General features: G+C 38.7%; 1 protein-coding gene across 1 annotated transcript; it reads left to right on the forward strand.

Annotated features, from left to right (window-relative positions):
- The first annotated feature begins 32,254 nt into the window (after positions 1-32,254).
- CHRM3 (cholinergic receptor muscarinic 3) lies at positions 32,255-117,663 on the forward strand. Its single transcript, XM_081941121.1, has 2 exons — positions 32,255-32,526; positions 115,155-117,663. The coding sequence occupies exon 2, from the start codon at positions 115,174-115,176 to the stop codon at positions 116,959-116,961; it is 1,788 nt and encodes a 595-aa protein (XP_081797247.1). The 5' UTR covers positions 32,255-32,526; positions 115,155-115,173; the 3' UTR covers positions 116,962-117,663.
- The last annotated feature ends 26,516 nt before the right edge of the window (positions 117,664-144,179 follow it).

Raw genomic sequence — 144,179 nt, forward strand, 5'->3', positions numbered from 1 at the left:
CAGACTTACAAATTTTATTTATTTAGCATACGGCATATCATACATGGACCTGAAATACATATTAACATTTATTTATTTATTTAATTATTTATTTATTTATTTATTTATTTAATTATTTATTTATTTATTTATTTATTTATTTATTTATTTATTTATTTATTTATTTATTTATTTATTAGGATTTGTCAAACAGAAACGAGAACAAGAATAAAAGGGAAAAATACAATGACAGGGACAATAAGCATGATAGACACATTAATGCACTTATGTACGCCCCTTCTAGTTTAAAAAGAAACAATAAAATATGAATGTTAAAAAGATCTATTTTCAGATACCAATGTCTAGCCTTCTAACCATTTATGTGTAGCATCATTTATATGAAAAAAAAATCAAATCCTTGATCGATATAGAGTATACCCTCATCTTACAGTCAGGAATGATATGATCTACAAGATTACATGTAGACTTGGTAGGATACTGTAAGTAGCATGATGAACAAAACAGAATTGATTATTACATATTGCAAGTCTTTTGTATGTTGAAATCAGTAATCGGGGCCAATATCACTACAGAATGTGCTCTATGATTACTGAAAATATAACATTGAATTCAACCTTATTTCTACCATCTGTATCCGTCTACCTAGTCTCTTCTCCTCAATTAAATATAGCTAGCACAATTATCACTATGTTATTACCTAACACTAAGTCAGGTTTGTTAAATCATAGTTTATTAAATCATAACCTGAGACATTAAGTAGCGGTTTAGGATTTGCAACTCTAATATCTACATTCATCCAATAAACTCAAGATAACAAAGTCAAACAATCCTATTATGGCATAGTATGATATACAAATCTGTTTATTGCAGCAATGTGACCGCTTGCATTATAGCAGTAATGATGATTATAATATTCTAACTTTTTAAATAAATTCATTATAATTATCTCCTAATTTAAACTAGTTAAATTAGTGGCTATCACCATAATCTATAGTAGGAAATTCCATAGATTAAATCGAGACAATATACATACTTAATTTTGCAGAACTCAGCTTCATGAAAAAATCAGTCAAATAATGAACTTACTAAATATGTTTAAAAAGGGGAAGAAGCAGGATTCTATGCTTTTTTTCCCCTTCCCCATGTGTGATTTTATAATTTAAAACATTATCACATATATATCACCTGCATTCTTCATCAACATATACCAATACTAAAACTAAAGACTTGTTCATATATTTCCTTCTTTTCCTCTGCCATGAAGAAATCATAATTGCTTAATTTGCAACATCTGAAAGAAGAATGGTGGTAAGTGTTAATTTTGAAATGAGCCAATTTTGAATTGTCATTCATGATTTGGTTTGTTTCAATATCCCATTGTTAACACAATCCACGTTCCAGTTCTGACACAATGAGAAACATGCTTAATAGAAGCAGACAACAAGGGGAGTACAGAAGCTCAGTGATTTACCTTTTCATGCGATACAGGTCATTGTGGGCTAAGCAGAGCTAAGCAGAGCCATTAACTATGTGGTTTTTTATTGCTTAGCGAACAGGAACACCAGAGCCATGTGCTTCCATCCTGTCCTTTCCATAAGAAAAATTCAGCTCTTCAATCCCAATCTGTGAAAATTACGTTTGCCATGAGTTCCAAAATGAAAAAAAAAGCTCCAATATTATATCAGTTTATCAACTAGAAATTTAAACCATGGTTTTATGGAAGAACAAATGCAGTCCCAAACTTGTCTATAGATAAATAACACCATTCTTTATGAGTACTTTATGAATAAATCTAGTATATTTTGGTCCAGTAGAGATGTATAAATGGATTAAATGGAGCTGGCAATTAAAATTATTATTATTAGCAACAATAAAAATAAGACCAGAACAATGTGCAATATTGATACAGTTTTTCTAAAAGTTCAGTACAATGGAACATAAATTTCCTTTTTAGTTACCATCTACATATTTCCTGACAGCTTACATGAATTCTCAGGAAGCTTACATGTTCTTTTAGTTTAATAACATCAGGTTTGGATAAATATGACTTTAGAAATGCCTTTTCATATAGAACAGAAATGATTTGCTATATTTCTTTATTGTCATGTGTGTGTAATTTTAGATCATAATAATTCACAAGAAACAATGCTTCTCATCTAAAAAAGTTTAATATAAAATGTTAATATGATAAAAGTCCTTTTTGAAAGAGCAAAACAATTATGATAATCCATTTCAAAAAATCAAAAGGTTAATGTGTAAATTCATGACTAATTGCCATATGAATTGTTGGATAGATTATAGCTTTGACTATGTCATATTGTCATTAGTGTTTTGGATTTTTCAAGAGAATAGCTAATGCACATTTCATTTGGGTTTTTAAAATTGCATTTGAAATATTCTAAACATGCATATATTAAACAATTTGTATATCTTGCTAGTTACGGCATGTGTAGTTATGTACTTATATATTTGTTTCTTCATTATGACAATTCATTCTCTTATGGCTCACTTCATATATAACATTCAGCCATTATAAAGCCTGTTTTTTAACTTAGTGACATGGAGGTTCACTCATAATGACTTTATTTATGGGCATATCAGGCCATGTTGCTTGCTTGACAAGATGCACAGTTTAAATTTTGGTTCAACAATATACCTTAACCAGCTACATTTTTAAATTGGTTGCCTTCTAATAGATGGATTATAAAAGTATGCAATGAGCTTTGTGAACAGTTACCTCATGTGCTAATGTAATAATATACTATTATACAATTATATTATATAATAATCCTCTTTCCAATCATACAGACGTATCATATTAGTTTGTGATATGTCCGAAAAGTATTTTGTTCCAAGAAAATGTTCAATTAGCGAGAGTCAATGTTCTCCTTCAGCATGATTAAATATTTTAGGAAATACTTTTTAAAATAGTCCACTGTATCTATAAAACAGTATTAAGAAGTTTTGTTGTTGATATGTTTATCTTCTGCTGTATTTACAGCAGTATCATGCATTGATGAATTTCTTCTAAGGAACTCACACTGGTCTATGTAGTCTTAGGATATTATCTTCACCATAGTTCTGAGAAGAAAGCAAAAGTGAGAAACTCAAATGTCGCATTAAAATTGTGTTGCGTTAAACTTCAGGTTCACTCTCCTAGTACAGCATTTAAATTTCATTATTTTCAAGATTAGGGAATATAAACTCGTGAGATCCAACAGTGAACTCCTTTAGTTAAATACTAATGGGACTGAAACTGAAATAGAGGCACTGAGAAATAATTAGTAAGTATCATTCTGGTTCTGAAAACTTATAGCAATGGAAATGCAAAAGATTTCATGAAACCAATGGGAGACATTCTCCCCACTACTGCCACAATAATACCAAGAAAGAATCTAGAACTAAGAATTTTGAATGTCGTAAAAATAGCAAATGTGCAAAAAGGTAGAAAGGGGGGAGTAATTAATTCACTTCATTTTGTCTTGAAGAAATGCAGACAGTCTGAATAAATGTATTTCATTAACAGAATGTTTATTAGAGGTACCCTATTCTGGCCCACACTACTGTCACCAAGCCAGGGTTGCCGACAGGAGGTTCTGATTGATATTCACTGCAAATTCTGGCAAATTCTGGTTCACTGCAAATTCTTGCAGCTTGTGTTTCAATTTCTCTTATGTTTTTGGGGACTGAAATTTGTGTTTCCTCTTACTTTACAGTAGCCACAGTTCATTTATACATATTCTCATATGTGCACAACACACTTCTACTTTAGAGGTTTGGGGTCCCCCTGTAAACAGAGTTCTTCTCTTCCTATTCCTGATGGAGTGTGCTTGACAATTCTATTACGATTACATTAGATGCAAAGTATTATGCATTTTTTGCATTTTTTTCCCAAACCTGATGCTTATTTTCTTACTTGCATTCTCAATAAATGTTACATACAGTACAAAGCAGCATGCTTCATTAGATGCTTTTACAAATGTTTGTTAGGTGTTCAGCATTTAATAATAGCATCATGGTGAGTGTATTATCAATTTAATAAATAATGCATTGCATATGATTATTTGTTCCCATGGAGTATTCCTGACTTCTGCTGTATGATGAACAATTTGTTCTAGCCAAAGTTGCCAAAAACTTTTTCTAGGTCAATATAAGTGTCATTTCCAATTTCTAATCATCTCTCTGTATTTGGATTGTGAAAATGAATTTCATTTACTTTTGTTCCAATACTTTTTAAAAATATTTTCTTTCTTTCTTTCTTTCTTTCTTTCTTTCTTTCTTTCTTTCTTTCTTTCTTTCTTTCTTTCTTTCTTTCTTTCTTTCTTTCTAAGCCTCCCCATATTTTGAACTTCACTTACATGGGAATTTGAAGATTCTGTGTGTAAAATCAATGTGTTTTTTGTTGTGGGTTTTTATGTTAATAAAGACAAGTTAATATTCAGGATGGATAGTCATCAGAAACAATTACATCAAATATTCCCACTTCATAAGGAAATACCAAATCTTTGAAAGAGAAGCTAGATTTAGAGAGAATTGACAAGTATCTTGAACTTCAGTTTGTAATATTTGAACACTTAGGTAGTAAGCAAATATATTAAAAAATAGAAAAAAGTAAGTAGGAAAATAGAAAGGATTTTTGTAATGTAGAAACTCTACTTTTGGAGGAAAAAAATTTATCAGAAGTGTTAACTGAGTTTCAAAAAGGTCATCCATTTTTCCATCAACTATTTAGTATGCTCTGCTCTATAACAGTGATGAAGGATATATCACTCCTTTGCTTTGCTTCAAAGCAAGCAGCTTTAAAGAAGTATTTCACACTGAATTAAAAATCCCTTTCAGAATTAGAACCATTGTTCTATTTGTTTATTTATGGTATTTCTATATAGCCAGATTTCCTGAGGATTTGTGGTAGATTACAACAGATGAACATGACAAAATCATTCTAAAAAGAAAAAAAGAAAACAATATCACAAAAATAAATATGCTAATTTTAAAAGATATAATGGTTCCATATGGAACATATTCTGTATCTCAGCAAATGTTATAGTTTCCAAAAAAAGTTTCTTCCATTTAATGTTACTTTTCCTGCTCCCTCTATTATTCATGTAAAATAATCTAATTATTACATGATTGACTTGTTCTGTACAATTAAAAAAAAAGCTTTTAATCACGGAGAAAGCTGGTTACAATCGCCTTTGCTTAATTGTTCAAGTCAGTATGGAGAACATTTATTGTGAAGTGCAAAGTGATGTAAGCAATTTATACTCAGACCCAAGCTGACAGCTATTTAATTTGGTCAAAATCCATCCATAAGCCTCCCATAAAAACTTATTATTTAATAAATTCTGTAATAACTTTTCTGTTTGTTTCCACAGTAATTCTAACAGTGTTCTATTGTTTGACAAGATAAGAAAATGAGGCACTGAGCCAGGCAATCTGCATGCTATTTTTTTGTGTGATTAAAGTCATAGTTCCATGTAAAACACAGTGTCAAACTCGATCGCTTCAAGGGTCCAGATCGTGATGTATCATGACATTTTTTGCCTTTGCGGAACTGGGGTGCGCATGGCCTATATGCGATGTGTCAGGACCATGGGCTGTCAGTTTGACAGGCCTGATAAAAGTTGAGAACAGTAATTTTTTTCACCACATCTATGTATAATGCATGGGGAAATATATTTTTACACTTGTCATTTTTTAAAACACACATGAGGGAATGAGAAGTAGAAATTGGTTTCTCATCAACTGAGTACTTTGTTTTATTTTTGTTACAGGAAATAGAATATTTCATTTGTTTTTAGGAGTATAAACTTTCTTCTATACAGTAAGTTCTTTCTTACACAGTTATTTAAAGCATTCAGGAGTTAGATATGGGTGAAGCTGACCAAGGAAGCTAACATTTCTAGTCTAATAATTTCAATTACCTGTTTCTATTAAAAATATTGATTAGTATTTCCTTTTAAACATTTTGGCCTCATGTTAAAACATAACCATTAAATGTCTGGCTAATAACTAAATTCGACATCAAATCTTTCATTGCTTAATTCCCTATCATTAAAATTCCAGCAATCTTAGTTGTCATGTTTCTAACTCCTAGAAGGTGCTGTGACTATATATTTCACTAATGTGTTTTGAGAATATTAATGCTGCATTCCTTCCATTTCTTTTAGATGGAATGTGTGAAAAGTGTGTATGTGTATGCGTGAAGGAAACAATCTTGTCTTTATCACAGAACATATTCTGTAGTTGTTTGCTCTATGAAAAGAAACAAAAAAGAATTCAATAAATTCAAGTCCTGAGTGCCAATTACTATGGGCATGGAAAGTTCCAGATTGGGAAGACCTGGCTCAGGGACATCTTTTGTAAATTCCCCAGTACATGTCATTATAGCAATGAGGCTTCTAGAATTTGAATTTATCAGTAATATAGCATTAATTAGATAGGTCAAGATTCAGGATAATTTTAAGTGTGTTTGTAGAATATGGAGAAACTTTGTGATACATTTTTAAATTGCGGATAAAATAACTAGGAAAACACTGTTAAAATCTCATTGGGAAATGGGAAATGTCTTTTCTCTAAACATCTTCCCCAAAGAGATTTTAACAGTGTTTCTAGAAACTGGAAATAAATTAACTAAACATGGAGGCCAACACTTTATGAAATGCTCTAGGAAAAGTATAGAGGGAGACTTTTGTCTTAACTGATAGCACTAAGCTGCTCAAATGAATCCTGAATGAGGCCTTTGTCCAGATTCTATATACTATTTTCAACAACACGGTATCAGCAGTAGAATCCTTCACATTTTTGGGTTCTATAATCTCCCAGCACACCTAACATGAGAACTATCATCAAAAGGAACAACAAAGAATGTTCTTCCTGCATCAATTCAGGAAGTTCAGATTGCCCCAGGAGCTGTTGTTACAGTTTTACAGAGGAATTATTAAGTCTGTCTTTTGTACCTCTGTAACTGTCTGGTTTGGTACAGCAAATAAACAAGACAAGTATAGATTCCAATGGATAGTTAGGACTGCAGAAAGAACAATTGCAACCAGTCTGCCTTCCTTGGAAGACCTGTATATAGGGTCAGAGGAAGGCTCAGAAAATATCAACACATGCTGGACATAAACTATTTCAACTCCTCCTCTTGGGACTTGCTATGGGGCATTGCATGCCAAAACAACTAGACACAGACACTTTTTTCTTTGTGCCATCACTCAGCTGAACACCCAATTCTCACAGTAATGTCTAATGCAGTGGTTCTCAACCTTTCCAATGCCGCGACCCTTTAATATAGTTCCTCATGTTGTGGTGACCCCCAATCATAAAATTGGTGTCTCGGTTCCTAAGACCATTGAAAATATGTGTTTTCCGATGGTCTTAGGTGACCCCTGTGAAAGGGTCGTTTGACCCTCAAAGGGGTTCCGACTCACAGATTGAGAACCACTGGTCTAATGTCTATGCATATTTACTAATGTGGTGTGGCTGTAGTATTATTATTATCATCCTTCTTATTATCTTCTTTACTACTCCCTATTACTGTTATTACTATTATTACTACTGTTATTACATCATGATCATGTTATTATTTCTTTTATTCATTAAACATGAAACTAAGTCAACTGAATAAAAGAAATTAATAATAATAATAATAATAATAATAATAATAATAATAATAATAATAATAATAATAATAATAAATTTTTATTAATTACGGCTACTACTACTACTACTACTACTACTACTACTACTACTACTACTACAGTTGGTTGCACAGTCAGCCAGATGTTCAGACTGGATTTGGCATTTTTATCTACCTATCAAGTCCTTTCCAACGCTAAAATGGCAAATTGACTACTTTGATTAAGGAAAAGAACTTAAGTACTTTTGTTTCCACGTGGAGACCACTTCTGAACTTTGTGCTTGAAGTAGAAAAGAATGAAACTTTCATTTTGGGTTTTATCCAGTAGATTGATAGATCTTTACAGAAATGGCTTGTTCATATTATTATGAAAAAGCAAAAACTTGTAATTTTATGTTAATGCCTTATTTTACTGCAACAGAGAGAGACGGAAGTCAATGCTTCCTTTTCTTTTTTTTCTTACCCTTCCTCACTTCTCTTCCCCCTTTTCCTCCCCATTGCTTTTCTATTGACTTCTGTATTTTGTATTTTACAATATTTTATAACTCAATAAAAATGTTAAACTCAGAAGAGGTAAAATAGGGAAAAAAATAATGAAATAAAAGTCCTTTCCAAGGACCTGGGATAGGCAGGTGTGGATCTTGGATGGTGTTATAGATATTCCCACAAGGTGTAAGCTGTTCCAAGTAAAGCTTTTGCAATTGACTGATGGTAAATTTGTCAATGAGGACAAATGGGGACTTTAGTTCTGCTTGAGCTCAGTGGACTATTTCAGTAGTTGATCTAATAACTGGAAGGTTCGAAGACTAAAGAATTAGTTAAAGAGGTAGGGTTTAGGTGATTGGAGTAAGTTGGGCTGCTGTGTGAATGTGTGAAAGATTCCTTTTAGGATGCCATCCACTGCAGCAGGGCCATGCATTGACTCTTGCTTGACTGCCCTTGCTCTCAGGTGAGCTAAAAGCCTGTGATCCTGAGGTGTCAGAACACAAGGGAGCAGAAGCAAACATACATGCTCCCACCAGTTGTGGAAGACTGAGTATGAATCCTTTGCCTGCATGTTTATACAGCACAGATCTTCTCATCGACAGCTTCCTTAATGGTACTCAGAAGAGATGCTGTTTCAACCAGCACTGGACACAGAAATCTTCCTGCACTTATTTTTCTGCATCACTGCGTTATTCAATTTTTTGAAAGGTAATCTTTTTCTAGAAAAAAAAATATTTATGCATACTCTAAAATGCTGAAAGTACATGTTCTGACAGGTGTATACTGACAAAGTCAGAGATTGCTGAGGGAGGAGACTCAAGTGAATCAAAGCCATCTGTCAAAAGAGATTCCCCTAAGAGACAGCAGGAAAAAGAAAATCCAGCAATAAATATGACTACCAGAAGCAAGGAACCCATTTGATGAGGTCTGGAATATACAATACAATACAATACAATAGTAGAGTTGGAAGGGACCTTGGAGGCCTTCTAGTCCAACCCCTGCCTAGGCAGGAAACCCTATACAATTTCAAACAGATGGCTATCCAACATCTTCTTAAAGACTTCCAGTGTTGGGGCATTCACAACTTCTGGAGGCAAGCTGTTCCACTAATTAATTGTCCTAACTGTCAGGAAATTTCTCCTCAGTTCTAAGTTGCTTCTTTCCTTGATTAGTTTCCACCCATTGCTTCTTGTTCTACCCTCAGGTGCCTTGGAGAATAGTTTGACTCCCTCTTCTTTGTGGCAACCCCTGAGTTATTGGAACACTGCTATCATGTCTCCCCTAGTCCTTCTTTCTCTTAAGCTAAACATACCCAGTTCCTGCAACCGTTCTTCATATGTTTTAGTCTCCAGTCCCCTAATCATCTTTGTTGCTCTCCTCTGCCCTCTTTCTAGAGTCTCCACATCTTTTTTACATCATGGCGACCAGAACTGAATGCAGTATTCCAGGTGTGGCCTTACCAAGGCATTATAAAGTGGTATTAACACTTCACATGATCTTGATTCTATCCCTCTGTTGATGCAGCCTAGAACTGTGTTGGCTTTTTTGGCAGCTGCTGCACACTGCTGGCTCATATTTAAATGGTTGTCCACTAGAACTCCAAGATCCCTCTCACAGTTACTACTATTGAGCACGGTACCACCTATACTGTACCTGTGCATTCCGTTTTTGTTGCCTAAATGTAGAACCTTACTCTTTTCACCATTGAATTTCATTTTATTAGATAGTGCCCAATGTTCAAGTTTGTCAAGATCCTTCTGTATCTTAAGCCTATCTTCTGGAGTGTTGGCTATTCCTGCCAGCTTGGTGTCATCTGCAAATTTGATGAGTTCCCCATTTATTCCCTCATCCAAATCATTGATGAAGATGTTGAAGAGTACTGGGCCTAAAACAGAGCCTTGGGGTACTCCACTGCATACTTCTCTCCATGTAGATGCAGTTCCATTGAGGACTACACGTTGAGTGCGGTTGGTCAGCCAGTTACGTAGCCATCTGGTGGTTATGCTGTCTAACCCACATTCTTCTACTTTATCTAGTAGTAGGTTATGGTCTACCTTATCATATATATTCTAAGATAAATCTGAAGAATAAGAATAGGCTGTATATTTCCTCCTCCTCCTCCTCCTCCTCCTCCTCCTCCTCCTCCTCCTCCTCCTCCTCTCACGCCTGATGACATAGTCATGTCTTGGGGGACTTCCAGAAAATAAGTAAGGGTTGAGCTGATGTTCCATAAAATGGGTGTCATGGCAGAAAAGTCCCATCTCTTACAACTGGTGCATAACCCAAAGCAAAGGCCCTTCTAGCCATGACAGCTTCCTGCTGTTTGAGCAGGAGTTGCGAGTCCAGGAAGACATCCAGATTCCAGAGTGGCCTGTCTGGGTCAGTGAAACCAGGGGTGGGTTGCTGCTGGCATTACTACCAGTTCAGTGTGCAAAACATTTTGCATGCACAGAACCAAAAATCAAGATGACACTGACAATGATAGAACTGATTCAGGGTGTTGGGGCTGAGTTACTACATACTTGGCCAAACCGGTCTGAACTGGTAGGAACCTACCGCTGAGTGAAACCCTACCCAAAGCCAAATATGCCATAGTCTTTGAACTAGCAGGTACCCAAACCCAAAACCACTCAGTCTTGCCAAGGTACTGCTGATGCTTGTTATTTTCTGCCCAGGCCATACAGACACAATGGCAATTCTTAATTTATCAGAACAGAGTCATATACTTAGGTATCACTAGCAGACGAATGATACTTCACTCACGGTGATGGATGAGTTCTCTCAGTAGTCTTGTGTATATGTGTAAAAGAACCTGAGAAAGTGCCAACACCTGTAGCATCACACATAGTAGGGATTCTTTCCTTCTCAATCACCACCGACTAGTTGATACAAGGAGGCAAACTAGCATAACACAGTGTCACCCATCTTTAGTTCCCTGAGTCAAGAATACCATGGGTCAATGGTACTGAAGCTACAGAGAGTTCAAGTAGAGCAAAGATGGATGCACAACTTGCCATGTGACCATTTCTGTCCATATCCTGATTGAAAGAGATCCAGACAATTTGGTTCATCCAAGGACCTCTGAACTTCTATACAACCACTTTTTCAGCCACTTTCCCTCAAAAGAAGAAGTTAGTTACTGGACAAAAATTGTCCAGTATTGTGGGGTCCAGGGATGGCTTCTTGACAAAGGATGAACCAAGGCCCCTGTAAGAGGTAAAATAACAACCTCCTCAATTCAGGAAGAATTTACTACTTCTAGAAACCATTCACATGACATTACCCAGGATGCTTTAGCAATCCAGGAGGACTTCCGGTTCCGGCGGCTGACGGCAACGGGCAAGCTTTGCTCGCCCTGCGCTTCCCCGGTGGGTGCCCCACTCCTTGGGGGGCACAGGACGCCCCGTAGAGGCTCCTGCCGGAGGGGCGGCACCACGGGGGATCCCCGGGATTGGCGGCGGCAGGTGGGGGGCCCCCGCCTCGCTCCAGGCACTGGGGAGCATGATGGGGAGACGCTCCGGCGTCTTTGCTGCGAGGCTGTGTGGAGAATGAGCAAGCAGAAGGACGCGGCTGCGGTGCGGTGAGGCGTAGACTCCTTTCCATCCCCCTTACTAACTTGGAGAAACTGCCAGCAACTCAAAACTTTTCCTTTCGGCTGATTTGGAGAGGCGCGGTTGGAGGGAGGGGGATTCCCCCCCCCTGGACAGGCGGCTTGGAACAATTTAGCTCTCAGCCCCAGGGGAAGGAGGAGGGGGGAGAGCCAACCAATGATGTCACGCCCTTGCTAAAAGTGATTTTCTTGGACTTAACCTCATAATATATTGATGATCTGGGAACTTTGGGAACTTTGAACTCTGAAAACTTTGTTATGCCTCTAACCCCGAAGCTGGCAGGGCAAGATGGCACACTTCCGTTGTCTTTATGAACTGTGAAACCTGACTCCACCTTTAAAACTTCAGGCTTCCAGTCTTTGTCTCCATGCTACTCAGACAAATCTCTTGTGGATTGCTACCTTTTGAACTCCCTGGAGTGAAAAACCTTGCTCTATTGCCAGGGTGATTAGAGAAACTCTCTTCTGCCTGGACCCTCTGCCCCCTGGACTCTTCTGGCTGCTCTGCCGCTCTGCCTGACCATTCTCTACACTGACTGAACTCTTTATTTCACAAACAATGCCTCCTAAAAGACCACCTCCTGGAAAGCCTGGCTTTGCTACCTCTGCCCCGACATCTGCAACCTCCAGTCCTAGTACACAATCAACGATAACAGCTTTGATGCAACCTAAAAGTACAGAGCCGGAGTTTCAACAAATGTTCCAGCAACTTTTACAGGGACAAGAGGAAATCAAGAAATAACTAAAGGAGATGAAAGAAGAAATTAAAGAGAATCAGGCTCAAATCAATAAGAACTCACAGAGACTGGATCTTTTGGAGGGTGGGGCGGCTGAGATGAGGGAGGGGGTGGAAGGGGTGCAGAAGGGAAACAGAGAACTTGATACCCAACAGATGAAAATAGAGTTTGAGAGAATGTCCTTCTACCTTAGATTCCAAAATGTGGTGGAGGCAGATGATGAAAACATAAGGGACATCATGACAAGTATTCTGGCTGAATACATTCAGAAAGAAAAACAACAGATGGGGTGGGAGATAGACCTGGTTTATAGAGTGAATTCAGCTTATGCTAGAACACACACGTGCCCAGGGAGGTACACATTAAATTTCTCAGAAAAAGCACAAGAGATGAAACTCTGAGTGCACAAAGGGGGCAAGCCTTGATATACCAAGATAGGGAAATAGCAATCCAGGAGGAGCATGAATCACTCACAATCCTGAGAATCCTGTCTACTTCTTCAGGAAAAGAAGGTTCAAATAACCAGACAAGACTCCTTCCCATAGATGTGCTCCAACCTGTAATAAGGCCAGCAGCCAACTGCAAGTAAGTGCAGGGGGAGCTGAGAGGGAAGCTAGGGGACCATACTAGTACGGTGGCATGGCCAGGCCACCGCCACTACAGGTCCGCAAATGTACGGCCAATTTACGCTATCAGTACACCCATACCGATGCGTACCGGGAGCAACCCACCTCTGCTTGAAGGTCAGGATGACTCAAAACAAGCTTATGGAGGTGTAAATGTAGCTGCTAATGTTCTCCGTATGCCAATTTATGGTAAATTCCATAGCACAGCAAAGGCAAATATTTCATGAAATGCTGTTTACAATTACTGGAAACACATTTTTACTTCCATCTAATTATCTGCTATCATTACAAACCAGAGCTCAATAAAACACATTACACTTTCATTTTCATTCCATAAAACAATCCTTTTTCTTGTGTCTTTGTGTTTCCTACCATTCTGAAAATGGTGACTCGGGCACTTTCTAAACTTTTCAAATGCAAAATTGTTAAATACAATAGATATTTCCCTTTATATGATGGGGGAAAAATGAAGAAAGTGTCATTGACAGACAGCAAAAATGAGAGCACAGACAGAAACATCCTAAGGAGATAGGTCCATTTGCAGCAGAAAGCATTCCTGGTTTCATGCTTGTGAACAGGAGAATCCCACATGCTTTGAGCAAGATTATGCACAACTGAGCTGCCTGCATCATTTTGGCTTTGCCCTGTTTTATCTTTCCAACACCAGTGTCTCTACTTTTTTTTCCAATTTGAGGAAGATCATTCCTTATTACAGTTTAGGAGCAAACTCATCCTTTTAGCCACGCCTTTTGCACTGTACATATTTCATGAAGTTGTATTTAAAGTTTGAATTGCTTTCTTGCATTATTATTTTTTATTTATATAATGTATATAAGCTGCCAGATTCCCAACAGCTCTGAGCTACTTACATTTTAAGGTAAAATATACAAAGAACAAAATAGAATTATGAACAGTCACAAAAATAATATGTAATCAAGGAAAATGCCTGTTAAGGCACCAAGCTAGAAACCAGGAGATTGTAAATTCAACTCTCACATTATCCATGAAAGCCAGCCAGGTGACCTTGGACCAATCACTCTCTTTCAGCCCAACTTATCTTACAGAGTTGTGGAGAAAGTAGGAGGAAGAGGGTCTGTTGAATTGTTCGCAGACTCATGTTTAACTGATTGTCCACTAGGACTCCAAGGTGCTTCTCACAGTTACAGTTTTTGAGCCAGGTTTCACCTAATCTGTACTTGTACCTTTAGTTTTTCCTGCCCAGGTGTAAAACCTTGCTTTTCTCCCCTTTAAATTTTATTTTGATGGATAGGGCATACTTTCAGCTTGCCTACTTTCTGCAGCTGGAACCTGCTCTACTCCATTCTAGTTGGTTCAAGATTTTAATCTTACATTTTCTAAAGCACACCCAGCTTCATACAGTTTTATGGGAGTGCCAGCGCACCAAAAGATCATTGGTCATCTTTAATAAAGAAAGGCATTAGTTCATTGCCAGATGCTTTCTCTTCTCTTTTAATTCAATAAAAATAACATAGTTATATTTCTTCCATGTATCAATTTACATACTTTTGCCGTATTAATTTGCTCCCAAACCTACTATACATTCTTGGGAGTACTAGTTTGTATTGTATATATATTATAATACAAGATAATTATACTAGTCTAAAACATTATTAGTTTCACTGTACAGGCCCTACGAGAGAAGAGAACTGTGCCTTTGAAACTGTTCTTGTTAATAGTAGGGAAATTATTTTTGTGGAACACACTCCATGCCTCTGACCTGTGCTTTGACCCTTATCCAATAGCAGCATTTAAATACAGTTGGTGAAGGAATTTTGCTAAAAGTACTGAAACAAAAAGAGAAAGAAATGATTCAAGCTGAGACATGACAAATACAGATTTTTCTCTGGTCTCCATCACATTAATAGTGAAACCATCAATGCATTTCAAACTGATGATTGAATATTTTCTTTTATGAAAATGAAGAAGATAAGGAAATTAGTAAATACATTCTGTTGCGCCAGATAAATACAAACCTGGGTTATGAGTCTACAAATCCATAGGATAAACTAAGGGACATCCACAATAGCGATCCACATGGGGAAACATAAGAAATAGGATATTTTTACTAGTTTGTTAAACATTGCAATTAAAATGATAAAAACTAATTCAAACTAAAGGACAAAGGAAAAAAGAGAAAGAAAGAAAAAAGATGAAATAGGAAAAAATAAGAATATAATAAGGAAAAAGAAAAAGAAATGTATAAATTATTTCTCATTCCTAATTCTCCACTCTTATTTAAAAACAAATCCTTAAAGCCTCATAATTTAGCCCTGGTCACCAACAGTCTATTAAGGGATACCAGAGCTAATAACATCACTTTTAATCTTGATCAAATAAAAGAACATTGTATTCCTTCTTTTTTATTTTTAACAATATTGATCTTTAATTCCTTCAAATGTGCTAGAATTTTATTTTTTCTCATTTTTTTTCTTTGTCCCTTCTCACAAAATCCTTCAAAACAAAGCACATCTCTTATGTATCCAGTATAGGAAAGCTATTTGAGTCATTCTACTGGTTATTTATTTGATTTATTTATTTGATTTGTCCAATGTTTACAAGATAATAGGTATAACAATAAACATGAGTACAAATGAAATGGGTACGAATAAATGGGGATAGTAGGACAGGGACGGTAGGCACGATGGTGTGCTTATGCACACATATTTTTTTAAAAAAAATATTTATTTGTATATTCTTTTAAATTATTAAGACATTAACCCATTTCATTTGTATATGCAGTGCAGCATCTTTTCCCATATGATTCTTGTAGCCTATCATATTTAAATTTACTTGAGATCAGTCTCAAGTTGGGTCCAATAAAATATGTTCCTATTCCATAACAATTTTTGAACACAGTCTAATGGCAAACACTATTGATATTAACACCTGGGTCAATTATTTACAAATATCCCTCAGTACAAACAATGTTTAAGTATTTCCCTGAATTCTGTATTAGGTGTTCTTCTTTACCATAATTGTAATCTCCTATCCTGCTAGTATCCAACTTTCCAATCTATTATTTATTTTAAAAATTCAAAACAATAACCTTTTTTTCTATGGGAACAATTATTTTAATTAATTTCAAAATCTTATTTCAAGTGGACCTTTATTCCGTTTGTAACTTTTAAAATTAACATTATAATCACCCTATTGCTGAACTTGCATTTAAAACTTCTTTTGCTAAGGATAGAAGGAAACTCTTTCCTGCATTTTCAAACTTGTCAATGCAAAGATCCCTAATAGTTGAAAAGCAGTTAAGAAGTAATTTAAAGAAGCAAACTGAAATGGAACTGACAACTGCAGTGGAATGAGAAGTCCATGAGTAGACTGGTTATTCATAATTCATCTCTGGTCAAGGAGAGGACTTGAGAAATAGGTCGTGTTAATTTCATCTTTTGTTTGTGACAAAATAGTTTCCATGAATGGAATCCACAGATTTGGATTGAAGAAATGTGCCTTGTCACTTTCATGTGACTTTTATAGTTTCTTTTACATTAAGTCTGCTGGCAGCCAAGAGAAGGATTAAAGAAGATTTAAAAGGCTTCCATGCACACTATTTTAGAGAGGGAAAATAGAGCATTTGCTTATTGCCCTCTATTGCCCAAACTAAAGCAAATACTCCAAGGCTGCATTTTGAAGAATAATCCAAAATACAGGATGCTTGCCGGAGTGAAGAACGTGTTTGTATGACTGCAAATACTCATATTTTAAAATGTGGGATGGCAGGGTTTTGTTTTGTTTTACAATGAAAAAGATTGGCTTCTTAAACAAAAATTGGGGAAAAAAATCAAGATTTATCTTCAATAGACTGCATACTGAATAAATGTGTTAATTACTTCTACTGTAGAATGTGATGTGATTTAGAAGCATCCCAGCTGTTAGTGAACAAACAGCCTCTATGCTGCTGTAATTGCAACCTTAGAGAAACTCTATTCTGGGAATCACCAGGAATCCATGGCTTTTGCCATCCTAATGATTCATTTCCATGTTGTGGCTACCCAGGAATGAAAATCCTCATTCTAAAGGCATAGATTTCTTCTTAAATAAAATGGGAAGAAACTTCAAAGGACAACACTTCTTTAAAATAAAATCTGAATATGGTAAAAAGCAAGATTATAGATTTGTCCATCTAACAGATCTTAAGTGTGGTTGGTCCATAAAAATTTGGATTTGGATTGTATTATTTGCTTCTGAACATGGCTTTTTTTTTTGATAGACTGCTCATCTTCTGCAGGTGTATCTACCACCTGGTCTTTTTTTTGCTAGGAATAGTTGCACCTACTATAGCGAATAAATCTGGATTCTTCATAAATATGAAATGAAGAAAATGTTCAAATTGAAATGAAGGGGAAAACATATTTATCATAATATTGCTTTAATTCTGGTGAATTGTTGGGATACTGGACTCTTTCCCACCTACCTGCCCCAGCCCATGATTTTTGTGTTCCAGCTATTGTGTGTCCCACACTGGATCTGCTGAATTGAAATGTTCAAATGTACTCCCTAAAGATGTATGCCAGAACACTTTTATTCTGTGTGTTTATGTAGTGATATATGCTTGGTTTTTTTCTAATTTCTTGCTTCTGATCTCATTGCTAATTCTTCATTTCAGCAACCTAATATATTGCTTAAACCTTGCTAAAACCTGATTCTGACTAGAATTCTCAGTGAATAAGAATGAAAGAACATAGGCACATGTTACTCTGGTACAGGTAATGCATAAATATGTGCATTAATAAGTAAGCATTTTGTTCCTGAAATGGTTGTATGGTATAAGAATCAAAGAGATTCTTCTCCACTTCAACAAACTGGGTGGGAATCTTTTAATCTCTTTGTTCATACAGATTCGCAATTCAGGCTTCAAGTATTCCGTCTCTTTTCTATTCATTGTGGATATTCTTTTATTGACAAAATTAAGTTTACATCAAGAAATACAATGGTGCACATTGATGTACAGGCAATGCACATAACTTTATCAAAAGTGACAGGCAATTTTTCCAAGCAAAAAGATAGAGGTCAAATTGCAGTTAGGGTTCATAAGTGTTACTGCAACTCTGAAAATGAAGGGGCTTATTGCTAAATATGCAATGAAATGCAAAGTTAATTGACAGGGATTTGAAATAGCTGGTCAAAATTTAATTTGTTGAACAATGTGTCCTCACTCTCACCTTGCTTTTGCCTTGCTTTTTGTAGAATGCATACTCGAATGGTTTCTATGGCAGTCAAGACTATAGTTTTCTCTGTCTATGAAGATTCTTAGTCATCCAAGTCATAGTTGTCTCAAAGGTGGTTTCCCCCCTTTTTTTAAAGGCAACTCTCTCTCTCTCTCTATCATCTATCTATCTATCTATCTATCTATCTATCTATCTATCTATCTATCTATCTATCTATCTACCTATCTACCTATCTACCTATCTACCTATCTACCTATCTACCTATCTACCTATCTATCTATCTGAGTTGGAAGGGACCTTGGAAGTTTTCTAGCCCAACCCCCTGCTTGGGCAGGAGAACTATACCATTTCAGATAAGTGGTTGTCCTCTTATCTCTTTTTGAAAGCTCCATAATGATGGAGCACCCATAACTTCTGAAGGCAAGTTATTCTGATTGTTGATTGCTCTCATTGTTAGGAAATTTCTCCTTAGTTCTAGGTTTCTTCTCTCCTTGCTTAGTTTCCATCCATTGTTTCTCATTTTGCCTTTTGGTGCTTTGGAAAATAATTTGAACCCCTCATCTTTGTAAGAACTCTTCAAATATTGGAAACTGCTATCAGTCTTCTTTTCATTAAACTTGATATATCCAATTCCCTTCTTCATATGTTTTAGCTTCCAGATCCCTAAACATTTTTGTTGCTCTTTTCTGCACTCTTTCTAGAGTCTCGACATCTTTTTTATATTGTGGTGACCAGAATTGGATGCAGTATTCCAAGTATGGTTTTACTAAGGTTTTGTAAAGCAGTACTAGAACTTCATGTGATCTTGGTTCTATCCCGCTATTAATGTAGCCTAGGATTGTATTCATTTTTTTTACTGCTGCCACATACTATTGGCTCAAACCTAAGCAATTGTACACAAGGATTACAAGATACCTCTCACAATTACTGTTATTAAGCCAAGTTTCACCTAGCCTGTACCTATACAATTGGTTTTTCTTGCCTAAGTGTAAAACCTTATTTTTATCTACTTTGAATTCCATTTTGTTAGATAGAACCCAGTATTCAAGACTTTCAAGATCTTTTTGGATCTTTGAGGAAGAAGAAGCTTTATCAGTTGTATTAGATGGTGAGAGAGATGGAAGGGCAGGTACTGACAATTGAGGCTAGATGGGGAATGGGGAATGCAAGGATAGGTTCTAACAGGATTTTGGAGCAATTGATGGAAGGATTGTGTTTCTTTGCAGTTATCTGGTCTTAACATTCTCTGAGAGCCATTGAGGCTGCTTGGGGTTTTATCTATACCATCAGGATCATCAGAATCAGAGATATGGAATCTTCTTGGAACAGCCAAAAGGACTGCATTGTATCCTGGATACAATGGGATAGGTGGTGTTGAATTCATTCCGCCCCCTATTGAGGGAGGGCTGTTCCATTCTAATATAGATGGATTCTTTTATCCCTCTTTCAAATCAACATCTTTTTCTTCTTCTTGATCAAAAAAAAATCAGTCCATGTCTTTTTTTAAAAAAAAAATATTTTCTCTCCGCCCCCCTGTCTTCTTATGTCTCTTATTCTTTTATAGATGCTGATGTTTTCCTTCTTGAGTCATTTTGTTATGAAATCCTATACATCTGTAAGCTGCCACACTTACTTTCAGAGTTTGCATATGCAACTTTGGCTTTGGTTTAATCATATTTATGGTTTGGCTTCTCTTTGGTGCGCTAAACAAGACACAATCGCAGTGATTATACAAAAATCAGTTCTGATGACAGCACTCAACAGAGCCTATTGCTTTCTTTGATCAAATTGGCTAGTCCTTGATTCTTGTCCTGATCTTGCTATGGCAGTAGAGGAGATAGTGGGGATACAGACAGCAAGAGCTTGAAGGTGAAAATGCTTAGCCTGCTGGGCCACGCCTCTTCTTTGTAGGAAGAGGAACAAGGTAACAAGTGGTTTGCAAAAACTGTTACACTCCCACACTGTGGTCTAGGTTATACACTTGTATGGTTGCATGATCAAATTGTATGTCTCAATGCATACCTATGTGAATAACAACTTCACATAACTTCTATATAAAAAAATATTTATTTTTATTTATTTATTAGTTTGTCAAACATGTACAGGTTAGCAGGTATAAGTATGAACATGGACGTGAACAAAGGAAATGAATATAAGTAAATGGGGAGAGTAGAACAGGGATGGTAGGCACGCTGGTGCACTTATGCACACCCCCTTTATGGACCTCTTAGGAATGGGGTGAGGTCCACGGTAGACAGTTTAAAGTTGAAGCTCTGAAGGTTTGTGGATATAACAACGGAGTCAGGTAGAGCATTCTAGGCATTGACCACTCTGTTGTTGAAGTCGTATTTTCTACAGTCGAGTTTGGAGCAGTTTACCTTGAGTTTGTATCAATTGTTTGCCCGCTTATTATTGTGGTTGAAGCTGAAGTAGTCATTTACAGGTAGGACATTGTAGCAGACAATTTTGTGTACTATGTTTAGGTCCGACAGTAGGTGGTGCAGATCCAGATTATCCAAGGCCAAAATTTCGAGCCTGGTGGCATAAGGGATTCTATTGTGAGCAGAGAAGTGGAGTACTCTTCTCATAAAGTACCTCTGGACCAGCTCGATCGTATTAATGTCTGATATACAGTGTGGATTCCAGGGAGATGAGCTGTATTCAAGACTTGGTCTGGCAAAGGTTTTGTATGTCCTAGTTAGCAGTACAATGTTGCCGGAGAAGAAGCTTTGCAAAATTAGGTTAACAATTCTTAATGCTTTTTTGGCAATGCTGTTTAGTGATCTCTGAGGCTTAGATCGTTATAACATGTTCCTGGAAATGTGAATGCATACCTCAAATGGACAGTTCTCTGCAGATTCAAAATAAGGAGAGAATCTAAAGTAGAAATTTGATGGGAATGCAGTGACAAATTATTTTTCTTGGCCTGACTTGTCACACAATCTAAATGTAAAATAAGGCTTATAAGAGATTACATTTAACCTCTGGTAGATTTGTTCTGTCTATTTTGATTTTTTTTTAAAAAAGAACCAAAAACAGGCTTAAAAGTTTGGCTTGTTCTTTCTGCTCACCCTGGTATCCACTTACCATAAATCATGCTTTATTAATCACACAGGCTTGATGGTTCATGATTTACGCTAAGCCAAACGAAATCATATACAATTGAGGTTTAGTAGTCTCAATACTCAGCTACTATATCTCTTTTCCTTTTCTTTTTAAACCCACTATTTTATTTCTAAGCTAGTTCTTGTAGCATTCTAGATAGTCTTTGTTTTCTTTTTTGTCTTCTATAATCCTTTTTTTTAGCTCTGCTTTTCTCAGATTGATTTTTGAATTACTTTAGCTCATTTGCATTGTTTCTGCAACCATTTTATTGTAAACTGCTTTATTTCTACAGCTTCTCAATTGATAACCCAAATCATAAACTTAATTTTGTGTCTCTGGGGCTTCTGAGTCTTAGCAAAAAAATTTGCTTGGAGAATTTTAGAGCTGTGTTTCTTGATTAGACTGTCAATATTCCTGTGTTATCGTGCTGGTTAAGATCAGAGTTGGGTTGCTCTTGGTTTGGCCTGGATCGAGTGAACCAGTAGGTAGTGGTGGCGGGAGGCTCCATCCATCCACCCAAATGCTTCTGTACATGCACAGAATCTTCTGTGCATGCGCAGAAGCATCACACACATGCAGGAGCATGGCTAAATCAGTAGCAAAAAAAAATGACAATCCATCACTGGTTAAGTTGAATGATGTCACAGGTTTCGCTGACATAAATCCAGTATGATTTGTCCTTACATATAAAACTCTACATGGCATAGGTCTAGGACAGTGATGGCGAACCTTTTTTGGCTCGTGTGCCAAAAGTGGGGGGGAGCGCAGGGGGGTCATGCCCAGGTGTGCCACACCCATAGTGCTTTGTGTACGACCCCAGTGTGCATGCATGCATGACCAGTGCTCTCCCCCATTTTTGGTGTGATTTTTTTGTCCTCCCCAGGCTCCTGAGGCTTTATAAGTGCCTGGGGAGAGTGAAAACAGCCCCCCCCGCCTTCCCAGAGGCCAATCAGAGGCTTCAAGAGCTTCCCTGAAGCCCCCAGGTACAAAAAACCGGTCCTACGGGCAAACCAGAAGTTCAGGAATGGACTTCCGGTTTGCTCGTAGGGCCAGCTTTAGGCCTCTGGAGGGTTCATGAGCCCTCAAGAGGCTTCCATGAAGGCTTCGGAGGGCATAAAACAATCCTAAGAACAAACTAGAAGTGACTTCCGGTTTGCTCATAATGTCATTTTTTGCCCTCTGGAGCCTTCAGGGAAGCCTCCTGAAGGCTCCTGAATGCTTTGGAGGGCTAAAACCAGCCCTACTAGCAAACCGGAAATCTGTTCCCAAACTGGTTTTTCATGCACTGGACGCTTCAGGGAAGCTCCTGAAGCCTCTGGAGGGCGAAAAATGTCCTCAAAAGAAGGCTGAAGTCACATGCCCTGACAAATGGCTCCACGTGCCACCCGTGGCACGCGTGCTATAGGTTTGCCATCACGGGTATTTGAGAGATACCAATCTGCTGTAGCATCTGCCTGGATTTTTAATATGACAGGTTGGTGCATTCTGGATTACTTTGATTAAACAATGCCAAACAATTGCGACCCTGAATCTCATCTTCCTCTTTGTAGCATTTGTCCTCTGGAATGAATTCCCCCTTCTCCCAGATCTTGGTGGATCATACCCTAAACTGTGACTTTATATAGCAAATTCTAACATGTCCTGATTCTAAGAAATTATCATAATTGGAATCATCCTGCTGATTGATTGATAATCTCATCAATATGCCATTCATGCTTAAAATCACACTTTGGGGCACTCATTTGAAATAAAAAGTAGTCTGTTGAGCTAAATAAGGGCAGTTTGGTGTAATGATTAGGACACCAGGTTAGAAACCAGGAGACTTTGAATTCTAGTCCCACCATAGACATGAAAGCCAGCTGGGTGACTTTGAGCCAGTCACCCTCTGTCAGCTCATCTTACAGGGTTGGGAAAAATATTAGGAGGAAGGAATGTTAGGTATATTGACTGTCTTGAGCTATTTGTAAAAATACTATGAATACTAAAACATATGAAGAACGGTTGCAGGAACTTAGCTTAAGAGAAAGAAGGACTAGGGGGAGACATGATAGCAGTGTTCCAATATCTCAGGGGTTGCCACAAAGAAGAGGGAGTCAAACTATTCTCCAAGGCACCTGAGGGTAGACCAAGAAGCAATGGGTGGAAACTAATCAAGGAGAGAAGCAACTTAGAACTGAGGAGAAATTTCCTGACAGTTAGAACAATTAATCAGTGGAACAGCTTGCCTCCAGAAGTTGTGAATGCCCCAACACTGGAAGTCTTTAAGAAGATGTTGGATAGCCATTTGCCTGAAATGGTATAGGGTTTCCTGCCTAGGCAGGGGGTTGGACTAGAAGACCTCCAAGGTCCCTTCCAACTCTACTATTGTATATTATTGTATTACTAAAGGTGGAATGGAAAAAAAAACCAGCCTATTTAAATTTCTGTGGTGTTTATAACCTATTCTTGTAAAGAAAATATTATTTCCCAAAACCTGGATTTCCTATTTGCTAGGTCTAAGTTATTGACAAGATTATTTATATTATTGGTATTCAGTAGTAACACCATATAATTGGTGATTAGATTATGATTGTTTTGAGAAACTCAGTGTTTTTCTTCTTTGGTATGCTCTCTTTTTCACTTCTTGCATTTTTTTTCCAAAATAGAGCTTTCTTTAGTAGTGATTTTTAAATATGTAAATTCAGAATAAACATGAAATAAAAACTACATCATATAAAACCCTGCCACAATAATAAACGTGAATTTGCAAAACCTTGAAATTGCTGCTATCAATAACCGGAGTACAAATGTGGTCACAAACATAGGTCAACCAAGAAAAAAGCATTTGTAAGTATTGTGAGAGAGATTTCTTTATGCAGTCTTAGTTTCATTTCCTTTTTCTGATGTAGCCCCAGGTGACATGCAATGCATTATAGTTTGCATAGCCTACTATGCAAATTGGAATTGGGAAGGGCAAGAACGGACATTGGGTTTGCAGATGGAAGGGCCTCCAAAAATCTAGACAAACGGCTTAATCATTATTGGTTAGCAAATACTGTCAAAGTTCTAAGTCATACTGACAAATAAAAAAAAATGCTGATTGTACCTGGGACAATAACTAGTTTAGCTAAATAGCATTTCCCAGTAATAAGCTGCTACGTAATTGCTTTATTGCTACTTATGGAAAACACTCAGAAAAGTGAACACTGTAAGTTAAAAATGCAGGTTCTAAATGGCATTCTAACCTCATACTTTTGATATCTACTGTTATAATATGGGTATTTCAGAACCAGAGTTGTTGCTCACTGATCCCTTCATTATCCTGCATGTTTTAATAGAAGCAATGATAACCCAACAAGTGTTGCTGTAAAAGGCCTGGAGCTTACAAATCCATTTATCTCCTTTTCAGGACTGCATTGTTCACATAGCTCCTATATTTGAAATCTGATGGGATGAGATTAATGCAGTGTTTCTCAATTTGGCCGCTTGAAGATGTGTGGACTTCAATGCTGACTGTGGAATTCTGGGAAATGAAGCCCACACATTTTCAAGTTGCCAATATTAAGAAATATTGGACTAAACAGAGTGGACAATTCTGCATCAATCATCAAATCCTAAACCTAATTTTTCATCTTGTCTGATCATTGTCCTACAACTGGAAATCAAAACTATTATACAAATTATTCATTATGTACTTGAAACATTTTTCTTATTTATTGTTGGCTGTAATATCAACATGTAATTGATTATCAATCTCTCTCTCTCTCTCTCTCTCTCTCTCTCTCTCTCTCTCTCTCTCTCTCTCTCTCTCTCTCTCTCTCTCTCTCTCTCTCTCTCTCTCTCTCTCTCTCTCGTCTTCAGCTGAACCCTGGCAAGATTAAGTGACTAAGAGAGCTTTGCATAACTTTGTATCATGCACCAGTTGTACCCATTCCTTAACCAGGGTTCTCTGTTTGCAGTCACTCATGACCTACTCATCTCCTGATTGTATTACTGTAATGTACTCTATATGGGGCTGCCCTTAAAGCTTCAGCCAGCCAATGCAGCACCATAGGCAGCTACGTGTGTCTTTAGAGCATCATGTTATATCTCTGCTCTGTGAGCTGCATTGGCTGCCATTTTGCTTCTGGGTCCAATTCAAGGTGCCAATTTTGACCTTTAAAGCTCTTTGTGGCATGGTGCTGGGCTGAGTTATTTTAGGGTCCGCCTCTTTCCAACTATATCTGCCCATTCCATATGATGTGGCAGAATTCAGCTAGGGAGCTACTCTGGCCGTGTCCCAGGAGATGAGCCTTCTTTGACACGGCCCTCTCATTATGAACATCTTCTCCTTCTCCTCTGGGTTACTGTTTTACTGTTGATTCTTTGGAAGTCCTTCAAAACCTAGTTATACTATCAGACCTTGGGACCCCAGGGGACTTTTAATGTACTGAGGTTGTTTTTGTTTTCTTGTTAACGTATGTTGATCTTTCTTAGCCATTGTTATTTTTATTTTTTTTGATACTTGTTTTTTATATATGTTAATTGTTTTATAGCCTTGTTCATTTTTTGTGAGATGAGTAGTCCCATAAATTTTAGATACATAAATAAATAAATAATTCTTAAAACCTATGGTGGAAAAAGATGAAGATTTACATTATGTTCCAAGTATCTGTAAAGAAATGAGCCTTTATTCTTAAATGATATTGTAGGTGCTTGAACTAATTGCCAGAGGTTTTACCCATCCCTACAGCTACTTAAATCTAGCATTACAGTGCAATTGTCCTCCCTCTTTAATAATTCGAATATCATTGATAACTGTTTCCTGTTGCTGGATGGTTGCTCAGGGCAATTCTTATTAATGTTTTGTAATATTTGCAGTTTGGATTCTGCAGTCCTATGTACACACTATTGCAAAATTAAATGAAGTAGGCTGTTCTTTTTTTTTTTTTAATCAAGCTGCTGGGTAATTCTGTCCACTTCATCTACAATTTTAGTATGGTGCTGTGGGAGTTGACCTGTGTAAATGAAGGATTATTTTAGCTTCAGTATATGGAATATGACATGGGGGCACCCTCTTTCAGCCTATACCTGCTGACGGTAAGAGAGAAAAACATTAACACCCTTTTTTTTGGAACAGATCACGGATTGGAATAATAGCATCTAGTCTTTTCCCTTTTGTTTTGCTAAAAAAGAGGTGGTTAAACAGAGTTGATTTTATAGACTGCTGTTGTTACCATAGGAAAGGTGTTGCTGTACAATTTTTTCCATTAATTACTATTACAGGTAGTATAGTGGGAGTATACAGTATTACTGGGAGATTCTATTATAGTTTCTTCTAATAAGCCAAAATTATTTCTAAACCCTGCAGACGTCTATGTTAAAATGTAATAGGCACTGAATGTTAGCTTGACATCAACCATTTTCATTTAATATGATTGCTGCTGCAAAACATGATGTTTTCCTAAGAATAATTAGTGTCGGATTAAGAATGGATAATCCTCTATACAAGTGAATAAACCTGAGAAGGGTGATAGCAGACAGCTAATAACTATTCAATGTTTACTTGGCCCATTTTTCTTTGTTATCTTGAGTTTCTCTTATTCATTTTTCCTCATTAGCAAACAATGCTATATTCCAGAGAAGCTCTGCTTTGCTTGAAATGGAGCCTTTACTGAATTGTTCTGTGTGTCTGGCCTTGTAGCATAGAAGAGAAAGGCTATTACAACAATCTTCCAGTTGGACATTTATAGGGGATAAAAATGATACCTTGGAGAATATTGGAGCACATATTCCCCTAAATTCTCTAAATTTTATTTCAATTACTTTAAGTCCAGTTGTAAAGGTTATGCAGACAGCTGTTGCTGCTCCTTAATTTTACAGTTATTCCTCTTATGTATTAGGATAGATAGGAAATGTAGTTCTTTGTGTGTTTCATTTCCTATGTATCTGTGTAAGTAAAAGAAACAGTTTGGGTTGGGTCCAGATTTAGTCCTAGAAGATCTACTGAAATGACTGGAGAAGTTAGCCGTAATGAAATTAAGCCTCATTGATTTCACTAGGTCTCCTTTAAATAGGATTATGTTTCAATCAAACTTTTCATGCAATACACAACATATACAGCACATTATTTTCCAATTAGAGAAAAATACTGCACAATCTTAACTTTTGACAAGAAATAATATGATCTAAGATCTACTATTAATCCATTATCCAATTAAAATAATTATTCTTTAATTGCTTTAAATTTTAATATATTATTTTATCACTTTAACATTTAGTCTGTTTACATTTTATTTTTATTAATGTTTTATAATATATTTTATAGTGTTTTAAAATAGCTGCTAACTAGCTAGCTTTTGTACTGTAGTCTTTACCATATTATTGTTCCCTAAAGTTCTCATCTGGGGAGCTTTTAATTTTATCAATAATATAATAGAATTGTATCAACATTATTTTACCAACATTTATTTCAGTAACTTATCCCTCATGAAAACGTCCAAAAAATGTATGCAAGATGTACCATCATATGTGCATGAATTGATGCTATATAAAGAATCAGTGCTGTAGTATGCTAGAATGACAGATGTTGATGAGTATGCTGTGTAAACTTAATGGCAAACCTGTTAGATCAGGGATATCAATAATCAGGGATATTTTCCCTCCCTCTCTTGTGAATGGATCAAAGACTTCCTGACGGATCGTCCACAAACAGTAAGGGTTGGGTCCTTTACATCTTCCACACTGAAGCTCAGCAGAGGTTCCCCTCAGGGCTATGTGCTCATCCCAAACCTGTACTCGTGTATACATATGACTACATATCCTTTGATCCATCCAACATCATAATAAAGTTTGCAGATGACACAACAGTGCTGGGTCTCATAACTGGAGGGGACGAATCAGCATACAGGGAAGAAGTCCAGAAGGTATCCACATGGTGCTGAAGAAACAACTTACATCTAAATACTAGTAAGACAAAGGAAATGATACTAGATTTCGGGGAAGCACAGAGAGGAACCTGCCCCACTGTATATCGAGAGGGGTTGTATGGAGAGAGTTTCCTCTTTTAAATTCTTGGGAGTGCTTATTAGTCAAGATCTCACCTGGAAAAACAACACATCTCTGGTGATTGGAAAGGCCAAACAGAGACTTCATTTCCTTAGAGTCCTGCGAAAAAATCAGGTGGATCAATGGCTGATGACCTCTTTCTATCGGTCCACCATAGAAAGTCTCCTCACATATTGTATTACAGTATGGTATGCTGGTTTAACAGCTGCGGACAGGAAGGCACTACAGAGAGTGATCAATTCGGCCCAATAAACCATTGGTTGCCCTCTGACACCACTGGATGACATCGCCAGATCTTGCTGCTTTAGCAGAGTAAGGAAGATACTCAGAGATGATTCACACCCTGGTTAGTGTCTCTTTGCACTTCTACCATCAGGCACAAGGCATCAAAGTATAGCCAGCCAAACAAACAGGTTTAAAGATAATTTCTATCCTTGGGCTGTGAGACTTTTAAATACAACCAGAATCACTCCATGCACACGCTAGTTTTTTTTTCTTTTTCTTTCTTTTTTCGTTTCTGTTATAATTTTGCATAAATTTTGTTATAAAGTGAGGTTAAAACCAATTTCGTTGTATTTAAGTACAATGACAATAAAGATTATACTTATACTTACTATCACATTGTCATCACATAATGTATTGCAACTTTTTTCCCCTTTGCCTAACCAGGGATGGGTGTGGCCAGCACGTGATGCATCCAGCCCATGGGCCGTGAGTTTGACACCCCTGTTAAATGATATCCTGTTTCATAATGATAATTAGGACTTTCCAACTTTCATTCTGAGTTAATTCCAAGATTATTTTCACACATATTGTTATCAGGTCCGTTTTAATTTTTTATACTTAGTTTTAACAGTTGTAAGCCATCCAGAGTCATGGGGCAGAGAGATGTCTGGTACATAAATTTATTTAATAAAGAAATAAGGTTGCACGCTGATGTTTACATATCTGATCGTAGTTGTCTATGTTCAACTTTTCCCTTTTTCAACCCTTAGAGAGTTGCCTTCCTTCAATCATTTAACACATCACAAATTCTCCAGGATTTCTCATAAAGGCTCAGGCATACCAGTTGCAAGTTAACTACGCAGCTTCTTTTTTTTTTAAGTTTTATTGGTTTTTACAAATATTTTGGGGAAAAGGGTACATAAGTATGGAGAAAATTTTTGACAGCTACATCATACAGAAGGCTGACTAAATACTTTTCTGCCCCACTGTATGTATGTATGTATGTATGTATGTATGTATGTATGTATGTATGTGTATATATATATATTCAAAATACATATAGACTATTTTGACAAAATAAAATCTGTAATTAGAATGTGCAATCTTCTTAAGAGCAAAAATTATCACTATAATTTTTTTATTAATTTTGAAAATGTTATCAATTTTATCAAATCAAGAGAGAAGATTCCACTAAAAGTTAAGAGGAAGGGTTTGGTAAAGAATCTAAACTGCTCCCAAAAACAGAGAAGCATGATAAATATATTGACGCATCATTCCCTACTCTTAAGTAAAAATCCTTGAGTAGAGCTTGATTCTTGGGGACTACATAGACTTGAAATATTATGGAAATACATTTTAACAGAATCCCTTCCCAGTGATATGTTGTAACTTGCATCTCATAATGTGGCATACACATTTGAGAGTCTGAGAGACAATGATAGTTGTGTCTTCTGAAGCTGAAGTAGGAGAGGTAAATTGCTGGAAGTGGAAAATATGTGCATATGATAGAAAAACAATGTTTGGTAAAGATGAAGTCAACATTTCACTTTTCAGGCACTACAGTGAACAGTGAAAAAAAGAAGACATTATGAGTAGAATATAATGTAATATTCATTACTGTACTGTATTCAATACTTTTATATTGAAGTACGATTAACATAAACATTAATGTATAATGTGTCATATACATTGTATTTTCATGTAAAACACACACAGAAAAGATTATGAAGTCGGTAACTTAAATCAGATTTTTATTGGAATGTTTATAAGATGTATTTTCAGAGAGTCAAATTCCTGGGAAGAGTGTGTGTGTGTGTGTATGTATGTATGTATGTATGTATATGCATACACACACACACACACACACACACACACACACACACATGCATGTTATTCATATGAAAGCTTCATAAAGTTGTATCACATGCAAAATGGCTTAAATATACCAGTATATTATGCATTATAATTGGGGTTTCCGCCTGTTGGAAAATTGCTAGTAGCAAAGAATAATAGAACAATTACAATAGAAACACATGCTGTCCAATGGTACAATTACAAAGGTGATGATTGCTAGTGCGCATGACTTGCAGAGTGATATGGTACATATCTTTCATTCATCATTAGTGAAAGAACATTTCATTTAAGGAATTACCGTATGCTAAACAAAGCAATAGCCAGTAATGTAACATAATGGTTCAAAACCTGAACAGTTGTATCCTGGAAATGTGTTTATACAAGGTTATTTTTACTAGTGGATTACTCGTTATATCTCACCTTTGTTTCTGAAGAAAATATTTTTGTTCTATAAGAATAAGAAACAATATTTTTCAATAATGATGAAAAATTACTGATTTGCTGTCCAAATCAGACAAGATAGAAAAGAATCTCAATAGACCATTTTTAAAAAATAAAATCCAGGATTAATTTCTATTTTCCTCCACTGCACCCAAGTACAAATTAAAACTTATCTTCTAATAGGAGCCGAGTGTAATATAATTTTCCATTTGAGTTCATGATCTCACTGGGAAATTTATGCTTCTGCTCCTGCCCCAGAAACAAATGAGAGAGAATTAGAGCTTATTTCTTTGAATCTCAGGTAAACTGTTCCTTTGCTAAATATATATTATCATTTTAAATATAATCAAGTCTATAAAGTTAGTATTTTAAAAAAATGTTTAAAAATCTTTATAGGATACCTATAGCTCTTTGATTAGAGACCACCTCTATTTGAAGGTCTCACATTCAACATCTAGCACTGAAAAATATAGTGGATTATTAAATTATTGTCTGAAGCCTTTAAAAACTAAATCCTTAGTTAGTGCAGATTTAATTTATTTAATTTATTTAGCCGCTTATTATATATGCATAATTCTGAGAGGGTAACAGTTAAAAATAGAAAAAAAATATATAGTAAAAACAATAGTTTAAAATAATACAGATAAGCTAACATAGCTACTAAAAACAAAAGTCTGAAACATATATTTCTATGAATTCATAAGTTCACATATATGTTGTGCCTAGTTAATGATATTATATAATTGTTATGAAATATTGTAGGATCATTTAAAGATGTATAAAGATTAAACTGTGATCTAGGAGATATAACAAAATATATGTACTTATTATTTAGTTTTATTGCTTTTAAAATAATAACAGAAAAAAGAAAAATCTAAAGGAACAAAATAAAAAGGTACATACAGTAAAAATCTTGCAGGCAATTCAACAAAGTCTATATTCTTGGTTTTTTTTCCCGAGCATGTAGTGTAAACATAAGTTTAATCATGAATGACTGGAAACAACCATTTAATTTTAGAATCTGGAATGGTGGAATGGAATAGCAAGATTTAGTATTTGGATAAAAGAGCATTTATTAAAAACCTTATGCATATAAAAATATTGATTTGGCAGAGTAAGAAACTGGCTTTAAAAGATTAGTAAGTATATATCTGCTGTTCCACCTGCCTGAGCCAATTCAGAAAAACCAGACTTCATTTCCCTGAATATTGAAATGATTAAAGCTGGTTTAACATCTTTACAAGATTCTTAAAGTTTTTTTTTCCTATCCCTTATTATTTTCTTTCCTGGGAAAAACCAATCTGTTATATTCTTTTTTTTCTAGATCTTCTCCATCATCCATGGTTTGGAAGACATTGCCTGCAAACACTGCCAATGGTACCTAATTCCTTGCTCTCTGATGAACTCTAAATTTGTGCTTTGTTCCATGGTGCATTTTTATGATGTAAAATGCATCATGAGGTGTTCTTCACTTGGATAAATTGCAACGCCTCTGTATTTGTCAAAAGAGACATGCACAGCCCTAAGGTGGATACATCTGGTTTGATCAACTGAAGAAAGCAACCTGGACTTTTTCTCAAAGGTAAGATCAGCTAGGACAACTGACAAACTGTGAAAATAAAATCGTCATGATTTCAAATCAATGGCTGAATAAGCTAAGTCATATTATACAATAATACAATAGTAGAGTTGGAAGGGACCTTGGAGGTCTTCTAGTCCAACCCCCTGCCTAGGCAGGAAACCCTATACTGTTCCAGACAAATGGCTATCCAACATCTTCTTAAAGACTTCCAGTGTTGGGGCATTCACAACTTCTGGAGGCAAGCTGTTCCACTGATTAATTGTTCTAACTGTCAGGAAGTTTCTCCTCAGTTCTAAGTTGCTTCTCTCCTTGATTAGTTTCCACCCATTGCTTCTTGTTCTGTCCTCAGGTGCCTTGGAGAATAGCTTGACTCCCTCTTCTTTGTGGCAACCCCTGAGATATTGGAACACTGCTATCATGTCTCCCCTAGTCCTTTTTTCTCTTAAGCTAAACATACCCAGTTCCTGCAACCGTTCTTCATATGTTTTAGTCTCCAGTCCCCTAATCATCTTTGTTGCTCTTCTCTGCACTCTTTCTAGAGTCTCCACATCTTTTTTACATCGTGGCGACCAGAACTGAATGCAGTATTCCAAGTGTGGCCTTAGTTCAAGAATCTTCACGTTTCTTAAAATATCAAAAGAAAAATTCTGTTGTCTGGCCATTTTTAATGTTTTTTCTGGGGCCCAATAGTCAAAACAATATATTTTGATAAATTAATTTCCATGTTAAGCATTGATCAATTTTATATTTATGAAACATTAGGCCTGTTTAATTTGCAAAATTGTATATTGCGAGACTTTATTTTATTTTGATATGTAACTAATGCTAACCTTTATTTTTTTTAATTCTTTATAATATTTAATTGCTGGTTTTGCTTCAAGTACTCCATCACTTAAGGGGATCTCTTAGAATTGCAGGCACCACTTAGACTGCTAAAGCATCTAAGCTACACTGCTTCGTCAATGTATCTGATTGGTTTTCAGTTCTCTTTCTCTTAAGCTTTCAAAGAGTTACAGATGTTATATTATGCATGCCCCCATGAATCGAGATTATATGACTTCCACCACCACCTGTATTAGGAGAAAGAAATCTCTCTTATGTTAATACAGTTTATATCCTATGTACTATTTTCAATTAACACGGATCACCAGGAGGCTGTGAGAGCAGTTTTGTCCTATTTGGATTCGTCAGTGATTTTACTGAGATATGGTTCTAGGGGGTTCAAATTTTCTACCATGAATTGAACTCACAGTCCTTTGCATTTTAGACTAGACATGGGGCATTAATGTAAGGAGCTATCTATCTAGTTCAGAGAGTTGCAGAATTTGGGATTTGTTTGAATGGTCTATACAGCCACCTTCCCCAGTGGAAAGGCAAATCTGAAACATCTTTTCAATATTAGCCATTTCCCAAGAAAGTAATTATTTGCTGTTCAGTTACAGATGCCTCCAATTTGTAAAACTGTTTATAAACATTGTAAAAACTGGTAATTAGTAGAGCCTTGTCTTAGTACATAACTGATTCTCATTGACCTGAATTTAAGCAGTAAACATGTTTTTGTTGCTGCAAAGAATAAACAAACTTTCCATCTTTCTCTCCTGATTCCCAAAAGTTTTGGTTTATGTATTTCAAAGAATGTTAAAATTGTTTTACATGTAGTAGCTACATTTTAACTTTAGCTACTATAAATATTTGGCATGAATCATATGTGGGATAGTTAGCATTTTTTCTCTCATCCGTATAAAATTAAAATCCCCTTTTATCTTTTTATTTTTTTACTGAGTTGATAGCAAGAGTAGATTTGAGAATAAATGCATCCAGAGATTTCATATTGTAGGACCAAATTTCCTGGCAGGATTACTTCATGTTCTTGAAATCTAAGCTTGCAATATCTCAAGTTTAAAAACAGCTGGCAATAAACAGATTTCTTGAATAGCTTCTTCCGTGTAAATTAGCAAAGGCTTTTGTTTCTCTGCATCTAGAGGTAATTTGATTATTTTTAGTTGTTTCTGGTAATATGCCTATACAGTTTAAATATTTGAGTTTGCAGACGTATTATGAGTTCATCATGAACTCGCTCTTTTTTCCCTAAGGTCTTAATTGTCATTTTATAAGAAAAAGGTAATAATTCTCTTCCATGCTTACAAATCGTTATTAAATTGAAGAGCTTGAAATCTCATAATTTTAAGATTGCTATGGATCCCTGATATGCCATTTTCAGAACTTGTCTGTTTATTTTCCATCTGTTTAGAGATTCACTGAAGATTCACTATTCATTCAGAGCACATTATTTCTTGTTGCTGGGATAGGAGTATATCAGGATTCAATGTAGCTCTACTTTTGGCAGACATAGGAATCATTCTAGCCCAGGGGTGTTAAACTCACGCCATCATGGCAGTGTCACATGATGTATCAGGACTTTTTTCCCCCTTTAAACCAAACAAGGGGGTAGCCAGCATGTGATGCATGTGGTCCGTCGGCCAGGAGTTTGACAGCCCTGGTCTGGACTATTGTAGAGTTTGGAAGGCAAAATTGCTCTTTTGTGTAGTATGGCAAGATTTGGGGATATAGCATTATTTATAGTTGTATATGCCAGGTGTATATGTGAAGCATGGGCTGTACAGAATGGTCCAACAATGTCTTGACCCAGTATATGAGTGGTAAAATAAAAGGAATTGAGGTTTATTGGTTGATTGCTAAGACTTACAAGGTTTATACATTTACTGTATAAACTCCAGAGGCTCTAGGCATTATATGGAATTAAACCACAATATAAACCATAATAAACAATAAAGATGTGGATTTCCTGTAGCTTCTGTCAGGATTTCAAATACCATCCAAAAGTAAATAAGAGTCAAAGGCAAAGTATTGCTCAAAGTTTCAATTTATTAAGAGAGCCATGTTGGCACATCTGGGAAAACCCAAATCTGAAAGCTTCCTGTTTCCCCCACCCAGTTGAAAGTTCAAGATCTTGCCCCCACACCCGCAAGTCCATCACATGGTCCAATCTCCCACTGGCATGCTGGCAGTTCCACCCATCCAATTCTGGTCAGGTGCAGAGGTGCAGAGACAAAGGATGGCCTTGGCTTTCTAGAAAGAATTTTGTTGTTACTACATAGTATGTGACTCCTTACATCCCCCCTCCCATTTCCCCACAATAGAAAATGCATAGCAGAATAATAAAAAGTATGGCAGGCTAAAGACCCAAAAGAAAAGATGGCTGCAGGCCTGACAGACGGCCTCTCCTCAGAAGAAAAGCATATCCTGAAAAGAGAATAATACGGGGGCCAACATGAGCATAACTAACAACCTCTCCCCCCATAGGGGGGGCTTTGGCTTATTGGGAAATTTATCATGGAATTTCTTCACTAACTTATCAGCTTTTACATTCCAACTGTTCACCCATGAAGCTTCAGTTTGAATTTAAACCTTCTGAAGTATTGTGCCCAGCTAACTTGCTTTGGAGACAGTTTCCAGGGGCTTTTGAGAGCTTCAAGGTTTTTATAGTCAGTCCAGACCTCGAATGGCATGGGCCCCCTCTAGGAAATGTCTCCAGGTGGTAGGGCCCATCTGATTGCATAGGCCTCTTTCTCCCAAATGGCCCACCTTCTTTCAGTAGCAGTGAGTTTTCTGGAGACATAAGTGCATGGCCAGAGTTGTCCCTCTTTGTTTTTTTGCAACAGCACTGCTCCTCAGCCACATCACTGGCATCAGCCTGGATTATGAATTGCTGTTCAGGGTTGGGGTGTTGCAGGATGGGCTCCTTGGCAAAGAGCCATTTTAATTTCTGAAATGCTTTTTTACAATTCATTGACCACCCAGTAGGTTGTTTTGCCTTTTTCTTTGTGGAGGAAGGCCCTGTTTTTAACAGTTCAGTCAATGTCAGGGCAACTTCTGCAAAAGCCGGGATGAATTGCCTATAGAAGTTAGCAAATCCAAGGAAGTTTTATAGCTGTTTGTGGTGCATGTGGGTTGCCAGTCTAGCTTTCACTTGCCTGGGGATTTTAGTGTCTGCTGCCGGGGCTGCAGGCTCTGGATGGTCTGCTATAAGGGGTTTGATGGTCCATGGGTGGCCTTCTGGCTTTGCAGGGGGTAGCGGCCCAATTTTCAAATGCCATCCTTCCAATTTATGGTAGATGCCCATTTGTCCAACCATGCAAGCCCCAAGATGATTGATTTATTGATTTTTGGTGCTATGATGAATCTGAGAAGTTTATAGTGGTGCCCTATCTGCAACTTCACCAAGTTGGTAATTAGTTTGGCGAGGTCCCCTGCAATTAGCATCCCATCCACTTGCTCAAACTGAATGGGATTGGCTAAGGGTCTTGTGCATATGCACAACTGCCTCAACTTCCCCTTCTACTCCATCTTGGGCACTATGGGTTTGGCTTTGAAGGCAAAGGGGCAGATGGGTACACTTAAAATTGGCCGTCTTTGCTGCTTTTTTCCGCCTCTGAACTGGGAGGGGTTTCCCCATCTGGTGGAGTCTCCGTCTCCTAAGGCTGGGGGTCAGATCCTTCCATTTGTTTGGCAAGACAACTCTCTTCACACTTATAAATGAAGTCTGCCTTTTGAAACTACCTTTGAAGAAAGTCTGGCTTTATATTATCCCCCCTGAAGGACTCTTGGAGCCTCTCCTGATACGTGGTCTTTTTGGATTTAGACTATTTGATTTCCTTCCTTTTTTTAAGTGACTTCTTGGCTTGGAACTGTGACAGGGGGTTAATTTTCACTTTTGGATTTGCCTGTCTTCTCAGACTCGCTCGGCTGCGTGCTTCACAGATGCCATTTCTTTTTCAAAAGATTTTTACTCTTTCTGAACTTAGACAATGGGGCCCAGAAAACCACCTACAGGCAAAGCAGCCTTGGCACCGACTTCTATTGCATCCAGTCTAACAATTCAGCAGACAAAAATTTCATCATTTTTACAAGAAAAGACTGGAGAGAGTTCAAAAGATTTGTCTGTTACTCAATTGTTTCAAGCTATTATGCAGGGACAAAATGAGTTGAAAAAGGAGGTAGCAGATTTTAGAGATGAGCTTAAAAGTGTGCAGCAACAAATAACAGAAAATAAACAGAGAATTGATGTGCTGGAGGAGGGTGCAGCTTGGCAGGGGGAGGAGGTTAAGGCAGTCCAGAAGGGGAATATAGAATTGGAAAATTTTATGGCAAAGATAGAACTTGAAAGAATGTCCTTCTTTCTCAGATTCCAGAACCTACCTGAGACAGATGATGAAGATCTGAAGGATATTATGAGTACAATTTTAGCAGAATATATTAAAAGAGATAAAGAACAGTTATGGTGGGATATGGATCTGGTTTATAGGATTAATTCAGCATATTCCAGAACACATAATGTTCCAAGGGATGTACATGTTACATTTCTTAGGAAGACCATGAGGGATGAGATTCTAGGGGCTCAGAGGGGGGACCACTAAAATATAAAGATAAAGAAATTGCCATTCTTAAGCAAATTCCAAAAAAAATAAGAGATAAGAGGAGGAAGTATTCCTCCTTATCAAAGAAATTATATAATAAGGGAATTTGGTTTAGATGGTTATTGCCAGAAGGAATGCTGATCTTCTGGGAGGGAAACAGAATTAGAATTAACACAGTCGTGGAGGCAGAGGCCTTCATTAAAAAACATAGTGCCCTCCTGGAGGACGGAAATATAAGAAGTAGTGAAAAAGGCGACAACACACAAGACATGAAGGAGGGAGGGGCTGCGGCTCCTCCTGGGGACGGGGGGAGAGAACAATAATGGAAAGACTCAGGTCACAAAAATAAATATATCTGGAATATCATTTTAATTGTTGATATATTAGAAAGTGGCAAAAGAGATGATTGAACACATAGTTGATACAATGCTGTTAAGATGCTGTTCTGCTTATCTTTTATCTTTTGTTTTGTTTTTTTTTTTCTGTAAAAAGTTGTGAGAATTGGAGAGATTCCTACCACTAGCACGATGGAGCTGCCCAAAATTTTTTTTTTGTATATCCACCTACCCTTTTCCCCAAAATTTTTTAAAAACCAATGAAATTCTTTCAAAAATGACAACTCTTTTCAGGTGGTTTTCAGGGCTCTTTTTTTGCCCCACTGGCAGCTTGGGTGTGCACTTGTGGGATTGGGGCCAGGGCCAAGCATTCCAATGCTCTGTGCCCATGTTGACCACACCGGTAACATTTTATTGCTCCCGCAGACTTGGGAGGAGGCATTTCGGTTTGCTTCATTTGTGTTCAGTGGCACAAAGATCTTCTAGATGGCTTTTTGGTAATGGAGTTTCAATGGGGGTGAAGTTCGTGATCCAGAATGACTGTGGTGTTGTACCAATTCTGGCTCCATTCTGGTACCCCCCCCTTAATACTGCATGCCTTTCTCAGTTCAGGATCTAGAGCATATTTGAATGTGTGCACATGCTGTCATTCTGGCCAATCCCTTATTTTCCTTCTAAACTCCCAAACTAATTACTTCACGGAACAGCCAGCCTGTCACAATCCTTGGATCTGTTCTTCTGCTTCCACTCATTGGGCCACATTCTTAATTGGATTCGCATCAGCTGAATGAACCAATCTGCATCTTTTAATTCTCTTCATGGAGCTCGGCTATCCATTTGGCCACTTTCTCTTCATTTAGAAGGGTATTGATCTGCAAATTGATCATGTGCACCCATACTCAATTTGGGAAATAGGGTAATTTCTCAGGGGTCCCATTAAAAGTTACCTGAAATTGAGGGGGCTCTGGAGCCGGCAGAGCTGGTGCCTGGATTTGCTCAGGCGCTTGGGTGAGTGCTTGTGGCTTGAGCCCCCCCTTGCAGCACTGCTCCCTGTGGCTGAGGCTCGGCAGGAAGCTGTTGGGGCATTGCAGCTGGGAGCTGCTCCTGTGACGGCAGTTGTGCCAGAATCTGTTGAGAGACCACTCCCTGGGGTTGCCCCAGGCCAGTTATCTGAAATGGGGCCATCTGCTGAGGAGGGGCTGACATCCATTGGTACTGTACCCATCCATGGCCCGGGAAGAAAGCCTACCCTAGTGGGACTTGACTTGCAGGCTGCAACTCAAACATCGGTGACTGGCTAGAGGGCGAAATCCCCCACCCCCTCTGCTGCTGGCTGGGTTGATTTCCCCATCCCAGTTTATGGGCTGTCTGCAGGGTGAAGGAGTGCTACCATTGGTCTTATTCCAGTGGTGAGAGTTTGGGCTGACCCGCTTGTCACTGTATTAAAGAACCCTAAATCCCCACTCCATTGCATTGTGGAGTCTTGACCCGGGAAGGTGAATGTTGGCTGGGCCATGGTCCAACTGTGTGGTTTTTAGCTAAGGCACAGATTGATTCCACTCAGGTTAAGCTATCCAAATTGGTCTGGGAGGCTGGTCAGAGACTGACTATGTGAGGGTGGCTGGGATCCCCAATCATCGGAGCTCCCGGTTGGCATCTGCTTTGGTCCACTCCACTCATGGTTCAAGGCTGATCCCACACACCCTATGGCTCCAACAGCAACTCCTTAGGGGAAGTAAATTCTGTGGCTTCAACTTACAAAGTTAGGTTCGATTGTGAGGGATGCCTGGGGGCTGGCTCTTTGCACCTGGCTCCCAGCTGTGTTCCCTCTCCATGGCCTCTGTGATTTCCACCATAGCTTTTGAAGGCACGTAGATGGTCTCGACATAGATAGGCAATCCGTCATATGCTGTTTTCTCCATGGGCTTCTTCTTTTCCTCCATCTTCCCTGAATCTTTATGCCCCCCGGGCTCAGGTTTATTTATTTTAGTTATTTTATTTGATTTCTAGACCGCCCCCTCTCCCCAAAGGGACTCGGGGCGGTGTACAGGTACCAAATTAAAAACCATACAAATAATAATAAATATAATTAAAATCAGATTAAACTTAAAACCCCTGTACAAATTAATAAAAATTAAAACAGCCTTAAGACCAACCCGTGAAATTTAAAAATACAGACTGAGGTGGGACAGCTGGGATTAGGCCAGGCCGGCTAGATTAAACAGGTGGGTTTTGAGCTTCTTGCGGAAGGAGCGGAGGTCCGTGGTTGTTCTAATATCAGGGAGAAGGTCATTCCAGAGGGTCGGGCCCATCACAGAGAAGGCCCTTCCCCTGGGCATCACCTTGAAACGCACCCAAAAAGCTACAGGTAGCCAGTGCAGCCCGTGCAGGAGAGGTGTTACGTGGGAGTATCTAGCGACTCCTGAAACTGCCCGCGCGGCCGCATTCTGAACCTACTGCAGCCTTCGGGTGCATCTCAAGGGGAGCCCCATGTAGAGAGCATTACAGTAGTCTAGCCGGGACGTCACAAGCGCATGGGTGACTGTGCGAAGGGTGTTCCGGTCCAATAGGGGATGCAGTTGGCGCACCAGGTGAACCTGGTGAAATGCCCCCCTTCCCACGGCTGTCACATGGTCGTCCATTGACAGCCGGGCATCTAGGAGGACACCCAAATTGCGTACCCGATCTACGGGGGCCAGATGTTCACCCCCAATGGCCAGTGATGGAATCAGCTGGTTGAACCGGGGTGCCGGTAGCCACAGCCACTCCGTCTTGGATGGGTTGAGCTTGAGTCTGTTACTTCCCATCCAGATCCGTACGGCTTCCAGACACCGGGACATCACTTTGACGGCATCGTTGGGGTGGTTCGGGGTAGAGATGTACAGCTGGGTATCATCTGCGTACAGATGGTAATCTACCCCGAACCCACGAATGATCTCGCCGAGCGGCTTCATATATGTGTTGAACAGGAGAGGCGAGAGGACCGACCCTTGTGGCACCCCACAAATGAACGGCCTCGAGGTCGACCTCTGCCCTCCTGCCAACACAAATTGCACTCGACCAGAGAGGTAGGAGGAGAACCACCGCAGAACGGTGCCCCTCACCCGCAGCCCCTCCAGTCGATGCAATAGGATACCATGGTCGATGGTATCAAAAGCCGCCGAGAGGTCTAATAGGACCAGGATGGAGGAGCAACCCCCATCTCTGGCCCTCCAGAGATGATCCACCAATGCGACCAATGCCGTCTCCGTGCTGTGGCAGGGCCGGAAACCGGACTGGCGCGGGTCCAGATAATCAGTTTCCTCCAAGTGGCGTGGAAACTGTTGTGCCACCACAGTCTCTACAACCTTCGCCAAAAAGCAAAGGTTGGAGATGGGACGGTAGTTGGCTAACACAGCTGGGTCCAGGGAAGGCTTCTTGAGTAGGGGCCTCACCACCGCCTCTTTCAGGGCGGCTGGCAAAAACCCCTCACTCAAAGAAGCGTTGACTAACTCCTGGAGCCAGCCTCGTGTGACCTCCCAGGATGCCAGTACAAGCCAGGAGAGTAAACATGTGGTGGCTCGCAGTCGCCTACGCAACCTGTCCATATCGTCAGAAGTAACAGAGTCAAATTCCTCCCAGAGTGGAGCCTCAAGACCCACCTCCCACATCCCCTCTAGACCACTAGTAGGGACCAACTCGCTTCGAATCTGAGCGATTTTGTCCTGCAGATACTCCCCAAATTCCTCTGCTCTACTCTGCAAAGGGGCTTCCCGCGGCCTCTGTTGAAGGAGGGAGCGGGTTACCCCAAACAGGGAGGCAGGGGGGTTATCTGCAGACACAATAAGAGTGGCACAATACTGACGCTTGGCCACTCTTAACGCCACAAGGTAAGTCCACAAATAGGCTCTCACCTGTGATCGGTCAGATTCAGAGCGTGATGATCTCCATCTGCTGTCTAGGCATCTCTTGCGGCGCTTCATCACCCTCAGCTCCTCGGTAAACCAAGGGGCCTGGGTGGTTCGCTGCCACAAGAGAGGCCGCAAAGGCGCAACCCGGTCCAAGGCCCCGGTGGCCTCACTGTTCCATGCAGCCACTAGGTCCTCCATCCGGGTGCGGGTCAGGGCTACAGGAAATGGCCCAAGCTCCGTCTGGAACCTATCAGGTTCCATCAGGCATCTGGGGCGGAACCATCTTGGACATTCTGGTTCCGCCTCCCCGCGATGGGGAGTAGCGGCTGGGAAGTCGAGCCAGAGAAGTGAGTGATCTGACCATGGCAGGGGTGTAATAACTAAATCCCCTACTCCCAGATCACTCCTCCACCGGCCAGAGACAAAGATAAGATCCAGTGTGTGACCTCCCTCGTGTGTGGGGCCCTGAATTACTTGGGTCAGGTCTATGGCTGTCATGGAGGCCATGAACACCCGAGCTACCTCGGATGTCTCCCCTACCGATGGCAAGTTAAAGTCCCCCATGACCAACAGCCTGGGGGTCTCAACTGCCATCTCGGCGATCACCTCGAGGAGCTCGGGCAGGGCTGCTGATGCATAGCGAGGAGCCAAGTATACAATCAGCAAGCCCAACTGTCTCCTTGGGCCCCACTTCACGCATAGGGACTCACAACCGGTTATTTGTGGCACAGTGGTCTCTCTCGGCTCGAGACCTTCCCTCACAATGACCGCTACCCCACCACCCCTGCCTAGTGCCCGTGACTGATGAAATGCACGGTAACCTGGCGGGCACATTTCCACAAGAGGGAGACCTCCCTCATGGCCCAGCCAGGTCTCCGTGATTCCTGCCAGGTCCGGCTCCCCCTCCGACACCAAGTCGTTAATGAGGGGGGCTTTGTTGACAACGGACCTGGCATTGCATAGCATCCGTCTCAGGCCCTGGCTCAGGCCCCAGGTTGTTGCTGGGGCTCAGGACCCCGGACAGCACCCTGAAATTTGCAGTAGCTGGTGAAGTATTTTAATACAGATTCAGGTTAATGTCAGGATTCCAAAATTAAATCAGAGTTCAATGCAAGGTATTGTTCAGAGGCTCTAGGCATTATATGGAATTAAACCACAATATAAACCATAATAAACAATAAAGATGTGGATTTCCTGTAGCTTCTGTCAGGATTTCAAATAACATCCAAAAGTAAATAAGAGTCCAAGGCAAAGTATTGCTCAAAGTTTCAATTTATTAAGAGAGCCATGTTGGCACATCTGGGAAAACCCAAATCTGAAAGCTTCCTGGTTTTCCCCACCCAGCTGAAAGTTCAAGATCTTGCCCCCACACCCACAAGTCCATCACATGGTCCAATCTCCCACTGCCATGCTGGCAGTTCCACCCATCCAATTCCAACAAAGAATGACCTTGGTTTTCTAGAAATAATTTTGTTGTTACTACTAGTATGTGACTTATTACAATTCCCCCTCCCATTTTCCCACAATACAATACAATAGCAGAGTTGGAAGGGACCTTGGAGGTCTTCTAGTCCAACCCCCTGCCTAGGCAGGAAACCCTATACTGTTTCAGACAGATGGCTATCCAACCTTTTCTTAAAGACTTCCGCTGTTGGGGCTTTCACAACTTCTGGAGGCAAGCTGTTCCACTGATTGATTGTTCTAACTGTCAGGAAATCTCCTCAGTTCTGAGTTGCTTCTCTCCTTGATTAGTTTCCACCGATTGATTCTTGTTCTATCCTCAGGTGCCTTGGAGAATAGTTTGACTCCCTCTTCTTTGTGGCAACCCCTGAGATATTGGAACACTGCTATCATGTCTCCCCTAGTCCTTCTTTCTAGTAAAACTAGACATACCCAGTTCCTGCAACCATTCTTCATATGTTTTAGTCTCCAGTCCCCTAATCATCTTTGTTGCTCTTCTCTGCACTCTTTCTAGAGTCTCCACATCTTTTCTACATCATGATGACCAAAACTGAATGCAGTATTCCAAATGTGGCCTTACCAAGGCATTATAAAGTGGTATTAACATTTCACATGATCTTGATTCTATCCCTCTGTTGATGCAGGCTAGAACTGTGTTGGCTTTTTTGGCAGCTGCTGCACACTGCTGGCTCATATTTAAATGGTTGCCCACTAGGATTCCAAGATCCCTTTCACAGTTACTACTATTGAGTAAAGTACCACCTTTACTGTACCTGTGCATTTTGTTTTTCTTGCCTAAATGTAGAACCTTACTTTTTCACCATTGAATTTCACTTTGTTAGATAGTGCCCAAGTTTGTCAAGATCCTTCTGTATCTGTATCCGGCTATTTCTGCCAGCTTGGTGTCATCTGCACATTTGATGAGTTCCCCATTTATCCCCTCATCCAAATCATTGATGAAGAGGTTGAAGAGTACTGGGCCTAAAACAGAGCCTTGGGGTGCTCTACGACATACTTCCCTCCATGTAGATGCATTTCCATTGAGGACTACATGTTGAGTGTGATTGGTCAGCCAGTTACGAATCCATCTGGTGGTGATGCTGTCTAACCCACATTTTTCTACTTTATCTAGTAGTAGGTTATGGTCTACTTTATCAAATGCCTTGCTGAAGTCCAAGTAAATTATATCGATGGCATTTCTCTGGTCCACTAATTTTGTCACTTTGTCAAAGAATGCAATAAGATTAGTCTGGCATGATCTGTTTTTGACAAACCCATGTTGGCTTTTGGCTATTACTTTGTTTACCTCTAGGTGTTCACTAATTCATTGCTTGATTATCTTTTCTAGAATCTTCCCTGGTATTGAGATCTGGCTGATAGGTCTGTAATTTCCTGGATCTATTTCTTTTTTCCTTTTTTGAAAATGGGAACCACATCAGCTCTTTTCCAGTCCTCTGGTATTTCCCCGGTGCTTCAGGATCTTTGAAAGATATCGTTAAGTGGTTCTGAGATCTCGTCTGCCAGTTCCTTCAGAACCCTGGGGTGTAATCCATCCGGTCCTGGTGATTTGAACTCATCTAGGGTAGACAGATACTCACCATTTTCTTCCCAATTTCAACTTGTGTTCCTAATCTGATTTTTGTGGTGCTGTTTTTGATAGGTTGGACTCTTTTTTCCCTTTGTGTAAAGACAGATGCAAAAAATGAGTTAAATAGTTCTGCTTTCTCCTTGTTGCTTGTCACCTTCTTGTCACTTTCTCCCAGCAATGAACCAATTGTTTTCTTGACTTTTTTCTTGTTTTAACATGTTGGAAGAAGCTTTTTTTGTTATTTTTTACTTTTGTGGCAAGCCGTTCTTCATTGTGAGCCTTAGCTTTCCTCACTTCATCTTTACAGGCTCGGGCTATTTGCTGATATTCTATAGAAATGCATAGCAGAATAATAGAAAGTATGGCAGGCCAAATACCCAAAAGAAAAGATGGCTGCAGGCCTGACAGCTGCTTAATCACAAAGGCCTTCTTAAAAAGCCAAATTTGCTTGTTCCTGCAGTTAAGGGACATTATTGTTCAAGGTGTAATTCTTTTAAAAGATGAAATAATTGTCTCTGTGTCCATTTTCATACATTTGCCTATTATGTCTTGGTCTGTTGATATGGAACCTTCAACAGATATTCCCCATCTACTCAGATCTGGTGAATAGAATTTACTTGGGTCATTTTTACAACACTCAGGCTACAAGCCATATAACTTATTCAATGGGTATGTGGCAGAGTTAAACTCATAAAGAATTATCTCTTCTTTATTGTCATGCATAGATTTCCAGTGTTCCATATAACATCTCAAGACAGAGTTGCCTTAAACTGTGAGATGGGTGCAAATAAATAAATTCATCATTTTTGTCACTTCAATGGATTTTGTCCATTCAGTTTCCCATTTTAGGCGAATATGAGATACTTTACTCATAAAATGTTTGATCAGACAAGTACAACAGACAATTACTTTCTAGTTCTGTCCTTCCATCTAATTATCTGAGATACTATTAATAGAGCCTATAATTTATTATAGATTAAATTATTTTGGTGAGACTTTGGTGATATGTTATTACTAGTGGGGTATTTTAATGGTGATTTTTAGCTGTCTAAATGTGATGTAATTTGTTACCTCCTCCGTGCATGTATGTCTTTGTATATGTGTGTATTTGGATGTTTATGTGTTTGCACATATGTTTTATGTTTTATATGTTTTATTGTACGCCGCCCCGAGTCCTGTCTGGAGAGGGAGCGGCTAATAAATTCAAATTTATTATTATTTATTATTATGAGTTTATGCCATTCATTATTGATGAGAGGCTTTTTAATGTGTACTTAGGTTTGTTTTAGTGTTTGCTATTTTACTTCTATACTGTGGAAATTTCATTAATTTTTTATGAATGTACATAAACCCTAAAATTGTCTTTTGATTGTGATGGATAAACAAATAGATACTTAAAATAGAATAACAGAGTTGGAAGGGATCTTGGAGGTCTTCTAATCCAACCCCCTGCTTAGGCAGGAAACCCTATACCATTTCAGACAAATTGCCCTCCAATCTCTTTTTAAAAACTTCCAGTGTTGGAATATTCACAATTTCTGGAGGCAAGGTGTTCCACTGATTAATTGTTCTGACAATTAATTTCTTCCTAGTTCTACGTTGTTTATCTCCTTGTTTAGTTTTCATCCATTGCTGCCCTCAGGTGCTTTGGAAAATAGCTTGACTCCCTCAAGCTATTTATATATACATGTATGACTCTGCTATATATGACTATGCAGTCTGCTACTCAGACCTGTGGACCTAAAATCCTTGTCAATATATAGATAGTAAAAACAAAACATTAAAATACTTCTTTGATATTGGAGAAGTAACATTTTCAGAAAACTGGAACAATAGCAATTTTTTTTACAAGAGCCAGAAACTTTGGAAAAAATAAAGTAGATGTTGTACATTGGCAGCACATTTTCAGTCACTTGTTAAAATGAATTATGTACAAATAGAAGGAGGAAGATGTGTTTGGCATGTTCACCACCTTGAATTATTTGTAAAAGTAATAAAGAAAGGATACAAATAAATAAAACTTCATTTACCCATAAAAAACAAGTGTGATGTACATAATTGAAAATAATAGAGATTATTCAGACAATTATTATTTATTGCTAAATTTTTACTTAATTTTTTTTTCATTGCCATGGAGCTAGTAGTTTCCGTATTCTCAAGAATGTAGCATGTCTTAGTTTTTGCTTATGCACGAGAGAGTAGGAAGATAAAAAAGCAATATTAAAAAATAGAAGAAAATATTAGAGACTGGTAAAACAAAACACCATGAGATATTTTTTTGATCTTATCATGTGTTGCATAAAGCCAAGAAATATTTTTTTTATTTTTTTAAAAAAGAAATAAATAAAAGAGAAGAAGCAAGGCTATACACATTCTCCAAAAGGATGTTCTTTGAATCTGGAATATTATCAGGATCACTATTCTTCTATTTCTCAAAATTGAAAGTTTTATTTCTGTATTAATGCAAGCTTCTTTTAAATAGTTTTAGTATTGTATTATTATCAGTATTTAGTATCTGTTACTAAACAGATATGTGTACATTTATTTCCCACTTTAGGATGGAGGATAGACCAGTTTATTTAACATCGTAACCATCTTATCTATTGTTTGAAAAGAAAAAAATAATACATAAAATGTCATTTCATTTATTCTATTTTCTTCCCATGGAATCTCTATTTGAATCTCTATTTCAGGATCCTTTAGACACAGGTAACAAGCCTACTGTAGGCTTCACTTGCACACCCTTGTACTTATATTCCGCAGATGTCTGCTGTTACAGTTTAGTGACACTGTGAAACAATTACAGGATTCATGAAATTTTCTTGCCAGGGTGAAAGGCAACTCTTAAAAAAAGAAGTAGACACCAAAAATATGGGTATAGCACATCAATTCTTAAATTTTAGAGAACATAATTATCGAATATTCTGTGACACTGGTTTGCAGTTGACCAATTTAATAAGATTAAAAATTATATAGAGAAATATACTTTTAGGTTATATAATTTAGCAAGTTGTAGGATTTCTGGCTTGCATGCCATATTTTCTGCATGACTACAGAATTTGATTAGGAATGATAGCAAGTAGATTTCAGTAGTAAACCTATAGCTAGATTTCAATTGACAGACCTAGTTTTTTAAGATGGATGTTTTATATTAAGGGATGCCAACTTAGCTAAATGTTCCCCTTTTTCACTTGAAGTTGCATATTTTGCTAATTTGGTATCAGAAAGAATGGCATTCATATTTTGGATCTATTTGTCTTCTGTGCCAGATTGCTGACAGGTATAAAATATTTGAAGCTATTTTATTTCATTTTAACACTGAAAAAAATCTAAGAAATCAACTAATGGATTTTATAAACTTTTCTTCTAATCCATCCTCTTGATTGAAAGATATCCACAAATATCACTCCTTCAAATGAAGTGATGTCTTTTCAGTTATTGCATTCATCATTATTTAAAAACCATTAATAATATTTCCACTACAAAAAAATCTGCTTGGTCACTAGGTAGGAGTAGAGACCTAGAGTTTTGGTTTCATTTTTGGGTATACTTGCTATTACCTAGTGATCATGTAGATGTTTTTTTTCCTTTCCTCCTGCTCAGATCTAGTAGTTCTATGTCTGTTATCCTTAACGTCAATTTCAATTGTTTCATCTGGTGTATTACTTGAAAAGATACATCATCCCTTCAGGAACAGAAATGCTATAATGGTTCATGAAATCAGGACATTTATATTATCTCTCTGAAATAAGAGACAAGCTTTGAAAACCCTTGAATCCTATACTGGATTACAATCAAATCTGAAAATATCTCATTTAAAGGGCTGGTTCTCAGAGTTTGGGAAAAGAAATTTTGATCCTCAGTGGTGTCTGCAGGAGTGTTAAGATGAAAAATATTGCATTAGAGTCTTGTGATGCAAGCTTTGTCCCATTTGTATCTATGTCTTGACCCGTATACAAATAATCCAATACAATGCTATAATGTTGCTTGAATCGTTTTGACAAAAGCAAAAAGTTGCTCTTTTCCTATTTCCTTGCTTTTAGGCAACACTCTTGAAGTAAAACCCATTCTTTGCCTAGGGAGTTGTGTTTATGATCTGTCTTTAAAAAGCCAGCAGATGCTCACCATCTGAATTGCTTTTTATCTACTGCTATTCTGGTTTTATAGGGAATTTCAAGTGTTCAATATAACCCACAGGGGGAAAAAATGCTTTGGTGGGGCTGTTCAAAGAACTATATGGCATGAGCCAACAATTAACTGAACATTTGATTAATTTCCAAAGTAATCTGATATGTGCCAAGGTGAGCTCACCCATCTCTATTTAGAGCTGATAAATCAATGATTGAACTGTAACAGTTGAAGCTAATAGAGAAGATGCATTCCTTTTTGCAGAGTTGTTTGAACTAGAACTCACTTGCAAATTATTTATTGTAGACAATTTGTGGAAAAGAATAAAAATTGTGCTTGATATATACTATAATAGCAGATATTGAAACAAAATTGCATTAGCTAAAATTATCAAATGTCATTTTCATAATGCAAGTATGTTCCCCCTCCCTTTGGACCTGCCAAAAGATCTTTATATTCTGCAATTCAGAAAGCTTAAGTATTATATTTTTAAAAAATAGATTGAAAAAATATTATCTTTATACCCAATGATTTGTCATCTGAGTAATGAATATATAGGTAATAAATTTTCCCAAAAAGAAAAGTACTGAAATATATGATTTAGATTCTGAAAACTTGATCTCAGAGTTATGGTAGCAAATAATAGAATCACCACATTATAATCTCTGTCTACCATACTATATTGTTTGTTGCTGAAATATCACAAATTTTGAAAAGCAGTTACCACTTTCAAGATTACATCACAAAAAATAGAAAATTACTATGGTTGATTTTATTATGATCATTTTTATTTCATGTCAGCAAACAGCATGGATCAGGATATGAACGTGTTACACTGTGCAAGCAATTTTGCATCTAATATAACAAGATTATCATTTTCTATGCATGTTAAAACTATTTGCATATGCTTTTCTGAATTAAAAGGTAGCAATTTCACAGTTAGAGAAAAAAGGCAAATGGCTTTATGTCTTTAGATATATATTTAGGAAAATATTCTCTTCTTACCTGTGATGATCCAGTGATCCAGTTTTGCTTTATTATTTTTTTTAGATCTCTGCTTACATTTCATTGCGTGCTAGGATTATTCTCAGCTTTATTTTAGCACTAAATTTGACACTTAATTACATCTGTTTTGATTTGATTGTTGTCTTGTGGTTTTTTTCTAGTTTTGATAGATAGATACTACAAGCCCAGTATGATTTTGCTTTAGACACCTACTAATTAAAACACCCCAACTGTTAAATTAAGAGTAATGACGCTTGTGTATATTATGGTTATATATTGAAAAATATATTTAGTTGATTTGCTTTAATAGAAAAACAAGGATCAATACATACTCAGTTCACCATCAATCAAGACTTCTAAGCCTATGATTTCAAATTGATGGGTTCATTATTATTTTTTAATAAATGCAAATCTCATGGTTGTCCAGTAAGTCAATACATTCAAAGAGGAGCAGGAGGGGAGAAGAGCAAAGTAGCATAGATAGTACTCAGTATTAACTATGCAAGTAATGTCTCCAGATAAGACTGATCTGGAGAGAAATACATCTTTCCTCTTCCACATGCTATAAAGTAGCTGCCAATTAGTGTAAATAATACTAAACTAGGCATACCACTGAGCTGATTCCAAATAAAACAGATTTCAGTATTCTGTTGTTATCTGTGATGCTATCCATATTAGTACCCATCATTACCCATTAGAAAAAGAAATGACATTATGGAGAAACTTAGCTTTTACCATCTAAGCAAAGACAGTAAGAGAATCCTAAATATTTATTCTGATTTTAAGATACTACCCTGTTTCCCTGAAAATAAGACCTCCCTGGATAATAAGGCCAATCAGACTTTTGAGTGTGTGTGCTAAAATAAGCCCTCCCCTGAAAATAAGCTCTCCCCAAAAATATTGCAACACAGCAGCAGCCATGAGGTGACCACGCTCGCTGCCTCCTGCACCTCAAAAATAATAAGACCTCCCTGAAAATAAGGCCCAGTGCTTATTTTGGGGAAAACATGGTATATAGCTTTGAACATTTAGGTCCACAAGGTAGCTGATTTGAATGATTTCTCATTCAATTAAACTGTAATACTAGATAATGAGCATTGAAGTACATCCACCCATTGTCTAAATGCATCTGCATAGTTTTCTGCTTTGCCTTTGAAGCATATGTCAGACTGCATTAAGAAGGTTAGGACAATATGTAAATTGTGTTATATTTTCATGTAATTCAGTTCATGCCCAATTATTGTGTCCCTTTCTATCACTCAGCATTCAAAGCATTTGTTTTACACTTGCAACACATGACTCTTGGCAAAACATCTATTGGATTCTTCCTATGATCAAAATAAATTCCTTAGAAGGTAAGAAAGAAGAGCAAATAGCACTTTCTGCTTTATTATTATGTCTGAACAACATTCAAGTGCTTGGCCCACATTTTCTTTTTCCCCCAATATGTTTGACTTTAAACGCTTTGTAACAGTAGTAAGGCATAAATAAATAATAAAAATGTTTCAAGTACTTTTCCATTACCCTAGTGATGAAAATATTTAATCAGTTGTTATGGAATGGCTTTGATGTTGGGAAAAAAATGTTGAAATTTAGGGACCTATATCAGTTCATGCCTGCTTGTAAATGTCATTAAGATCTCTAAAAAACAAACAGCCTGGGAAAAAATGTCTTTAATAAGACATTTAGTCAGTCTAGCAACTGGGAGACAAGAAGATTGCCAAGAGTCTATGTCTCATGAACCAAGCTTTGTATTTTCCTCATGTAACATATAGTAACTCTTTTTCACACAAAGTCATAATTTTGTTCAGCTAGATGCTTCAGATTTAAAATGTAAACTCAGTGCTCTGGCAATAAGATTTTTTTATCAAATGACTGCTTACTGTAATGAATATGTGATTAAAGTGGAAGTCTATTCTTGGGAAAGGAATGTATTGAAAAGCATGTTTGACTATTTACGATGAAAGATTGAAACATGAAGAATAAAGAGTGCTAAAGGGTTCTAAATATGGGGCAAATATTTGTTTGAGACTTTCAAGAGTTGATCTTGGGGAGAAATGAGTGTAGCAGGAAAAGAACAAACTATATTTATAACGGAGTGACTACAGATGAAAAAATATGAGTCCTGAAAAAATATTAAAAGATAGATTAATTTGTCAACAAAATTAAGGGAAATTGATTGTAAGGAAGGAGAATGTGGAAGCTGCTTGAACTAGAATTATGTATACAGTATATTATGTATGAATTTATATGCGGGAAGTATGAACAAGACATTTGGTGAAATAATAAAGTGAAAAATGCTATGAAGGAAGGGAAAATGCAGATAATAAAGAATGATTCTTGCAAAAAGATAAGGATGAGAATATGGCCACACTTAATTGAGGAAGTAAAGGTAAAAACTCTTGAACATCCCAACTTCTATCTCAATTATACAGGATGAGGCATTTATTTGTTTATTTTATTGTAATATGACTTTTTAAATTTCTATTACTTTGCTTAGATGAAATTACCACATCAATAATGTTTCAACATAACAATTAATTGAAAATAATATTATTAGACACATTACAAAACCTAGGTGTTGCACCAAATTTTTAGAGTTATTTATTTATCTATTTAATCCCTATCTAGCGAGTGTCACTAATTAATTACAGGTTGGTAACTTTAGCTTCTGTTATAAGGAGCTATATGCTCTATATTTTTAATGCAAAAATTCTCTTTAGGGATATCGTAGTTAAAATATTTTCTTTTGATTAAGAACTGAAATAGTTTTTTGCTAGATAATTCTAATTACAGAAAAGAAATAATGTATGTATTTTATAATCAGGCAAAATGGATGGAAATTTGTACTCGGTTTGTACTTAATCAAATGTTTCTGTTACATTAAATGTTTTTTCTTTTCCTGTCATATTTTACATGAAAGGAAGCAGGTGCTGTCACTCAATAATATAACTGCTTTATTATTGCAGAAAAGAGTCTGTCTGATTAATTATCATTAAATATAAGCCTCTTCTAAGAAGCTTGAATAAAAATTGATCACCTTTCTAAAAATTGCTTATACTCAAAATGTAACTGTCACATTTTTATCTTCATTTGCATCTAATTAACTGTTACATTTGAGTGAATCTCTGATTTAGAAATACCGAAATAAACATCTTTCCTGTCTAAGGAGATCAACTTGGAGCAGCCTCAGTTAAGACTTTTTGGGAAAGAGTTAGTTGACGAACTATAGCAGCCTTCTCTAATATTGTCAGTGTCCAGAAACAGTATCAGATATCAGAATTCCTCCATCAGGACGGCCAATTCTGACAATTCTAGAAGTTGAACCCCATAATTCTGGGGAGCTCCCAGTTGAATAAGGCTATCTTCAAGGCTTTTGTAATTGGAGTGGGCTTGGGTATAGGCCCAGAAGCTGGGATCCATTAACATTCTTCACTCCAAAAACTCCACTCATAGAAGGTACCCTTATCCAGCTTGGGATGTTCTCCTTTTATCAACCCTGCACTTTGCTGCCTATCCATTTCAACATGATCCTCCAATCCAATGTGGATTTTTTAAATATAAGGCTATTATGGGAAGCAAAATGCATAATTAGATGTTTACATCTGCCAACTTGGTTCTATATATCTTGTATTTTGAACCAGTGCAATGTGTTTCTGTTTTCTGTTGGCAAGTATAGAGTTGTTTATTATCTAAAGATTGCTTTATTCTTTAAGTGGCTCAGATATTATAGGCAATTAAAATACTTGTAATTTACTTAAGGAAGTAAAAAAAATAGTTTTTTCTAAAAAGCCGCATTTGAATAAGATTATTTAGTTCAGCAAGCTAAACCTAATTTTTGGTTGTCAAAACAAAGAAGAAAGCTCTCCGTTTCATTTTCTAGTTTGGAGCTGATGGATCAACTGTTTGATCAGCCTGACAAAATAGCTGATTTGTGCTTTAAAAAAACAGTAATTGCAATATTGGCAGAAATGTCAGAATGAGGTGTTTGGCATAGTTTGACTGCTAGATATTTGCTCCTGTACTCTGGACTAAACAAGGAGAAAGCTAATTGCGTAGATTGGCAGAGGAGTTCAGTGTATCCCAGTCTGATTTTTCCTTGCAATGTCTTTCCACATAAAACCTGGTTTGCTTCCTCTTATGGCACTGAATGTTCCCTACGTTTCCTCATCAGATAGAGACAGAGAGCAGGGCTTTAGTGCAGCATGTAAAGTAAGGAAAATTCAATTGTGGAGTACCACTACAGCTTTACCCAATTAAAATAGTAAGTTTTAAGAGTAAATATTACATGTTCATAAGTACCAGAATGAATTATTTTGAGTGTGTTTTGAATTTTGAATTATTTTGAATGTATCTTAAGCATCTCCATAATATTCCCAGATGGAATTTAAAACCAGATATTCTGACATATGTGAATATTCTTCAATTTTTTCCCCCATAATGAGATAAAAGATTTCTGGCTGCTCAGTGCAGAGCTTCTTGAATCATATATTGATTTCACTGGACAACATTTTTTTCCTCCGAAGTTTGGCTTCCTGAAAAAACTTGGTGATTATGATAGATCCCTCCAAACTGAATGGAAATAAAATTTCAGACTGACTGCATCACATAAGAATCTTAAGAAATATGAAATTAACTTTTGATGACTGTAGCATATTTAATTGCATAATGTTTCTGACATGCTGCATGGATTCAATAGCTAAATGTGTTTTGCTTCTGATTTTTGTTTATAATCAGTGACTGATTCATTTCACTGCTGTGTCCAAGAACAGCAGCCAGCATTGATGGATTTCAATTGCCCTGATCCCATTTTCCATTGGGGCAAATGTACTGGTGAAACCTTTCACCATATTCATCACTGAGCACAGCTAGATTTCTAGGAAAAGTCCATGTGTGAATGAAAATGAATCTTCAGTGACATCTTACACTTTATAATATGGTATGTTGTACATTTGTCAACCAACTAAATGTAGTCTGATGCTCTGTAGTTGGCAAGAAAAGTTCTCAACAGCATCCTTAAATGCTTTCCTGGCAATTTTCTCTAGCCCTAGTGATAGATCTTCAAATCACTTGTCATTGATGATATATCTTATCAACAAAAATGCTTCCACAACCTAGGCATCAGTTATTTTTTGGAAAAGTCTGTCTCAAATAACAAAAACTTTCACTTTTCTTGTTCATTGCTTTCACAAAAATCATTTCTTAATCTTTTTTTTTCATTTTACAGAATGAATTACTAATCACTCTCCTAAAAGCTATTCCTGACTAAGGTAGTTGCTGAGTTTCAAAATATGGGGCCAAAAGTTACCTGAAAGAAAGAACAAAATGCTATATCCATAAAGTTTGAATCTTTAATATGGGAAGGGAGAAATCATTCTCCATTTATTTTCATTGAGGGAAACAGGTTACTGATCACAGGACCTCAAGTTTTTGCTCCTGGGATTTGACTGCATTTTGTTCTATATCACCTTTTCACAATTCACTAAAACAGTATTTATAGTATTGGTAATTGTTATCCAGTGGCAGAAGTTATTCTTCTGAGTAAGAACAGCTGAAGTTGTAATCTTTTGCAATAAGTGCATATAATTTAATTTGGGGAAAGAAGACAAACAAATGCTTACTGAATCTATTTAGAAGATAACATTTCTGATCTGTCTTCAGATCTGAAAATAGATCTAAGTGACAACAAAGAGGTTTACTGACATTGCAAGTGAACGAAGCAATCGAGCAAAAACTGTTAGTTCTTAACCTCCAATACTAAAAAGAGATTTTTACTGAAGTGTAGATATTAACATGTTTTTAAAGTCTGAGCAAGTTTGTAAGTCCTCTGTTGTTCTTTAGGGCAAATGGGTGGGAAGTGCAAAGCATGAAGGGCTTGCCTTTTTTATATATATACTTCTGCTGAGGAAAGCAATACCATCAGTATAAGCCAGATTGGATTTCACCCCTTATTCAAAAAGCCTTATATTACTCTTACATAAAATGAAAGTATTTTGGCAGTTATATAACAAAGACAAAGAAACCTTTTTGATGGTACTTCGTTGGACACAGATTTTAGAAGCATTTTATTAAAAACTATCATTATGCTTTGGAACATATTTCTTTTTTTGCCTTAGATTTAGCAAAAAGGAGATATCAATTGGAGGTTAAATTGGAAAAATTGGGAGATTTTTAGCAAAAAAAGAATTGGCACATATTTTGCACCTCTACTAGCAAGACAGTGGTTCAATACCATGCCCAAGATTTATAGAATTTTGGAATGATTGAAAACTAGAACGGCCTGACTCTTATCTTACAAATCTTCAACCACAGAATGTACATTTAACACACTAAGCTCTATCTGCTTGTTCTGTTTTGATAATTGTGCAATGTCTGCATTCACAAAACTGTTTCAGGGAGTTCAGCCATAGAGTTTGCATCTATATCTTGGCTTATTAATTTAGTCATTTGTCTATTGTTTATTCTTATCGACACAGAAAGGTAATATTGATATTGCCAGCCCTTTCATATCTGGGCTTCAAAAATCCATATAGTCATTAGATGGTAGAGGAGAGGGAGAGGGAGAAAGAAAACACTAACTTTGCTATCATCTGTTCATGAAGCCCAGTCCAGATATGGTAAACCTTGTTGCAAACAAAATATGAGGGAATATGTATTTAGTCTGTCAGTATAGTGTTTCCAGGAGTTTTGAAAACCTTATATGGTCACAAGATGCCTTTATGTTGCCTTCTGACTGGCAGTAACTTTCAAAGGGCGTCAAGACTCTTCCACATCAAATTATGTGCCAAGTAAGAAAGCAGCTCCAGACCTCTACTTTCCACAATATTAGTAATATTGGATAACTCAACTGATTTATTTTCGGCCCAGGCATATTGAAGCTGAAACTGCTGCAAAATTATTCATTGGATTGAACCAAGATACTGGGGTTCCATATCTCCATGAGGGGAAATTCATGTCTCACCCTTTCCTCTGACTCCTAAGCTTCAGCAAAATGCAAACTTAAATGCTCTTCAATTCCATTTCAGGAGCTCAAACAAAATCAGTGGGATGAAATTGTAAAGCATTTTGTCAGTTTCTCTCTTCTCTTCAGCTCCAGTCTGCAAAATGCCAAGCTATGGACTTTGTGTCTTCCCTTTTCCTTTTTGTGCCACAGGATCTTCAGGAGTTCAGAGCATAGCAGTGTTCCCTTCAAGTTGAAGGGCAGGAAGACAATCATGTTACTTGAAACTCTTCTGAAGTCCTGAGGGTCGGGGGTGGGGGACAGCATCTGAACGTCCATGGACAGAGCTGAGATACCACATGCTAGGAATCCAAACTGGGATATTTTCATGCAAAAGTTTTAATATGTCTAATTCCCCAGTGTATGGCTTCTGCGAGGCTGCTTTGAGAAAAATTATTTTTGATTAAGGAATATTTTCCATAGTTTAAGTACTCTCATAATATCTTGCAGGACAAAATCTGAGTCAAGAATAATCAACATCAACAATAATAAAAGATGACTCCACTTGGAGATAAATGAGCATTGATTTTTCAGTTTTGAAATGAAACAGAAGTATCAGGTTTTATTTTTAAAAGGTCTTGGGGTTAAATATACTTGGTGAGTTTGATGTTCTTGCACTAAGATTAAATTACATTGAATATGCCTTTCCACACTAGAGTAAGAGCCGAAAGGTTGATATAGCCAATGTTTTTGATATATGTCATGAGGATTGGATAAGAGTCCAAAATCACTTGGACATTGTGTACTTTAATGAGCACAAAATCTTGTAATCCCATTTTTAGGTACACAATTACAATCAATGCCAGTGGCTATTAGGGCTATTTTTCTCTCTCCAATTTGTCTTTTACCACATTATAAACACTACCCAGTAACCCATACAGTTTTAAACATATAAAAGAGCTCTTGAATTGGTTTGTTAAAAACTGTTTTAGAGTTATAGTCAGGAAGTTATAAAAAAGGGTACTACTACCAGTTATAGATCTGGCTGCTTTATTAGTTTGTGTTAACTTGTATCATGTTGAAGGTAAGAATAATATCCCCAACCCTCCGCTATACATAATTTATTTTTTCACATTGCATCTTATTCAAAGTGCCAAATTTTATATAATTTTCTTGGGCAGATCACATTAATTAGTATATAGGAGTGGGTGGGTGGAGTGCTTGCATATGTTCATGATACCAGTTTAGAAATACAAGTGGTATGTTTGCTGAATAATAATATTTATTTATCAACCTGTGGTAGTAGGGGGAACGGCTGCGGATTGTATTGTTTGATATTCTTGTCAATGTACTGGGGTGGGGGAAGGAGGGAAGAGGACTAAATAGAATGATAAAATAGAATGATAAAAAATATGGTAGAAGATGCAGAACCCAGCCCACCACTGCTGGAACTAACATTTACAGACTTAAAACCCCAATTGCACTTCTTGGGGGGGGGGGGATACAAATAAACCATTTCTTACCCTCTCATTCACTTTCTCCCACAAAAATAAAAGTGTTTCCCCCCCTCCTTTTTGATAATGTTGTTTTTCCACTTGCTTTTCTGCCTATTTTATAAAAAGAAGACAGAAAAACTATAGTAGAGGAGCAACAATGAAAAAGATGTCTGGGCTAATACTAAAAACAGCCCCTAAATTAAAAAAAAAGAAATAATAAATTAAATTATAAAATAAGTGGTAAAAGCTGACCACATCTGAAGCGCGTCCAAGGCCATTACAATGACAGAAATTTCCCTTTCCTATTTTAGAATAAACACTGTAACATTTTATATTTAACACCTAATGTTTTCTCAATCAAATTGCAGATAAGCCCGCATTTTTAAAGCAGAGCTTAAAGACTTACACCCAGCATAACTCAGTTTCTTAATATAAATTTAATGATTATTTACTATTCACACTGTTCTACATCTCACAGTCTGCTTTTTTCTGAAAGACTTCGAAATAAATTTCAATTTAAAGAAAGAGGTGAAAACATATTTTTATAAGCAGGTAGAAACTGAAGTACCTGTGAAATATGTTACTTCTTGAATTATAATGCATGACAATATGATACTAAGATTTCGTACAATATATTGTGAAGTACATTTTATATATTCTTAGTATATAAAGCTCTCAAACTGCACAAATTTCTTTCTCAGATTTCTTACCTGAAAAAAGTATGCAACTGGAAGACACAGAAGCCAGTTGATTATTTCCCGTTCATAGTGTGATACAGTGCAATATTATCATTTGAAATATCTGTGATTTTAGGACTATGTCCCAATATAATAGAACAAGCATGTTTTCATTTAAAATATGTCTTTGATGTAACTGTATTCATACAGGTTTGTAGACTACAATATAAAATTCATTCACTTCAGATATTTATTTTTATATTTCATAAAATCATTCATATTTTTAACTTTTCAGCCCCACTGTATTATGTACAGTACATAAAAGAAGGCAAATGTATGTGATCCTAGATCAGTGATGGCGAACCTATGGCACGCGTGCCACAGGTGGCATGCGGAGCCATTTGTCAGGGCACGCGAGGTGCTGCCCTGTCAGCTGGCCAGCGCGCATGTGTGCACTGGCCAGCTGAGTTCACCTTTTTAAAAGCCCTTTTTCGCCCGGAGGCTTTTTTTGGAAGCCTCCGGATGGTCCCTGAAGCCTCCGGAGGGCCTCCGGGGGGCGGGGGAGACTCTTTTCGCTCTCCCCAGGGTGAAAGTAAAGCCTCTGGAGCCTGGGGAGGGTGAAAAAAGCATGTAAAGTGGGGGGGGTTGCGCCTGTTGTGCATGCATGCACACTGGGGGGTCGCGCATTGCATTATGGGTGCAGCACGCCTGCACACGACCCCCCTGCGCTCCCCCCACTTGTGGCACGCGAGCCAAAAAAGGTTCGCCATCGCTGTCCTAGCTGATGCTGCAAGATCCAATCTGAGTCAATCACCAGGACCAAAGATTTAGTCTTTCAAGCTTTTGGACCCGTTCTGGAGCCCCTCTTCAGGGAATTTCTCTCCTCTAGAGTAGAAGCTAGCCCAAATACTAGCCCAAAGCACATATTTAAGTAGAGAGAAGTTCCCTGAAGATGGGGGGCTCCAGCATGAGTCCGAAAGCTTGGAAGAGTAAACCTCTGGTTCCAGTGACTGACCCAGGTTGGATCTATATAATGTACATTTATATTGTAAGTTTTAGAATTCATATATATGGTTTTGTAGTTTCCAGAGATAGTAAATTATTGGCCATATTTTTCAGCATTGGATAAATGGATGATATTTTGCTCATGTTTAAGAATGAATTCTACATTTCATATAAGTTTTTCTTGTAGCTTATGCAAAATCAGGAAATCTGGTTCTTCTGGATAAAGCTCTTCAAATTTAACTTCCCTTGACATGTATGAATTGATTTATTATTTTTATCCTGAAAATATATACACTATTTTAGGTACACTATTTTAAGTCTAACTTTGAATAAAGCTTACCTTTAGGTGAAGTTATTGCATATAGGAATATAAGTAAGTGATGTTGCCAAGTTTGATCATTCCTGGCTGAGAAATATGTTACAGTACTTATAATGAGTATGTCAAATACAAATGCTGTTGGCCTGAGAGTCTTCTTTAGCTGACATAATTGTCCATCTCTGCCATATCTTTTTATACACCTAGTTCATAACCTTCCTTGTTGATCTAATGGCTGGAATAGTATCCTGGCCTGTTCAATTGGCAATGAGACAACTATAAGGATAAGTAGTTATTTTGTCTTTTAGTAGTAACAAGCAAGATACCTAGTGATGGTGATAGATGACAGGAAAGTCCCTTGTTTCTTACTCCCCCAAAACAACACTAAGCAAATTCACAGGATTATTCCCCACTATGCCATGGAACAAAGCAGACACTTGTTTCTAGTGCCTTCCTTGATTGGGAATACAATAAGGACCAGATTGATTTCGAGAAACTATTGTTAAAGTTTGGTTTTCGGAATCCAATTACATGTCTAAATGTTGGAGGGCATGTAGTTTAATATAGCTGGAAGTGGGTTATTATGTGATTCAAATTTAAAGTGACAATGTGACAACAGGATATGTGTCTGTTGTACACAAATACATTTATGGACAGAAAAGGAGAATATTTCAGTGAGTTTCATTGGCAGCTGTTATTTCCCAGGTGATGGGAAAACATTAAATGCTTTCTAATAAATCTCCCAGGATCAACACTGAATCTTCTTGTTCCTGAGTGAATAAAACTTGAACAGTTTATGTGAAAAGCTGAAAAGCAATTTCAAAAGAATTATGAATTATTATTACATTAGAGTACAGATATGATACTTGAGGCAAACTCGTGTTGTTTCGAAAGATGTCAAATTAAGTCCTTTTGGAGAATACTATTTCTTTCAGAAACAGGCAGCAATGAATTCTAGCTTTCACTTTGCAATAATTATTTTTTTTAAAAAAAAGCATAGCTATGAACTTGTTCAAAATAATCTGGCTGAAAATTTACCATTCCTGATGAAAATGGAAGGAAATGAGGCAAGGATGGGCTTGACACTGAAAGCATTATTATGTTAAAGCATGTTACTTTGCATTGTTGGGTCCCCAGATCGAGATGTTGCTTTGAACGAGAGAGGCTACCATCTTGGTCAGCATTTATGACAATGCTTTGACAAGACAAATTCATTTCCAGCAGCATAACCAACACAATTTTATAGTTAGTTTTTGATTTTAAGTGCCCATGCTGTAGTGAGATAAGCTTTTAAGTGCTTTATTACATATCTCCGTACAAGGTATTAGAGTAAAGTATTTGGAGGGGTATTAATATTTTAATTCATTTTAATCCATCTGAATTTTTTTAGCTAGAGCTAAGTCATAGTCAACTGTATTTCTCTTTATTAAATTGAAGCAATCAGAAAATGTTTCCTTTGTGCAAAAATGCTTTGAAGCATACAAAGTAAAATAAAAACTGCTGACTACATTCAAACGTTCTAGGCAGAAGAAACCTAGGAATTCTACCTTTTTAAGTGCAGCTATAATAGCTTTTCTCAATCTCTACCTATAACAAATGCTAAAATATATATGTTTAGCTTTTAAATATCACTGAATAGTGGAGTGTGTTGTTTACCTGGAACTCCAACTGAACTCCAATGAGAAGAAATCTGAGTGATTTTAAACACCTCTTACATTTACTGAAATAGTGTTTGGTAATTTTCCTGTGAGAGATACTTATCTTAACCAAATGTTCAGGAATTTCATGAGGAAATAACAGGGCAGAGTTTAAATGAAGAAGAGTTTCAGGCTGTGAAGAAATCATAAAATAGCATTTGAAAGCCCATGATAGTTTTGAGTGCTCTGTAAAATTGTCAAATATCTTCTCAGCAAAATCAGGTCAGGTATTCTAAAATATGGGTTCAGTTTCATAAGGCAGTATTATGTTATGGCTCTCAAAGGGGGGGGGGGTATTATAAAATGTGAAGCTGATGGTGTTAAATCAAATGGTTACAACTAAGGTTTTTTTAAAAAAAATATTCCTCTCTTTCTGATAAAAACTAGACCCTATTTGAAAAGACACAGGTCAAAAATAGAGTTTAAAACTCTTTGAAACTACTTTGGTGCATTTGCTTTGAAGTAAAGATTAAGTTTAAAAATCCAGACCTTTCTGTAATAATTTAAAATAAGAATTCTTAGGGTAAAATCTGTGCAGTATATGTATACAAGTAGAATTGATAGATATTCTTGAATATAATGTAATGGGTGATTTTCCTAAAAAATCTCTCTTGTTAGTTTATGATTCCAAGTCTATATTGTATGATTTGATTAAGGTCAAAGATCTTTAGTTCTAATAAGTATAGAAACAAGAGTACAAAGTAAAAATAATAGGTGTTTTCATCATGCTTATTTTTGTTAAAGTTCGTGTTTATCAAATATATGTTTTGTTTATTTCTGTTGATACATAGTGCGGAAAGGCAACTATCTCCATAAATAAGTGTTTGCATTTCCCACAGTTCTCCAAATTCAGGCATTTTTGCCCACTTGTGAACTGCAGATTTTCAGTAGTAAAATGCAGTTTATATGCTTTTAGGTTCCCACCAAAGTTTCTTGGCACAATAAGTAATACAAAACTTTTAACAAAGTCTAATAGGCACACATAACTATGTGGTGGAACAGCCAGCTGAAAGAGAAGAGCCCCATTTGGGAATTGGAATTAAAAGATATTCTGTTTTAGAGATCATTGGGGGAGGAAATATTTGAGGTCAAACATTTGAGGTTAAACCAAAAAATATGGGAAGACAGACAGTCTGGTGAGATTGTTATAAATTGATGATCAACAACAAAGAAACCTATTTGACCCATTCATGGAGCAGTTCTGGTTGTTTGTGCCTGGCAACTCTCAACTCTGTGTGTGTGTGTGTGTGTGTGTGTGTGTGTGTGTGTGTGTTTAGGAATCTATGCTCTTATTTGCAATATCTTTAATTATTAAAAGAGTAAGCCAACATTATTCTTGAAAATAATGGAAACTTTCTCATTAATTTGCAAAAGATAAAGAATCAAATTATTTGACATATTTCAAATAATCGTTTCCAGCAATATGAATTAAAAGATATATTTTATGAATCATAATATGAGATACTTCAGTGTAAACAGTGAAGCTTTTACTTAAGCTACTTTAATGACTAATATTGTGGAATGCTCCAGCTGGACATATTTCAGCACGGATTGTAACCCTGAAGTCTTATGCACTGATCTTTTATAGCAAGAGTAACTATCCTTGTGGCAATTTATGAGTGGAGTTTCACTGTGTGCATCATGTATTGTGATTTGTAAAATATATTATTAATGGAATATGTTCCATTATGACCATATGAAATTTGACACTTTAGAAAAAGTGCAGAGAAGAGCAACCAGGATGATTTGGGGACTGGAGACTAAAACATATGAAAAACGGTTACAGGAACTGGACATGGCTAGTCTAGTGAAGAGAATGACCAGGGGAAACATGATAGCAATCTTCCAATATTTGAGGGGCTACCACAGAGTGGAACTATTTTCCAAGTCACCTGAAGGCCAGACAAGGAATAATGGATGGGAACTGACCAAGCAGAGATTCAACCTAAAAATAAGGAGAAATTTTCTGACAGTGAGAACAATCAACCAATAGAACAACTTGCCTTTAGAAGTTGTGGGAGCTTCATCACTGGAGGCTTTGAAGAATAGATTGGACTGCCATTTGTCAGAAATGGTGTAGGATTGCCTGCTTGGGGTGGGGATGGGGGCTAGATGACCTACAAGATCCCTTCCCACTCTGTTAAATCCATTAAATGTTTCCACACTTTATAGTCATTCTTGTGCCAGTCTGTCTGCATTTGGCATTTAATGCCACAATGTTGACTGGATGAATGATATAAATGAAGAAAAATTTATTGTGTTCTTTTGTTTCCCATTTCCAATAAAAATATGCCTTTTCCTGCTCTTTTCTGTACCTAACTGGTGAGAAGCTGCCTCATGGAGAATAAAAGAACTTATTCCAAAATGCCACATATTTGTAAGAATTTTTCAATTAGTTTCACTGGAGATTCTCTGTCATCCAAGTTCTCCCAAAGTTGCTTTTCAAAAGGCAACTGGACTTTATTTGTTTTTTCTTGGAGATGTTTTGCTTTTCATCCAGAACTAAAGAAGCTTCTGAGAAGCGAAGCATCTTCAAGGAAAAACAAGGAAGTCCAGTTGCCTCTTGAAAAAGCACCTTTGGGACAATTATGTCACATTAATTTAGCTTTTTTATTTGTAGGATGTAAAACATATCAAAATGTTCATTGATTCTCAATGTTCATTGTACTGAATGCCAAATACCTTGCCAACTCAATTATATGCTCTCATACCTCGATTGAATCAAGCCATACCAGAAAGAAAGATGGATTGGTGGTTAGAAGTCAAATAGGGAGCTAACAGGTTTGATGTTAAAGCAATCTAATGGGTTTCTTTATAGTATTCTTTCAGCCCAACACCCTGAACATGTGTGTGTGTGTGTGCGCGCACACACACACACACACACACACAATGGACCTCCAAATATCTCAAACCATCTCAAACCATTTCCTGATTAGAGACAATGGTTAGATACAGCAACTTAAATTCATGATTTTATTCAATTTTGCTTTTTCTAAGCTGAAGAAGCTTCTTAGATGAGAAGCTAAAAGTCTTCAAAGAAAAAAACAGAAAGTCCAGGTACCTCTTGAAAAAGGATCTTTGGCACAGCCATGACTTGAAGAATGACTGAGAATCTCCATAGTCAGATATGAGGGTATGAGGTAATTAGCAGTCCAGCAAAGGAAACTGCTGCAGGGAAACCAGTATTATGAAGAAATGCTAAAGAACGTAAAACAGGCTTCAGTATGAGTGTCACCACAAAATATCTCAGTCTATAATGTTTGTGTAGGAAAAAAATGGAATTGGAGATATTTGCTTCTGTTTTCTCTTTTCGTCTGTGTCATTGTACATCTGTGATCAACCAAATTGTCACAAAAACCCCAGAGATGCATCCTATAGCTCTTCTGTTAAAGACAGGATTTATCCAAGAAAGAGTTTTTATTTAGTTTGTTTGTTACTCATGTACAAGATATCAGGAATAAGAATAAACATGATAAGAACACAGGAAATGGGTACAAATAAATGGGGACATTAGGACTTTAGGCACGCTAGTGTGCTTATTCACGCCCCTACTGACCTCTTAGGAATGAGGTGAGGTCCACAGTAGACAGTTTAAGGTTAAAGTTATGGGTTTTTGAGGATGTAACAACAGAATCAGGTAGTGCATTCTAGGCATTTACCCCAGTTGCTGAAGTTATATTTTCTGCCATCGAGTTTGGTGCAGTTTACCTTAAGTTTGTATCTATTGTGTGCTCATGTATTATTGTGATTGAAGCTGAAGTAGTCATTAATAGGTAGGACGTTGTAGCAGATAATTTTGTGTACTATGCATAGGTCAGACTGCAGGCGGCATAGTTCTAAGTTGTCCAAGCCCAAAATTTTGAGCCTGGTGGCATAAGGTATTCTGTTGTGAGTAGAGTTTATTAGAATGCTATTGAACTCTCAACACTTTTTATGCTGGAAACTTGGGACTATGCCTCCATCTGTTCTGTGCTAAAAAGAAAGCAATTTCCAAAGCCTGTTGGGAAAATCCAGTAAACATTTTTTAAAAACCACCTCATTGTGTGGATCAATAAACAGATTTATCACTAATATTGTTCAAACAGCAATGTTTTACTGTCTCTTTCTGTAGGAGTAATAGTTTAAACAACACTTTCAGAAATTAATAGGCTGAATCTTCTTTCTTCCTTTCTCTTTTTCTTCAGAGAGATTTGTCCTGAGAATTAGCACTTTCCTTTCTCTTACATACGTGCACTCTCCAAATCCAGTCTGCCCTCCAGAAGTCTCTCTAAAACTGGCTTCTTCTCCAGAGTTCACAGTCTTTAAAGAACTGAAATTCTGTTGATCTTATTTTTACCACAAAGAAGCTATTTAAACAACAAACTCCTCTTGTTTTGAACAACTTTCTTTACAGGAAAACAATTCATGTGGGCAAGAGGGGAAAAAAACAGCTTCCTTTTAACTCAAAAGGGGTCTGTGTTGAAAATCAACAAATATGTCCCTCTCTACTTGTACCTTCTATTTCTTAAATATTCTCTTCTACCTTTTGTCTTTGATTGCAACCCAGCCTGTCCATCTGCTTTTTCATCCTCTGGAGCTTTTTGTTCTCTCTTTTATCTCTTGCAACCAATCTGCCCACTCACCCACCCTGTCCTTCCTTGCCTGGAAATAGTTGTTTTGTCATCTATCCTTCATGATCATCTTCTTCTGATTACTCCAGCCACTTCCTGCCCTTTTCACTGCTCTGAATGTTACCCCCAATCACTTTGCTCTTGTTCTGCTCCCAGTCATTGCCTTTATCTTTTATTATGCTGTTCTGGGTTGCTGGTCTGGAGCTCCTGTCACTCCCAGGGTGGCTCGACTGTTGTTCTCTTTAGGATCTGACGTCCACTTGCTCGGAATCTTCCTAATCACCCAGTGCTTGCTGCTCACTTTTTTATGCTGCTGCTGCCTTCCCTCATGCCCACTGACTCCCCATCTATGCTTTATTACACCCCCCCTTTTTTTCTGCTGTTCTCTCCTAGTTTTTGCTATCTGCTGACTTCCACTGCTTTGTTTTGCCTCTATTTGTGTCAGTTTTTTTTAACTCCTTCCACACCAGATAGCTTTTGGGTTCTTAAGCCTTGTTGCCATTTTGTCTGCAGTAAATAATCAGTCTCTGATTTGATCTATCTCCTGCCTCCCTTTTTCTTACACAACTTTTTATTTTATTAATTAAATGTATATGCCACCCATCTGATTATCCAGTGAGCTTACTTAGCAACATTTCTTTTTCCCACTCACAATAACTCTGAAGGAGGGGTTTTTGTTGAATTGTGTGCATAGTTCAGGGTAATGAGGTGTAGCATTTGGACTTCATATTTTGCAAACCAAAACGTTATCTCTTTCTACCGGAGCTATTTGTCTACTTATTTCCTGTATGTATTTATTGAAAAATCTAAATGACTCATAACAGTTTACAGCACCAAGGTCATAAAGCATAATTAAAGTGTTGTCCTAATCAATTCTATTTAATAAATAAGGTATTTGAGGAATGTTGTTAGTGTAAGGGGAGAAGCTGCCATTACCAATCTATTCCTTCATAGGACTCTTCCTAAAAAAAAAAAACAACCCTTTTCTGGAAGGTCCCTCAGAAAATGTTTAGAGGTGTAGATGGGATAGGAATTCTTCTTTCCCTACCTGTTAATAGGTAGGTCTTCCTTTATTTCTAATAATCTGCTATGTTATTCATATGATTAAATTTTATATTTGAAACTAAATTTCTGTTTGATGTCAAAACTTTTATTACAATGCTTGAACCAATTAAGTCAGGGGTGTCCAAACTTGGGAACTTTAAGACTTGTGGACTTCAACTCCCAGAATTCTGGGAGTTGAAGTCCACAAGTCTTAAAGTTCCCAAGTTTGGACACCCCTGAATTAAGTGAAATTTGTAACATCAGAAATTGAGAGACTGAGTAAAAAACTTTAAAATGCTCTATCATTCTTGTGTGGCACTCTATGTGTTTGTGTGAAGGTGCTGACACTGCACCAATTTCTGCTGCTTTAAAGAAATCCAGTAACATTAAGAGACCATTTTTGTGGAACTGGTAGAAATGCAATATAATAATAATCATGTTTTGTTGTCTATAATTCTTTTTTTATTCAACAAATATTTTAATATTTCAAAATTAAATATTGAATGGCTTTAATCCAAATATACTTTTCACTTTATCATTAAAACATAATATACAAATGCTATTCCTTTATCAGCCCAGTGATACAGGTTAAAAATATGTATGTAGTACTGCTGAAATCACATTTTCATTTGAGACGTGTGTGACATGGAAGATTTGAACCAGCTCTTCCAAGTATTTATTTTGATTTCTAAAATGCATAAATCATACAAATAGCTTGTAAGATTTAAAATATTTAATATTCAAATACATATGAATTAGAAGAAAAATACACTACCTCAGAATATAAGGGCAATTACCAGCTTGGACCGCTTCAAAAGACAATTAAATACATGGGTAATGGGATAATCAATAAGCATTGATTCAGATAGTTAAATATTATCTATGGTATCCAAGGTAATAGGTTTCCCAGTACCAGGTGCTGGACAATATCATTAGCAGTGAGTTAGGCTGTCTCTTTCAATCTCTAGGCATTTCTCAGGCATCTGATTGAGTGCTATGGAAACAGAATAAATCTAAGAACAGATTCCCAGTCTGATAGAGATTCAAGAAACCCTTATATAATCAACCAGCTACTTTTATCCGTGAAGAGACAACCTTCTCATTGGTTCATCAAAATGTTGTTGGGAACAGAATCTGAGTATTTCCTCTGTACACAGATATGTTTTATTTCTAAACTAAATATAATACAGTTGCTGGAATTCTTCTAACTCCTCCTATCCATATCAATCAATTTATCAAAGAAAAAACACAGTCAGGTTCTCCGCAGCTGCCTAAACCAAAAGTATTTTTCATGTAAGCACAAGAATTAACTTGAGCTTACATGAAAAACACTTTTGGTTTAGGCAGCTACGGAGAACCTGACTATATTCATTTTATCCCTTTTTTGCGGCCTTCCTTGATTTTAACCCTACAGATTTTATTTCATGCACAGAAGATGTCAGAAATGCAAATATTGAGAAATGCCTGCTGCTTTTAATCCAGAAATAGAATTCAGACATCATTCGCAGATTGGGTTAGGACACACATGAAAGGTTCCTCTAAACCAGGGTTCCCAATGTTTTTGTCATCACACTTCCATTTAATGTAATCTTAATTCCCCTACAAATCCAAATACCATGATGATCACAAATGAACAGTGAAGTTTATGCCTCTTCCTCCACCACCACATTATTAACCAAACTTGTATTTGAGAAAGATGGATTTATTGTAACAATTTGCAAATGAAAGGTTCTTCACATTCCCCTGGGACTCTGTCTGCAACTTTCGGAGGAAGGCAGACCTCACAATTTGGGAAGCCCTACTCTAAATCCTTACCATTGAAAAGGATATACAGTAGACTATAGGCTGGGTCTTTTACAGGGCCACTAGCTTTAGAAATGCCACATTAGCCATAATCCAAGTAAGCAAAGCAAATTAACTCAAAATTACCAAAATTTAAAAGTTTGGTATCTAAAAGAAAATTAATGTAATGCAAATGGATGCCTACCTTTAAATATTTGGGAGTGGTTTTTTTTTTTTTCCATTTCCAGAAGATTTAGGAAGCCCATCAGGAATTCATTGCCCCAAAAGAGTCAATTTTTTCTACAGCTATTAAAAGTCCCCCTGAGTTCCACACTGCTCCCTCCCTGACGGCATTCCAGGAAGTCTTAAAGACCTGGCTGTTTACCGAGGCCTTGAAGTAGAGTGGGTAGGATTCTCCTGTTTGTTATGTTTATGCTTGCTTGTTGTTGGATTGCTACCTTGTGATTATGTTCATTGTAATTTTTGTACTTGTTTTGGTTAATTTTCTGCAGGGTGTTGTCTTCTATACTATTTTATTATGGTGAACTGCCAAAGTCAGTTGGAACTGGGCAGAGTCCAAATCAAATAACTAAATAAATAAAAATGACTTTTTTTGCATAAAAGGAAGGGGAGCCAAAGAGCTAATAACTCAAATGGTTCAAGACTAAAACCCTTGCCCAAGTTTTATTTGGAAAACAGGTTTTTATAGCGTAACACTCTTCCCTAATGGCCCGGTTCCACTAATTCTGAAGGACAAAGACTGTCAACATGGATATTAGCAGTGAGACAGAGACTGAGGCACACCGGGCTTGCTATAGATTTGCTTCTCTCAACCTGCTTCGATCCAGTTAGGAAAGATAGTCCTTCAAGGTTGAATGATATTGAATACCAAACTGAAGTTGACACCCTTTCCCAGAACAGCAAAGCCCTGATAGCGAAAGGCACATGCCAATATGCAAGCTATCTATAGCCATTAACCTTCTTTAGGTTAAGGAAGGAGTCTTTTTTTTTAGAGCTAGGAACCATGTGCTCCTCTCAGCGGTTATTAAAGGACAGATTCATCAAATTCCCACTAACAGAATTCTCCTGCCCATAGAAACCATCTCACATGTGTGGTGCTACAATGCTCCAGTTTGTACATGGATCTGTGCAAAGATTACATACTGCCACTGTCGCAACATTTTCCAGTAAGAGCAGAAGTATATTACATTATCTTTTTCAGACTCTGATCATATTACTAAAATTTAGAAGCCAAATTTTGTGTGGTCTCAGTGAAATGTGATAAATGTGGCGGTCTGGACTCCCTGCCACTTATTTTACTTTATTTATGTTAGTCTTTTTATAAATGCTGATCTTTGAGCTTAATCATAAATTTTATTTAGTGATGAATACATCTGTCCACAAATCAATTCACATTGCTTTGTAAGTTGAAAAAATCTTTAAAGTTGAGAGAGACCCTTGATTTCATGATTCTCAAAACATAGCTCTGTCCCATTTTTAGCTAATCTCTCATCCTGATTGACTGCTTGGTAGTGTTTAATGAGCTGTAAAACTTATTGTTTCACTTCAACTCTCTCAAATTACACTTCCATATTCATAAATCATCAGGAATCTTCATTATTAACACCCTATTCCTTTTCACTCCCTCCATCAGTTTACAAGTTGGCATATATGTTCCCCATAAAAGAGACTACGATTACTGCAAATTTAGCAAGATTTTAATTATTTTATTACCAATTAAAGAGATCTTTTCTATATTATTCCTGGGTATATTTATATTGTTTGTAAGACTAAGAAAGGGATGCAAATTAATTAAATACATTTAATCATATTATAACTCAAAACAACAAAATTGCATCTATTTAAAAAATCATTTAAGATTTTAGTAGAGCTTAATGGTAGCTCAGCGGCTAAGACTCTAAGCTTGTTGATCAGAAAGGTTGGCAGTTCGGAGGTTCGAATCTCTAGCATCACGTAACGGCGTGAGGGCTCGTTACTTGTCCCAGCTTCTGCCAACCTAGCAGTTCAAAAGCTTGCAAAAATGCAAGTAGAAAAATAGGGATCACCTTTGGTGGGAAGGTAACAGTTTTCCATGTGCCTTTGGATTTAGTCATGGCGGTCACATGACCATGGAGATATCTTCTGACAGTGCTAGCTCTTTGGCTTTGAAACAGAAATAAGCACCGTCTCCTAGAGTCAGGAACAACTAGCACAGCGATGGCAAACCTTTTTTGGCTCGTGTGCCACAAGTGGGGGGAGCGCAGGGGGGGTAATGTTTGGGCATGCTGCACCCATAATGCAATGTGCGACCCCCCAGTGCGCATGGGTGCACAACAGGCGTGACACCCCCCCCCACTTTACATGCTTTTTTCACCCTCCCCAGGCTCCAGAGGCTTTATAGGAGCCTGGGGAGGGCGAAAAGAGCCTCCCCCGCCTCCCCGGAGGCTCTCCGGAGGCTTCAGGGACCATCCAGAGGCTTCCCTGAAGCCTTCAGAATGCTTTAAACAACCCTCCGAACAAACCGGAAATGACTTCCAGTTTGCTCAGGGACGGTTCCTGAAGCCTTCGGAACGCTTAAAACGACCCTCCGAGCAAACCGGAAGTCATTTCCAGTTTGCTTGGAGGGTCATTTTAAGCATTCCGAAGGCTTCAGGGAAGTCTCCGGACGATCCCTGAAGCCTCCGGAGGGCCTCCGGGGGGGCAGGGGAGGCTCTTTTCACCCTCCCCAGGCTCCTATAAAGCCTCTGGAGCCTGGGGAGGGCGAAAAATGGCTTTTAAAAATGGTGAACTCAGCTGGCCAGCACACACATGCACGCTGGCCAGTTGACAGGGCAGCGCCTCGCATGCCCTGACAAATGGCTCCGCGTGCCACCTGTGGCACACGTGCCATAGGTTCGCCATCACTGAACTAGCACATATGTTTACCTTTAATGTGAAAAACAATTTCTATATAATGCATGTTTCTCTGCTCATGACTTCCAACTTTCCTATTAATTTTCTCCGTTATAGAAAAAAATCAGCAAATTAGAAGCATTTCTGTTTTTTTCCCTGATAAATGGCCGGAGGCTAATGCTGTCTTTTCTGAAACTCACCAAAGGGGTACGTTCCAAAGTCTTTTAAACAATCTCTGAATATTCTGTATAAACTAAATTCATTTCTAAAATTTCAGAATGTGCCCCTGAACTATTGGGTCATTCCACACGTGCAGCAAAGATAACGTACAACGGAGGTCTGCATAACCTCTAGCCTTCTTCAATCTAGGTTGGATGTTCTTCCCCCTTTCTGAGTATATATATATATAAACTACATTCTACTGATTTAAATGGTAATGGCCAATTGCAATTCAGTTTTGTAAAATTGATAAGAATGAAAAAAACTGAAAATAGCATATTGACAAAAATCCCAAGAAACATGAAGCTTTTCAGATTCTTATTCAACCAGCTAATGTGTTCTGTTGCTTTTTCGAAAGTTTTCTGTCAGGCTGTATTATACATTAATGTTTTATGTGGTGATTTATGCTCTTCCTCATTCATTCTTCAGCAAATATCTTGTTTTCCTTTGCCAGTCAAAACAATTGTATTGTGTTTATGCAGGTGAAGAATTGATGATGATTGAAAATGCTTTATATTTTCTGACAGTATGCTAGCAGAATATAAGAAACAGTGTGTTTCCTCAGGAGAGTAAAATGGCAATTGAAGAATTATGTTACTTGCCTACGTTCCCCAAATATACTTTTGTAAAACCCACGTAGCTGAATATTAAAACCTCATATTATTTTAATACCATTATTGCTCAACAAAAATGAAGAGCATTAACATATAAATTGCAACATTTAAGAAATTCTTTATTGGCCAAATATGATTGGACACACAACGAATTTGCCTCAGCATTCATACAATCAACAAGCGATAAATCATGAGCATAATCATAAAATACAATCATCCTAAATCATAAGACACAACACTCAGTGATCACCATAGGATACTAAATAATCAATCAACAAAATCATAATAGGATACTAAATAAAAGCAATCAACATAACTCCTGAGATTCAAACAACAAAGTTATAGCCATAAGGAGCTAAGGAAATAGGTAATAGGAAAGATGAGAAGGATAATAGTAACACAGTCCTACTAGGTGGTTTGACATTCCATTAAAAAAAAACATTTTTCTTTCTATTTGCCAATCACTTCTTTTTATATCACAATTTTTCTGTCTACAATTTTCTTTTTTAGGTTCCGCCCCATTTTACCTCCTAAGCGCTGACAGCTTTTGCCAGACAGGAAATGCTGCAAATGTAAAAGTGGAGTTCTGTGAAACCCACAATCCTTTTGATGCCCTTACATCCTTATTAATGTTTTGATCTACAATAAGGACTTTGAGACTTGGGCAGTAAATATATATTATCTGATTCTCTATGAGCTATTGATTCTGCAGCTGCACCCTGCTTCCTCCTTTCTCTCACTCTCTTCAAACTTTGTTTTCTGTCAATAATGTTCCTTGATTTCAGTGGGGAAATGTTTGAATAAGTGGTGACATCACTCTCTTCACATACATTATCATTATTATTATTCTTTGTGCCCACAGTAAAGATGACAGATTTCTGGCTCCTTTTAAATTCTAGAATTGTCACTCAGTTCCAAATCTCACAGAAACACACATCAGCAGAAATATTTTTGCTTTATTTGAAGTGTAACATTTTTGCAACCTAGTTTTTACTAAATAATAGATAACACGTGAATATTATTGATATATTACATTTTGATTTATATTCAATAATACATATTTTCAATGAGGGTGTAGGAGGGGGAGAGGGAGGGAGGAAGTCCTCAGACATTTTAACCAGAAAGATAAGAGCTGCAAAGAAAATGAAGTGGAGAAAAATAAATGAAAAGAAAAAGATTTCTTAGTAAGAGTTATTGATAGCTCATGGTCCATAAAACTGCAGAAATAATGTTTGACTCCTCAGCTTTCTTTGGCTATTCTAAATGAGGAATGAAGATCCCATCACAGAGCAGTATATTCCTACGGTGTTTTTGTCAAACTGTTTCCCTTCACAGGTATTGTGTTTGTGGAGAATTTTGCTGATTTTATCCGTGGTGCCTTTGATGTAAGGGAGGAGGGCGATACCATTGTCCTTTTCTGTATCTCGGTTCTCCACAAACACAATATCAAGACAGCCTTCGGCACGGACCAAAAAATAGCCAACATCCTAAGAAACCCCAAAGACAAGATCCAGCTAGAAAACCAAGGAGTCTATGAAATACCATGCAAAATCTGCCCAGCCACATACATTGGACAAACAAAGAGGAGAATAAATGCACGCATCGCAGAACACAAGAATGCAGTCAGAAAAGAAGAAAAAACTCCCTCCCTTTTCCAGCACACTAAAGCAACAGGACATGAAATTGATTTTGAAAGAACCAAATTAATCTCCAAAACTGAACACGAATAAATGTGACGATACCTCCCACCTCGTCGGAACATCTCAATCTTACACGGGAAAAGACCTGAATACGCCAAGATCTGCATATATAAGTATGTATATATACACTAGCTGTACCTGGCCATGCGTTGCTGTGGCCCAGTCTGGTTAAATGGAAAAGAAAGAAAAGAGAAAGTGCAAGTCCAACGGCAGAGGCAGCCCCCGCATGGAAGTGAGCCATGGTGGCCCCTGCAAGAGCCGCCACAGAGGACGCTTCCACAGGCCCCGGCCTGGCCGAGCTGAGGAGGAGAGGAGGAAGAGGAGGCCACCGCCCCTGACCCGTTTTCCCTCAGCATTAGTAGTGAGACGAGGCAGCCAGCATCTCCTGAGGAGCAGGAGGAGGAGGAAGGAGCCGCCCCTGGCAACACGGACACGAGGCAGCCCCTGCTGGCCACGGCCCCATTCAGAGACGCCGTCGCTGTTGCAGTCGCCACCTTACGGGTCACCCAGCGGCCGCCCCAGCCCCGCTGTGCCTCAAGCTGACACCGCCGCCGCCCGGTAGGAGCCGCCTTGGCGAGGCCGTAGCTGGCTCCCTATGAGGGGGTGGAGACAGCGTGCAGCCGGCCGGACAGAGGAGACAGTCCAAAGTCCTCTTTTCTGATGAGAGCAACTTTTGCATCTCATTTGGAAACCAAGGACCCAGAGTATGGAGGAAGAATGGAGAGGCCAATCAAGCACAGTAATCCCATGGTCATTGAACCAGTTCTTGGTGCATTTGGCAAAAGTTGCTCTCATCAGAAAAGAGGACTTTGGACCACTGAGCAACAGGACTTTGGATCACTGTGCTTCATTAAGACCAGGGTCAACACAGCGTCTACCAGGAGATTTTGGAGCACTTCATGCTTCCTTCCGCAGACGAGCTTTATGGGAATGCTGACTTCATTTTCCAGTTGCCCACACTGCCAAAAGCACCAAAACCTGGTTCAGTGATTGTGGGATTACTGTGTTTGATTGGCCAGCAAACTCGCCTGACCTGAACCCTGTAGAGAATCTATGGGGCATTGCCAAAAGAAAGCTGAGAGACATGAGACTGAACAATGCAGAAGAGCTGAAGGCCGCTATTGAAGCATCCTGGTCTTCCATTACACCTCAGCAGTGCCACAGGCTGGTGGCTTCCATGCCACGCCGCATTGAGGCAGTGATTGCTGCGAAAGGGGCCCAAACCAAGTACTGAGTACATATGTATACTTATACTTTTCAGAGGTCTGTTATTGTTCTATGTACAATCCTTGTTTTATTGATTGCATGTAATATTCTAATTTTCTGAGATGGTGGATTTGGGTTTTTATGAGCTGTACGCCATAATCATCACAATTATGACAAATCACAGCTTGAACTATCTTGCTTTGCATGTAATGAGTCTTATCTCATATATTAGTTTTACCTTTTAAGTTGCATTACTGAAATAAATGAACTCTTGCACAATATTCTAATTTTTCGAATTTCACCTGTATATGTGTGTGTGTGTGTATTTATACATACATACATGCATGCATGCATGCATGCATGCATGCATACATGCATACATGCAAACATACATCTGAGGAACTTTTGAGGAACAGGCAACAACTGTTACACACAAGCATCAGTCAGCATAGCACTGGATAGGTTACTTGTTTCTCCTCACTTCCTAACTCCGGATACCTCAATATAGTGTCTGGATATGAAGTTCAGGAAAGATCCCAAATATAAACATAGCTTGGTGGCTTTCCACTATCACTAGGACAATCAATGTTTGTGTTTTATTTTATTTTCATAACAAAGGAAAGGAGTGTGGGCTTCATTTTTTTAAAATTGCAAAAGTCCTTAATTAGAGAGAGAACTTGTTTTTAACTTCTAGTGACCATGTAGATACTCTTTTTCTATGACGATATATCCCTAAAATGTTCTTTTTAAGTCTCCCAACAATGTACTCATTGCCAACGTGTCCATCCATCTTGCTGCTGCTGATCATCTTCTCTTTCCTTCCTCCTTTCCCAGCACTCGAGCCTGGATCTTTGCATTCTATGTCTGAAGTAGAGTAATTTGAGCCTGATCATTTATGCCTCCAATGAGAACTCTGGATTAGTTTGTTTGACAATCCACTGGTTTGTTTTCTTGGTTGCCACAATATTTTCAGATGTCTCCAACACCAAAATTCAAAGGCAACAATAAATTCATATCCTGCTTCTTTAAAGTCCAACATCCTCTTCACAATCAGGATTAGCATTTTTGCACACCCCTACTTAAAGAAATTCTTTAATTATAGAACTATTACTTCAGCAAAATATGAACTCATCCTTGACCTTAAAAAGGACATTAGTTGGTGCTAAATTTTTATTAACTTTATTATGACATAATCTTAAGTGTAGGTTGAAAGTTTTTGATGCAATTCATACCTCTATGAATTTTTTTCTGTCTCCTGTCTCTACCCATTTCCTCCCTTCTGCAATCTTTTTTGAATCTTAGAAAACAATCTGGTTTTGCACTTTTGTCTCAGAAGATAAAAGTCGGTGCTTGTAAATGGAGTATCATGACATAACCATTCATTGCCAAAGGCAGAGAAATAGAACTTTTCTTCAATAAAACAGGAAAATAATTTTCATTTTTTTCTCCCTTCTATTTAAGAGTCATTAAATACACACTAGACAAGCTGCTTGGCTTTTGAAAATGCATCATTGCTGGAGGCATCAAAACTGATATTAACATTCTCTGTAAGATGGATTATTCTATTTAGCTTTGTATTTACTGGAAGGCCATTACATAGATGTCTAGGTTGTCATAATCAATTTTGCACACAACCTTTATGTAGATTGAAACAGTATTTTTACTCTGATCATGCAGAGAAGGCTTAAGTCAAAATGAGCAAGTCAAATAACTGAGAAAACAATATTGCCAGGGAAATGTGCCTTTTTTTTTAGCATCAACCTTCAATGCATGATGCTTGTGTAATTACTGTTTGTCATCATCTTGATCATTAGCATGCCACATCTGAAGATGCTGTCATACCCTTGCATAGCGCATATAAGAGACAGGCATGTGTCTCCATACAAATTTCCAGAATTAGCAGTTTTGTTTTAAGCTATTGACTTTCTCTCTCAGTATTTTTCATGTCATAAATTTCCCCTGGACACAGCTTTACTTGCATGACTGAAATCTGCAATGAAGTTGCTCATTTTCTTGTTCACGGTCTCCTTGGGTACTCAAATATAGAAAGCTTTTAATGTTAAATTATCTGTTCAAGCATTAAACAGTGGTGAGTTTTTGATGCCTATAGATCGGTAAAATGAATTAAATATTCTAAATAGTGTAATTTCAGAGCATTTTACTGCAATTATCCTCCTTGGGACATTTAGTGCTTTAGAGATTAAATTAAAGCAGAGCAATATTATTTTGGGAGGAAATCAATAGACTAATTATAATAGATTTAACAGTAACACTAGTAGATTTGCAAGATAACAAATAAATAATTTATGTGAAACAACTTTTTTCTAATTTGTTATGGGCTAAAACCCAGGACGCAAATATTTTTTTTTAAATATCAGAATTCTTTTATAGTTTTTTATAGTTATATATAGATTTATTGTTATTTTTCTCGATGTAAAAAATACAGTTGAAATTTATTGGAAATGCTATAGGTTTAAATCCAACCATCAGTAAATTTGGGTCATCTCTTAACTGGCAAATTTTCTATTTCTTCCCTCTATCCAAACACTTCACTTCAAAACATCTAGTAAGCTCAATGGAAATGATACAGATTATAATATAGATGGTCATTGTATAGAGCCATGATGGCAAACCTATGGCACGTGTGCCAGAGGGGACACACAGTGCCCTCTCTGCTGGCACATGCACCATCGCCCCAGTTCAGATCATCAGGGCGTTTCTATTGTGAGCTTCTGTTTCCCTAAAAACAATGAAACAGAAGTTAACGAAAGAAAAAGATCTTACCACTTGACGCGTTGCCGGTGTTGGCATGCCCCACCACCCACTGGCCAGCTGGTCTTCGGGTCTCTGCTGTGCATGCATGCATGTCAATACATACCCATGCATGTGCGAGTTTGCATGTCCATGCATGCGCACATGCATGTCCACATATGTGTGCATTCGTGCGCATGTGCACCTTTTGGGTTGGGTATGCACACATTCAGAGTTTGGGCACTAAGTGCCTAAAAGCTTCACCATCAGTGGTATAGATCAACTAATAATAAAACTGTATTCATTGTCCAATAATTCATGTAGAGATACCTATATTATTGGATTAGGGCTATGTCTCAAATTCTGGCCAAATCCTAAAAATAATTCAGGTATGTCATATTATCATATTATATCTCCTTATTATTTGTATTTTCATTTCTACAACCTCATTTTCATTGAAAGTGCCATTTATTTTTTTAAAGCCAATTATATAGCCAATCACACCAGTTTTCCATTTCAGTTTGATTTAATATATGAGTTTGTGCAGTACAATTTTCGCTGTGTGCTAGTGACATGGTAATGAAGTAGAAAAGCACTGGTTTTGATAAAATTGATTTAAGTATATTTCTAGTAACTAAAAAATGCCTTTCATAAGAAAAGTAAGCGATTTAAAGCCTTTAGTTAAAGGAAACTGCATGAAGTTAAGATTATAACGACAAATTGGTAGAATAGAGAATCTTACAAAGCTTCCACTAAAGAAGCCAGGCAGTAAAAATGCTGCCAAGCTCTGTTAAGAATTTTGGATGATAGCATTCAGGAAGTCTCTTTTTTGGAAGAAGAAAAAGGTTTAAGGAGCTCCTGTCATAGTTTACTTATTTTCAGAATTTCCCTTTTGTCATACATTGAATGGAATAGAGATAATACTTTGAAAACAATCACACTTTATTTTCATCTCCTAATTTTAGCAACATAGTTTTAGAAACTTCTGGATTTGTGGGACCTGGTTAAGTGAACACTGTTAGCCTTCTGCAACTGGTTTTTTTCCCCTCACATTATATGTTTAACAAATTTAGAAAACATTTTCCATGATTTGAAATTCCTCATAATGGGAGAACTGCTGAAAGTAATATGCCACCCAGAGGTGGTATTCAGCAAATTCTGACCAGTTCTGGAGAACCGGTAGCGGACATTTTGATTAGTTCGGAGAACTCTACCACCTCTGACGGGCCCCACCCACCCCGGGCCCCACCCACCCCTAAATATTCTCTGCCTCCCGAGTCCCAGCTGATCTGGAAGAAATGGGTAATTTTCAGTAATCTTCCCCAGAGTGGGGAGGAAATTGAAATTTTACAGTATCCTTCCCTTGCCACACCCACCAAGCCATGCCCACAGAACCAGTGAAAAAAAATCTAATCCCACCACTGATGCCACCATATTTTTTACATGTACTCTTAGTTTCTCTGATTTACTTGAGGTTTGTTTTTAAGGAAAAAGGATTTTTGCAAAGTGGAATGGAGAACATGAGGTACAAGGAGAAGGAGAAAGAAAATTAAATGAATTTTAAAAATAGGGATATTTGAGGGATTCTAAAATCTCAGAATAAAAATATAATTATTCTTAATAGATTCCACCTGCCCTTGTAAACATGTTAGATCAAGCAAACATTTTTAAAAATAAAAGGATATTCCAAAAGGATGTGCCAAACATTGTTTGTGTTAAAAAATGAATAAAGCATTCAATATTTGCATTATAACAGTAACTACATAAAAATTAATCATCTCAAATGGAACCAGATAAGGTCTATCACATCCACAATTCTGATTCAGCAGAATTGAAATGCATATAAAAAGGTAAAAAGGGGATATAGGAGGACAGTAGATCCCTAATACCATTTTCTTGAATAGCTGTACTGAGAGGGAGACAATTCTTTTTAAAAGTACTGGAGTCATTGCTGTGATTAATAATTCTGACCATCTATAAATTTAACAAATGCATTTGTAGAGATGTTCCGGTTGAGTGCCACTTCCCTACCATTCAGCTTCTTTGGTTGAGTCCAGGATATAACATGGACTGAATGAATGAAAAAAAAATATGTCCACCTACTTTTTCCACACATGTACCATTTTTTGTAGTTCTTTATGATGCCACTTTTATTCTCCTGTCCTTCTTCCTCACCTTAAAAGCCCCAGTTCTTGAAACTTTCTTTCAATCAAATTTGTTTCAGACACTGATCAACATTTTGTCTTTTTCTCATTCTGCAATGCCCTTTTGAGATGTGATAGCCATAACTGTAGCTAGTCTAGGTCTGACTATTCTGTCTAAAAGTATGATTATATTAATAGTGCTATTATCAAAAGTTTCCTAACATTATTTAAGAAGGATTTTTTAAATAGCCTCATACTGGATCAATATCTGCTCTAAATTATCAATTGCATTTTGTTTGGCTAGTCTCCACAAGTTCGTCTTCCTTAAATTTATATCTGAAATTAGGATTCTTTGCATCACTGTGCATAATCACTTACATTAAAATTACATTTGATAATGTAATTTCCAACTATTCCCCACTTTGGAATTTAGTTATTTTTCCCTTCTTCTTTTTACTTACATGATATAATTTGATTGTCAGGAGAGATTTTACTCCTAATTCAAGATTGTATCTGAGCAACCTATAAAGGATTAACCCCAGACAGATATCTAAGGCTGATAAGCACTTATTTTAAACAATTCATTGATAAAAGAGAGGAAGCTGTAGTGTTTTTTCTATGATATTGTTGTCTATTACGAATCTTACGAAGTTCCGGGGCAGGTAGATTAACACCTTCAGAGGAGCTCATAGGGTAGTCTGCTCATTCTTCAATTATTGGGAAAACTTAATGAAAAATAAGCTAAACTGAATATAGCTTTGGCTAATTGTTTTACAAAATAGCCAAAATTGCAATTGACAGATTCTTATATCCACATATGTGGAGAAACAGTGCCTTCCCATGTTGTGAAGGGGAAGTCTTACAGACTAAGATTTTAGATGTAATTAAGTGTTCGTGTTACTTGTATGAAAATAGTACACATTCTTTTTTTAGAGGAAAAAAAAAGGAAGGAGTTTGGAATGCAAAAGTGAAAATTTTAATAATAAGCATAGAACATTACATCCCAACCCTGAGTTGTTGCTTTCTTTTTTAAAAATATTTTTTAAGAAACCACACTTAATGTGCTCCCTTTTCATTAGTTGTATACCAAGATATGCTCTTCTCCTCAAACATACTCAGGATTACACAAAACTTGATTTTGCCTGAAGTGGATAAAAAGCAGTAATATACAGCTGGCAGTGAAAAAAACAGCAATACTAGTCCTCCAACAAGAGTTTTTATTGTGTTTCTGTGCCACGTAGGACTAGAGCTCTTTATAATACTCTGAAATCCATGTTTGTCAGGGTCTTTCCAAGACACTTATCAAAGTATCTGCTCCCTCCTGTAGCCCATCAAAGACAGGGACCAGAGAGGAGGGGGCATGTCAAAATCTGCCTGGATTAACAGACAGGAGTTGGGTAGGCTGCATCACTCTTGACTGCATCACCAACCACATTGTTGGTGAAGCATTGTGTGGATGGAAATAATAAATTGGAAGAAGATTAAAAATATATTAAAACAAAGACAACTTTAAATAGTATGAATTGAAGGCTGGAGATGAGAAAGAGAAATGTCATGAGGAAGGGATAGCTAGCTAAATATGCTCATATCCTGGTTAAGGGGATGTTGATGAGCTTTTAAAGAGGCCATCTAAGAATAAAAGTAAAATAAAACATAGTAAACATTAAACTGTAGAATTATAGAATTATGTACACATATTTAAAGTAGTTTCTTTATATTACTTGTCCTGTGGAGATAATGTCTTAGTAGCTTTACGGACAGCATTTCATGATGTGTAGATGTATGAATTAGAAAGTGCTTTCCTTTCATGCAACAAAGAATTACTTTCATTCCCACTGAAATGTTGATATGTATGTATAAATTATTTAGACATCCATGTTAAATGCCAAGAATTCACTAGGAAAGATCGTGTTTTGCAAGTTGATTCTTTTCTCATGTTTTGCGTGATTTAAATTATTTATAATGCATCAGGCTTTTTCATACATTATATCTAGATAAAGGAGAAAAGAGGATGAAATGTTTGTTTCTTCAATAATCAAACATCTATGCTGCATGACCCAGAAAAAGAATGAAAGTGAGCAGAAGCATTGTTGATGTTCCAGTAATGTACTATGGGCCTACCTAAACCTTTCTGCTGCATTGCTCTGAGCATGAGGGAGAAGGAATGGTAGTGGTTGGTTTATTGTTTGCTTTTATAGTTTCTTTGTAGAATCAACAAAACTCTAGAGAAATTTGCAGCAAGAAGAATTTCTTAAAATGGTACTGTTTTTGCATCTATATCACAGAGAAAAAATGTTCTCTTTACTCTTTGGTTATCTTCCTCCTCATTGGTTTGTTTTTACTTCAAAGTGAAAGTGACACTGCTAAACATTCTTTTTAAGGATAGATATTCTAAGGCTACAATAGGTGTATTGTAAAGCCCAAACCTGGCAATTACTTAATCCATGCCAGGGATGACTGTTATTCTTTACATCCCAAGAGTTGAGAAGTAACATGCAGTAGGTTAAAACATTTTCCACACAGTCTCAAGGACTCCACTAAGAATACACTCAGCTACATCTTAAAAGAAAAATGAGCTCTTTTCCACTCACCCATCCCAGCTGCTTTACTGCAATTTAGAAAGAAAAACTGGTCGCTAAGAAAGTTCAGGAGCCAAATAGGATTGTTGTTGTTTTTGAAACTTCAGGACTGGACTGAAGAAATCTTCTCTTTTCTTATTTCACTTACATTTTCAGTAACAATCTCCGTTCTAAATCGTAATATAGTACTTTAAAAAAAAATTCCCCACTAAACATTTCTACAAACAATTGCCAAAGAAATCAATCTGTGCAGAAATATGATATAGAATGTCAGAGTAAAGGTACAATGTGGGATTAGTTAAATCTTCCTATTTCAGAATTGATATTAGTCTCATGTTTACATCTGCAAGCCAGTGTCTTGTGCATTGTATATCAGAAATTCACATTCGGAAACTTATTTTTTTTATTTTATGTTAGTTATGTGTTGGACTGGAACATTTGGGAGGTTTGAATACCAGTTTTGTAGATAACTAAATTCTAGGACTGTATACTGGATGTGGATGAGGCTCAAAATCTGGGATAGATCAGGTTACCGGTAAGTCAGGTCAAATTATATAACGCAGAATAAATAGCTTTCATATACTTTGTCTCCGTTCAAAATCCTTTGCGAAGTTCTGGCCCTGGGTTTTTTGTTTTTTTCTCATTTTGAAATTTAACGGAGTGGAAATGGCAGCTCCACTGAAGTTGCATGAAAAATATATCAATCAGTTGTATTAAAATTCATCATGAAGAGAGGAAGGATCACGATGACCCTCAGCGTGAAAGACTATAGAGGAGGGCAAAGAGAGCAGGAATGATCAGCAATACAGGACCATGAGAAAGAGAGAGAAAGGGCAAAATAGGTCTCAGTCATATTGCAGGGACCATGTAATACTGAGATCTTTTGGAAGTGTTATAGATGTTTTTCAGACTGTAGCTTTTAATGTCTGAAGGTGAAAACTAGAAATAATAGTAAGAAATTGCCCTGAAAAATCATGCTAGATTCAAGCAAAGGGCTGAGGTCTAGCTTGGGAAAAATCAGGAGAATATCAATATAATGCATGAATGAGAACCTTAAGAGCTAGGACTTTTTTTTAAAAAAAAGAATAGTATTCCAAAATTAAGAATGGTTTATAATTGACTCAGGGTACTACAAGCTCTCTTCTCTCAGCCAGACATATTATGGCCTCCCAAATAGGAAACAAAGGCAAAAATTGGTCTCCAGATGAAAAAGCATTGTCTAACTTTGTGACACGCACATAAAGAGTATATATTTTCAATTCATTAATTCCTTTCTTTGCAAATGATGAATGTCCATGATAATCCACTATTTGAATAGGAAGATTATAATTGTGAAAAATGTAGAAGTCAACTGGAGGGTAAAAAGAGTGAGGCGAGGGACAACAGTTCCAAATTTCCATGAATAACCATGGTAGTGTAACATAAAATATACTTGTCTGAAACATATTTACCTCTGAGGTTTTCGCTCATATTATTATCCATCATTTGCCTTTGTCACATATAATCTAATGTAGACTCAAATGTAATTAAGAACATATCAAAACAAAATGGAACAGGCAGGATAATCATGGTGAATTGCTGACTTCAGAAGAGTTCCCTAATCTGACTTTATATCCTTGTGGGTAACTTTTTCTTTTTCTGAAATTTAGCAGACTAATACTCAAGTACTATATACATTTAAAAGCTGGCTATGTGCTTGTTTGAGGGGGAGATACAAAGCCATAAAATGTGCACTGAGAAACTACCTTAGCAAGAGGCAGCTGAAATTGCATGTTATGGGGATAATTCCATTATTTGTCATCTCCATTTCCTTTGAAAAGGATAGAATTACTGTAACTTGCCAACTGGATTTAAGAGCTTCAACCATTATGCTGAAGCTAAGCAAATTTTGTTCTGTTCTGAATAATTGGGAGACAAATGAAAAACATAGTGATGTGCTGACTGGGAACACAGAACACAACCAGCCATGCTCCAATAGGCAGAGGTGATGAAAACTCATTTGCTTGCTCCTTGTTTTAGAAACTAGCACTCTAATATGTCTTTATATGGAAAGAAGCTGCAACGATGTTTGAGATTTTATGAAACCAAAGCTGCATGAAATCTCTGAATCATCTTCAAATATTTCTGAAATGATTCAAAGACATCTAATTGAATACAATAGCTCAAACAGGCTCAGAGATTTGATTTGAAAATTTGATTCAATAAATAATTTTATCTAATCTCCTTTGAATTAAATCATCCCTTTGAAGCTTTGCACAACCCAAACATTTGGCTCATTACGATCTCCTACTACTTGCAGTACTGGTGTTAGTTTTCTATACTATATGATCCTTACAAGAGTATTCCCAAATGTGGTTGCCGTGTCATTCTGGGCTTCATGTCCCATCCTTCACAGCCAGCATGGCTAATAATGAAAGGTGATGGGGATTTTGATTAGGCACCATCTAGGGATCCAAGAATGGGAACTATTGCTTTAAAAAGAAAATGTTTTGTACACAGACTGCCAGATTCTGGGAATGAATGCAATCAGCTCAGTTGCTTAGCATCAGCTTATTTCTATTTCAGGAAAGTGTGTAAAATATTACCTTGATAATATTTCCTCAAGGTTGAAAGGAGAAATTGTCTTCATTGAAGGTTAATAACTTTTTTTATTGTGGATGAAAAGGGTTTATTTGTGCTTGAACAGTTATGAGCCTTGAATGCAGAATAGATTGTTGTAGGTATCATAGCTAATGAAGCTGTAACAAAAAGTTCACAACTATCATGATTTATTTTGCTTCTTTTCTGTACAGATTTATAAACCAATATGCTTAAAGTCTTTCTAGAATTTCTGATGAAGAGTTTTTAATGTCAAGAAGCCACTGTCTGGCCAGTACCACTAGCAGACAACTGAGTAACATCATCAAACTTAATAGGCAACAATTCTGATTTAGGCATATTCAATAAGCAAATGAATGGAAACTAGAATGAAAGCCTATGTTAATTGGACTGGATGGATAGCTATATTCCAAGATGGCTGTGTAGACAAAAATCAACAGTGGTGGTCCTAGGCATGAGTAGTCACAGAAGCCTTTGGAGGAGTTGTTGGAGGGTAGGAGAAAGGGGACAGTAACATTCTATATATTGACACATAATTATCTCTTTTTACAGTGATATTTAATATATACTGGTACAGTGATCTTGCTTAATACATTCTGCATATACAATTCTATATAGACAATTTCAGATCAAGCATTTTACAGGTTTTTTTTTTTTTTCATCTATTTCATTCCCTTTCTCCTGGATGCATCTTCTTTCTATGCTATCACTTCTGGCCTTGCCATTATGTAAGAGAGGAGAATAGGAATGTCTTGTCTGGGCTTGGAGTCTAACACCATTGCCAAGCTGTAGTGGCTGGCAGCTAGTGAACTCCCTGCCAACTCCCTGCCAACTTTCTAGCAGCCATTCACTCAGCAACTTTCACTCTTGGGTTCTGCTGTCTCCTGCTGGGTCTTCAACGGCAAGTTTCTCTTCCTCCTTAATACAAATAGCATTGCCAGTTCATACTACATGAAAACAATTCTAGAAATGTCCAACTTCTTCCTTTCCCGTAATTTAATGTTTCTACCTTTTTGTATGTATATAGCAAGGGTGTCAAACTTCATTTCATTTAGGACCACATCAGGGTTGTGTTTGATCTTGGGCGTCTGGGGTAGGAGTGGCAGGATGGGCATGGCCAGCTCAATGTCACTCATGTTGGGGGCGCCCAAGATGGACTGAATCCTCTGCCAGCAAAAACAGGCTTCCGAGGTCTCTTTTTGCCTGTGACTGCCTCCTGCAACAGAGCATGGGAGAGCTGCTCACAGCCCTCGTGAGCTCCATTTTCACTGGCAGAGGCACTGAGGGCTGTTTCCAAGGCAGCCCCACGGGCCAGATCCAAGCACCCCACAGGCCGGATCCAGCCCCTGGGCCTTGAGTTTGACACCCCTGGTATACAGGTATGAAAAAAGTGTTTGAGTTAGGCATGAAATTTGTCCATATGACACTTAAAGAAGCACATATAGAATGAACCATTTCCACATTCACTGTCCTCATTAGTATCCTCATTATTCTCACTATCCTCATTATTCTCTTCAGTAATAGAAGCTACAAACCAGGCCAAATACAAAAATCAATGATGCAAACATTCTCCCTCAAAAGGTGGCCAACCATTTACATATGAGGCTTATTACACATTAAGTTAGGAATATTGCAGTTGCTATTTCTCTTCCTACAGTTGATTTACAAAAGCATATGTGCCATGATAAATTCTGAAAATATGATTTAATGCTGTGCTTAAGTAAAGAATGGAGACTGTAGGATTGGTATATTGTAATAGGCAGTAAAGTGCAGTCAGATGAGGCAAGTGAGGCACAGCCTCACCGCTCTCATCATGAAAAGAAAAAAAATGTAAAAGGAAAAAGCTGAGCTAGTTTCTGCCTCACCGTGGATGACTCTGCTTAACTGTTTAAAAAAGCCTCTAAAAAGCACTCTCTATTATGAGGCAGGAGAATTGCATGCCTCATCTAGTCTGACTTTAGGCATTTTATGATCACTCGAGCAGAGTTAAGCAAGGGTTAAAAGCTTAAAAATTCCTGATGTATGTGAGGCATGCAGTTCCCCTGCCTCATAGTAGAGGACGCTTTTTAGGGGCTTTTTTTAACAGTTAAGCAGAGTCATCCACGGAAGCCAGGCAAAGAGCCATGCTGTAGCACACACACTTTCCCCCAGCCTCTTTCTTTTGGAAGGCTCAGATCAGCTCCCCTCCGGCTTCTCTGCCTCTCCTCTCACCCCAGCCTGCCAGCAGGAGGTGAGTGGGTGGGCTTTATTGCATTCCAGGCATTTCCCACCCAGACAGGATCTTGGGGTTTTGTAATCCAACCCCCTGCCAATGTTTGATGTAATGAGGCACTCAATATTTTTGAAAGAAGGGAGATTCCAATGATGAAGGGTAAATACCATGTCATGCAAATCTTTCATAATCAATAAATTTTAAGCCCATTTCTTTTAAACAATCACAATTTCAAGGGTTTTCAGTTATAGAACTGATAATTCAGTGAAAAAAAATACTCTTAACACGAATAGTTAAAGAACTTCCAAAGAAATGAAGAATAGTGGAATGAAACACACGTCACCTCAAGTTATACTGTAGATGAAGAGAAACAGAGAAAAGTATATGGTAGGTCCTGACCAATTATCTTAAAATATGCTTCTATGACCCAGTTAGTGATTTAAAAATGTTATACCATAGAATGTGAAGGTGAATTTTTGGGGTTTTCTCCCAGCAGATTTACAGAGGCATGAAAACTGATAAAAGATAAGTTCAGCTGGGATGATTCTTAAATAGACAAACAAACAAACAAACAAACAAATAAACAAATAATTATCCATGATTGGAGTTAACAGGGCTTGAAATTATGTTCTATAATGTACAAATGTGTCTTAAGAAAAGCTCTTTTCCCCAAGACATTTTGCAGACATTTTCCCCCAGCATTTCCTGGTATGGTCCTGTGGGTGAGTCTATGCCACATTTATCATGTTACAGCAGGTGATATGACAATGCCATATCAGTTTTAAAACAAAATAGTCAAGCGAATAATGGTTTACAATTTATTTCTACTTGGATTTGGAATCACAAATAGGCAAATAAGTGGTCTTATTGGATATGTGTGGATATCTAGTCAAAATGTTAAAAAGGAAAAGCACAAAGAGCACACACACACACACACACAAACAAACACACACAAAATAGATGTTTTAAATATAGCAGTTACACTTGGCAATGTTAAGATAATCTCATGGGCTCTCTTACAAAATAACTGCTTGAAGATTGATTGATTGATTGATTGATTGATTGATTGAAGCTTTTAAGTCAGTTTTTGAGTCTTGGCTGAACTAATTTCTGAAGTTTTCCTGGCAAGTTTTTGGAAAAACCTGCTTCCTAGGATTGAGAAAGAGTGACTGGCCTAAGGTCACACAGCTGGCTTTGAGTCTCAAATAAGATTAGAACTTATACCTTAGCGCCTTAACCACTGCAACAAACTGGCTCTCCATTGTTTGGGTCTAATAAAAAATAATTCTTTATTAATGGCCAAACTGAATGCACTCCTCCTATCCACTACCCCTAACCATGGCCTCCCCCCCCCCCCCGGGAAGCAGGCAAAGAGTTCTAAATTAAGCACAGAGCTACAACCAGAAATCTTTTTTTTAAAATTTCTAAGTGGACTCATCTATCTGGAGTACAGAGTTACATATAGAAAATAAGATAATAATCAAGTAACAGGAAGCTGTTGCTTTGTTTTACCTTTGGAAAAAAATAATAAAAAAATTGTGTGGGTGATGGACAGAGAAATATCACCACCAACCGTAATTTTGAGAGGCATCATGTTGAAGACTGAGGTCCAAGGAAGTCCCTTTGTTGTCCATATATTACTGCTATTTATTAGAAAATGTGTGTGTGTGGGTGGGGTGGGAGAAAACTTAATAGCTCATAAACTGGATTCTATCATTTTAGTTTTTGTTAGAGTACTTCAATGGACCAAATTTAGTTTAAGGCGTAATATATAAGTTATTACCATGTGTTGGTTTAAATTTTCCATGCATCCTTGAAAACAACAATCATTCATTCTGATCTGAAATATAGCTGAAAACATGTGACAAGGCAAAACACGATAAATTGCTGCCCCTTTTTATTTTCCTTATATTTTGTACAAGAATAGCAAAGTCTCCGATGCAAACAGAAGAGATTGAAAATAAAATGCACTTCAATACTTATCGTGATTTAATGCTGATCGTCAGATACATGCCATAATCAGTTGACATGTTAACACATAATGACACATAATGTTTTTACTTCATACAAGAAAAATCTGTAAACAAATGTTAGCCTAAAGCCTTAGAGGTAACAAAATATACACAATGACTTAAGGATTCTACATTTAATGCAAAGATAATTGAAATGAAGCTATTTCCAGTGTTGCAATAAAAACTGTTTGTAGAGGAGCAACTTTCCTACTTTCTTGTACGATTTACTGACCTCTCAGTTTTGCTTGAAGACCTCATAATCTTGCAGACCAAATTTTAAAAGTCAGCAGGGGTCACCTGGGGATAACCTGTAAGCTTCTAAGTTCAATTCACTTCCATTAGATCAGAACAAAACAAGCAGTAAGAAAACTATTTGACATACATTTTGCATTTAGCTACAGTCTGAAATAAAATAATGGGTAGAGACTGCAGGGCATTCATATTATATTCTACTAGTTGCTGTTCAATGTTCATCTAATGTTATTTGTAGTATTGCTGGAAAGAAGAATGGTCAATCCTCTGTCCTATAAAATTTAGCAGATACTTGGAACTTCATCATTATCCAGTGAAGTTAAAAAACAGACATTTTGGAAATAATTTAAATAATAGGTTAAGGGTTTTTTTCTTTTTAGTCAATAGAAAATAAATTGGAAAGCCTTTTTCCCTATCTTACAGAAATGCAGTTTCGGGGAAAAAATGTCCTGTTTTTGGCTGATACTTATTTTTCTTCTTCCAATATAATATTCCACTATTGAATTGTTCATTTTTTCCCACATAGCTCGTGTTTTGTTTTTATTTTATACTCAATGAGGTTCAGAAACGGCATCAGATACCTTATATATGTCTCTGTCCTATGGAATACTTTGACTCAGCAATGCAACTGAAGATTGAAAATAACACAGATTTGCAGCTGAAAATGCTTTCCACGCAAATAATCTCAAATTCAGTTCCAAATAGAGTATGCATTAATGTATGTATTTGCAATAATTGTAACCCTCATCAGTCGTTTACAGGAAAAACATAAACAGCCAAACAATAGAAAACTGGACATCAAAATGATTAGGATACAATTAATGACAAACTCTTGCAATCACTCCAAATGAAAAGATATACTTGACCAGAAGTAAAAAAAATGCAAGGAAATACATTTCACTATTAATTAGAGACAAATAATAGAGAAATGAAATAAAGCTTCAGTGAGGAAGGGTATCATTCTAACTATTGATATTTAGCATTATTTTATATACTTAAAAAAAGCAATTCATCCACTGTATATGTATTATATATTTTGCATTATTTTTCTGAATTTACTATCCCATTCAAGACTTTATCAAAGGCAGCCATATTTGGAGAAGTTGTCTAAATGAACACTAAATATTATTTTTCACCTCCCATGAGTCATGATCAATACCTTTCTAGAGGACATTCTATTCAGACAGTTCTGTTTTGCCCTTTTTAACATTCAGTACTTTTACTATAGTAGTTCAGCACAAATTAAGTAATTTTTATGTTCAGAATTAGATTTGTAAATAATGTGTGGAACTTTATAGTCAACTGTACTTACCGGTAATGTCTGTGGAGATTCTCAGTTATCCAGTTCCCAGAGATAAAGAAGCTTCTTGGATGAGAAGCTAAATGTCTTCAAAGAAAAACAAGAAAATCCAGTTGCCTCTTAGAAAAAGCCCTTTTGGGATGACAATTGGACTTGTTTAAATACTCCTAATCCCAGGTGGGAAAAAAACAACTGGAAAACTGTTTTTGTTTTTATAAGAAACTTACAGATATAATTTTAAACATGCATGACTATCTAAAGAGTTGTTAACATTATGTAAAATTGAAGTGTGAGGCCATTGACTTGAAGCTGAACCATAAATTCTTCTGCTTTTCATGAGCTGATGCTAAATGTCAAATTGATAAATGGTACCAATCAATTACTTAGGATTTGACACCAAATAAGACTAACCTGGACTTTATCACACAGATTTAGTTCAGGGAAGAGGTGGCATAAATTAGGATGGAATAGATATTTGTTTACTTCACGTTGTGATGTTAATATGCCAAATTTGTCCCTCACACATTTATACATAATTGAAAACAAACGAATGTTTATTATTCACATTTTTGCAGAGAGATATAGTTTGCTAACGAAAGAAAAAAATCACATTACTGAAAACATATACAAAAATTAATACAATATAAATGAAGCAGCATATAAATCTATACAGTATTAGCAAGTGGGCTGGGCTGGGTGGGACCAGCCAGGGGTGGGATTTGGAGGATCTCCAAACTGGCCATAACGTTAGCTACGGGTTCTCCTGAACCAGCCCACCCCTGGGTTCAGAGTTGGAAGTATGTTAGCAAAGAAGTGGTGAGAGTGAAGGTCTCCAAAGTAGGAACACTTTGTAGACCCTATTCTATGGCATGATTTTGATGCAGACGATACCTTCTCTACCTCTGTTGTTTCTACATGTCGTCTATGGTACTTTTTTCAATTTCTGCAACTGTTACAATTTATTAGGGTGAAGCTTAGAATCCTTTGAGGCCTGTTTGCTGGGATCAGTTTGCAAACTTCTTCATTGGCAATCTATAACTACAGTATCTTGATGTGGTACCTCTTGTTTTTTCATAGTTTATTCTCCACAGACGTCCTTCTCTTTTACAACTGAACCCTGCCTGTGTAAACGATGATGTTTAATCTCTCAAATGGGATTCAGAGTCAGTTTCCTAGGGTTCAAATTGTGACTTTAAAAATCTAAATACTGTATCGATACAACTCATGTATAACTCCAATGGGAATACCTCAAGTTCCCAATCAAATCACTATGAATTACTGTATATTAACATATGGCTCTTTAAACCACTAAACAACATTGTTTCACAGCATTGACTCATAGACAGGGACCCCCCACAGTTCCTTCTATTTTTATTAATTGTGATTTCTTAAAAATGTTATGATGATGACAGTCACTGCAGCTGGTGCCCTAAGAAATACTCCTTTTGTTCTGACAACTCTTGCAACACAACAGAAAATAAACTAGTAGGATTGAGAAACCAGCAACCTGGCTAAGCAGAGGTGTGATCTGTGCCTCAAACCAATCTTTTGACCGACATCTGCTATTACAACACAATGCCTGTTTTTACAGAAATAAATTTAAATCAACAATAAGTGCGTAAGATGAAAAATATTAAGCAATTTCCTATTTTTATTATACCAAATAATCTTATTTTTTCCTTCTTGGTCAAAACTGGAGAGCACTCTGAAAGGCAAGACCATTTTGGACTTAAAGCACCAACCGTAATTTCTCAATTTCCTGTTTGGCTGAATAGCAGATCTTGATTTTTGCTATTTTGTTGAAAGGAGAGGAAAGGGCAGTGAATACCATTGATTGTCTTTGGCAGGTACAGAACCGTGATGCTAAAGAAGCTGCTTTTACCGATAAGAATCTGCCATTGGCTCTGCTGGAAGTTTCTAACCTGAGAAAATGTTAGACGTGAGCATACAGGAAGGGCACATGATCAGGAAGAAATTAGACATATTTTTAACCATTTGACTTCACAGAATGTTTCACTTCCTATTTCGGTTTCTTTCAGTATCATATCAACAGTCCCATATATTTCATGAATTAAAGAGGAGACTGTGTGACATTTTTGTCTTAGGAATTTTTTTCAGATAGGCTTGAAATGAATTCTCTAACAGGAAAGATGGCAGAAGAAGAACTAGTTACTAAATGGTTCTTAATCCAAAGCTGCACATTTACAAGCTGTGGACAAATGAGCATGTATGATCCTTCACCAGAGGCATGAGCAGAGAAAATGGATGAAATATTTCTCTAAAATTTTAAAGAAAATAAAGGATTCTTTACTATTCTCATAGAAAGATTCCTCAGTATCCAGAAAAACCACTGGAATGAGTTTTCTCATGATGTCTTCCTGCAGATTTAATTCAAGCAGGGATATCAGGGAAGGACTGGAGCAGGAAACCCTATACCATTTCAGACAATTTGTTGTACTGTCTCTTCTCAATCTCCAGTGATGGAGCAACCACAGCTTCTGAAGGCAAGTGGTTCCACTGGTTAATTTCTCCTTAGTTCTAGGTTGCTTCTCCTTGGTTAGTTTCAATCCATTGTTTCTCGTCTCGCCTTCTGGTGCTTTGAAGGTTAGGTTAACCCACTCTTCTTTGTGGCAGCCCCTAAAATATTCAGGTGGCATTATTCAAAATAATCCAAGGAACCAACAAAACATTTTCTAAATATCTTTGAAAACATGTACAATGTAGAGTATTCCAACAGTAATTGGAGTAGACAGGAATAGAAGAGATTATGTGAGACAAACATTTAAAATATGAGAAAGAAAGAAGGATACGGACATGTGTCTCAAAGCACCATGCCAAAGTGCATCCTTGTCTGGGTATCGTAGATATTGTTTGGCAGGCAATGTAAGTGACAGAATGGTAACTAGCTGCCAAATGAAAGACTGTACACAAGAAAATGTTCTTACAAGTAAAATGTTTTGCTTAACTGTCAGTCATGGAATTTAGAATTTTGTTTAAACAAGAATTAAAACACTGCAGTGAGAAGAGACTATCAGCTTAAGGTTGAATTTACCAACAATGGTACAAGATTATGAACTCCATTTAATCTGAGTGAAATTCTTTTGTTCCTGATACTCTTGCTAACCCACTGCTGCATATACAAGTGCAAGGTTTTTTATATAATATAGAAGAAAATGGAGCAGGCTTTACAAGTGTAAAAGATTCTTGTGCAGATTCAAATCCAGGTTAGATCCTAGTCAGTATTTGTTTAGACTGCTAAAATGTGGATCGCTATAAAGGCAAGCCTAAGAACCCTTGAACTATTCTAAGAATCTCCCCAATATTTTTAAACTGTGCTCAAGTTTTTACTGTTATACAGTGCATGAAAACAAAGATAGATCTTTGGAAATACAGAACTATTAATAGCAGTGTGGTGTAATTAGTATTTGTCTTTACTTTCTAACAGTTTATTTTTCCTTATATACAAATGGCTGATCATAAAATGAAAAGAGGGTGGCTGGCGAGAATTAGGTTTTCAAGGAGAAATCCATTCACCCGTTTCTCACAATGCTGTGGTGATTCTCAGTAACACAGCCATAACTTTAAATATCCCTTTTCTGCTTGCTTCTGTTTTCATAAGGTCACTGAAGTCTGAAACTGAACCTGATGCTTTCTGCTGACACTTTACATTGGCAAAGTTGTTCCCTCCGTTTCATTAATGAAGGTCCTTTTGTTCCTTCCGCCTGATGCAATTTACCTCTACCTTGGCAGTCAAAGATGTTGTCACCTGTGTGGAAATGTGTGATTTAAAAAAAATAGTTGAAAGATGAGTATGTGTAAGAGTCATGAAAAGGTTGCCTATACGAGTTTTGCTATTCTGCAGATTGCACAATGTTTATTTTAGGAGACACAGCAGCATCGATATTTATATAAATGTTTTATAATCGTCTTTTATTACTTGTAATCAGGAGGGGAATCTGCTACACAGTGGTGTGTTGTCCCTGTCCTCCACCTCCCATCAGAGGAATATTTTGGTTCTGATTACCAAATAAGAGAACTCAACTAAGAAACAGGATTTTGTAAATTGAGAGGAGGTTATTCCTCTGAGTTCTACAGAGTGAAAAATTATACAGTGAGTTATGGGATTAGTAGGAACTGTTCTTTCTCAAACATTGGAAGTGTTGATCACTGAAGTTTACCTTTCTGCATGTTTTTTTTTTAATATGCCACAGCTTTGTGCCAGAAACCCAAGGTGCAGTGTAATATGCCTTTTCTTCCAGTGTGATTTCAACAATTCTCAGTCAGCTAGAATTAATGAAAACATTCATTGAACTTGGAGGACAAGGTCTGAACTTGATTCTAACTGGTGCCCTGGTTGGCTATATTATACCATACTGGCCTTTACTGTAGTAATTGAATCTTATGTTCATCCCCAAGTAGTCACATGTTTTATTTTTACTGCTTTGGAAAGTGGATACATTGGTAAGGTTTCTTCTTTGTACATATTTCCAAAATAATCTCTCCAGGCAACTATTATCTTTGACTCCCTCCCTCCATAAAGAAATTAGACTGCAATCATTTACCAGATTTGCTTTCTAAGAATGTTTCTCACCCATTTATGGTTTTGTTGTTGTTGTTGTTCTTTTGGGTTTTTTTTACAAAAATAATATTTTTTTAAAAATGACCCGGGACACAGAGTCTGAAAAATATCAAAGCACTGACTATACATATTATATCATTGTTATATTTTATTTTTACAACTTTTTTTTACATTCTTACATTCAGTCCAGCTGTTCAATCTCTTCCCCACATTTTTGATATTTTCTACTGCTAATTGTTGCCGTAAAACTCAATAATGATACTTAAAGACATGAAATTACTTGAATATATCTGAATTTTAGGAAGAAGATTGTTAGAGGTGCCTGGATTCAAAAAGGAAGCAGTGGTCTCAATTTTATTTGAAAACCCTTAGCATAATGTAAGTGAAGAGAGTTGCAGTCATACTTACAAAGATAATTTAGAGAGATAGTTTATAGTGAGTGGGATTTTGCTGGCCCTGAAGAAAAGGATAAAACCATGATGTCATATATTCCCATAAAACTGATTTGGAGAGTGAAAACATCCAGGAACATGGTAGATCACAAAGCAAAAGGAGAACCTAAAAATGTTATTTCTCTACTATCTTGCAGTGGAATTTCTTTCCCTCTGAAAATGAAAGAAACTCTTCTGTTCCTGGAGAGCAGCTGCGTTCAACTTACAATATGAAGTGCACAATCATGCATATTTTTTTTGAAGCTCATTGAAGTCTAATGGTAATGAGATAATTTAATTTTAATGTTAATTTAGAACCACTGAAAAAGGTGGTACCAGATAGAAGAGACATTAGAAAAATACAGATAGACCTCGATTTACAGCAGGTCATTTAGTGAGTGTTCAAAGTTGCAATACAACTGAAAGATGTGACTTATGACCATTTTCACACTTATGACAGTTGTGGCATCCCCATAGTCAAGTGATTTACATTTGGATGCTTGACAACTAACACATTTATGATGGTTGCAGTGTCCCAGAGTGATGTGATTCCCTTTTACGACCTTTTGACAAGCAAAGTTAATGGGGAAGGCTGATTCACTTAACAATGGAAGTGTTACTACTTTAAGAACTGCAGTGATTCACTTAACAAAACTGGTGAAAAAAGTCATAAAGTGGGACAAAACTCACTTAACAAATTTCTCACTTAGCAACTTAAATTTTGGGCTCAGTTGTGGTCATAAATCGAGGATTACCTGTATACCGTTCCACTCCTTGTTCCAGGAAGGAAATTCTTTTTGAGAATCCAGATTCTTCAAATGGGAACAAAGCACCCTTCTGTTTGTAGATTTGCTTTTCAAGTTATGAAAATAATCCATCAAATTATCTCTGTATTTAATTATTAAATGCAACTAGTGTAGTTTTTGCTGTGAGCAGCCGATAGCGGTATTATTTCTCTTTGAACAGAAATTTCATACCTACATGAAACTGAAGAGAGAGTTAGTTTGAGGTAGTGGTTAAAGCTCCATGCTAAAAACTGGTCTAGTCCAGTGGTGAGTTGTCAATTTTTTTACTACCAGTTTGGTGGGTGGAGCCTCCTCTCACCTCTACTACCGGTTTGCTCAGCCCAGGCGCAACCGGGAGCAACCCACCTCTGCTGTAGTCCTTCCTTAAACATCAAGTGAGATAACTATGGACAGTCATTGACTTTCAGCCCTAGGTTGCAAGCCATTCTTGAAAATCTTCTCAAGAAAAATGCAGCCAATTTCCAGAAGTCAAAACTGTTTCCAAGGGGCAAGAAAGAAAGAAAAGTAATGATTACTGAGTGGAAAGAGAAATTCAAGGGGATAGATGGAGACAGAGAAGAAACATATTCTCAAGTTTTATTTTTCGTATTGGAATTATTTTCATAATAATGGTGTGTCTTCTAACAATTATATAATTGTTATATAGATTTGGGTAACAATTAAATTGCAGTACAGAAAGAAAAGAAACAAAAAGATATCATAAGTTAACAAATCTCTAGCCTTCTATTCAAAGACACAGAATGTTGATACATACAGTAGTTAATCCTTCTGAATTTTATTTCAGGCATTAGAATGACTTTAAAAACCCTGTCAATCAAAACTATTCTACATTCTTAATTCATTAGATATTAATATTGCTGTTAGGATGCTGTTATCCTAGTTACTCTAAATAGTTAGCAATGTCCTCTTTCTCTAGTGGCTATAGGCCAAGAAGAAAGAACCTGCTGCTATGTTAAGCAATGGAAAAACTCTTTTCTGGTTAATGGCATTGCTGCTCCTTATACCATTCAAGAGGCCTTGTTTGATCCCTGCAGACACAACTGTCTTACACATTTTTTCTTCTTTCTGAGCTTAATGTTCAGACAGTTGTGACAAATTGCCATCTATATTTTCTTTCTTCCTTTTTTTTAAATCAAGCTGTAGCTATACAGACCCTTTAAATTATACATCCTTTTTGGGGTGATATGTTTCTGGAAATGGCCTCAGAATCCTTAAATTGGCTAATTCTGAGAGGAAAGTAAAAGATTCTGAGAGAAGCCACATCTGCTGTACTAATTTTCAAAAGAGAAGGACGTTTAAACAATCATAGTAAAAGTGGAGGTATGATGATGGTAATATGTGAGTTAAGATACTAGAGTTAATATGAATTATACTTGATGACGTGGGAAGAGATGCACGAAAGCCTTTTGTAACCAACTGATACACTTTCTATAGCAGTGATGGCGAACCTATGGCACGCGTGCCACAAGTGGCACGCGGAGCCATTTGTCAGGGCACGCGAGGCGCGAGACTTCACCTTTTTAAAAGCTATTTTTCGCCTTCCCCAGGCTCCAGAGGCTTTATAGGAGCCTGGGGAGGGCGAAAAGAGCCTCCCCCGCACCCCCGGAGGCTTCAGGGATCTTCCCTGAAGCCTTCGGAGCGCTCCGAGCCTCCGGGGGGGCAGGGGAGGCTCTTTTCGCCCTCCCCAGGCTCCTATAAAGCCCCTGGAGCCTGGGGAGGGTGAAAAAAGCATGTAAAAATGGGGGGGCGTTGTGCGCGCATGCGCACTGGGAAGGGTTGCGCGTTGCATTATGGGTGCGGCACGCCCGCACTCAACCCCCCTGCGCTCCCCCCACTGGTGGCACGCAAGCCAATAAAGGTTCGCCATCACTGTTCTATAGTATGTAAAGAAGGAGGGTTTTTTATGTTTGTTTTCAAAATCAAAAATAAAATTTAAAAATCTTGTGGGAAAAAAAATAAAAATAAAAACAATTTAAAGCACTAGGTCAGGGCTGTCAAACTCCCATCCCACGGGCTGGATTCGTCACGGACTGGCTCCACCCATGCCCGGTTTAGTGAAGGGAAAAAAGTCCTGATACATCATGTGATGACACCATGATGACACAAGATTGACACCCCCACACTAGGTCAGCACATTATAAAGACACGAAATAGACCCAGGTAGCTTTTGATTATGTGTATTGTACTTTCCAAGAACAAAGTTTAAGAAACCTTTTTGATTCAAAATATTATTGTTAATAGTAAACGTTAACATTTATTGAAAAACAGATTTTAATGGTACACCAGCAGAAAACCAACCCTTTCAGCACCTCGAATTGCAAGCTATAAGTAAAAAATGATCTTGATGTTTGTAACCTTCAACAAGGATGCTCCAACAATGCTCTGCCTTAAACTAATTTATGTCTTGGTATGGGGTATTTTGCAGTAAGAAATGGGTAAAATCCTAATTATGCTGTCAACTTGAAATGTACAGTTGTGTTAAATATTGATTTTTTTCCCTGTCATTTTCATATATTCAACATGATTATTTCTGAAAGTATTTCTTCTTATGTGAAATACCACCATTTCTGGGCTAAGGCCTTGACCCAGAAATTGTGGTATTTTACATAAGGGGGAATATTTTCAGAAATAATCATGGTGAGTTACTTTTTACTTTTAAATCAGCCTTTTTATTCCAGGCTCATGATATTGTACTAAATTTACTGTATTAAATTGTAGTCTTACATTACATTTTATTATAAATCATGATGAGAAATCCACCCTGTTCACAGTTCCGAATTAAAGTCTCTTCCACAACAGATTTAACACTGAATTGGTATATTGTCGTAAGATCTTAAGAAACTGTCAGGGTTTATTTTTTAAGTAGCCTGCATTAGTTTTAGTTTTTGTGACTCAAATGATCAACAGGCCAACCTCTGAAGACTTGTGGGATAAGAAGCTGGGATAAATTCTTTTCAGTCCATCTCTTATCTCTATAAGAGAGTCTTATCTGATATGTAATATTTTATTATTTTTTGAAAAAAATGCCTTATTAGTTTGCTATTACTGCTTTGGGAAATTTTAGCAAAAAGGTAAATTGCAGCATGTGTGCACTAAAAAAAATGTCCATTGAGAACTGGATTAAGCAGCAAAATTTAATTTAATAAGGAAAGGAAAGGAAAGGAAAGGAAAGGAAAGGAAAGGAAAGGAAAGGAAAGGAGGAACAGGTGAAAGCAAAATGGAAGTAGATCTGGCAATATTTTGTGATATTAAAATCACAGTTGTATAAAATTTAAAAGATATTTTAAATGTATTGACTTAACGCTCTGCTGAATTGTGTTGAACTGTTTAATATCACCTGGGATTTGTATGATGAGGTGGATCCATTATTTGTGATATCTGATGCTCTCTCTCTCTCCTAGGCTTTTAATCCTGATTTTAAATTTTTTTTAAATTGTCTTTCTGGATTTATTGTACGCTGCCCACATATTGTGAAATGGGCAGCTATGTACCATAAATAGGATATATAAATAAATAAACTGCAGCGACTGCAGAGTTGTGATTTAGCAAAAATGTCCAGAAAATATACAAAAAAATATATACCAAAATTACCTTAGGTAAATTAAATCCATTATATCTACAGATTTGGAGTTGCTGCTTAGTTTTAAACACTAAAAGTATTCCTCGAAAAAATGTGTTGCTGTTTATAGTTTTGAGAAAAGTGTTCTTGTTACTTTGAAATTTAGCCTTTCTACAAAAATGCCACTGTATTCACGATCAATTTATACTATGGGTTCACTGCACCATCTAGTGGATACTAGATAGCTTGAATCTAATGTTCAAATCATAAATTGCGTGTTTTTTTTTAATGTAATGCAAATTTTAAAATTGAGAGGTTTTGAACAAAAAAAGAATGTAGTTTAATGTAGCTACCAACACACACCAACCAAAAGGAAATTAACTCTGAATTGAAGATAACTTCCCTGCTTGGGGAAAAAAACCAAAACCAAATATATGCAAAATTCTGTGTACTGCACTTTCTTGATTGTGTCAGCTAAGGGTTGCTACTTCCAACTGTAACCTCTCCTGGAGATGTTCTGATCCTCAATAAAAGTGTGCATGTACCCATCTTATTTAGGAATGTGAATATATGCATTATCACAAATGTACTAGTCAGGAAAGCAATATTTTTTAAAAAAAACATATTTAGATATTATTCCTTTGTTGCTTATTGCTATATTCGTAACAGTTTCTTTTATTCTTAACAGCAAATGACTCCCACCCCAATACAGTTATTTTTATTAAGTTAATATTTAGGCGTTTCTTTTAAGTTGTAGTTTTGTTTCATGTTTTCTCACGTTTGACTGAATATTGTGTAGAATTTGTACCTGCCCAAAGAGTAGTATGGTAAAAGCAATAAGATGTGATTTCTGGTACAAACATACATTTTATACACTTCTAAAGTCACATATTAACTACAGTCTTTCAGTTCCTGTAATTTGCAGGTACAAACTGTATTTCTGGCCTTATAGTCTGTTTTCTTACATTACATCGTTACGATTTATATGAAAGGTTCATGGTGTTTTCTACCATATTAGGACACAGAGTACATTTATAAGAAGAAGAATCACAAGTAGGACCTGGAGTCAAAATAAGACATGTGTATCACAGTGCCCCAGCCCCCTTTCCCCAGAGCCTCTCTGTCCAGCCAACCGCACTCTAAATGACAGACAGACAGACAGACAGACAGATATATTGTATCCCCTAATAAGCCTAATAATTTCAGTTGTGCTAATGTTGATGGCCCTATTATAAGTTTTTAACTATGTTAAAAACATAGTTTTAACTATGTTAAAAACATAGTTTTAACTATGTTAAAAACATAGTTTTAACTATGTTAAAATCATAGTTGGCATAGTTTCTTCCTTTGTTCCAAAGAATAAATTTATCAGCTACCAATGAAAACAAGCTAAGCAAAGTCTCTGGCTATATTTTGAGTTGATGTTAGACCTGTGAACATAGGCAAACTATCTGAGGTTTCCCAACACAGTGAGTAGAGTAGAGTAGAGTAGAGTAGAGTAGAGTAGAGTAGAGTAGAGTAGAGTAGAGTAGAGTAGAAGAATTAGAAGGGGACCTTGGAGATCTTCTGCTCCAACCCCCTCCTTAGGCAGGAAATCCTATACCAAATAGGATTCAAACAAATGGTTGTTCAATCATTCTTAAGCCACAAAAGGACACTTACACTGTTAGATAGGGCAATGAGAAGGCAGACTCAGGCTTAAGAAGCTTGGGAAATTTTGAAAAATGAGATTAGAAAAGCCCAGTCTAACACAATACCAATGAAGAAGAAAAACAACAGCTCCCAAAAGAAACCAGCATGGCTGCATAAACAACTATCTGACAAACTGAAAGACAAAAAAAGTAAGTATAAAAAGTGGAAGGAGGGGGACATAACTAAGGCAGAATATCAGCAAATAGCCCGAGCCTGTAAAGATGAAGTGAGGAAAGCTAAGGCTCACAATGAAGAAAGGCTTGCCACAAAAGTAAAAATTAACAAAAAAAGCTTCTTCCAACATGTTAAAAACAAGAAAAAAGTTAAGGAAACAATTGGTCCATTGCTAGGAGAAAGTGGCAAGAAGGTGACAAGCAACAGGGAGAAAGCAGAACTATTTAACTCATGTTTTGCATCTGTCTTTACACAAAGGGATAAAACAGTCCAACCTATCAAAAGCAGCACCACAAAATTAGGAACACAAATTGAAATAGGGAAGAAAATGGTAAGTGAGCACCTGTCTACCCTAGATGAGTTCAAATCACCAGGACCAGATGGATTACACCCCAGAGTTCTGAAGGAACTAGCAGACGAGATCTCAGAACCACTGAATTATATCTTTCAGAGATCCTGGAACACCGGGGAACTACCAGAGGACTGGAAAAGAGCTGATGTGGTTCCCATCTTCAAAAAAGGGAAAAAATTAGATCCAGGAAACTACAGACCTATCAGCCTAACCTCAATACCAGGAAAGATTCTGGAAAAAATAATCAAGCAACGAATTTGCGAACACCTAGAAGCAAACAAAGTAATAGCCAAAAGCCAACATGGATTTGTCAAAAACAGATCATGCCAGACTAATCTTATTGCATTCTTTGATAATGTGACAAAATTAGTGGACCAGAGGAATGCCGTTGATATAGTTTACTTGGACTTCAGTAAGGCTTTTGATAAGGTAGACCATAACCTACTACTAGATAAAGTAGAAGAATGTGGGTTAGACAGCATCACCACCAGATGGATTGGTAACTGGCTGACCAACCGCACTCAACGTGTAGTTCTCAATGGAACTGCATCTACATGGAGGGAAGTATGCAGTGGAGTACCCCAAGGCTCTGTTTTAGGCCCAGTACTCTTCAACATCTTCATCAATGATTTGGATGAGGGAATAAATGGGGAACTCATCAAATTTGCAGATGATACCAAGCTGGCAGGAATAGCCAACACTCCAGAAGATAGGCTTAAGATACAGAAGGATCTTGACAAACTTGAACATTGGGCACTATCTAATAAAATGAAATTCAATGGTGAAAAGAGTAAGGTTCTACATTTAGGCAACAAAAACGGAATGCACAGGTACAGTATAGGTGATACCTTACTCAGTAGTAGTAACTGTGAAAGGGATCTTGGAGTCCTAGTGGACAACCATTTAAATATGAGCCAGCAGTGTGCAGCAGCTGCCAAAAAAGCCAACACAGTTCTAGGCTGCATCAACAGAGGGATAGAATCAAGATCACGTGAAGTGTTAATACCACTTTATAATGCCTTGGTAAGGCCACACTTGGAATACTGCATTCAGTTCTGGTCGCCACGATGTAAAAAAGATGTGGAGACTCTAGAAAGAGTGCAGAGAAGAGCAACAAAGATGATTAGGGGACTGGAGACTAAAACATATGAAGAACGGTTGCAGGAACTGGGTATGTTTAGCTTAAGAGAAAGAAGGACTAGGGGAGACATGATAGCATTATTCCAATATCTCAGAGGTTGCCACAAAGAAGAGGGAGTCAAACTATTCTCCAAAGCACCTGAGGGTAGAACAAGAAGCAATGGGTGGAAACTAATCAAGGAGAGAAGCAACTTAGAACTGAGGAGAAATTTCCTGACAGTGAGAACAATTAATCAGTGGAACAGCTTGCCTCCAGAAGTTGTGAATGCCCCAACACTGGAAGTCTTTAAGAAGATGTTGGATAGCTATTTGTCTGAAACGGTATAGGGTTTCCTGCCTAGGCAGGGGGTTGGACTAGAAGACCTCCAAGGTCCCTTCCAACTCTACTATTGTATTGTATTGTATTGTATTAATGCAACAACAGCTCTTTATTATAACAGTTAAGTATGTACAATCCAGCAAATGTTCAGTCTGACAGCTCTCCTTTTATAGGGAGCTGTCAGACCTCTTAGCCAATCAGATTAAACCTCTGTTCCTGCCGGAACGGAGGACCAGAGTGGAAACCATGGTAGCTAGTGTTAATATCTAACACCCCTCCCCTCTGGGGTTGGGATGTTCCTATTGGTCACATAGTCTTTGAGGTAGGCGGGTCTTTGTTTTGCTCTACCAGACCTGCGCAGTTCATTTGGAACCGGTTCTTCAGGCAGGTCGGATGGACCTGTCTGCTCTCCAGCTCCACTCTGTGGAACCTGCTGGAACTTACCCCGGGCCGCGGCTGGAGTTCCTTAGCTTTGCTCGCTTGGAGCTCGCTGTGGGCCTGCAACAAACTCAGATAAGTTTTCCAGACCTTGCGGATTTGAGCTGGCTGTGGAAGGAATGAATGTTTGCTCCTTTTGGGTAGGGCCTTGGCTGCTTTGTTCCGGAATTTCGTCTGGTGCCCTAAGATTAGAGTGGGAGAGGCGACCACAAAATTGATCAATATGCTGCCTTCAATTTCTACCATCCTCCAGCTCTAATAAATAAGAGCGAGGCCCGGTGATGCCTATCACTGTAGCAGGAATCCACAGAGTTCCCACGGCATAGTTGTGGGCGTATACTGAATCCCCTATGCTAAAGTTTCAAATCTTGCTTGTGGAGTCTGGGGGCGATGTGGCAGAGTAGTTTGGGTGTAGCCGGTCTAAGTGGGACCTTAGACAGCAACCCATGAGAAGCTCGGACGGGCTTCTCCCCGTGGTGGCGCTTGGCATAATGTGTTGGGTTAGTAAATAGTGATCAAGCCGTGTTTGCCAATCACCTGGGCCCATTCTGGTGAGGGCCTCTTTAGCCGATCTCACCATTCGCTCCACCTGACCATTGGAGGCCGGGTGGAATGGCGCGACCAGGGCATGCCGAATTCCTTGGTTAGCTAAGTAGGTCTCAAATTGCATGGCCGTGAATTAGGGCCCATTGTCTGAGACCAAGATGTTGGGCAGGCCGTGCGTGGAGAAAAGTCTCTGTAGCACCTTGATGACCACCTCTGCCATGGCAGAGGTCATCAGAGCTACCTCTAACCATTTCAAATATGCATCCACAACTATTAGGAACGTTTGGCCATGAATGGGCCCTGCAAAGTCAATGTGCACCCTAGACCAGGGTGCCTGAGGGCGCTCCCACTCCTTAGCGGGCGCCTCTGGGGGAGCTGGTCTGGATCCCTGACACGGAGTGCAGGTGGCCACCCACTCTTCTATCTTCCTGTCCATGTTAGGCCACCAGACGTAGCTCCTAGCCAAGGACTTCATCCTGACGATGCCAGGATGTCCCACATGTAATGCCTCCAATACTGCCTTTCGCAGTTTGCTTGGAACAACCATGCAGTCCCCCCACAGTAAAAAGCCCTTGATTACTGACAACTCATCATGTTTAGTAAAAAACATTTTAAATTCGGCCCCAATAGGCCCCTTGGGCCACCCCCTCCACACCCAGTTCAGAATCTGCTTAATAACAGAGTCTTTAGCAGAAAAGCAGGCAACGTCATTGGATGAGACAGGTCCAGAGTCCACGCAGTCAATAAGAAGGACCTGTGTCTTGGGAGTGGGGTCGGCCAGCAGTTCGGGTAGGGGACAGCAGCTTAAAGCGTCGGCATGTCCCAACGTGGAACCAGGGCGGTGAATCAGTTTGTAGGAGTAAGCAGCCAGGAAAACAGTCCACCTGGTCATGCGCGGAGACAAGGAAACTGGGGTAGGTCGGTCCCCAGCCAGCAGCCCTAGCAGCAGTTTGTGGTCCATCACAAGTTTGAAGTCTCGGCCGTAAAGGTACTCGTGGAACCGCTTGACTCCCACTACAGCAGCCAAAGCCTTTCTGTCCATTTGGCTATAGTTCCTTTCAGTGGGAGACAACGTTCGCATGTAGAAAGCAATGGGGGCTTCCATGCCATTTGGCATGCGGTGGCTGAGGACAGTGCCGACGCCAAAAGGGGATGTGTCACATGTTAACACCAGTGGCAGGGTCTGGCTGTACTGGAACAGCAGGGAGTCAGCAGTCAGCAGGCGTTTTACCATGGCAAATGCGGTGGCCTCGGCTCGGCCCCAGGACCATTTGACGTTCTTGGACAGGAGGCGATGCATGGGCTCAGTGAATGTTGCTTTCTGTTTGAGAAAGACGCTGTAGAAGTTAAGGAACCTGAGGAATGCCTGCAGCTCGGCCTGATTGCGAGGTGTAGGGGCTTCCTGGATAGCTTTTACTTTTTGGGATGTCGAGTGGATTCCACAGCCATCAATCATGTACTCCAGAAATTCTACCCTGGGCACATTAATTTTGCATTTTTCTTTTTTGAGCCGGAGGCCTTTTTCTCGAATTCTGGTCAAAACAGCCCTAACTCTTTTTAAAAGTTGCGCCTCATTTGCAGCCAATGCCAAAATGTCGTTGAAATAGGGGACAACTCCTGGTATCCCATGCAAAAGCCGTTCCATGATGCTTTGGAACAGTCCAAGGGCGATATTAACTCCGAATTGCAGGTGGTGGCATTTGAATGCACCCCTGTGCGTCACGATGGTTTGAGCCTCCGCTGTGGTGCCATCTACAGGCAACTGCTGATATGACTGCGCCATATCTAATTTAGCAAAAAAATTTCCTGGTGAATGTAGTAGGTGCTGTACAATGGGCACAGGGTAGGTGCTTTGTTGCAGTACATTGTTAATTGTGCATTTATAGTCCACGCAGATGCAGACTGACCCGTCTGGCTTGACCGGGGTCAACTATAGGGGTCTCCCAGCGTGCATGGTTGACTGGCTCTAGGATCCCCTGGCTCACCAGTTTGTCAATTTCCCTATCGATTTTAGGGCGGAGAGCAAAAGGCACTCTCCTGGGTTTGAGCCTGATAGGTGCAGCATTGGGGTCCAAGTTAAAAGAAATTGGTGTCCTCACTTACTGAGACCGGAGCTGAAGATGTCCTCGAACTCCTTAAAAATCGCCTCGGCGCCGCTGTCCTTTATGACGTTGATCCCGGTGACTTCCAACCCCAGGGCTTCAAACCAGTCTAGCCCCAGGAGGCTCTGTAGTGGTGCGCTGGCCACGGTCAAGGGAAGCTTGGTGCTGATGCCTTTAAATTGCACCCGGAAGGTGCCCTGGCCCACGATGGAGACTCGGTTCCCCTGGTAGTCACGCAGCATGATATCTGATGTGCGAAGGTGCCGTTTTTTCAGGCTCGGGATGGCTTGCTTCAGGGTCGACCAGGAGATGATTGTTAGTGATGATCCAGTGTCGACTTCAAGCTCGCAGGGAGCGTCCTCAATGAGGACTGTGACTTTCAGCTTTTTTGGCCGCCTTGTGTGGACTTGCCCTATCATGATTTGATAGGTCACTTTGGGTTCTCTCTCTGGGCGCCCTTAGGTTTTCTGGGTTGGGCCTCTGTTGGCGGGTTGGTTTTGGCTGCCAAGCAGTGGCAGGGAATTCGCTCTGGCACACTTTGGCAATGTGCCCCTTCTTATTGCAACACTGACAGGTTGCATCCCGGAACCAACAGGTAGATTGGGCATGGTCCCCTCCGCAGCTTGTGCAGGGTGGCAGGCATGAGTTGAATCTTTGTGCCGGTTTTGTGCGACTACTGCGCATGCGGTAGCTGTCATCGTCTTCACTGTCGGAGGGTTCTTGTTCAGCGGCCTCGTGATGTATGTGTGTTTGCCTCTGCTCAGTTTTTGGCACGTTGTGCTGGCACTGCAAGGCTTCTGTGGACTTGTTGGCCTATTCGGATGCCCTGGCTTCATCGAATAGGATCTGCAGAGACATGTTTTATCTGGCTAGCAGATGTCTCTGCAGGTTAATGTCCCGCATTCCGCAGATTAAGCGGTCCAAAATTTGGTGTCCAGGTCACGGAGGTCGCAATATTTTGCTGCTTTTCGCAGGGCTACAACATATTGGTTAATGGACTGTCCTTCTCTTTGGTTCCGCATGTTGAATTCATGGCGGCGGATGTGCCTCAAAGCTTTGGGCGCCTACTGAGTTTTTAGAGTCTGTTGTAACACCGCCCAAGGGAGCGCTTGGATCGGAGTTGGCTCCGATAGATCCTTTGCTGTTTCGAAGACCTCTCAGCTGCAGTAGCCCAGGAAGAGGTTTTTCTTGCGGGAGTCAGGAACCCCCATGAGGTCGTTTGCCTCGAGGAAGCATTCGAACCTCAGCATATATGATTCCCAGTGTTTGGCCACCGAGTCATATGGAGTTGGCGGGGCGTGCATGGCCATTCTTGTCTGAGGCAATTTGAATTTGCCGCTCAAAATGGTCACTCGATGCCACGCCGATGCTCCGGGCTGGATTTACTTGCTGGATGTCTCATTGTTCATTCTTCACCTATCTGCCTCTCAATCCCACCTTCGTCGCCAGTGTTAGATAGGGCAATGAGAAGGCAGACTCAGGCTTAACGCAACAACAGCTCTTTATTATAACAGTCAAGTATGTACAATCCAGCAACTGTTCAGTCTGACAGCTCTCCTTTTATAGGGAGCTGTCCGACCTCTTAGCCAATCATATTAAACCTCTGTTTCCGCTGGAATGGAGGACCAGAGTGGAAACCATGGTAGCTAGTGTTAATATCTAACATACACATCAAGTGCCATTAACTAATTTTAGTTGACTTAAGAGCCTTACTCTACCATCCTCTCTTTAGTGGATTTCAAAACACCATTGTATTCTTCTTCATGATGGAGAGTCACAGATTAATATAATTCAGTATTTCAATTCACTTCAGCATGAAGTAAAGTTGCCCAGTTATAGGTGGAAATTTTCTATTCCATTGGATGGGGTCTTTCCATCTCAAAGCCTTGTCTTCCACCATTGCAAACAAATAGAGGAAATCAATATTTGGAAAGAAGTTGAGGGGATGCATATGATGTTGAGATCAGAGCCTAGCCATAATGCAACCATGATTTCTGAGTGTCAGAAATATTTAGACTCAGCACTAGGTCATTATCAGTAATATGCAACACATGGTGTTTCCTATAGCAACCTATAGTCCATAGAGTTCATCTCATAAAGATAAAGCAAAGTCCACTGTGATAGAGTAAATATGTTTGTAGTAATCCTTGTTTCCATAATTTAGGAACAGCTGCAAAGCGGCTCAGAAATTATGAAATGAATGACTCACAGAACCTGTGCAAGATAAAAGGTGATGGGCACTTTGGTACAGGAAATGCTAGCAACTTTTTAATATATTTGTTTAAATTGATGGATAAGTTGTACTACTAATAGAACATGCTTGAAAGATTGTAACAGTGCATTTCATAAATTTTGATTAATACTTATATAGTTATGCCACAATATTGATGAAGAAAGAATCATCCTTGGTGGCCTAAAATTGAAAATAAATTAAGATTTAATATAAACTAAGAAAGTACATTTGATTTTATGGCATTGTAATAAACATTACCTAAGTCATTGTGATCTATAAATATTCAAATGCATTGGTCAGTTGTTCTTATTTTTATTTTAAGTATATAAAATATTTTACACCAACCAAGATTTTCAGTGTTATAATCAGATTGTCAATTTGTATCCAGCTGCTAAGCAATACAATAATTATTATGAGCTAAAACGTTGTTGTTGTTTTAAAAAAAGAAGCATCCAATCAATATATATCTATTCCTCCTCCTTGGATTGTTTATACTTTCATTTATTTTTCATCGAAACCAAGTATTCATTTTATTTCTCATTAATTTTAGAAATGAAAACACACTATAATGGAATTTTTAGCACTAGGATTTGTCTCCCCAAACTTAAAAATCAGTATTTTGGGCAATCTTTAGGTCTTCTTTGTGATTTGATGTTTTAAAATTGCTTCTCTTTTGTTCTATTTATTCAAGACTCTAATAATCCTAAAACTTGTTTTTAAACTGCTCCAAACAGGTAGGGTGCAGACATACAGTACATTATAATATTTTTTTTTACCGTGTTAGGGACAGGGAAGATTCAATTTAACAAAAACATTCCAAACATGGTAAAATCACTCCTTATTTTACATGAGTAAGAGATTCAAGATTGAAAGAGGGTACAGTTCAAATTTGTAATTCAAGTTTCAATCACAACATGAACGAAGCAACATGAAGCAATTTGAAATTCTAGATTGGATTTTAAAGAAACATGTTATAATGTGGAAATTTCAAACATCTGAAGCTGCTTCACTTTTGAATAAAATGAAATGAAAATAAAAGGGACAGGAGATCCTTTAACAAAATGTCTGTGGTGATTCATCCAGGTCATAGTCACCTAAAAGGTCCTCTTTCAAAAGCACCTTTCAGATCCTTTAGCAAAGTTTTCCCTACAGAGTTTTGATCAGATCGCTTCAAGAGTTTTACCATGATACATTTTTTAAAAAAATACTGCCTCCCTGCAGTATATGTTTAAGAAGTGAGATTGGAGAGATGAAGATAGGGCAGCACAACTGCTTTTTAACTGTCTATCAGAAAACTATTGCGATGACCACTGGATGAGAGCAAAAGGAAACAAAAACACCCCTAAATCTTTGACTTAAATCTAAAGTTCTTATTGAATCTTCAGTGCCAAACTTATAATTTACAGCATTACCTATGGGAATCTATTCAGAAGAAGTCTGCACAACACACTTGACATTGTGTAACTTCTTGAGAGGAGAAAGGAAGGGGGGGGGAGAAAGAATGAGAATTAATATGTAAGTTGTTAGGGCAATGAAGCTTTGCATCACTGCAAGGTGGAAGTCATACCACCCTGTATGAAAGGAGAATTTACAAAACATAATGCATGTTGTTTTAAGACAGTTTCCCACACAGTGTTTAAAGATTGCCAGAGATGTTTAGTTATGCTTTTGCTGCTCTGTTCTCATTATAGTGAATAGATATTAGCCTCCCTCCATTCCTCCCTCCCTTCTATGATTCACATTTGACTTCTCTTCTCTTGTATTTTTCAAAACAATGTTAATGTTTACAAATGATTTGATATTTCATGTTTTCCATGAGCAGAAGAAGCTAGCATCCTAAATAAGGTCATTGATTTATCAGGCCCACTCTGTGTTTGCGTGTCTGTGCATGCGTGGGTGCAATGCCAGCAGCTCTTTGAAATCAGAGAAAATGCCCTGTTGAGTCAGGTCATGTTGCTATCTGGATATGCTAGAATTTCAACCTTTTAAAGCAAACTCTTGGCACTTCTGTTACTACTGACGTGTGGGCCTTTTGCTTTTGTAAAGTACTCTGTGAACCAGATGCTTGGCTGGCAGGATGTACAAACAAATGTTACCTAATTTATGGAGAAACATTGCAGATCTTATTCTGTGTCAGATGTTCTCAATTATTCTTCATTTTACTTCCAGCATTTGACAGTATCTCATTTTACAATGCTTTCCTACACTCCTCCTTTGGACATACAATTGGGACATTTCTTCTACTCTTTTTCATATATTTTACAAGCTGCTTTGCCAATTGATCATATCTTTTTCCCCCCTCAAAACATGATACATTATTTGATAAATTTCCTCTGTACAAGATTTGAAACAGGTTTATGAGAGTATGAAAGCCATGTGGGGATTTAAACAGGAAAACTATTTGCTACAATTAGGTAATTGGGATGTGGCGTTATCATGAATATATGGGGTAATTTCAGCTTTGGCTTCTGTCTTTGACAGTGCAGATGTATTTCTCAATTCTTCTTTATATGGGTTATACAAATATAAAAGAAGAGACACTTGACTTGGCAATGCTACATATAAAAAGAAACTGGTGAAATATAACCAGCTTTTTAATTGCACTAAGAAAGTAACATGTTTTACGGCCTTTCCCCACTGCTGAGTTAAATTATTATCCTTGAATCAGCAGAAAATCATATCTGCATGAAATTTGCTGTCCTTCCACTTTTTCTGTTTCCACTCAAGATACCAAAGTAACAAAAATTAACAGATTTTATATACCTAAATTCCAGTCCTGAATGGTTTCAAGATGGGGTAGTAAATGCTACTTTAACATTGATACCACTAATGGACAATTTAAGAGTTATTATTCTGAGTGTTGATGAAGGCACCAGCTTGGGGGAAAAAAGATGTTGGGGCATGTTTGTGTCCTTGTTTATTGCAACTGGTTGATGTACTATATCCTACAATAGATGTTGACCAATTAGACTATAAGAGCAACCAAGATAAAAAGGAATCCAGAAATCTAGTTTTGTGAGAACTAATGGAAAGATTAAGTATTTAACCAGGAAGAAAAGTTTATGGGAAGAAAACATTGTTATCTTCAAATAGCTGAAATGTATCCAGAAGAAAATGAAAATTAGAATCATAGGAAATATTTTATTCAACTATTGTAAGGAACTTTCTAACATTGGCATATCTTTCAGTGGGCTCTTTGGCAGTAGAGATGTTTAAACAGAAGTTAGACAACCATGCTACAACAGGGGTCCCCAACCTGCAGGAGAGATAGACAAGTGTGCGCGCCTGAGCAGAAGTCTTTTGCATTGACACATGAAGTTCCATTCATGTGAGCGGAGGGCACTTGCAATCATACGCAAAGCTCCATTTGTGCAAATGGAGCTTCGCATGCTAATGCCTTCTGCTTACACAAGTGGAGCTTCACATGCAAGTATCTGGTGGTCATGTGAGTGGAGCTCCATGCACCTCTTGTCACACATAAAGTTCCATTCATGGGAGTGGAGGATCGTGCACCCACCACACCCACAAATGGAGCTGTGTCCTCCTGCCATTCACACACACCCCGACCAGGCCAGGCTTCCAAGTTAGAAAGATTGGGGACTGTTGTACTACAACATCATCCCTCACTGGTTAGAGAACAGTTTTAGAAAATATCCAGAATTCACTGCAACTGTCTTATGTTCTGAAATCAATGGGACTTAAGTTTGGCCAGGTTAATTGATGTTTTTTGCATAAAATAATTTCCCAAGCTCAAAGTGGTCATTGTATTACAGAGCTGACTTTGCTATTGGATCCTGACTGAATGTTCAATTTGTACCATCGAAACAATAGACTTAACATCTCTTAACTTTTGAACAATGGCCTCTTGTTTGTTCACAGTCAGCAATAAGGTTAAGCACTTATTTCAAGTTGGATTGCTTTTTCTAACAGGGCCCTTCCACAATACTAAACTGAGAAAATTGGCCAAAATAACATTACTTCAATATAAGTAGTAGCAGCTACGTTTGGATTGTTGTTTTTTACTCAAAAATGAGCACATAAACTCAGAGCAGGTCAGATGCTTAGCATGGGAGCATGTTTTTTTATCCTTTTTTCCTATTGTATTCATTTGCTGCTGTATTCACTTGCTCAATATTACAAAAATGAAAACCCAGAAATAAATGAAATACGTGAGTAATTTAGGTACAGCATAAATGTTGAGGACACATGTTTAAGGGGTTGCTATGGCCATGATATAGTCCCATTTTACAACAGGATCTAGCTTCTTAACATTTTGAATAATGTGTTTGATGCAAGTAATATTGCTGCATATGCTGTCATAAATATGTTATTTACATGCCATTTCTTTCTTTTGACATTTTTGCAGAATATGTCAGAATGTCACAATGATCCCGTCTAGCAACAGCACAATCCCTTCGTTACTTCTAAATGTGAGCACCTTCTGGATTCAAGACTCCCAAAGAAAAGGACTTCCCAATGATACTCCATTGTTTAATAGCACCCATGGCCCTTCCCAGGCAAACGAGAGCTTTCTCTTCAATATCACAAACATGACCAATGTGTCCCATGCTCCTCCTGATCCTCTGGGAGGACATGCTGTCTGGCAAGTTATCCTGATTGCTTTCCTCACTGGCATTCTGGCCCTTGTCACCATCATTGGAAACATCTTGGTGATTGTGGCGTTTAAAGTCAACAAACAGCTGAAAACGGTTAACAACTACTTTTTGTTGAGTCTTGCTTGTGCAGACCTGATAATTGGTATTATTTCCATGAATCTTTTCACCACATATATAATCATGGGCCGCTGGGCTTTGGGAAACTTGGCCTGTGATGTATGGCTTTCCATTGACTATGTGGCAAGCAATGCTTCTGTCATGAATCTGCTGGTCATCAGTTTTGACAGATATTTTTCCATCACGAGACCACTTACCTATAGAGCTAAACGAACAACCAGAAGGGCTGCAGTGATGATTGGCTTAGCTTGGATCATCTCGTTCGTCCTTTGGGCTCCTGCTATTCTGTTCTGGCAATATTTTGTTGGGAAGCGGACTGTCGAAGAGGGTGAATGTTATATTCAGTTCCTAAATCAACCTGTCCTCACTATTGGCACTGCCATAGCTGCCTTTTATTTGCCAGTTACTATTATGTGTATCTTGTATTGGAGGATATACAAGGAGACAGAGAAACGTACCAAAGAGTTAGCAGGACTCCAGGCTTCTGGGAGCGAGGGTGAGGCAGCGTGCTTTGTCAACCAAACAGGAAGTTCTAGAAGCTGCAGCAGTTATGAACTGCAGCAGCAGAACACAAAACATACCAAACGAAGAAAATATGGGGGCTGTAACTTCTGGATGACATCTAAGAGCTGGAAACCCAGTTCAGATCAGGTTGATCAGGAGCATAGCAGCAGCGACAGCTGGAACAACAATGATGGCAATGGATCCCTTGAGAACTCCGCCTCTTCTGATGAAGATGACATTGCCTCGGACACGCGAGCCATCTACTCCATTGTACTAAAGCTTCCAGGACATAGTACAATTCTCAATTCTTCAAAACTGCCTTCATCAGAAGATCTGCCTGGGTCAGAAGACGAACTGCAGAAGTTGGACACAGAGTCAAAGGAGCAGAAACCAAAAAGGCTTCATCCACAAAAGAGCACGGATGATGGGAAATGCTTTCCCAAGCTTCCAGTTCAACAAGCATCTGCAGTATATGCAGGAAAGGCTCCAGACTGCATTTCCACAGGGATGAAGGCACCTAATGCCTTACCTTTGTCATTCAAGGAAGCCACCCTGGCCAAGAAGTTCGCCTTGAAGACAAGAAGTCAGATCACCAAACGAAAGCGAATATCACTTATCAAAGAAAAGAAAGCTGCACAGACACTTAGCGCCATTTTGCTTGCCTTCATTATCACCTGGACCCCATATAATATCATGGTCCTGGTAAACACTTTTTGTAACTGTATCCCAAAACCATTTTGGAACCTGGGGTATTGGCTTTGCTACATCAATAGTACAGTGAACCCTATGTGCTATGCACTGTGTAATAAAAATTTCAGAACCACATTCAAGATGTTACTGCTCTGTCAGTGTGACAAACGTAAACGACGTAGGCAACAATATCAGCAGAGACAATCAGTCATTTTTCATAAGCGCATTCCACGGGAAACTTCATAGAATAGTATTTTTTAACCACAATAATGAACATTAAAGGGAGGGTGGTTGCTGGAGCCAACTACATATCTTCAAAGATGTGAAAGTAGCAGCCTGATGTATGTATCCTTTTAATACTTCCTGTATACTGTAACAGTTGAAGCCACATAAAGCAAAAACAAATTGCAAATGTATTTATTAAAGAACAATCAGATATCCGAAAATTTATCTACACAATTCCAAAAAGCTGCATACTAAACTAAGAGTGATCTATTCAGTCCTGCACTTGTTAATTCATTCTGGGATCTCAGGAGAGCACACACATAGCTAGCCCACTCCCAATATGTTTTTCTGATAAATCTGATAGGATCCAATTGGACTGATCCATTTCAAAATGTGGGTTATATGTGTGTTCCTAAATACTGTACAGATGTCCCAAACATTTTAGAGCTTCCCATCTTCTCCTTTTGTAGGTGTAATGTCAATTTGTTGACTCGGTTTATTAAATAACCTGTGCAGGAACATCCCATGCACTCAGCACTTGCTGTCTGTTTACAGGAAAGGTGAGGTCTTGTCTTTCTCAGCAGTAATTACCATCACTATGACATGTGAGCAGCACAAGGGGCCTTGAAAACAGTATTTCAGAACTCAATTATATTGTATTGATTTGGGCAATCTTAAAATTGCAACTCCACAAAATAATTTTATGTACAACAGTGAAGAATTTCCAAATTCATATATATATATTTCAAGTAGAGATATCCTTTAAACATTAAAATGTTCTTCAAACTGGAGAAGTGCGGCCACAAGCAGAAGCAGAATCCTTACGAGAAGTTCATCTTCATGAGAAACTGGGTAGAGGCTTTACTTCTGCTTTAAATGTGAGGGTCACAGAGGAACTCAGATTTTTAGTTCAGTATCCAGTGTAGCCCTGGGAATCTCTTAAGTTGTAGAAAAGCTGGAGCAGAAAGTCTCATCCTTTTGACAAATTTCGCAGAGGGGAGGGAGAGAGACAGAGAGAAAGAGAAAGCCCCAGAAAGAGGCTTAAGAACAGTGTCAGCAAAAAGTCAGGTCCGTGTTTATCCTGTGTTTTTGTTGAAGCGTACAACAAGGACAAAGAATCTATGGAATAAGCACATTACTTCTTCCCAGCTGTCTGCATCAGGCATGCTCCCAAGGAGAATGCACCAGAGTCTTGTCTCTATTTTCTGTACATTGAAAGGCATTTTAGACATGGGATAAATAACTGTATTTTTTTAAAATAACGAAATGGCACTTTCAATAATGCTTGTCAGTTTTGAAAGCTTCTGTTGTTATTATTATTATTATTGCTGTTTTTGTTCCAAACAGTAGTGGAAATTTCCAGTTTGTGCAGTACAATGTCCCAAGTGAATGTAAGTTGTTTGCCAATTCAAATAGCTAAGCACCTTCTCTGAAAGACAACAAAAAGGGCTGTAAAGTAGCTGAGACACAAGCAGTGATCCCTCTTATTTATCTATTCAGTCAGTTCAGCAGAGTTTGGATATGATCTCCCTCCTTCCCTGTTCTTAGCAACTCCATTTGGTTCATTCAGGGCTGTGTGCATAGGAAATGTTCCAGAGGAGTCTATGCCTCTGCTCTGCTTCGTAAAAGTCAAGACATGCCGGAGGAAAGGACTGTACTTTCAACAATTATTCCAGATAGGATTTATTTACGTTTTTAAAAAGCAATTTTGTATATTACATTTTCAATCAACCAAGAGTTTTACGGGGCTTCTCCCACTTTTTTTTTTCATTTTTGATCTGACACTCAGATCTGACAATTAAAAATAATAATAAAACAACTTTCTTTATGAAAAGAGGAATCAGTGTTGTTGAACACGGAACTGGTATAAAAGCTGCTTTTGTATTCAGTGTGAGATGGTGTTTACAGGTGATTTTGACAACAGTGGAAGTATATTAAATAGTGTCTGTGTATCTGAGCTATTTAATTTTGTGATCTATTAATATGAAGAAATATTTATATACATAAAAATGCCACCGAAATGTTTTATTTAAATGTTGATAAATATTGCTCTTTGGTCTTCAACTGTAATGTCCTTTTCAAGCAGATCATAAAAGTGTTCTTGAAACATGAACACAGTTTCCAAGTTTGTGTATCACAGATTGTGGTAGGTTATATTTATGCACATTGAAAAGATTCTTGATGGGCAACATACCTCCTCAAAATCCTTTGCAAACCCAAGATTCAAAAATGGGGGTGGGGGTGGGAGGAGGGATGGGGTGTTAGAAACCTGTGTGCCATAGAACTGGGCATGGGATGAATGATATCCAAAGGGAATGTCTGGGGTGATGAATTAGAATTGCCACATCTTCCTCTGACTGAATTCATGTATTTCTAAGAGATTCAGAATATTAAATTCTGAATTTAGATTCCAAATTTAGATTCCTAAAGTGCTTGCTTTTCCCAGCATAGAGAAGCAACTTTGGGCAAGGGAAGGCCTGCATCCAATTTTAGCCAATGACACTTTATTGGCACAAGAGGGCCTAGTCATTTTAAAAAGCATCAATTTGAAAGGCACTCTGTAGAAAGTCAAGTTCTAAAGTGTAACTATTGAGAAATAATGGGGACAGCTTTATACAGTTTAGAAGAAGGGGGGAGGAAATGCATACATGTTTTTAACCGACATGCTATATAAGGTATTCAGGCACCCAGCACCTGTATGGTGCTCAAAACAATGTTTGTCTAAAAAGCCAAGTATTTCTATTTTTAAAAGTAAGAAAAATGACTTTGTGAAGAAGGCATTCAGAGCAGAGAGGTATCTCTGTTGTTTTAAACTTTGAACCAATAATCATATCTCTTCCCTTCGGTTTGGCAGCCTTGTGGCTTATTTGTGAATAAACATCAGATTGTTTCAGAGAATAACTGCATATCGAGAGAGGCAACATCATAATATTGAGCATTTACAACTATGCATATTTCTGATTTGAGCAGAGCAACACAGCTGGGGAATACCCAGGAGAAAATCAAAGTACAGACTCTGATTTTATTTGCTGCTGTGCTGATTGTCACTCACTTCGTAGTGCTCATTTGAGCCCTAGACATCTGATGTGACAAGATCTGCTGGATCTTGAATCTGCCTGGATTAAAGAGATAGTCCCTTTCTTACACCCTACTACTGAATTCCATGCTCCTGATTAACCACTAAATCTAATCCTTCTTCCAGTATCCTGAAACCCAAATGTAATTTGAACTCTGTCTAAAACAAAAGGCAAGGCTGCTAATTCACTGAGGCTTGTATAAGTTGTAATACTCCTAAAAATTGAACGTAGAAAAATTAAAACTCCCATCTCCCAAGGTCTGTCATAAAATAATCCATTGCACGCTGAAACTAAGATTTTAACTCTTGGATAGGCCCACCAGTATCAACTGAGAGGAGATGCCTTGACTCCCTCCGTGACTCCTAGGTCCTTAGGAAATTTTTATTTACAGTTTCTGAAAAATATACCCATCTTGCACAGTTCATTTGAATTAAAATGTATTTCAACACTATACTACATTCTCTCTTTCTCTCCCTCCCTCCCTCCCTCTCACTCTCTTTCTCTTTCTCAGGTAAGTGCAATTTCATCTAATAATTCCAAAGTTACACTATGACAAGGATGCTATCTTGCATTGTATTAATTTCATGATAAAAATATATATTTTTAAATAAAATGTTTGCTTTTTGGCGAAAGCAAAACATCACCATTGTTTACACAAAAAAAATAAATTAGGATTTCCCAAGTGTTTGATACATAATCAGCTTCTTAGATGTCACTGATAATTGTATGGCAGGCATATAATGTTCACAGGCTTTTTGACAGATGAATGTAAATCCGAATACTTTTTTTGCCTGTACCTGGGTATATGGGTATGTATAACTGCACACATGGACATGGAGATACATAGGAAGACAATAAGGTACAGGTAGGTTTAGTTACAATGCAACAGTTCGCTCAGGGAGAACCAATACCCAAACAACTCTCAAGCACCAAATGAGTTAACAGAGAATGTGGCTTAGAAAAAAAGTTGCTCTACCTTAGAATAACTTCTGAGATACAACCGGATGCTAATAAAATTTGGAAGCATTGTACCATGACATTTATAGTCTCTAAAAGAATATTCCTTAATGGCTCAACTTCTTTCCCTTCCCTCTAGGTCTTTCTTGTACCCTGTTAATTATCATAGCAATAGTGCTGATGGAATGACTCCCACAGTTAATAAGAGTACTGGTGGAAAACTCACATTGAGACAAGGATGACTTTTCCCTACAGGCCAAGGAGCATGACTGATTATTAGCATGACTGATAATGGCATTATGGATCAAAGTGCCAGAATGCATGAACCTTCAGGAATGTACACTAGTCACATTATCACCTATAGCTATACCAACAGAATTGGTGAATTGCTGTTTAACCGAGGAGACAAAAACACAATTATAAAGGCCATTTACAAAAGATCAGACCTCCCCCCGCCCACCACCACCCATTATTCTTGACTTGGCTTCTCCAGAAGAACCTACCAAAGGTTTTATGCTGCAGTGGCCATCATGTCAGAGATTAACTTCCGCCTTCAGCTGAATGTATGCATTTGTGGAGGTTGACAGCCTGGTCTCTTGAAGGGCTTCTGGAGTGGGAAAATAGCATAACACTTCTTGTAGCTCTCTTAGCAAAACATACTTTTGTTTACCAAAACGGGCTTAAGGAGCTCCTCATCAGGAAGCAGACATCACATTACTACGCTCCTGCCAACATTAATCCATGAACACCTGCAGCAAAAACAATTCATGTCCCATTTTTGGATTCTATAAAAGCCAAGGTCCTACATTATCATGCTTTATGTTAAAGGTCTGTGGAGATTCTCAGTCATCCAGGGTTGTCCCAAAGTGCTTTTTTTCAAGTGGAAACTGGACTTTCTGGTTTTTCTTTGAAGACATTTTAAGCTTCTCATCCAAGAAGCTTCTTTAGTTCTGTCTAACTGGATGGCGGAGAATGGAGGAATTGAATGAAATGAATGAATGAAATCCTTCCATTCCCCACCATCTAGTCAGAGCTGAAGAAGCTTCTTGGATGAGAAGCAAAACATCTTCAAAGAAAAACCAGAAAGTCCAGTTGCCTCTTGAAAAAAGCACCCTTTGGATGGTTTCTGCTGTACATGTCTGCACTGAAGCATTGAACTTTGGCAAGAAGGAGGTGTTACTGGAGCAAGGTCAGCAGATCTGCAGGGACTTATGCAGAATTCTCAGGTTAAGCACTCTGAATTTCTGACTATGCCACAATTCTATCCTTTGATTCAAAAATCAACATTAGATATTATTTCTATGTAATTCCTTTAGAAAAAGGCACAGGATGAAAATTTGTAAGAACAGCTGTTATGTCAGGACCTCTACTGCCATTTGTTCGATAGTGTCTTTCTCCACTCCACATTCACACAATGCACTGAAGAGGAGTGAGGCAATGTACCTTAGCCTTAATCCCACTCTTTGTCCACCTCCTCCTCCTCTTGAAGCCACACATTTATGTGGTGTTCTTCACAGATTCGGATAACTGCACTTTAGGATATCTGCATATAAGCTCAACAGGTCAGATTCCAAATCATGGGGGGGAAAATGTGACAGCATTAAGCAAGAAATGTGGAACTTCCCCCCCCCCCCCCAGAACATAGCTTTTAAGACATGCAAAGCTTGTTGGAGAGCCAGTTGATAAAGTACTATAACTCCATTGGCTCCCTTACTACTACAAGCCAAGTTCAAACTGATAGTATGGATCTGAGTTAAAGGTAAAGATTCCCTGAGTGAGGTTCAACTCTAGTGATCAAAAAGGCAGTTAACTTATTTTGATTGACACCATAAAAATAAATTGCCAACTTGTTTTTCTAGAATGCCTTTTTTCACTTTCCCAGACATGGAGTTCCTTGATGGATTCTCTTTAATTACTCAATGTTTCCAAACTCGCTTAATTTTGAATCTAGACAAGGTTGCTCAGGTGATTCCACCTGCTGAGAAAGCCTTTAAAGAACATGAGACCAAATTAATTTCCAAAACATCTCTGCTCAGCAGGTACAGCAATTACCTGCTCTCTGTATAGAAGCATGCTGTGGTTCTCCTGCCATATGGAACTACCTCCCCCTTTCCAATATGCTACACTAAACACTGGTACTTAAAACTGCATTTTTAAATTCTTAGCACACATTGTCGAAACTGCTTCAAGGTTTTCTGATAGGCAGATAACATTTAAGTGTATAAATAAAAAAACCCAACTGTAATAATTAGATATTGCTGTGAGAACAACAGTGAGACAATATCTTTGCTTATTTTACATTTAGAATTAGATGTACAGGTAGTCCTCAATGTATGACCATAATTGAGCCCAAAATTTATGTTGTTAACTGAGAAATTTGTTAAGTGAGAATTTTACGACTTTTCTTGCCACCGTTATTAGGTGAATCACTGCAATTGTTAAGCTAGCAATATGGTTGTTAAGTGAAACTACCTTCCCCATTGACTGTGCTTGTCAGAAGGTTGCAAAGGGCCTTCACATGACCACAGGACACTGCAACCATCATAAATATGAACCAGTTGTCAAACATCTGAATGTAAACCACGCCGCCATGAAGATGCTGAAACCATCATAAATGTGAAAAATGATCATGTCATCTTTTCCAGTGCCATTGTAATTTTGAGTGGTCACTAAACGAACTCTTATAAGTCAAGGACTACCTGTAAATCAGGGGTGAAATCCTGCAGGTTCTGACAGGTTCTAGAGAACCAGTAGCAGCATTTTTGTGTAGTTCGGACAACCGGCAAATGCCACCTCTGGCAAGTGAGGTGGGAATGGAGCTTTTGCAATATCTTTCCCCTGGAGTGGAGACAAAATTGAGCTTTTGCAGTATTGTTCCCCTGGTATGGGGAGGGAATGGAGATTTTGTATCCTTCCCCTGCCATGCCCACCAAGCCACACCCACAGAACCAGTAGTAAAAAAAATGAATTTCACTACTGCTGTAAATGCTGAAGAGTCTGAGTCTTGTAAATTACAGCTCTCACATTTTCAGCTTTTTAATAATGTAAATCCTTCCAATGCTTCAATCATTTAGCTTAAGATCCAACCATCTCTAAAAGCTAACCATTGGTGCTGAATGATATTAACATTGTATCAATATTCTATTTTAGAATATTTAAGTAGTACATTGTGAAAGGCAAATCACTGGATTTTCAAACAGATCATATTTCCTATGATTTTAATCAAAGCATACATTTAAAATACATAAATTTGAAGGGGAAATGAAATTCCTCTCAATATCATGGAAAACACAAATGGAGTGAATCTTTTCAGCTCAGCTCTATACAGAATACTGAGATTTAATTGTACCAATTAGTCTGAGAAATAAATGTGCAAAATTAAGAATCAGTAGAATCCATTAATGTAGTCAATAAAAGTAAATGCCAGCCTAATGGCACTAAATCAATCAAAGTTACTGAAAGTATAGGGATAAGATGATGAAAAGTCCTCACTTTCTCTCCTTATAAATTTCTTTTCAGATTCGAAATGCTAAAATAAAGTATCTCAATAGGAAATATTCCTATGGGATGCTTAGCCAACAAAATGTGTTTTATTTCAGAATACATAGCTTAAACATCTTATGAGTCTTTGCTTTTGCACTTTATAAAACATTGCAGTTTCTCAAATAAATAATTTCCTTACAGTCAGGAAAGATTAATAGTTAATAAAAAGGAGATTATGGCAGTATTACTGTATCTTGTTCTCATAGGTTGACAGAATAATTTTCAGATAAAGATTTTTGCCAGAGTCATGTCACAGTAAATAGTCACAGCAAAAAGTATGCTTTTTCTGGAATGTTTCTTGACTTCAAGAAACTTTCATTTTATTCATTTCTATTTGATCAACATGTAGTGTGCATTTACCTTATTCACCATGACTTCAAGATCCAGGCGCTGAATGTAATTTAAGGGCTTATAATGTATTCCCAAATGTATTTAGCAAGATGGTAAGTTTGGATGCTGTTAATACCTTTTAAGGACTGTCAAGTTGGCAGGTGAAATATAGCTCAAATACATATAAATAGTTTCCCCTCCAAAATGCAGTATTTTCTTGGCTTTTTTTTTCTGCTCCAAATACCAAAGAGACAATCCTGTATTTTGCAAATGCAGAGAAGTTGATTTTTCTCTTTTAATGGGACAGTTGAAGATTTGAGCGTAGTCAGAACCAGTTATCAAATGTGGCTAGGTAGTACAGCGGCAGTAGGTCACCTAGGCACAAGAACAGCTACCTAGTTATCATTACCAAAGAGGGAGGGCTGAGACAGCAGTTTGGAGAAAGTTCCCAGCACATGGAGGCTGGAGCCAAAAGGCATGAGCTCCTAATCTGAATACAGTTTATCTAATCCAGGTTGATTTCCATAGTGAGAGTGTAAAATATGAACAATGTTCCTTCAGCCCTTCTCTTTTAAAATTTATTTCCAAATCCCTGGGCCAAGACATATACAATTCGAATTATCCCCTTAGGACTGGAGCTAGACTTGTTAAAAATTGAGTTATTGACTACTCTAAGTGTCTTTTAATCCACACCTTCAGCTGTTCTGATCTTATTCTTGCTGTTCCTCTCTTATTAGCCACAGCACACTTTCACCTCCATGTCTCTATTCATAAGGAGATGCAACCAAAACCATTCCATCACACAGATCTTCCTATTTATAGCTGTGCCAATGGATCATTTTTCTACTTTCAGAAATTATGTGTAAAGGTGTTTAGAAGTAAAAACTTCCAACGTAGTTTTGTTGCATGGAGGGCAAATGGCAGAATGGCAATGCTGAAAATAGCCTATCAAAATATAAAGGTAAGGGTAGTATAGAGGGCACATAATGGAGACAGAGTAATGTCCTGCAAATGTCTACCCAGAGTTTGCAATCAGAATATTTCAAAATTTGCTTAAAAGACATAAATTGCCCTTTGAATATTTGCAGTAAAAAGAATGTTTTCCAATCTATAGAAGCACAATTTGCAAACCTGTAGCAGTGTTTTTCAGCCTTGGCAATTTTAAGATGTGTAGACTTCAACTCCCAGAATTTCTCAGCCAACATGGGCTGCCAAGGTTGAGAAACACTGCTATAGCATGTGCTAATAGCAACTGTCTTCAAGTGTGCATTTTATACATGACAAAACCAGTTCTAAGGAGCTCAACCTGAATAACATATCCTAGTTAATGAACAAAGGATTAAGTTATGCAAGTCTCAATGCCCTTCCTCAATCAAACTTCCAATAAGCATATGTAGAAATGCTGCTAAAATCGATTGGATTATATCGTATTTATATAATGTGAATAAATGTTTTAAAAGTACGTTTCATGGAGAAACAGCCCTAGCAACCTGTTTTGTGCCCTCAGGGATACCCATCTGGTACTCAAATGCAGTATAACAGACTACACTTCACTTATTCTTCTTAAGACATCTGTGTGTATCAGATTAAACAATGACAAAACTGTATATAATGTGATTGAAATTGTATGAATATTTTTCAAGTCTTCAGGATAGTTGAAGTTTTAACTTATTTGAGTTGCAATCTCTTCCTTTTTTGAAATTTTGTATACCTTGTTAAATATTGTGCTACTGTAACTTATTTTTGTTGCCATTAACTGACACATGCTCATTTCTATATGAAGTGTATTGATTATTAATTGCTTCAGATGCAGCAATAAAACATTATTACAACATATTGGTTTTCATTAAAATCCTTATTTAGAAACAACATCTTAAACTTGGAAGGCAGTCTGACTGGATTTGTTTGTTTTTTACACAGCCCCAACACCAGTGATTTTGATTAAGATTTAGCTACTGCCTTTCCAAAAGGAATTAAGCATGTATATAAAACCCTACAATACCTACAAGGCAATAATGTAATTTCCAGGTCATGTACAAATTACAAATCACACTAAGACTGACTTTCTTAACCATAGTTTATTGATTGAGACATAATAGTTCAACTGGAACATTGTGCTAGGCCATAAAACATTGTTTACAAAACAAAATAGCTAAGGTTCACACAGCTGGCTAATGCCATTCCTACATGTATGAACCTAACATTACTATAATATGACTTCGTCCTTCAACACCTTGTCTCAAGGTACAACCATCCAGAGATACATAATTTTCTATTTTTCATTCTGTTCGGTTGCAACACCATCAATTTTACTTTATAATCAGAAAGGTGTTGAAAAATTCATTTCCATGATTGAATCTAAATTGCTGGACTAGGACGTCTATTTTTATTTTTATTTTTGATAATAATAAGTCCTTCAATAACCTCTTTGATTCTATCCTTCAACCTTTTCTAATGTCTTCTGCCATCGATGGGAGAAGCATCAGAGGGGGTTCGGGAGTTCATGGCTTCCATGACAGCCATGGACCTGACTCAAATGATTCAGGGCCCGACACACGAGGGAGGACACACTCTGGACCTCGTTTTTGTCTCTGGCCAGTGGTTGAGTGATCTGGGAGAAGGGGACTTAACCATCACTCCCCTGTCATGGTCAGATCACTCACTCCTTTGTCTTGACTTCCCTGGTGCTACCTCCCGCTGCGGGGAGGCGGAACCGGAAAGCACTAGATGGTTCCGCCCCAGGCGCCTGATGGAACCAGATAGGTTCCAGACGGAGCTTGGGCCACCTCCTGTAACCTTGACCCGCCCCCGGGTAGAGGACCTGGTGGTCGCGTGGAATAATGCGACTACCGGGGCCTTGAACCGGGTGGCGCCTTTGCGGCCTCTCCTGCGGCAACGATCCACCCTGGCCCCTTGGTTTACCAAGGAGCTGAGGGTGATGAAATGCCGCAAGAGACGTCTAGAGAGTCGTTGGAGATCCTCTCGTTCCGAACTTGATCGAACACAGGCACGAGCCCATTTAAGGACGTACCTTGTGGCATTGAGAGTGGCCAAACGCCAATATTGTGCCACTCTCATTGCATCCGCAGAGAACCGCCCTGCCGCCCTGTTTCGGGTGTCCCGCTCCCTCTTGTTTCAGAGGCCGCGGGAGGCCCCTCTACAGGGCAGAGCAGAGGAATTTGGGAAATATCTGCAGGATAAAATCGCTCAAATCCGGAAGGATTGGGTCCCTGTTAGTGGTCCAATGGAGACGTCCATGGCGAGTCTTGAGGAATCGACCTGGGAGGAGTTTGACTTGGTTGCCATCGAGGATTTGGACAGAATGCGTGGACGACTGCGACCCACCACATGTTTATTGTACCCGTGCCCCTCCTGGCTTCTACTGGCATCCTGGGAGGTTACACGAGACTGGCTCCTGGACCTAGTGAACGCTTCGCTGAGCGAGGGGTCTCTCCCGGCCGCCTTGAAAGAGGCGGTGGTGAGACCCTTGCTCAAGAAGCCTTCCCTGGATCCTTTGGAGCTGGCCAATTATCGTCCTATCTCCAACCTTCCCTTTTTGGTGAAGGTTGTAGAGAGTGTGGTGGCCTACCAGTTTCCACGGCATCTGGAGGAAAATGAATATCTAGACCCGCGCCAGTCCGGCTTCCGCCCCGGTCACAGCACGGAGACAGCCTTGGTCGCGTTGGTGGATGATCTCTGGAGGGCCAGAGATAGAGGTTGTTCCTCTATCCTGGTCCTATTAGACCTCTCGGCAGCTTTTGATACCATCGACCATGGTATCCTGCTGCGCCGGCTGGAGGGGTTGGGGGTCCGGGGCACCGTTTTGCGGTGGTTCGGCTCCTACCTTTCTGGCCGGACGCAGCGTGTGTTGGCAGGGGAGGAGAGGTCGACCCTACGCCCCCTTACTTGTGGGGTGCCACAGGGGTCGGTCCTCTCGCCACTCCTGTTCAACACATATATGAAGCCGCTGGGTGAGATCATCCGTGGTTTCGGGGTGGGATACCATCTGTACGCTGATGATACTCAGCTGTACTTTTCCACCCCGAACCACCCCAACGAGGCCATCGAAGTGATGTCCCGGTGTGTGGAAGCCATACGGGTCTGGATGGATGACAACCGACTCAAACTCAACCCCTCCAAGACGGAGTGGCTGTGGGTACCAGCTCCCCGGTTCAGCCAATTAATTCCATCATTGGCCATCGGGGGCATTCAACTTGCCCCCGTGGAGCGGGCGTGCAATTTGGGCGTCCTCCTGGATGCCCGGCTGTCCATGGATGACCATGTGACAGCCGTGGCAAGGGGGGCGTTCCACCAGGTTCGCCTGGTGCGCCAATTGCGCCCCCTACTGGACCGGGACGCCTTACGCACAGTCACTCATGCGCTGGTGACGTCTTGCTTGGACTACTGTAACGCTCTCTACATGGGGCTTCCCTTGAAATGCACCCGGAGGCTACAGTTGGTCCAGAACGCAGCCGCGCGGGTAATTATGGGGAGTACTAGGTACTCCCATGTGACACCGTTCCTGCGCGAGCTGCACTGGCTTCCTGTGGTCTATCGGGTGCGTTTCAAGGTTTTGATAACAATCTTTAAAGCGCTCCATGGCTCAGGACCTAGTTACTTGCGGGATCGTATTCTGCCCCATACATCCCTGCGACCAATCCGCTCACACAGAGAGGGCCTCCTCCAGGTGCCGTCCACCAGACAGTGTCGAGGGGCGGTGCCTAGGAGTAGAGCCTTCTCTGTGGCGGGCCCAGCCCTGTGGAATGACCTCCCTCCGGATATTAGGAATACCTCTGACCTCAGCTCCTTTCGTGTAAAGCTCAAGACCCACCTTTTTCAAGTTGCTGGCCTGGCTCAACTTTGATCCAACTATATCGCTCCTGACGGTTTTTTTTATTTGGGGTATTTTAATTGCATTCAATTTATTTAGGGGTTTTTAAACATTGTATTTTTACTTGTTTTTATCTATCAGTTCACCTCCTCCTTGTATATGTCATGTATATGTCTTGGTATATGTTTTGTTATATGTATGTCGATATATTTATTTCCTATGTTTTGTTGTATGCCGCCCCGAGTCCTTCGGGAGCGGGTGCGGCTAAGAAATAAATATTTATTATTATTATTATTATTCTCCTTCTGTGTCCTTCAGTATTTTTTCTATTCCAACATTTACCCAAGGGAGCAGTCGGTTTTTATTTGGTCCACAACTGAAAATAGAACAGAATAGAATAGAGGAGAACAGAACAGAACAGAACAGAATAAGAGTTGGAAGAGACCTTGGAGTCTTCTAGTCCAACCCCTTGCTTAGGCAGAAAACCCTATACCATTTCAGATAAATGGTTGTCCAATCTCTTCTTTAAAACTTCCAGTGTTGTTCCAATCGGTGGCGGTTGAGACCCCCAAACTTTTGGTGATGGGGGACTTCAACCTGCCGTCGATGGGAGAAGCGTCCGAGGTGGTTCGGGAGTTCATGGCTTCCATGACAGCTATGGACCTGACTCAATTAATTCAGGGCCCCACGCATGAGGGAGGCCACACTCTGGATCTCGTTTTTGTCTCTGGCCAGTGGATGAGTGATCTGGGAATAGGGGATTTAGCTATCACTCCCCTGTTATGGTCAGATCACTCACTTCTCTGACTTGACTTCCCTGGCGCTACCCCCCGCTGCGGGGAGGCGGAACCGGAAGGCCCCAGGCGCCTGATGGAACCGGATAAGTTCCAGACGGAGCTTGGGCCACCTCCTGTAGACCTGACCCGCCCCCGGATAGAGGACCTGGTAGCCGCATGGAATAGTGCGACTGCCGGGGCCCTAGACCGGGTGGCGCCTTTGCGGCCTCTCCTGCGGCAACGAACCACCCTGGCCCCTTGGTTTACCGAGGAGCTAAGGGTGATGAAACGCCACAAGAGACGCCTAGAGAGTCGTTGGAGATCCTCCCGCTCCGAACTTGACTGAGCACAGGTACGAACCTACTTAAGGACATACCTTGTGGCATTAAGGGCGGCCAAACGTCGACATTGTGCCGCTCTTATTGCATCTGCAGATAACCGCCCTGCCGCCCTGTTCCGGGTGACCCGCGCCCTTCTGTCACAGAGGCCGCGGGAAGCCCCTCTACAGGGCAGGGCAGAGGAATTTGGGAAATATCTGCAGGATAAAATCGCTCAAATCCGGAGGGAATGGGTCCCTTTCAGTGGGCTAGGGGAGACGCCCGAGGCGAGTCTTGAGAGACCACTCTGGGAGGAGTTTGACTCGGTTGCCATCAAGGATTTGGACGGGTTACGTGGGCGACTGCGACCTACCACATGTTTATTGGACCCGTGTCCCTCCTGGCTTGTACTGGCATCCTGGGAGGTTACACGCGACTGGCTACTGGGACTAGTGAATGCTTCGTTGGGCGAGGGGTCTCTTCTGGCCGCCTTGAAAGAGGCGGTTGTGAGACCCTTACTCGAGAAGCCTTCCCTGGACCCAACGGAGCTAGCCAATTATCGTCCTGTCTCCAACCTTCCCTTTTCAGCGAAGGTTGTAGAGAGTGTGGTGGCCCAACAGTTCCCATGTCACCTGGAGGAAAATGATTATCTAGACCCACGCCAGTCCGGCTTCCGACCCGGGCACAGCACGGAGACGGCCTTGGTCGCGTTGGTTGATTATCTCCGGAGGGCCAGAGATAGGGGTTGTTCCTCTATCCTGGTCCTATTAGATCTCTCAGCGGCTTTTGATACCATCGACCATGGTATCCTTTTGCACCGGCTGGAGGGGCTGGGGGTTAGGGACACCATTCTATGGTGGTTCGGCTCCCACCTCTCCGGCCGGATGCAACGTGTGTTGGCAGGGGAGCAGAGGTCGACCCTGAGCCCCCTCACTTGTGGGGTGCCACAGGGGTTGGTCCTCTCGCCTCTCCTGTTCAACACATATATGAAGCCGCTGGGCGAGATCATTCGTGGTTTTGGGGTGGGATATCATCTGTACGCTGATGATACGCAGCTGTACATTTCCACCCCAAACCACCCCAACGAGGCCGTCGAAATGATGTCCCGGTGTTTGGAAGCCATACGGGTCTGGATGGTGACAACAGACTCAAACTCAACCCCTCCAAGACGGAGTGGCTGTGGCTTCCGGCCCCCTGGTTCAACCAGTTGCTTCCATCTCTGGCCATCGGGGGCTAGCAACTGGCCCCCATGGAGCGGGCGCGCAATTTGGGCATCCTCCTGGATGCCCGGCTGTCCATGGATGACCATGTAACAGCCGTGGCAAGGGGGGTGTTCCACCAGGTTTGCCTGGTGCGCCAATTGCGCCCCCTATTGGACCAGGATGCCTTACGCACAGTCACCCATACTCTGGTGACGTCTCGCCTAGACTACTGCAATGCTCTCTACATGGGGCTTCCCTTGAGATGCACTCGAAGACTACAGTTGGTCCAGAATGCGGCCGCGCGGGTGATTATACTAGATATAATCACTAGATATAATCACAGAATACTAGATACTCCCATGTAACACCTCTCCTGCGCGAGCTGCATTGGCTTCCTGTGGTCTATCGGGTGCGTTTCAAGGTTTTGATTACCATCTTCAAAGCGCTCCATGGCATAGGACCTAGCTACCTGCGGGATCGCATCCTGCCCCATACATCCCTACGACCAATCCGCTCTCACAGAGAGGGACTTCTCCGGGTGCCGTCCACTAAACAATGCCAGAGGGCGACACCCAGGAGTAGGGCCTTCTCTGTGATGGGCCCAGCCCTTTGGAATGACCTCCCCCTCGACATTAGGATTACCTCCGATCTCCGCTCCTTCCGTTCAAAACTCAAGACCCACCTTTTTCAATTATCTGGCCTGGCTCAACCATAGTTCCATCTTATTCCTCCTGACAGTCTTTTTTAAATCAGTAATTTTAAACTGGGATATTTTAATTTCTAATTTTATTATTATTATTTTATGTATTTAATGATTGTTACCTCCTCCGTGTATGTGTATATGTATATATATATATGTGCTTTTTATTGTACGCTGCCCCGAGTCACTTGTGGAGAGGGAGCGGCTAACAAATCAAATAAATTGAAATTGAAATTGAGTGTTGGGGTATTCACAACTTCTGGAGGCAAGCTGTTCCACTGATTAATTGTTCTAACTGTCAGGAAGTTTCTCCTCAGTTCTAAGTTGCTTCTCTCCTTGATTAGTTTCCACCCATTGCTTCTTGTTCTACCCTCAGGTGCCTTGGAGAATAGCTTGACTCCCTCGTCTTTGTGGCAGCCCCTGAGATATTGGAACACTGCTATCATGTCTCCCCTAGTCCTTCTTTGATTGTTCTTATATTCTTGCATTAGCTGATATTCATAGTAACTATTTCCCAATGCATAACTCAAATATATTTTATTTATTTTAGCTTGATTAGATTTATAGTTAGTCTTTCGTCCAAGAATTCAAGGTGGTCACCCTTCATTTTATCCCCACAATAGAAATTCTATGAGGTAGGTTGAGTGACTGATTCCAAGTTACCCAGAGTATTTCCACTGGATAGACTAAACAGTGGACTAATGTCTCTTCATTTCTAATCCATCATCTAAAACCATCTTAACCAATTGAAACTAATTAAAAGACTTTTTCAATCCATACTTCATATTGTGCATTACCATGATTTGAAATTTCTGCTTGTAGCTGTGACTAAAATGACCCTCATTAGATTATTTCCCTTCTAAACAAAGATATCTTTCAATCAATATATGCTTACAATATTAATTTGATATTGACCAAGGGAACAACTTAGATTTTCCTCAACCCCCAGATGTGTTCAACTATAACTTTCAGAATGTCCAATCTACTGATGGAATCAGGCTTAATAGCAGTGACTGTGAGAAGGATCTTGGAGTGTTAGTGGAAAAATATGCTAAATATGAGCCAGCAGTAATCAAAAAAGCCAATGCGATCCTAGGGTGCATATTTTAAAACCATATTTTAAAAAAAATAATAAAAAAATATATGTTTTTTTGCCTGCATGGTCTTCTGTGATGAGCCGAAGGACAGAAAGAGGGAGTAGTGACCTTCCTCCCATATTTAGGCATACCAGGAGTTGTTACACAAATACATACCTATTTCCCTGGCTCAACTGATAAGGAGGCGAGCCTGTGGCTTAGTGGCTAAGACTCCTGCCTAAGATATAATACAGCCCAGGTTCAAATCCCAGTAAGGGTATGGGTAGCTGATGAGAGCTAATTAGCTCGAAATAGATCTATACTAGTCTCCCTTTATTTATTTATCAGTACAAATACAACACACACACACACACACACACACACACACACACACACACACACACACACACACATATATATATATATATATATATATATATATATATATATATATATATATATATATATATATATATATATATATATATATATAAAATCTCCACCAAAACATTTTTGCAATTTAATCTTTAACCACACTAGGCAGCTGAGTAGATTACAAATCTCCCATCAGAACACCCAATGAAATAAACTGGATTTACCCCCAAAATTCCTGCTGTGGAGATAATTGCTAGTTATATATTATGCTGTTCCTCTGAAGTGAGAATTGATGAGACCATAATTTTGTCTGGAAACATTGTACTTTCTGCATTGTTAATGCTAGCTCCCAATTAATAAGCAATAAGGAAAAATTAATTATACTAAATGAACTTGATATTGATGATGAAGCTTGCACAATTTAATATGGAGAACTATTGAAGATATTCCTTGCATTCTTGTCCCTCTGATTCTACAAGAGCAATATTCTAGAACACCATGGCACATTCTCCAGGGGGCCTAAGCACATTTTCAGATTAAGTCTATAGAATTAAACTAGACTAAATATGAATATCAAAAGAATATTAAAGTATTTTGACAAACCTCACGGTTTAAGAAATAAATAAATCACAAATGGAGAGAAAAGCTATGGGCATATTGGAGTTCAATAAAAAAAAATACCATTAAGGTAAGTACTGAACACCAGTGTTTCTCAACCTTGGCAACTTCAAGCTCTGTCGACTTCAACTTCCCAAATCTGGTTGAAAAACATTGCAGTAGACTCTTATTTGGAAGGGCTTAATTCTATTCACACCATACAGTAATAGATCATGGGCACTAGATGTCAGTATGAGAGCATGAGAGGTTTCCAATCAATTTTGCTTCACCCAATGTTATCTAAGTTCCAAGATGAACATTCAAAGCCATTGAAGAGCATAGAAACTTGTTTTAACTTCAGCCGCTAGGTGGTGGCAACTGTACACATTATATTCTTCCACTGAAATCTAGATATGTCAAAGTCTCAGAAGCAAAAGGTATACCTTTTATCATAACAATCTCAGTATCCCTTTTTATATCTCCTTCCATTTCTTTCCAAGAAAGAAATAGGCACACTGGTTACTAAATAAATTATTATACAGCATTTGATCAGAACATGACAGAAGAGAAGTAAACATCTACATGTAATTCACATTATATCCAAAATTGTTTATAATTTATTATTATAAATACATAATAATATTTATAGTGTCAGCAAAACAATGCTTTATCAAGGGAAATGCTTTTTGCTTTCTTGTTTAAAAAAACCTGAGGCTTATTAAATTATGGTGCTTTTTCTTTTCTTTTTAAATTGAACCTTCCTTCCTTCCTTCCTTCCTTCTTTCTTTTTTTTCTTTTTCTTTTTCTTTCTTTCTCTTTTTCTTCCTTCCTTCCTTTCTTTTTTTCTTCCTTTCTTTCTTAGTTCCTGTATTTTGATCACTTGTCAAAGTTTCTAGGTAACTACTTCAAGATAAACTATTAGTACTGCATACTATAATTTTATTTACAGCTTCCTCCCACCCACCTGTTTTTCTGGCATGATTCACTTTTGTTTACCAACATTATTTTTCAATCACAATATTAATTATCCTGAGTTAACAAGAAATGAAGAACTATAGAGGACACAATACCTTAGAGGGCTTTACACAGAGAAAAGGATTAATCGACTTGTTCCACTTTAAGAAGAGTTGCCAATAGTTCCTCCACAGGCATATCTAAAAATTTGGATCATCAAGGTGTTGCAGCCTACAGCCAAACCAGCTATGCTTAACTAATATTGCTGGATCAGCTTTGTATGGCCTGCTGCTTACTTACTTTTTCTTACAACGTAATACTATTCAGTGTTTTTAATATTTTTGTTATTCAAGAATATTTAATAGAATAGAGCTTAATATAACAACAACCATGTTCTATCAATATTACAGCACCACATCTGCATTGCAGCTGCTCATGGTGTTCTGCATAATATTAAAACTGGTACATTTGCATTCTTCTCCTTCTTCCCCCTGCCCTTCTTCTTTTTTTGGCTGTATAGTTGAAGCCTGAGGACAGGGATTTTCTAATTTTACTGATCTGTAAGTCACTCTGGGAAACTTTCCAGCTAAAAAGTGGGATGGAAACACTTTGGGTTGAATTAATATCGATATGAACGAGGCTGAATTGCAATTTTTGCATAGAGCTCTACCATTAGTTATTTCTTCTTATATTCTGGGACCAGTTTGAATGTTAGTGTTGGTTTTCTGACACACATCATTATATAAAGAACCCATATTTGGGTTAAATTTGATGAATCAGTTGTGCCTTTGTCCTCAGGCTTTGCTCCTTTTGGTTGTGTGTATGATGTCATGACACACATCCAAAAGAAGTGTGCCTTACAGAATGTCATTATAATGGCATATTGTTATGTTCAGCAATCCATTAGAATACCCTTTATTTGTAGAGGATGTATTTATCCATAAAAGCCAGCTTGGTGACCTTGGGCCAGTCACTCTCTTTCAACCTTGATGGTTGTTGCTGTGAGGAAAATAGAAGGAAGGTGTGTTGGATATGTACATTACTTTGAGTTATTTGTGAAAATAACAAAAATGGAATGCAAATAAATAAAATAAAATAAATATTTCTCTCTGTGTGTATCCGGGCATGGAAACTCATTGGGTGATTATTTTTCAAAGCACCTGCAGGCCAGACAAGGAATAATGGATGGACACTGAACAAGGAGAAATTCAACCTGGAAAATAAGGAGAAATTTTCTGATAGAGAGAACAATCAACCAATGGAACAGCTCACCTTTGGGAGTTGTGGGAGATTCATCACTTGAGACTTTCAAGAAGAGATTGGACTGCCATTTGTCAGAAATGGTGTAGGGCCTCCTGCTTGGGTTGTGAATTGGACTAGATGATCTACAAGGACCCTTCCAACTCTGTTAATCTGTTAAAGATAAGTTTCAATATTGCTGTTTTGGGGATAAAATGGACAGCCTTCTTCACACTATGTAAACTGCCATGAACTCCAGGTGAAAAGGTAAAGTTTCAGTCTAAATAATAATCATAACAATGAGAAGACCTGGCAATGGTAAAAGCAGGGAAGACAAAAAAAAAAAAAAAAGGCAGCAGAGCTAATTCTGGCTGCAGAAGATGAAGCCTTAAAAATAAATGCATACAAAGCTAGAATTGAGAAGGCAGCAATAGAGAGCAAAAGCTGCCTCTGCGAAGAAGCTGACAAAGCAAAGGCATGACACAGTAGCAAAAATGTTATATTGGAATATTTGCACAAAATGCAATTTGCCTGCAAGCAAGAACAGGTGAGACCACAAAATAAAGCAGTAAAAAAAGAAAGAAGCTAAAATTGTCTTGGACTTTAGAATTCAAACAAACATTTGCTCCGCATCCCAGACTTAACAACTGTCAATAAGAAAGACAAAAAAAAATATGGGTAGTGAATGTTGCGATACCTGCAGACAGAGCCACAAATAGAAATAGAATAACTGTGAGAAAAGAAAGCAAAGATAGTATAGATAGCAATAGGTGTCTTGGATGCAATCCCAGAAAATCTGGAGCACCACTTGAACGCTATCATCATTGACAAAAATCACCACTAGTCAATTACAAAAGGCAGCTTTACTTGGAAAAGCTTACATCTTATACCAAAAATAACCATCAAACAACATCCACCTAACCCAGGTCCTTGGGAAGGACACAATAAGTGGACAAAATTGTCAACTTCAGTCTAAATATCTGCGATTAATCACAATAATATAGACACGCTAGCTACAATAGTTATTTAAAACAAATAGGCAAGCACTTTTTCAATGGGATTCAAATGAGCTTCCAGAAATGCAGTTGGAAAATAAAAATCCAAGCAAATGTTTCATTTGGCTTCAGTAAAGTGTGTGTTCTTTGTTCACAGACTTTCTTTGCAAATCCGATTTGATAGTTTTCTGACTCTGCACCAAGTACTGGATGTTTCTGAACCTCCATGACCACTAAGCAAATTCAAATTGGTAGGTACAGCTGGATGCTACCTATTTCATATCTGCCACACAGCAACATTTAAGATTGAATTTGGTGCAACAAATCTTGAGGTGCAACATTTTAATATGGAAAAATTAATACAGAAAAAGAGGACTATAAACTACTTGTAAATATAACTTCATAGTTTATGAAGGAAAATAATTCTTGCTTTTTAAAAAATAATCATGGCTGATGTATAAAACAAAAAGTATTTATTTTTTTGTGTATTTTGTGTTAATATAGTCATCTATGGATCTGTTGTGATCGGTAGAATACAGGCAGAATAGACCTTGTTCTTCCCATGCTGCTTTTTAATAATATATGCACAAAGTAAATTTAGGCTATTACAACTGTTGTGAACAGCGGGCATCTCTTTAAAAAGGTAGCAAATAAAGGCAGCACCGTATTAAATGTATAGGGAGGATCATACATATACATATACATCAGTGGTGGGTTTCAAATTTTTTTAGAACCTCTTCTGTAGGTGTGGCCTGCTTTGTGGGAGTGGCTTGCCAGCCATGTGACTGGGCGGGCATGGCCAACTTGTAAAATGTGGTGAAGCTCGCTTAACAATGCTCTTGCTTAGCAACCAAAATGTTGGCTCAGGAACTCTGGCATTGAAGTGTGCAAGTCTTAAAGCTGTCAAGTTACAAGACCCTTGGTCTCCTAACCCTTTAGAAAAAAAACCCAGGTTTTTTTTGACAGCTTAAAGACTTGTGGACTTCAACTCCCAGAATTCCTCCTCTCACTCTTCATCTTGATGATGTCCAGACGGGCGGGGGGAGGGAGCTGGAATCGGTTCTAAACGGCACTGTAGATTTGTGGAACCTCCTCTATAGAAGAGGTTAGAACTGGCAGGAACCCACCCCTGATATACATAGACAGAGACAGAGAAACAGAGACAGACAGACAAACAGACAGACAGACACACACACACACACACACACACACACATGAATTATCCTCCTGGAGACAATGATTGACGTCCTTTTGAACATTAGCATATTGCTTGGATGAATCATGGATTCTCAGGGGGGCCTTGGTTAGGGTATCACATCTATGTTTTCTTATTCATCTCTTTTTCACAGATGGTACATGTCTCCTAAGGGACCAAGTACAGATGTGCAACTCCAACCTCTTAACTCTTTCAGAACTAACTATCCCTTTCTATCTGGCCTAGTATTAAAAGGGCATATTCCTAGCATCAGTATCACAGGCCATTAGTAATCAGCTGGGGTTGGGGGAGGAATATTCCTCTAGGGCTGACTCAGCCTCCCACAAGGATAGCAGCATGATCAAACCCCAAGAGTCTGAAAGAGGATTGTTTGCACATCTCCAATCTATTTTAAATAAGAACCATCAAGAAACAAGTATATACATTCTATTATTTTTCTGCATTATTGCAAGTTGCTACACATCACCTTGGAACAGTTTTATCAATAAGACATAATAAAATAACAAACACAATGCAACACTTTCCTGGGTTCATACATCATACCAAGCTATGAGTTCTTTCATTATAGTTTTCTAAATAAACCTCAGTTGATTGCTTTATACATGCTAAGCCATAATATATGAACTATAAAACCAGGAGACTAATCCATCTTAGACATGAAAAATTGGGCTGGGTGACTTTGGTCAGTCACCCTCCGCCCAACCCACCTCACAGGATTGTTGTTGTGGATAAAGTGGGAGGAAGGAGGAGTATGTTCACCATCTTGAATTCTTTATAAACAATAATAAGGACAGGCTAATAATCAAATAAATAGCAATTGGGTTCCTACATTGGGGAAAGGAAAAACCAATCAAATTACATGATGCTTTAGCACAAGTCTTAATAACAAATTAATCCAACCCGGGGTCAGGAGCATCTTTAAAAATTAAACAGTTTACAAGCTTGTCAATGGCTACAAACACTATTGTTGATGGAACTGTCAATTAATCAATTCCATGATTAAAGAACAGTGAATTTCTATGGGTCCTTCAAAATGTTTAGAAAGCTGCATCTCCTGTTCAATGTTTCTGTGTAAGCTAACAAAAAGGAAAGTTGGAACATACCTCGTATGTCCTACATATGCCCACTTGCCATTGCTCTATGCTGTTTCCTTTAAAAACAGATGGCCAAGCTTTTACATAAAATCCAATCAATAAGGGAGGAATAGGTCAGTTAGATAAAAATCTCTGTTGCAGACAAAACTGACGCCATATGAAACCACTTGTATCCTACTTCTAGTGAGAGCATTTGACTGATTTTTATATCCTCAGTAATTTAATCTAATTTTCCACCCACTTTCTCATGAATTAGCAGATTCTTGGTGTGACAGTCGATGGTCTCTAAGCCAAGGATTTTATGCTTACATAACTTCCATTGCTGGGCTAAGAGCTGCTGGCTTTCACCTCAGTCCTCCCACAATCTGTCAGCACTTCTTTTAGGGGAGATCATATCTTGATGAATTTGGCTACCATGTGAAGTTGTTAAAAAACTAGATTTCTAGGGGTTGAATAATTCAACTCTTTGACAAAGTGCATGCCCAAGATGGTGTCCTGTCGCGTTTGAGGAGAGCTTCGGGGAGATGATTGTCCTTCTTGGGGCTTGCAGGTGTACCCTATTCCATCATTGGTTCCAAGTCCAGCTATGAGAACTTCCTGGGACCTTGGGGGATACCCTTGAGTTGCGATGTCCTGCCTTATAGCCGGAACATCGTGAGTGAAATGGGGCGGTTAGCAGTGAAAGGAGAATGGAGAGTGGTGGCGCCTGCCGGCGTGGGTGTGGTCAGCAGCTGCGGTGGGACGAACGGCCTGGGGTCTCTGCAGCTGGTGTGGGTATGGTCGGCAGTGGCGGTGGGACGCCCGGTCTGAGGTCTCTACAGCTGCCGCTCCCCACGCCGTGGTGTTATCCCAGATGCTCCCCCCCTCCTCCCTGCTTATGAACATGATAAATTAGATCAGCGGGGAGTGGCTGAGGCAGCTGGCATGGATACTGACGCCAGCAGAAGATGGCTTCGGGAGCTGGCGTGGGTGCGGTTGGAGTGGGGGGGTTCCTTCGTTGTGCCCCCCCGGTATTACTGCCATTGCCTGGGCCAACGTACTGTGCCATTTGGCCATTTGGCCCCCCCTCCTGTGATATAATAATAATAATAATAATAAATATTTATTTCTTAGCCGCACCCTCTCCCGAAGGACTCGGGGCGGCGTACAACAAAACATAGGAAATAAATATATCGACATACATATAACAAAACATATACCAAGACATATACATGACATATACAAGGAGGAGGTGAACTGATAGATAAAAACAAGTAAAAACACAATGTTTAAAAACCCCTAAATAAATTGAATGCAATTAAAATACCCCAAATAAAAAAACCCGTCAGGAGCGATATAGTTGGATCAAAGTTGAGCCAGGCCAGCAACTTGAAAAAGGTGGGTCTTGAGCTTTACACGAAAGGAGCGGAGGTCAAAGGTATTCCTAATATCCGGAGGGAGGTCATTCCACAGGGCTGGGCCCTCCACAGAGAAGGCTCTACTCCTAGGCGCCGCCCCTCGACACTGTCTGGTGGACGGCACCTGGAGGAGGCCCTCTTTGTGCGAGCGGATTGGTCGCAGGGATGTATGGGGCAGAATACGATCCCGCAAGTAACTAGGTCCTGAGCCATGGAGCGCTTTAAAGATTGTTATCAAAACCTTGAAACGCACCCGATAGACCACAGGAAGCCAGTGCAGCTCGCGCAGGAACGGTGTCACATGGGAGTACCTAGTACTCCCCATAATTACCCGCGCGGCTGCGTTCTGGACCAACTGTAGCCTCCGGGTGCATTTCAAGGGAAGCCCCATGTAGAGAGCGTTACAGTAGTCCAAGCGAGACGTCACCAGCGCATGAGTGACTGTGCGTAAGGCGTCCCGGTCCAGTAGGGGGCGCAATTGGTGCACCAGGCGAACCTGGTGGAACGCCCCCCTTGCCACGGCTGTCACATGGTCATCCATGGACAGCCGGGCATCCAGGAGGATGCCCAAATTGCACGCCCGCTCCACGGGGGCAAGTTGAATGCCCCCGATGGCCAATGATGGAATTAATTGGCTGAACCGGGGAGCCGGTACCCACAGCCACTCCGTCTTGGAGGGGTTGAGTTTGAGTCGGTTGTCATCCATCCAGACCCGTACGGCTTCCACACACCGGGACATCACTTCGATGGCCTCGTTGGGGTGGTTCGGGGTGGAAAAGTACAGCTGAGTATCATCAGCGTACAGATGGTATCCCACCCCGAAACCACGGATGATCTCACCCAGCGGCTTCATATATGTGTTGAACAGGAGTGGCGAGAGGACCGACCCCTGTGGCACCCCACAAGTAAGGGGGCGTAGGGTCGACCTCTCCTCCCCTGCCAACACACGCTGCGTCCGGCCAGAAAGGTAGGAGCCGAACCACCGCAAAACGGTGCCCCGGACCCCCAACCCCTCCAGCCGGCGCAGCAGGATACCATGGTCAATGGTATCAAAAGCCGCCGAGAGGTCTAATAGGACCAGGATAGAGGAACAACCTCTATCTCTGGCCCTCCAGAGATCATCCACCAACGCGACCAAGGCTGTCTCCGTGCTGTGACCGGGGCGGAAGCCGGACTGGCGTGGGTCTAGATAATCATTTTCCTCCAGATGCCGTGGAAACTGGTAGGCCACCACACTCTCTACAACCTTCGCCAAAAAGGGAAGGTTGGAGACAGGACGATAATTGGCCAGCTCCAAAGGATCCAGGGAAGGCTTCTTGAGCAAGGGTCTCACCACTGCCTCTTTCAAGGCGGCCGGGAGAGACCCCCCGCTCAGCGAAGCGTTCACTAGGTCCAGGAGCCAGGATGCCAGTACAAGCCAGGAGGGGCACGGGTCCAATAAACATGTGGTGGGTCGCAGTCGTCCACGCATTCTGTCCAAATCCTCAATGGCAACCAAGTCAAACTCCTCCCAGGTCGATTCCTCAAGACTCGCCATGGACGTCTCCATTGGACCACTAACAGGGACCCAATCCTTCCGGATTTGAGCGATTTTATCCTGCAGATATTTCCCAAATTCCTCTGCTCTGTCTTGTAGAGGGGCCTCCCGCGGCCTCTGAAACAAGAGGGAGCGGGACACCCGAAACAGGGCGGCAGGGCGGTTCTCTGCGGATGCAATGAGAGTGGCACAATATTGGCGTTTGGCCACTCTCAATGCCACAAGGTACGTCCTTAAATGGGCTCGTGCCTGTGTTCGATCAAGTTCGGAACGAGAGGATCTCCAACGACTCTCTAGACGTCTCTTGCGGCATTTCATCACCCTCAGCTCCTCGGTAAACCAAGGGGCCAGGGTGGATCGTTGCCGCCGGAGAGGCCGCAAAGGCGCCACCCGGTTCAAGGCCCCGGTAGTCGCATTATTCCACGCGACCACCAGGTCCTCTACCCGGGGGCGGGTCAAGGTTACAGGAGGTGGCCCAAGCTCTGTCTGGAACCTATCTGGTTCCATCAGGCGCCTGGGGCGGAACCATCTAGTGCTTTCCGGTTCCGCCTCCCCGCAGCGGGAGGTAGCACCAGGGAAGTCAAGACGAAGGAGTGAGTGATCTGACCATGACAGGGGAGTGATGGTTAAGTCCCCTCCTCCCAGATCACTCAACCACTGGCCAGAGACAAAAACGAGGTCCAGAGTGTGTCCTCCCTCGTGTGTCGGGCCCTGAATCATTTGAGTCAGGTCCATGGCTGTCATGGAAGCCATGAACTCCCGAACCCCCTCTGATGCTTCTCCCATCGATGGCAGGTTAAAATCCCCCATCACTAAAAGTTTGGGGGTCTCGACCGCCACCGATGCGATCAGCTCGAGGAGTTCAGGCAGGGCGAGGAGCCAGGTATACTATCAGCAGGCCCAACTGTCTCCCAGGGCCCCATTTCACAACAAGGGATTCACATCCGGACGTCTGTGGCACAGTAGACTCCCTCGGCTCTAAGTCCTCCCGGATAATTACTGCCACCCCACCGCCCCTTCCCTGGG

Source organism: Natrix helvetica (assembly GCF_964273705.1).
Source record: "Natrix helvetica genome assembly, chromosome: 2".
Lineage (NCBI taxonomy): Eukaryota > Metazoa > Chordata > Lepidosauria > Squamata > Natricidae > Natrix > Natrix helvetica.

Excerpts from the sequence above, each read along its gene's own strand:
- CHRM3 (XM_081941121.1), top strand. The coding sequence starts at position 115,174 with ATGATCCCGTCTAGCAACAGCACAATCCCTTCGTTACTTCTAAATGTG.